This window comes from Oncorhynchus masou, chromosome 8 (assembly GCF_036934945.1).
Source record: "Oncorhynchus masou masou isolate Uvic2021 chromosome 8, UVic_Omas_1.1, whole genome shotgun sequence".
Lineage (NCBI taxonomy): Eukaryota > Metazoa > Chordata > Actinopteri > Salmoniformes > Salmonidae > Oncorhynchus > Oncorhynchus masou.
In genome coordinates this window covers 44,599,855-44,744,033 of record NC_088219.1, presented here as the reverse complement: position 1 = coordinate 44,744,033, position 144,179 = coordinate 44,599,855, and the positions used below count along the sequence as shown (strand labels likewise).

The following is a 144,179-nucleotide window of genomic DNA, read 5'->3' as shown; positions in this document are numbered from 1 at the left end:
GATCCTCAACACTGGGGCCCCTCGGGTGCGTGTTTAGTCCCCACCTGTACTCCCTCTTCACCCACGACTGCGTGGCCAAATTCGAATCATTAAGTTTGCTGATGACACAACAGTCATAGGCCAGATCACCGACAACGATGAGACAGCCTACAGGGAGGAGTTCGGAGACGACGACAACCGCTCTGTTAATGTGAGCAAGTCAAAGGAGCTGATTGTGGACTATAAGAAAAGTAGGGCTGTACATGCCGCCATTAACATTGACAGGACTCAAGTGGAACGGGTCGAGAGTTTCAAGTTCTTTGATTTCCACATCACCAACAAACTATCCTGGTCCAAACACAAAAAGACAGTTGTTAAGAGGGCATGACAACACCTTTTCCCCCTCAGGAGACTGGAAAGATTTGGCATGGGTCCCCAGATCCTAAAAGTCCCACAGCTGCTCCATCGAAAGCATCCTGACCGGTTGTATCACCGCCTGGTGTGGTAACTGATCAGCATCGGACCAGAAGGCGGTAAAGAGGGTTGTGTCTACAGCCCAGTACATCACTGGGGCCGAGCTTCCTGCAATCCAGGGACTCTATACTAAGCGGTGTCAGAGAAAGTCCCAAAAATTGTCAAAGGCTCCAGTCAACCAAGTCATAGACTGTTCTCTCTGCTACCGCACGGCAAGCGGTACCAGCGCACCAAGTCTAGGACCAAAAGGCTCCTTAACAGCTTCAACCCCCAAGCCATAAGACTGCTGAACAATTAATCAGATGGCCACCCAGACTATTTACATTGACACCCTCCCCCTCTATTTGTTCTTACCTTGCTACTCACTGTTTATTATCTATGCATAGTCACTTCACCCCTACTTACATGTACAAATTACCTTGACTAACCTTTACCCCCGCACATTGACTTCTTGTAATTGAGTCTAGGCTACTGTTCAAATGTTGCCGTAATGTTTCTCATTGCATGGTGGTGTGTTGCAAGTTTAGTTTTCTGGAAAGTCATTGTCAAGCTTTAAAAACCGAAGCCAGACTGCAACATTTTAGTAGCCTAGGACTGTGGCATGTGTCTGTACAGTTTATGTACACTTTCTCTCTGCTGCCCACTGTAAACGGGACACACAAAAGTAGCTCTATTGACATTGAATTCACGGATGCGAGTGCGTCAGGCTGTAATTTCCTCAAGTAATTGACTCAACTGTGGACTCATTTACACACGTGTGTGTGTGTGTGTGTCCTATTGTCCTTTAGTAAGGTGTACCCACGTGTGAATGCTTTATTTTCTCACCTTTTTTGGCCATTAGTGACAATATGATGCAGCGCACTGGCTTGTGTGTGGATCTGGGAGGAGGAGTGTGTCTGTGGCAATGCACTGCCTTTTGGCGTGCAGCACGTTTGCAATGCAGTGCATCGGGGTGGTATGGAGGCGGGCCAAAATGAATTGACAACCCAAGTAATTGCGCAGGCTGGATGGAAATGTGTCACGGGCCGGATTCAGCCTGCAGGCCTTTTGTTTGACACCTGAGCTACAGTATGTAGCATTAGCCTTAGTTTTAGTATTAGTTTAAGCATGTTGTTCTAACCGTTTCTGTGAATGGTTGGGATTCACATTTCTGATGACTTGCTTCAATGTTTCCAGGTCCTGCTCAATTACCTGCCTTTGGACCAGATGATATGGGAGTCCTTCCTCAAAAAGCAGAGGTACAAATGTCTCCAACAGTGCTGGTGGACATCAATTCTTTATCAACAGGAGGAGATTAATGGACATGTTTTGTACTCTGTGTATAAAGTGCATGAAAACATCTACTGCTCGAGACTTCCATCTATGCCTGAATTATACCTTGGTAGCTAACCAGTTCTTAGTCAAGTATATCTGTCTCACTGGAGTTTACTTTTGAATCCCTCAGATTTGAGTGTTTCTAGACAAACAGTCATAATGGAACCTGACCCATTAGAATCTCACTCTAAAACACAACACCCAGCACCTGACAGCTATATCAGGTCTGCTCGGCCCGGGAAACAGTCATGGTGATGATGAGTCATGCTTGTCTACTGCTTCTATTGTCTCATCCCTGACATTATTCAAATACTTAAAATACTTCAAGTGTTTGGTTGATCCTGCCTGAAGTGCCTTTACTGGCCTTGTCAAGAAACAATGCCTAGCCCCTAGTCAATTCATGTAAACCAGAGCAAATTGGGTCAGTATAAGAAATATGTTGGTGTCTCCATGATATCATGGCTGTATCTTTGAGGACTTTTCACCCCAAAGTCAAAATCAAGTCAAATTGAACTCCTTAAAGGAAACTACTCGGTGTTTCAGTCTCTTGCGGTTACCCACAGGCATAGAGATGATTGTATGTATTTGTGACCCACAGGGAGGTGTACTCCCAGTTCCTAAAGGAGATGATCATCCAACCAGGCATCGCTAAGGCCAACCTGGGCCTCTCCAGAGAGGACGTGACTATGGAGGACCACGTGAGTTTCCCCTCCTCTCCCTATTTTTTTGCCCTCAACATATTAACATTTCCTACTCTGATACACACTACTGGTCTGTCTGAGCGAATGGATATATGATTTTTCACAGATCAGTCTCCCATACATTCATTAAACATGCCCTCTTTCTATCTGTCTTGCTCTCTCAGCCTCTCAACCCCAACCCAGACAGCAAGTGGAACAACTACTTCAGAGACAACGAGGTGCTGCTACAGATTGATAAAGATGTTCGGTAGGTCTGACTGCCTGGGCAACCAGCTAGGTACTTCTTTGGCGCATCTCCATGTATTTTAAGTCACTCATCATTTAGAGCAGGGGCGAGCATCTTGACTGATGATTAAAGTCTATTCATGTATTCCAGTACCCAGTCATGTAATACCATCTCCAAAAAGGCAGAATATTGGAAGCAGTGGCTTGGAAGCCTTATGTTCCACATAGGAATACACTAACTAGTGTATTTCATGACGGCAGGCGCTTGTACCCCGACATGGCGTTCTTCCAGCGACCAACAGACTACCCCTGCCAGCTGATCCTGGATCCGCAGAACGACTACGAGACACTCAGGCGCCGTGTGGAACAGACTACCCTCAAGGCCCAAACTGTGGACCGCAACCGCAGCGGGGTCACCAATGTGAGTGAGAGTTGGGAGAGTCGTGTGCGTTTTTTGTTTTTTATGTGTATGAACAGACATTGGTCTGTCAATGTTAATACCTCCACTTCCGGAGGCAGCAGGGTGACCTTGTTTCGGTAATGCCAGGGGAAGCACTATTCAGATGGGCTGACTCTGCCACCCTATCTTATGTTCAATGCCCCTATCCTGCTTTAAGCAATGCAGTCATGATGTGCACGCAGTGGTGCGTGTGTACTGCAAGGTCCAGGTGAGTGTATTGGCTTGACGATGATGGGTCGATAACTTATGGGTGTTTTAAGTTTGTGTCCATTTCCATCCCATAACAATTGACTGGATGCCCCTCCAATGGTCATCTATGGCCGAGAGCTGTAGTGCTTCAACTGCTTTCAGAACTAGGACTTGTTTCTCATCCGGTCCTAATTCTTTCCTCTGTTTTCCGCTCCCCATCTCCAGGTGAGCTCCCCGGGCAAGGCCCTTAACCTGTACCCGTCCAACGAGTACGAGGTGCTGCCCAGCGGCTGCGAGGCCCACTGGGAGGTGGTGGAGCGAATCCTGTTCATCTATGCCAAGCTCAACCCAGGCATCGCCTACGTGCAGGGCATGAACGAGGTGGTGGGCCCTATCTACTACACCTTTGCCACCGACCCCAACAACGAGTGGAAAGGTGGGTGCAGGAGGGGATGTGTTCGTGCGTGTGTATTTTGGGAGCATAGCAGAAGGCACATTTTCATCTCTAGTGCAGATGAACAAATACATTCCTATCGTATTAAACGCAAACATCAGCCCAATCTGCTGCTGCCTGCATCTACTTCCCTATTTTAGTCCCATTCCACTGGTTTCTGCATCAGAATTCTAATGTTTTGTGATGCAATGGATCAAGCTGAGTCAGCACTGCCACCTACAGGACAAATGAGGGATGGCCAACATTTCATATGCTTCCCATCTCATCTACAGATATTTATTGTGCCACCTCTAAAGACGTTTTTTTTTATAGAGGTGGCACACTCGCTAGATTACTAGCTAGATTTCAGTTCAATCTGCGACAGATTTTAATGCAAGTATTATTAAAAAGGCTATGTGTGATGAGTAATGCACATAAAAAACCACTTTTGCTCTAAAATTCTCAACGAATAAAAAACAAAAAAACAAGTTCAGTATGTTTCCATGGCATTTTCCACTCTATCTATGGTTTTATCACAAATTGTTGGCAAGTTTGCCGAGTCTTCTCTCCTGACAACAGGTCACTGATAAGGGTGTATGATGAGATGGATAAGATCAAGATCATTCTTATTTTTTAATTGGATGCTAATTACCGATCATCATGTCACTAACATACAAATTAAGACCCAGGATATTTATTGGAATTGAGCATCAAGCTCATCACTGTGTACATTCACCATCCTATGAAGTACATCATAACTTATTTAATCTGTAGCCTAATAAACGGCATGCTTTTTCAAGTCGTAGTCGGACCACTACACAGCATAGCATCGCGTGACTGCAAATCTACCTCGACTTGATAGTTATTCTATCAACAATTGCACAAGAAAAGATCCCACAATGTCAAACAAACAAATTTTCTGTAAAAATTATTATTATTATTTTTTTTTTACCCCTTTTTCTCCCCAATTTCGTGGTGTCCAATTGTCCCATCATTACAACTCCCGTCTTAGACCACTACGCCACTCGGGAGGACTGACATTTTTGAAATTGTACCGACACTTCCTATTTCCATCGCAGCTGTCTTGATTTGTTTTTATATGGTATGACTTTACTTGCAAAAAAACTTTTGATGGAAACATGGTTACTGTCTATAGTATACTTGAATGACTGGCAGTCGTTGAACAGACACAATTGACACTAGGTAGGGCATGATTGATCGACTGACTGATTTGCCTGTCCAACCAATCAGAGCACGCCGAGGCAGACACCTTCTTTTGTTTCACCAACCTGATGTCAGAGAACCGGGACATGTTCATCAAGAGCCTGGACGACTCGCAGTGCGGCATCACCTACAAGATGGAGAGCGTCTACTCCATGCTCAAAGAGAAGGACATGGACCTCTATATGAAACTGGTGAGCAAAGGCCTCTTGGGCCCAGTCCCAAAACCATCCCTAGGCCCTTTCCCTAGGCCCTTGTTAACTCCCCTTCACGGCTCTGAAAGGATACAAGTTCGTATGCATTGGAAATGGGGATTAGATTTTGTATAAGGTGCATATTTGTTTATTTTTCTAATGTAATTACAAAAAGTGTGTTGGATTTAGTTAAATGACTTCATTTCGTGGGATAATGTTTTGTTTGTAGTAATGCTGGAGGCTAGTTAAATCTTTCAACCTATTTCTCTCTAACAGCAGGAGCAGAACATCAAGCCGCAGTACTTCACCTTCCGCTGGTTGACCCTGCTGCTGTCCCAGGAGTTCCTGCTGCCCGACGTCATCCGCATCTGGGACACGCTCTTCTCCGACCAGGACCGCTTCGACTTCCTCATCCTGGTCTGCTGCGCCATGCTCGTGTGAGTTCCTGTTAAAGGAATTTAACAATTCCCAAGTGTGTTCATTAACCAATTCAATTTAAATCACTCTGTCTGTTTCTAAGAATTTGTAAGATCCTTATTTGCATAAAATGGACAGAGACCAGTCTATCAAAATTAGCCAATAGTATTTATTCTCGGAGCGCTGCTCATAGAACCATGTACAACAGCTTATATATCACATATGACGTCATAGGTTATAAAATGTCTCTCCTCCTCTTGACCAGGATAAAGCAGCTTCAAAAGTTCATTCCAACTCACTAGCGCACATACCTGACACACTATATATGGATTAACTCCTGAAGTCTCACCATAGTCTATTACCACTTAGCAGACAGTTCCAGATACGGAAAACCTGGAGGAGCTCTCGCTGTCTTATCTTATCTCCAGAGTTATAGCCGAGTCGGTTCAAACATAGGTTAATGATCCTCTTTGCTTACTTTAGATACACACATACATTCCTTCTTCCACAATGGCTATCATTTCCAATTACCCCTTATCCATGCAACATAACCTCTTTCCTAGGAACTAACATTATTAATCAGATATTGTAAAACAGGGTAGAGTTTAATTAGTTATAGTTCTATTTAAATGTACACATTGTTTAGTCATTATTCATAAAATTCCTAACAGTTCCCCCTTCTGTCCTGCCCAGCAATGAACCACAACCCCCTGGACAAACCCGTGTCCATAACTCCAGATGAACCCCATACCCAATTCCCTAAGTCTGTTGATTTTATTTAGGAATGCAATGCAATTCCTGAATTGACTTGAATTTGGATGGATTTGGATAGGAATTTGATCTTACCGTATAATGTGTTATGTTTGTTATTTCTGTCCTGATTGGCATGCTTGTCCTTGTGTGGTTTCAGACTGATTCGAGATCAGTTGCTGGCAGGAGATTTCACGGTCAACATGAGAATGTTGCAGGTAAGACCATCTAAAAGGGTCTATCCAAATAGTGGGGCCATTATAGGTCATGCTTGGGCAACTAAGGAGGTTTTATTTGACATTTGACTGATTGTCCATGTTCTTTTTCAGGACTACCCCATCTCAGATGTCCACACCATCCTGGCCAAGGCCAAGGAGCTTCAGGGTGGCTCATAGCCACCCCTCCCCCTATCTCCCTCTCCTGTATTTGGGGGATGCACCATTGAAACTGGTAACCCTAGGTGACAACAAGGCCCCGTTGCACCCTGGGAGGGAGAGGAAGCCACCTGGTGCCGGGGTGGTGCACGGTTTCCTCAAAGCAACCAAACTCAATACTTAGTCGTCTTGTCTCACTCTCACGGCCCGACAGTATTTCCACTCTCTCAGATAGGGTGTGTGGGCTCAAGCTATTTATTTTTGCACTGAACACTTGAAAAAATGACAATCTACATATATGAAGCAGAGAAACCAGTTACCCATACAACAGCGTCATTATAACGTTTGTCAGTGCTATTATAACACTCCTAGGTTATTTTAATAGTATGTTTTTTTTCTTTCAGTTTGTTTATTTTTTTACATGTGAACATGGTTATTTTTATTGTGGAGCTCGTACAAAAGACGAAATGTAATACTACCGTGTAAAGTCTAACCACAACAAGAAATGAGTATAGATTGTAACTAGGATCATATGCCTTTGGTAATGGGCAATTGAAATGTGAAGGTCCTCTGTTTGTTTTTGGTTAAACTCAGTCTGGCCAGTTTAAAGCCAGCTACTTGAATCTCCAATATTAATGTATGTTTGCAAAATGTTGGTATCAAATGAATGGGGTGTGAAACTCGTACCTTACTCACTAACCCAAAGTGCATGCTTATACGTTAGCCCAAAAGCTAATGAAAAAAACAAATTAACCCTTGATTGTCTTAAATCTAGTCTTTGGGGGGGAAATTGATACAGTGATGATGATGATGATGATGATGGTCTATTTTATTGTAAGGGCATTACTTTGCAAACAAAACAGTCAGATTAAATTGGGTATTCAAGTTTTTAATATATTTTGAGTCATTTCTCAATATATTTTGAGTAATTTCTGGTCGCATTAAAAAAGTGGTTCACATGTAAAGCATAATAAATTGAACATTAATGAGATGTTAAGTGAAGAATAACACATTTTGCTCTGCATACTGTTGGATAATTAGAGAGAACAAATTATTGATGATAATATCTAAATATGTATAATTAATAACATTAAAATGCTATGGTAACATTTCTGTACTCAGATAATGGAATTGACAGATAACAGAGCTGACAACTGAAAATCACTAACATTTAATGTGTTATTGGTCTCAAAACGCTAACAGTTACCACAAAGTTAATACACCATTGAAATGTACCTTTTCAAACTGTAGGACCTACATAATAATGTAATACTTCGTTAAGTACACAGAGAATGTCTTCTTTGTAATGATAATTTCAGAGTGATTCTCGAGTATTGATTGGCTAGTGATTCCCGAGTATTGATTGGCTAGTGATTCCCGAGTATTGATTGGCTAGTGATTCCCGAGTATTGATTGGCTAGTGATTCCCGAGTATCGCCATCCATTTCGGTCTACATTTGGAAAGTATTCAGACCCCTTAACCTTTTCCACATTTTGTTACGTTCCAGCCTTATTCTAAAATTGATTAAATGTTTTTTTTCCTCTCAATCTACACACAATACCCCATAATGACAAAGCAAAAACAGCTTTTTAAAAATGTTTGCAAATACATTTGTTTAATCACATTTACATTACTATTCAGACCCTTTTCTCAGTACTTTATTGAAGCACCTTTGGCAGCGATTACAGCCTTGTCTTCTTGGGTATGACGCTACAAGATGGCACACTTGTATTTGGTGAGTTTCTCCCAGTCTTCTCTGCAGATCCTCTCAAGCTCTGTCAGGTTGGATGGGGAGCGACACTGCACAGCTATTTTCAGGTCTCTCCAGAGATGTTTGACCGGGGTCAAGTCTGGCCTCTGGCTGGGCCACTCAAGGACATTCAGACACTTGTCCCGAAGCAACTTCTGCGTTGTCTTGGCTATGTGTTTAGGGTCGTTGTCCTGTTGGAAGGTGAACGTTCGGCCAAGTCTGAGGTCCTGAGCGCTCTGGAGCACATTTTCATCAAGGATCTCTCTGTACTTAGCTCCGTTCATCTTTGCCTCGATCCTGACTAGTCAGTCCCTGCTGCTGAAAAACATCCCCACAGCATGATGCTGCCTCCACCATGCTTCACCGTAGGGATGGTACCAGATTTCCTCCAGACGTGACGCTTGGCATTTAGGCCAAAGAGTTCAATCTTGGTTTCATCAGACCAAAGAGTCTTGTTTCTCTACTATAAAGGCCTGATTGGTGGAGCGCTGCAGAGATGGTTGTCCTTTTGGAAGGTTATCCCATCTCCAGAGAGGAACTCTAGAGCTCTGTCAGAGTGACCATCGGGTTCTTTGTTATCTCCCTGTCCAAGTCCCTTCTCCCCCGATTGCTCAGTTTGGCTGGGCGGACGGCTCTAAGAAGAGTCTTTGTGGTCAAATTTCTTCCGTTTTAAGAATGATGGAGGCCACTGTGTTCTTGGGGACCTTCAATGCTGCATACATTTTTTTGGGTACCCTTCCCTAGATCTGTGCCTTAACACAATCCTGTCTCAGTGCTCTGTGGAAAATTCCTTCGACCTCATGGTTTGGTCTTTGCTCTGACGTGCATTGTCAACAGTGAGACCTTATATATAGTGTGTGTCTTTTCAAATCATATCCAATCAATTGAATTTCCAACAGGTAGACTCCAATCAAATTGTAGAAACATCTCAAGGATGATCAATAGAAACAGGATTTCAAGTCTCATAGCAAAATGGTTGAACACTTAAGTAAATAATGTATTTGTTTTTTTATTTGTAATACATTTGCAAAAAATTCAAAAAAACTGTTTTCGACTGTCATTATGGGGTATTGTGTGTAGATTGCTGAGGATTTCTTTTTATGTAATCCAATTTTAGAATAAGGCTGTAACGTAACAAGATGTGTAAAAAGTCAAGGGATCTGAATACTGTCCGATGGCACTATACATTCTAACACTATTTCATTGGCAAGATGGTATCCTCCAACTGACAAATCCCCTAGGCACGAATTGGTGCAAATTAACAGTCTGTGACTAACTATAATTCAATGTAGCATTATTGTACTAAAGTGAGTTATTAAGGGATACTACACTACATGACCAAAAGTATGTGGACACCTGGTCGTGGAACATCTCATTCCAAAATCATGGGTATTAATATGGAGTTGGCTTCCCCTTTGCTGAGAGTGGCTTTCAATGTTGTGTTGGATTTTCCCCAAACATTACTCTTTGTATTCAGAACAAAAATTACATTTCTTTACCATTTTATTGCCGCATTACTTAAGTGCCTTGTTGCAAACAAGATGCATGTTTTGGGATATTTTTATTCTGTACAGGCTTCCTTCTTTTCACTCTGTCATTTTGGTTAGTATTGTGGAGTAACTACAATGTTGTTGATCCATCCTCCGTTTACTCCTATCACTGCTATTACATTCTGTAACTGTTTTAAAATCCCCATTGGCCTCATGGTGAAATCCCTGAGCCGTTTCCTTCCTCTCCGGCAACTGAGCTAGGACGGACGCCTGTATCTTTGTATTGACTGGGTGTATTGATACACCATCCAAAGCTTAATAACTTCACCATGCTTAAAGGGAAATTCAGCATCTGGTTATTTATTTAGATTTTTTTTATATCAGTTGGAGACCATTTTTGCGAGGCATTGAAAAACCTCCCCGGTCTTTGTGGATGAGTGTGTGCTTGAAATTAACTACTCGATTTGAGGGGCCTTACAATTAATTGTATGTGTGGGGTACAGAAATTAGGTAGTCACTCAAACATGATGTTAACCACTTATTGCACACAGTGAGTCCATGCCACTTATTATGTGATTTGTTAAGCACACATTTACTCCTGATTTATTTAGGTTTGCTGTAACAAAGGGGTTGAATACTTATTGACTCAAGACATTTCGGCTTTTCATTGAGTGTTCCATTAACACAAATCCACTTGGCAGTGATGGGGTGTAGATCAGTGACACAAAATCTGCATCGAATCTGTTTTAAAATCAGGCTGTCAAAGTAAAGGGCTGTGCACACTTTCTGAAGGCGTTGTGTATATAAACAGTGACACATTCCCCCTTGGAGATTCACGAATGACAAAGAAGGATAGTCTCATCTTCCAGTAATTCACAAACATCTGTTGTCAACGATTTAATGATTTATTGTTCTCCATCTTTTTCTCATTCTTATCTTGCTCCATTGTGATTGTTTTTTCTTCTGTTCCCCCCCCCCCTTCTTTCATCATTCCCATGAGTCTCGCCTTTCTGGACAAAATCTGTTTCACAGCAATATGGAGACTGTTTCAGAAGGCAGCTCGCGGCCTCTGGTCTCTCATCTCTGCCAACCATTTGATGCGAGCCAGTATAGCCTATATGTGGCAAAAAGCTTGTATAATTGTGGAATAACAGGGCTAGAGAGGGAGAGTATGCATAGTCGATACAAAGTATAAGAATAGCAGACAAGTGGGTTAGGAAAAGCAGAACACTAGTAGTTCAACCATTTTCAAAGTTGGTTTTGATTTTTGGGAGTAATTTGCTTTCACAATAAAAATGATTTTAAAAAAGCCATGTGAACTTTGTCCATCTGGTTCTTGGTAATGGGCATCATGACATTATGGCCCATTTTCAGACATCTGACCAGTCAGAAAGTTCAGCTGCTCTCCTGCTAACTTTAAAATCCTTTACATAAGAGAAGCGTTACCAGTCATAAGGGTGTCCAGTGAAAAACCATAGCAACCTTTTATTTTTGTTTACAGTCATGATCATTCTGATTGGTTGACTAACTGGGTGATGCAGACAAAATGGCCACTTCTCTCACCCAACAACAAGATTTGGTGTCCATGGTGGATAGCAGCATGGCATTGTGGCATGTGTACTTGCCTGGCACAACCAGTGTTTCTGAAACAAACTTCTTCCTCCCACCCCTTCCGTTTAATAGCTCGTGAAATTGGAGAGACTGGAGAAGAGAGGGATGTCATGTTTAGATTGATCATTGGTGCTTGAAGTGCTCTTAGCTAAGGGAGACTTAATCCCAGCTACATCTTCCCTGGCGAACTGGAGGGATTGGCTGAATCCCTTCCTTGCCGTGGAATGTCTTCTTTCCTTATGCTGATCGGTGAACAGACCGGATAGGTTTCCACAATATTGTTTCTTCTAAGAAGTCCTCAGATCAGTGTACATGAAGAAAATGAGATAAAGGAAGCAACTGAACAAAGGAAATGGTTTAAGACCCTCGAATTGTTGTAGAGGAATTTATTGAAGGGCAAAGCAAGTCAACACCCATTATGTTTGGTTCAGCATTATTCATTTTCTGTCCTTATCTCCTACCTCGTCTGTGTTCACAGAGCTGAAATGACAAAACCATGAATTTCAATTCACTCAATTCAAAAACGCATGCAGGCTCTTGTAAACTTGTAGCAGTACTTTTTTGTTGCTTTTTTTTGGTGCTCATCTCACATGTGCCTGGACAAAAAGTGCAAGAGAAGGATTTTAGTCTTTTCTTTTTTTCTTTTTTCTTTTTCTTTTTTTTAAGGGAGGCGGGTGGGATGATTGAGAAAGTGAGTCGGAATGAATGTTCTAGCATATAAATACATTTTCTTCTTGATTGTCTAACCTGTTTTGTATTTGTGTGGTGGAAAACACCAGCATCTCTGGTTACTTAAAGCCAAGCTTTACTCTGTCTCTTTCTAATAATTATTTTTTATTGCTGACATGTTATAAATATGAGCCTTGGACATCATTGGATGAAGGGATGTCGTAAACTGAAGTAGCTTTTTCAAGCAGGGATAAGAAGCATCCACCCTTGACAACAAGTGTTTGTTCTTTTTCATGTGTACTCTGCTCTGTGTGTGTGTGTGTGTGTGTGTGTGTGTGTGTGTGTGTGTGTGTGTGTGTGTGTGTGTGCGTGCTTGTGTGTTCTCAAAAAAAATTATTGCATGATTATACATTTTTGTATGGGTGTGGAAATTCTATATGTTTTTACAGTGTTTGCAAATGCACAATAAATTTTATTTTACGGTTTAAATAAAATATTTGTGAGGTGTACCTGAAATTTTCACTGTGACATACATGCATGCATGCATAAAGTTGAAGTCGAAGGTTTACATACACTTAAGTTGGAGTCATTAAATCTTGTTTTTCAAACTAAAGTTTTGGCAAGTCGGTTAGGACACAAGTATTTTTCCCAACAATTGTTTACAGGCAGATTATTTCACTTATAATTCACTGTATCACAATTCCAGTGTGTCAGAAGTTACATACACTAAATTGACTATGCCTTTAAACCGTTTGGAAAATTCCAGAAAATGATGTCATGGCTTTAGAAGCTTCTGGTAGGCTAATTGACATAATTTGAGTCAATTGGAGGTGTACCTCCAATTGAAAAGTTACTTGTGTCATGCACGAAGTAGATGTCCTAACCTACTTGCCAAAACTATAGTTTGTTAACAAGAAATGTGTGAAGTGGTTGAAAACTATTTTTAATGACTCCAACCTAAGTGTATGTAAACTTCCGACTTCAACTGTATATACACATATACATACACACACACACACAACATGCAACAATTTCAAAGATTTGACTGCGTTACAGTTCATATAAGGAAATCAGTCAATTTAAATAAATTCACTAGGCCCTAATCTATGGATTTCACATGACTGGGAATACAGATATGCATCTGTTGGTCACAGATACCTTAAAAAAGAATGGGCCTCACAATGGGCCTCAGGATCTCATCACGGTTTCTCTGTGCATTTCAAATTGCCATCGCTAAAATGAAATTGTGTTCGTTGTCCGTAGCTTTTGCCCATACAATAACCTAGCTTCTTATGTTGGATCCCGCGCCACAGTTGCCATCAGTTGCTGGGACTGCTTGTATCTTTCCAGTGATCCTGAGGAGCTATTTAGCATCGCAGTTAGCCTAGCTGCTAGCTAGCTGGACATCAAGCTAGTGAGGTGTTCTTGAACGCAGTCCGCAACGGGGTTAGCTGTTGTGGCTGGGACCGCGGATTGTTCCGGGTTTGTGGCTGTCTAGATCCCTGCTGTTTGTTGTTTTCAATTTTCCCGTGACCTGCCCTGTCTGGAACTGCGAGGAGTAACAGCCTAACATACGTTGCTAGCTACCGTGACAAAGACCAAAGCCGGCGGGAGTACCATTGAGAACAGTGGTGTCTGTCACATGTGAAGGATCTTTTAAACAAACAAAAAGAGCAGTTGTTACAACAACAAGAAAATAGTTTCAAGTGTTTTGTCCAAATGCCTGTGTATTCTACTAATAAAAGAATGGACGACCTGACCAGAGAGATCCAGGACATGAAGAACAGTTTGCAGTTCTCCCAGGGTCCGCTCGACGAGTTGAAACAGGAGAACGACAAGATGACAGAAATCTGTAAGTCACTGAGAGAGGACATCAGTTCTGTGTGTGAATCCATGATAGTCTGATTTATCTGCCATTGCTATCTCGAGGGACAATCAAGGCGAAACAATATGGTTGTGGACGGAATTGCAGAATCTCCACGAGACCTGGATGTAGTCTGAGGACAAAGTGAGGGAAATGATCTCTGAAAAATTGAAGATGGACCACAGGAAGATTGGAGTGGAGTGCGCCCACAGGACTGAAAAACCCACCACCGGCCCAGGTGATAGGCCCAGGCCGATAGTGCTAAAGTTCCTGAGGTTCAAGGGCAAGGTAGCTGTTCTGGAAAGACTGAAGAACTTGAGAGGAACGTATATCTTCCTCAACGAGGACTATTCTGAAGCTGTGTGCCAGAAGAGGAAAGAACTGATCCCAGCCATGAAAGCTGCCAGAACGCGTGGGGACATTGCTTACATCCGCTACGACAGGCTCATTGTCCACCCTCCCTCCCAGAAGCCTGGTAGGGATGAGAGAGCCAAGCCTATGGATTCAGAGCCCCCGGCAGCACACACACACACACACACACCAATTGATTAATGGACTGCTGTATGTATATATTTTTTTCTCTTGCTTTGTCTGCTCTTTTCAATATGATGTCTATCCCTGATAAGCTACCCAGGAAAGGGCTGAAAATAGCCCATTATAATATATGTAGCCTTAGAAATAAGGTTAAGGAAATCAATAACTTGCTAACATCAGATAACATTCATATATTAGCCATTTCTGAGACTCCCTTAGATAATTAATTTGATGATACATCAGTAGCAAAACAAGGATATAACATTTATAGAGGCTGAAATGCTTATGGGGGAGGAGTTGCTGTATATATTCAGAGCCATATCCCTGTAATGCTTAGAGAAGATCTTATGTCAAGTGTTATTGAAGTGTTGTGGGTGCAGGTTCACTTGGCACATCTAAAGCCTTTTCTTTTTGGGTGTTTCTATAAGCCACCAAGTGCTAACAGTCAGTATCTAAATAATATGTGTGAAATGCTTGATACTGTATGTGATGTAAACAGAGAGGTCTACTTTCTTGGGGACCTGAATATTGACTGATTTTCATCAAGCTGTCTTACTTTAACCAGTGCCTGTAATCTGGTTCAGGTTATTAATCAACCTACCAGGGTGTTTACAAACACTACAGGAACAATATCATCTACATGTATTGATCACATTTTTACTAATTCTGTTGAAATTTGTTCTAAAGCAATATACGTACTCATTGAATGCAGTGATCACAATATAGTGGCTATATCCAGGAAAGACAAAGTTCCTACAGCTGGGCCTAAAATAGTGTATAAGAGATCATACAAAATATTTATCTGTGACTCTTATGTGGATGAAGTTACAAATAGTTTTGGTCTGATGTGATTAATGAGTAGCATCTGATGAATTTATGAAATTGCTTCTTCCAATTATTGATACACATGCACCTGTTAAGAAACTGACTGTTAGAACTGTTAAGGCTCCGTGGATTGATGAGGAATTGAAAAACTGTATGGGTGAAAGAGATGGGGCAAAAGGAGTGGCTAATAAGTCTGGCTGTACATCTGACTGGCGGACTTACTGCAAATTGAGAAATTATTATGAAGCCAAGATCAATGATATAAAGAATGATGGAAAAAAACTTTGTAGTTCTTTAAATTAAATTCTTGGTAGAAAGACATTGAACCCCATCTTTCATCGAATCAGATGGCTTATTCATCACAAAACCATTTGATGTTGCCAATTATTTTATTGATTATTTCATTGGCAAAGTGGGCAAACTTAGGCAGGAAATGCACAGGACAAACAGTGAGCATATTAATGTATAAAAAAACAAATAATGAGAGAAAAGTTAGAATTTTGTAAAGTTAGTGTGGGAGAGGTGGAAAAATTATTGTTAACGATCAATAATAACAAACCTCCTGGCATTAACAACTTAGATGGAAAGCTACTGAGGATGGTAACTGACCCTATAGCCACTCCTATCTGTCATGTTTTTAATTTGGGCCTTGAGGAAAGTCTTTGTCCTCAGGCCTGGAGGGAAGCCAAAGTAATTCCACTACCCAAGAGTGGCAAAGCGGACTTTACTGGTTCTAACAGCAGACCTATACACTTGCTGCCAGCTCTTAGCAAACTGTTAGAAAAAATGGTGTTTGACCAAATACAATGTTATTTCTCTGTAAACAAATTAATAACAGACTTTCAGCATGCTTATAGAGAAGGGAATTCATCATGTACTTCATCTGTTAGATTTCAGTGCAGCCTTTGATATTATTGACCAGAACCTGTTGTTGAAAAAACGTAAGTGCTTTGTCTTTTCAATCTCTGCCATATCGTGGATTCAGAGTTATCTATCTAATAGAACAAAGGGTTTTCTTTAATGGAAGCGTCTCTAATGTCAAACATGTAAAGTGTGGTGTACCGCAGGGCAGCTCTCTAGGCACACAACTCTTTTATACTTTTTATCAATGACCTGCCACTGGCATTGAACAAAGAATGTGTATCCATGTATGCTGATGATTCAACCATATATGCATCAGCAACCACAGCCAATGAAGGCACCGAAACCCTTAACAAAGAGTTGCGGTCTGTTTTGTTATGGGTGGCCAGTAATAAACTGGTCTTGAACATCTCTAAAACTAAGAGCAATGTATTTGGTACAAATCATTCCATAAGTGCTAGACCTCAGCTGAATCTGGTAATGAAGTTCTGTAGGCTCTAGTTTTGTCTAATCTTGATTATTTTCCAGCCGTGTGGTCCAGTGCTGCAAGGAAAGAACTAGTTAAGCTGCAGCTGGCTCAGAAAAGAGTGGCACGTTTTGCTCTTAATTGTAATCAGAGGGCTAATATTAATACTATGCTGCCAGTCTCTTGGTTAAGAGTTGAGGAGAGACTGACTGCATCACTTCTTCTTTTTATAAGAAACATTGTGTTGAAAATCCCAAATTGTTTGCGTAGTCAACTTACACACAGCTCTGACACACACACTTACCCCACCAGACATGCCACCAGGGGTCTTTTCATAGTCCCCAAATCCAGAACAAATTCAAGAAAATGTACAGTATTATATAGAGCCGTTATTGCATGGAACTTCCTTCCATCTAATATTACTCAAACAAACAGCAAACCTGGTTTAGAAAAACAGATCAAGCAACACCTCGCGGCACAACGCCTCTATTTGACCTAGATAGTTTGTGTGTATGCATTGATATGTAGGCTACGTGCCTTTTTAAAAATGGATGTAGTTCTGTCCTTGAGCTGTTCCTGTCGAATGATGTTCAGTATTATGTAATTCTGTATTATGTTTCATGTTGTGTGTGGACCCCAGGGAAAGTAGCAGCTGCTTTTGCAACAGCTAATGGGGATCCTAATAAAATACCAAACCCTACCGCCACTATGGGGCACTCTGTTCACAATGTTGACATCAGCAAAATGCTCGCCCACATGACGCCATGCACGTGGTCTGCTGTTTTGAGTCTTGTCGGACGTACTGTCAAATTCTCTAAAACGACGCTGGAGGCGGCTTATGGTAGAGAAATTGACATTACAATTCTCTGGCAACAGCTCTGGTGGACATTCCTGCAGTCAGCATGTCAATTGCACTTTCACTCAAAACTTGAGACATCTGTGGCATTGTGTTGTGTGACAAAACTCCACATTTTAGATGGGCCTTTTATTGTCCCCAACACAAGGTGCATCTGTGAAATGATAATGCTGTTTAATCAGCTTTTTGCCACACCTGTCAGATGGATGGATTATATTGGCAAATGAGAGATGCTCACTAACAGGTATGTAAAACGATTTGTGCACCAAATTTGAGAGAAATCAGCTTGTTATCCGTTTGGAACATTTCTGGGATTTTTTGATTTAGCTCATGAAACATGGGACCAACACTTAACATGTTGAGTTTATATTTGTGTTCAGTGTGTTTGAAGACAATTTGTCTTGAGTAGAATTTAAAATGTTGCATCAAGAAGGGGAGGGGGGTGTAGCGAAGGTATGGTGCGTCTATTTGTCAATGTCTGATTTCTTGATTGTCTTAACTCACCACGTACACCACTAAGTTTTTTATTTGTCTCACACAAGTCTATATTGTTTTACTAAGTCTGTTTTTTAACATCCACTGCGAATGATAGTTCCTCAGTATTTGAATTTTTTTCCCAACACTCCCGACCTCAATAATCACAAAGCCTCCGTGTGAAAGAGTAATATATATGATCTGATGATCCCATAGGGCCTATTGCTGAATTCAAAACAACTGGGAACTCGGAAAAAGTCTCAGGTCAAATCATGACCTCAGTCATTTTCAGGTCGGGAAGTTGGACCTCTAGAAAGAGGCCTGAGTACCCGAGTTGGAATTCGGAGTTAGATGACCTTTCAAATCGATATTCTGAGGGCCGGGAACATTTGATAGAATGTTGCACTTCACTAGCAATAGCTCAAGTCGAGACAGATAGAAAGGGAGGCAGACAGGCGGAGTAGAGAGATACATGTGATTGAAAGATATTTTCTACTGTTTTTATTTGTTGGCTTTAGGCCTATGCATTTTACATAGTTGATAATAGAAGTTATAGGCCGACTGATGTGTTCTATGCTCATATTTCTCTAGCTGCCAATGGATCACAGTGGATTAATTTGTCCATATGGCAGAGGCTAGTGTTCTCGCCAAAGGTGAATTTGAACTTTTATATTTTTATAATTTTACTTCAGAGTTTATGATTAACCACGTGACAATGATTTTGAGAAACAAAACGTTATTATTAAAATTAAAATTTTCCACGAAAATGCGCATATAAAAACAATAACTGGCACGCAGATGGTAGAAATGGTAGGATAAATTGTAAGCTTCCTTAAATTCATGAGCTGCCTATGGTCTTTAGGCTATTATTACAGCCATTAAAAATATTGCAAACTGGGCAAGCACATGCACACAGAAGGTCCTGTGAAAAAAACGTGCCTCTCTATGGAAATCAACCGCCTGTCCAATTGATTCTGCCGCCGGGACTGAACCCCTCCCTCTCTTGCACCATAGCAGAGAGGAAGAGACGAAACGAGAGGATAAAAGGGCCCAAAATCTGTCTTCTCCAGCAGGTGTTTTTTTTTCGCTCATCAAGTGAGGAGTTTTTGTATTGAGGTCAATTAGTGTCGAATTTGGTGATCATGTAATGGCTTATATTCTACGTGTGACTTATTTAATCAAATATAAGTTTCGCAATGATTAGGTTGTTACAAGTGTACTAATATAGGTATGATGTGACATCCCTGCAACTTTGAGAAAAAATACTTTATATCAGAGTTGTGCCTGGTCTTCACTAGCAAGCCACAAAGTCACAAACCCTGCCCATTTATACAGTTTATCTTATTACAATTTGATTTAAAACCCAACATTAACCCTAACCTTAAAAAACATAACGTTTTTGTTTTCGCGAATTATTTTACTGTATAGCCAATGTTGACTTTGTGGCTGTGATAACTAGCCCTCTCAATGGCTAGAATGGTCCCACCTGATCTTGCCTCGTCCCGACTGCCAGTGACTTCCATTTTTGAAGCCACTAGTATCTGGTCAATATAATGGACAATCTGTTACTTTATGCCGTGTTTAAAACAACTGGGAGATGGCAATGAAAGTCTGAGCTCCAGAAAGAGGCCTCAATCCGATTTCCCAGTTGTTCTTGAACGCACTGAAGTTGGAAGTCGGAGATGTACAAATTGTGAATTCCGAGCTCCCAGTTGTTTTGAAAGCGCAATAGGATGTCATGATGTGCCCATGATTGTTGTTCCTCTGTAGTCGGTGATAGATTATCGTCACGGTTGTCATTATCTTTAACCAGTGGTGTAAAAATACTTTAAAGTACTATTAAGTCGTTTTTTGGGGTATCTTTACTTTACTATTTATATTTTTTACCACTTTTACTTTTACCCCACTACATTCCTAAAGAAAATAATGTACTTTTTACTTCTTACATTTTCCTGCCACCCATAAAAGTACTCGTTACATTTTGAATGCTTAGCAGGACAGGAAAAATTGTCGAATTCACACACTTATCAAGAGTACATCCCTGGTCATCCCTACTGCCTCTGATCTGGTAGACTCACTAAACACAAATGCTTTGTTTGTAAATTATGTATGCGTGTTGAACTGTGTCCCTGGCTATCCTTAAGTTTTAAAAACAAGAACATCGTGCTTAATATAAGACATTTAAAATTATTTATAATTTTACTTTTGATACGTAAGTACATTTAAAATCAAATACTTTTAGACTTTTACTCAAGTAATAGGTGACTAGGTGACATTTACTTTTACTTGAGGCATTTTCTTTTAATTTATCTTTACCTTTATTCAAGTGTGAAAATTGGTTACTTTTTCCACGACTGTCCTTCACATCATCCTTGTAGCGTCTAATGCTGTGTTCAAAACAACTGGGAACTCAGAAATCTCTGATATCTGACTTTAGTGCGTTCAAGATAACTGGCAGCTCGGAAGAAAATGAGTTCAGACCGGGACAAATCATTTTGAACCGTCAGCCAACTCATAATTCCAAGTTTGAAACTCTGGTATCTTTCTAGAGATTAGACTTTCCTCAAATCACTGACGTCATGATTTGAACAGTTTTTTCAGAGTTCCCAATGATCTTGAAAGCACCATAAGTGCTGCTCCAGGACTGCGTTCTGTACATTTTTACGCCCTGGTACATTCATTGGAAGGAAACGAGCTGTTCTGAATGACCAGTTGAAAAACCGGGAGGGGCTGGGTTGTGGAACAATGTAAGCATGGCCACTGTCCATTAAATATGTGCCACCAAATGGGAACCAACGTACCTAAAAGCGTACTTTCTACTTTTAAACTCAGACAAAACAGGGATACTTGTTCTAGGTCCCAAGAAACAACGAGATCTTCTGTTGAATCTGACAATTAATCTTGATGGTTGTACAGTCGTCTCAAATAAAACTGTGAAGGACCTCGGCATTACTCTGGACCCTGATCTCTCTTTTGAAGAACATATCAAGACCATTTCAAGGACAGCTTTTTTCCATCTACGTCACATTGCAAAAATTTGAAACTTTCTGTACAAAAATGATCAAAAATGATGCAGAAAAATTAATCCATGCTTTTGTCACTTCTAGGTTAGACTACTGCAATGCTCTATTTTCCGGCTACCCGGATAAAGCACTAAATAAACTTCAGTTAGTGCTAAATACGGCTGCTAGAATCCTGACAAGAACAAAAAATTGATCATATTACTCCAGTGCTAGCCTCCCTACACTGGCTTCCCGTCAAAGCAAGGGCTGATTTCAAGGTTTTACTGCTAACCTACAAAGCATTACATGGGCTTGCTCCTACCTATCTCTCTGATTTGGTCCTGCCGTACATACCTACACTTACGCTACGGTCACAAGACGCAGGTCTCCTAATTGTCCCTAGAATTTCTAAGTAAACAGCTGGAGGCAGGGCTTTCTCCTATAGAGCTCCATTTTTATGGAATGGTCTGCCTACACATGTGAGAGACGCAGATTCGGTCTCAACCTTTAAGTCTTTATTGAAGACTCATCTCTTCAGTAGGTCCTATTATTGAGTGTAGTCTGGCCCAGGAGTGTGAAGGTGAACGGAAAGACACTGGTGCAACAAACCGCCCTTGCTGTCTCTGCCTGGCCGGTTCCCCTCTCTCCACTGGGATTTTGGGATTCTCTGCCTCTAAAGCCTATTACATGGGCTGAATCATTGGCTTACTGGTTTTCTTCCATGCCGTCCCTAGGAGGGGAGCGTCACTTGAGTGGGTTGAGTCACTGACGTGGTCTTCCTGTCTGGGTTGACGCCCCCCCTTGGGTTGTGCCGTGGCGGAGATCTTTGTGGGCTATACTCTGCCTTGTCTCAGGATGGTAAGTTGGTGGTTGAAGATATCCCTCTAGTGGTGTAGGGGCTTTGCTTTGGCAACGTGGGTGGGGTTATATCCTGCCTGTTTGGCCCTGTCTGTGCAACAGTGTCTCCTGACCCCTCCTGTCTCAACCTCCAGTATTTATGCTGCAGTAGTTTATGTGTCTGGGCGCCAGGGTCAGTCTGTTATATCTAGAGTATTTCTCCTGTCTTATCCTGTGTCCTGTGTGAATTTATTAAGTATGCTCTCTCTAATGCTCTCTTTCTTTCTTTCTTTCTCTCTATCGAGGGACCTGAGCCATAGGACCATGCGTCAGGACTACCTGGCATGATGACTCCTTGTTGTCCTCAGTCCACCTGGCCGTGCTGCTGCTCCAGTTTCAACTGTTCTGCCTGCGGCTATGGAACCCTGACCTGTTCACTGTGGTTACTATTATTTGACCATGCTGGTCATTTATGAACATTTGAACATCTTGGCCATGTTCTGTTATAATCTCCACCCGGCACAGCCAGAAGAGGACTGGCCACCCCTCATAGCCTGGTTCCTCTCTAGGTTTCTTCCTTGGTTTTGGCCTTTCTAGTGAGTTTTTCCTAGCCACCGTGCTTCTACACCCGCATTGCTTGCTGTTTGGGGTTTTAGGCTGGAATCCCAGATTTGGGACAACACAGCCACTGTCACTGATTCCTTCCAAACCACTCATTGTTGAATTTACGATTTTCAACTTGTTGTGTAATGTTTATGTACAATGTCCAATGAGCACAATATGGCCATGTTTGTATGCAACTTTATTAACTCAATTATATATATTTGTACATTGTTTGCAAACTGATATGCGCCATGTATTAGTGCCTAAATAACATGCAAAACAGGCAAGGCCAAAATTACGGGGATCAAAACAGGTGCCCTGAATGACGGGTGCCACTGATCTCGTCTAATGATGTACCTCTGAGGATGTCAATGGTACTAATGCCGTGTGAGTTGAAAGTGAAATTAGGCTAGTCTTTCGAGCTTTGCTACACTGCCCAGCGTGCCCATTCCAGAGCCTACCCGTCTCACAAGCTAACAGCTCTAAAGAGAGGAATACCAAAATGTCTCATTTCCCTCAAATTAATTACTTATTTTTACTATGGTTCGATGTGTGTGGTATTTTACTAAATAGACTACATTTAATGACAATACAATTACCAGTCTAGCCTATCAAGGCTTTATAATCACTAGGCTATGTGATCCCATTTGTTTTTAATACCGCCTTTGAGCTTTTGGTGACAGCTACAGTAGACTAAACCAGGCACCCAATATAGATTATATTCATGTCTGTAATGTAGCAATTTCTGATTGAGTTTAACTCTGCCCTGGCTGGCTGCGCACGCAGAATTCACCCAGAGCGCGTCGTGTGGTCTGGCAGTTTCCCTCTGTTCTTCATCTCCTCCGTAACCCGCTGGTGAGAACGACTGACTATGGTTTCTGCCCCGAATGGGAATACACCAAGGAACAACACATCTTTGAGAATGAATGGATTATATGCCGGCCTCGGGGTCAAAAATGACCATCCACTCGCGGAGGTGCGCGCTGTAGGTTCAGGGTAGGCTGCGAAATTGATGTAGGCTGAAGCTTAAACAATTGGCATCCCAGCTTCGTCAATAACAGCTCGTGGGTACCGAACCATTCTAATTTCATTTTCTACCATAGTGCATTGAGGATATCAGTTATTTTTTTGTCGTTTATTTTGACATTTCCCCTCTTCTCGTTGCGCAGTTAAATGTCTCGGCTGAGACAGGATTCGCGTCATGCTTCGCGTCATGCTATTTATGGGATTTGTATTTTCTTCTCCACGTAAAGACCAACAGCTCAGAGACATATGAAAGAGATGTGACACGGATTCCACACATCGAAGGAGGGGGCTGCTCAGAAAAGAATATGAAAAAGCAAGACATTGGAAGAGACCATCCATTTTGTGTCTGGAGAAGATTTTGAGGAAGGGGACATTGGGATAGGCATAATTATAGAAACAGGAGCCTCTGAATATACATTCATCGCCATGGGAGCACCCAGCTGTGAAAATACATGTTGGGCCTATTAATTGTATGATTACAATGACTAGGCCTATATGATAATGGCTGGATCATATCCAATAAAACATCATTACATTTGATTCCATCTTGTCGGGAAAAATACAATAGGAAAAGATGACCCAGAAATCGTGATGACCCTGTCATCCACCAGTGCCTTCAGCTTCATGTTATAATGTGTGGCTGCGGGAGAATATAAACTAAATTGTACATAAATATCGCCGATTTGTAGGCCTATGGGATTTTATCATAGACTAGGCCTATTTCATAATGTAACAACTTCCTTTTGCATGTTTATTTCAAGGCAAACGTTGAATTATTGTCTGTTGGGGGCGTATCCATTCCAAGTGTCAAATGAAATGAATATCGACATTGGAATTTGACATTAAAGGGAGCAACCTCGATATAATTGAGACTAATGTTACAATCCAAGGAAACATCCCATGGCACACAGAAAATAAGTAGGTCTATAGCTGTCATATGAACAAATGGCCTCCCAATGCTCAAGTGAATGATGGTCTTTATTCCCAATGTTATTTGTACACCCTCCACTAATTTCTGGATTCAAAATGTATCACCCCGAATGGAAACCATATGTGACCCACTTGATTTGAAACAAAAGTTTTTTTTTCTCCCATTGCTGAACATGTTTTTCAAACGCAGACAATAGTCTTACTGTCAAGTGCGATAAGCTTTTTTGATGCTTATAGTCAGATTTTTTGTGAGTGACATAAACAGAGGTGGAATTGATGACACATATCTTGACACCGTTGTTGTACTCCGAGGATATTGCACGGTACAAGCCAGGAGCACTACCACTGGAAATTCGACACAATTCAAGCGCAAGTTCAAGTTTTTGTCTGTTTCGCTCAAAATGTGGAGAGTTGTATTGTAGGAGTGCCTCGCGACAGAAGAAGAACAAGAAAGGGAGATGAATCCGAGAAGGTGATGATGATGCTGGATACACAGGTAACAAAAACATTATAGTTTGCATGAAGTTATTGATGACAAATGTGATTATGTTTTCATCTGTAGATCTAGGCTATCTGGACAGACATTAAAGAGAAAACATCATTTGTCACCAAAACACATCAATGTATGGTCTGATTTGCTATTTAATCACTATTTATTTGCTTTATCACGATGAATGCAAAAACAGCATTCAGTGTACAAACGAATATAAACAACCTGGATGTAGTTGCTAGAATGTTTTGGAATAGATTTATCATAATAATTCACTATTCAAATAACCGCCCCAGGCAGGGGGATGCTCTTTGTATGGACTTTACAAAAGAGATTAGGGCCTGTGACAAGGTAGATTATGGCTAGTCATGGCCAGCGTGGGGGATGTCACAAAACTATAATTCCTAAAAGACGTGTCCAGAGATTTGGTCAACTTCATCAGGGTCAGCTATACAATATGGACCACATGTTCCTGTCCTCATTGCATGTAGTGCAACAAGACCAGGGGTTGGAACCAAATAATCATTTTCACTGGAAAGCAACTTTCACCGGAGACGGGGGCGCATGGCGCATGCCCCCCCGCCTCACAAATGTTATCATTGCAATGTGATACAAAGAGTGGGTGTAGACCTTACATTGAAATGCTTACTTACAGGCTCTTAACCAACAATGGTTTAAGAAGTGTTAAGTGAAAAATTGAAAATAAATGTAACAAATAATTCAACAGCAGCAGTAAAATAACAATAGTGAGGCTATATACAGGGTGTACCGGTACAGAGTCAATGTGGAGGCTATATACAGGGGGTACCGGTACAGAGTCAATGTGGAGGCTATATACAGGGGGTACCGGTACAGAGTCAATGTGGAGGCTATATACGGGGGGTACCGGTACAGAGTCAATGTGGAGGCTTTATACAGGGGGTACCGGTACAGAGTCAATGTGGAGGCTATATACAGGGGGTACCGGTAACAGAGTCTATGTGGAGGCTATATACAGGGGGTACCGGTACAGAGTCAATGTGGAGGCTATATACAGGGGGTACCGGTACAGAGTTGTCGTGTCTTTGGCTATGCCGGATTAAGTGATATGACATGCTATTCTATCAAATCCTTTCTCTGTAATTAATATTACCTGATTGAGCTAATCATGTAAATGTAATTAACTAGAAAGTCGGGGCACCACGAAATAATATTTATAGAGCAGTTATCTTCCGAATAAACTCTTAAAGACCTAGTAATATTTTACATCAATAGCAGTCAATATTAATCGTCACCTTATTTCAGTCTCATCTGAAAGTTGTAAATTCTTGGTTATCTTCACGAACCCTGGCTAACAAGTTGAATAAGCAATACAAAATTGTGTTTAATTATTTATTTACTAAATACCTAATTAATCGCACAGAATTACATATACATAGAATGAATCATACCTTGATTACAAATTATGTCATAAAGGAAAACGTCCCGAGCGGACGGAACAGATATGACAGCTGGTTACACAAAGAAAAGGGGGCTGGGTGTGAATGAAAGAGCGGGAAGACTGAAGAACAAAGGGAGAAGCGATGTCGGGCAGTAGGCAGCTACTCTATCGTAAAATACAGAATCTTATGCATTCTAAATTACCGCCCATTTGGAAAAGGAAAATGCAATAAATATTTACTCTGAGCTGCGTTTCAATAGGTTTGTGGTAGATGGAATGCTGTGTTGCCCAACAGAGTCCTTTGTCCTTTGAAGAGTGTCTCTGGTGGTGAACGGGAAACATTGTAGTGTCGTCATTGTGTGGTAGATGGTATACTCGGGCCGTCCTTTCCTAGCCCACGTTTACAGGGGCCTCTGCTAACTCAACGGCTAGGAGGTATCACTTCTGTTGTGAATAAGAGTTCAAAGTTCATACCATTCGCAACTAAAGCTCACGCTGAGGTTGGCTTAGTTCTGTAGTTGACATGTTAGTCCTTTTAGCGTGGGACCGTCGTCCTCACGTCCTCGGAACAGCAGGTTGCATTTTCGTCAAGGGCTTATATAATGGAGGGAGAAAAGGGTGTGTTTCATAGTTTATAACCCATGTCTCTTCACAGGGGCGGGCCACTGATTGAGCAGAGCTCTAACCTTATGAAAACCCAAATCTCTCATTTGGAAGCTAAAATTAAATTGAATCTTTTCACAAATAATTTGATATTTAAACATTTGAATTGCACAACAATTACATGTGAATCTGATAACTATAATGTGTAGACTATAATGTGTAGACTCCCAGATACAGTTTAGGTCATCCTGTCATCAGTCCTAATGTCTCAGATGACAACTGAACTGACATCATATTCATTAAGTACCAACGCATATTTTCAACTGGTTCGATTACCGAAATATGGTTCCTTTCTCTCCACTTGTTTGATGTTCCCAGACTTTCTATGTTTAACAAAGGCTATTCAAGAGTCACTGTGTAGAGTCAAGAGAGAGAGGGGGGAAAGGTATTTATGGGGGGGTCATAAACTTTACCCACAGGCCAACGTCATGACAGAGTCAATGTGCGGTAATTGAGGTAATATGTACATGTAGGTAGAGTTAAAGTGACTATGCATAGATAATAAACAGAGAGTAGCAGCAGCTTAAAAGAGGGGTCTGGGTAGGCCTTTGATTAGCTGTTCAGGAGTCTTATGGCTTGGGGGGGTAGAAGCTGTTTAGAAGCCTCTTGGACCTAGACTTGGCGCTCCGGTACCGCTTGCCGTGCGGTAGCAGAGAGAACAGTCTATGACTAGGGTGGCTGGAGTCTTTGACAATTTTCAGGGCCTTCCTCTGACACCGCCTGGTATAGATGTCCTGGATGGCAGGAAGCTTGGCCCCAGTGATGTACTGGGCCGTACGCACTACCCTCTGTAGCGCCTTCCTGTCAGTTGCCATACCAGGCAGTGATGTAACCAGTAACATGTAACATATAACATGCTCTCGATGGTGCAGCTGTAGAACCTTTTGAGGATCTGAGGACCCATGCCAAATCTTTTCAGTCTCCTGAGGGGGAATAGGTTTTGTCGTGCCCTCTTCACGACTGTCTTGGTGTGTTTGGACCATGTTAGTTTGTGGAACTTGAAGCTCTCAACCTGCACCACTACAGCCCTGTCGATAAAAATGGGGGCGTGCTCAGTCCTTCTTTTTCTGTCGTCCACAATCAACCCCTTTGTCTTGATCACGTTGAGGGAGAGGTTGTTGTCCGGGCACCACACGGCCAGGTCTCTGACCTCCTCCCGATATGCTGTCTCATTGTCAGTGATCAGGCCTACCATTGTTGTGTCATCAGCAAACTTGATGATGGTGTCGGAGTCATGAGTGAACAGGGAGTACAGGAGGAGACTGAGCACGCACCCCTGAGGGGCCCCAGTGTTGAGGATCAGTGTGGCGGATGTGTTGTTACCTACCCTTACCATCTGGGGGCGGCCCGTCAGGAAGTCCAGGATCCAATTGCAGAAGGAGGTGTTTTTTCCCAGGGTCCTTAGCATAGTGATTAGCTTTGAGGGCACAATGGTGTTGAACGCTGAGCTGTAGTCAACCAACAGCATTCTCACGTAGGTGTTCCTTTTGTCCAGGTGGGAAAGGGCAGTGTTGAGTGCAATAGAGATTGCATCATCTGTGGATCTGTTGGGGTGGTATGCAGATTGGAGTGGGTCTAGGGTTTCTGGGATAATGGTGTTGATGTGAGCCATGACCAGCCTTTCAAAGCACTTTATGGCTACAGACGTGAGTGCTGTGGGTCAGTAGGCATTTACCTTAGTGTTCTTGGGCACAGGGACTATGGTGGTCTGCTTGAAACATGTTGGTATTAGTAAGTTAATATAAGTATTATAAGTTAACTGCCACTTGATTCTCCACCCACGTATGCAGCCTACTCTATTTCATTGAGACCGCACATACTAGGCAAGCCTGAACTCTCATGCCCATCTAGGAGAGGTAGCCTGAGTGTGTGAATAATGCAAAAAATATGTGCTTTTAATACAATAGGTAGGTTTACGCATACAAAGCAGAAAGAGGACTGTTTCCAAATAATCTGTGGGACAACAAAAATATTAGAATCCCAAAGTTGTCTGTCTGACAGTCCGCAGCATGAAAAATGATCCGCAATGATCTCTGTCGGGACCCGCAGGAATGCAGCCCTCTAGTGCAGTCAGTACACAACACTGTGTTAGCAAGATAAGATGGTGACAGGGGTTCCAGCGGGGTCAGACAGCCAGGGAAGACCAGTCTACAGAGCTCAGGGGAATTTTGCAGTATATTAACACTACCAGTGAATGATACAAAGTTCCATCTTGAGAAGATAGGTAGAGCTACAGTAGCTACAGGACAGCAGCTTAAAGCTACAGTCTGGGATCTGGGAATGATGGTAATTTCAATTATTCAACCACTGATTATATTTTTGGATAATATAATGTATTAATGTACACCAAGGTATTTCTTTGTCATGCCTCATTTTAGGAGGATTAGGATAAAACACAAAAGGAGACATATTTGAATATGTTATTGTCTTGTGAACGCTGGCTGAATTCTGGTAAAGAGTATGTCTACAGATTCTCCCTTCGCCCTGTTTTTGTTTGCTTGGAAATGTTATCTGAAGAAACTGTGTAACCAAGCATGTATAGCGGCAAAGAAATGCATTGCCATTAATTGGAAGGCTGGTTATCCTTCAAGAATGTCAAGTTATGTATCACTAGATTAGATTTATTACAAGATTAACTGTATACTAGGCAACTGTCATAAAGTCTGGATGACTTACATGGAATACAGTAGGACTAAAGGAGTCTGTACTGAAAACATGTCCATGTCAGTGGAGATACAGATTCAGGCTGTCTAGCAGCTGGGCTGCTCAGCCCTGGTGGATCTGACGTCCTGTGGGTTGTCCCTCTGGCCTAACACACTCAAAACCAATGAATGATTCATTAAGATCCTAACGCTGAGTGTGGTGGATTGGGGCTCTGCAGGGTGGTGGACTCCTAGGGACAGGAACAGGGTATGGGACAGGAACAGGGTATGGGACAGGAACAGGGTATGGATCAGATGGTGACAGGGGTTCCAGCAGTGTGGTGGATTGGGGCTCTGCAGGGTGGTGGACTCCTAGGGACAGGACAACCCAGCTATATTGTGTGCAAGGAAAAAGAGCTCCACAGTACTATTAGGCCTATGAGATTAATTATATGGAGGATTTGCTGTTTCTGTGTGTTAATGTATATTTGAGGTGTATGTCTTTCTTGTTGTTGTTTCCAAACCTTTCCCTTGGGAATAAAAAAAATGAAAGGTGTGAACTGGGAAGGAAATTGTGTTGGGAGAGAGTTGAGTTATTGACTAGACTGGTGGGGGTCGGGCTGGCTGGTCGGTCTGGCTGAATGGACAGAGTCTCCCACCTCAGCTGTAGATCTCTGCATTTCATCCAGAGTGATCATGGGCCTCTTGGCTGCATCTCTGATCAGTCTTCTCCTTGTATGAGCTGAAAGTTTAGAGGGACGGCCAGGTCTTGGTAGATTTGCAGTGGTCTGAGACTCATTTTATTTCAATATTATCGCTCGGTGTGTTTGGGATCATTGTCATGCTGAAAGACCCAGCCACGTTTCATCTTCAATGCCCTTGCTGATGGAAGGAGGTTTTCACTCAAAATCTCACGATACATGGCCCCATTCATTCTTTCCTTTACACGGATCAGTCGTCCTGGTCCCTTTGCAGAAAAACAGCCCCAAAGCATGATGTTTCCAACCCCATGCTTCACAGTAGGTATGGTGTTCTTTGGATGCAACTCGGCATTCTTTGTCCTCCAAACACGACGAGTTGAGTTTTTACCAAAAAGTTATATTTTGGTTTCATCTGACCATATGACATTCTCCCAATCTTCTTCTGGATCATCCAAATGCTCTCTAGCAAACTTCAGACGGGCCTGGACATGTACTGGCTTAAGCAGGGGGACACGTCTGGCACTGCAGGATTTGAGTCCCTGGCGGCGTAGTTTGTTACTGATGGTAGGCTTTGTTACTTTGGTCCCAGCTCTCTGCAGGTCATTCACTAGGTCCCCCCGTGTGGCTCTGGAATTTTTGCTTGTCTGTAGTTGACCAAATACTTATTTTCCACCATAATTTTGCAAATAAATGTGATTTCATGGATTTTTTTTCTCATTTTGTATGTCATAATTAAAGTGTACCTATGATGAAAATTACAGGCCTCTCTCATCAGGCCTCTCTCATCTCTCTCAAGTGGGAGAACGTGCACAATTGGTGGCTGACTAAATAGTTTTTTGCCCCACTGTATATGTATATAGGAGATGAGGAGAGGAAGTCACATAAGATCATTGGGACCATTCTCATCCTCATCCTCTCTTACTCCATCCATGTCATGTGACCTCTTGGCCACAACGCCACCCTGTTCCATTTCACCTAAGGCATCCAGAATCCTTTGAGATTTCGCCTTCGGAGCCTCCGTTTGTTGCACGTGTTTGAGGACCGAAGAGGTGAGCACTGGGGGGCCGTGGGGTACAGTTGTTGTTTGTGGATTTGTTGGTTTGTTTGTTCCAATCTGGTGGTTGCAGAAGGAGTGGCTGGTTGTGCTGTTCCCCTGGGCCTTGCCTCTACTGCAGAGTTCTCCAACTCCAGTCCTGGAGAGCTACTACCGCACCAGTTTGACCAGTTTGCTGATATGCAACTGTAACAACATGTACCTACGATGTAGTTGCACTGCTAACCTATTTAATCACTAAGGTTTTGGTCCATAATATAAAGTAAAATCCATAAATCCATCTATTCACAAGACATTTTGTTCCTGTGAGATTGGCAGCATATTCAACATTTTTTGTTGCTGCCAGTAGAAGACTTTGGACTAATTGAACTCTCCCAGGCCTCACTTCCTCACTCCCTCTCTCTCTCTGCATAGTTACAGGGTATCCCTCCTTTGACTTATTTGCTATTCTTAATGCATTAAACATTCATCTGATTACTTTCCTCAATGGCATTTTGCTCCGAGCTCCTTTCACCTAAATCTGCAAGACTTGTAGTTTATAGCCACAAGACATTAGCAGCGGGTGCGGCACTGTGGCATTGTATGTACTGAGGCCTCAGTCAGTATGGTCATGTGCATGTGTCTCCATAGCTAGACTTTAACTTGTGGTGCTAATGCTAGGCTAACCTAGTGTGGGAACTGGGAAGCCATTTCAGTTTAGGTCTCTTTCTCTGGCAGTCTGAATCCGAGTGAATGGGCTGGAGAGAGTTAGACTTGCGAAGTTTTACTGGGCTTGAGCCAGGTCAATAAATAATAGACAAGAGAGTAGAGAGACAGAAGCAGGCTTGGAATGTATCCGGAAGAGATCGATAGACAGACACTTTATACATTTTTTTAAACTTTATGTCCACGATTAGCTACACTTCTAATCTCTGTTTCTCACTGTTCTTTTGGTCTTTAAAGCCACCCTCTGCAAGTCTCCTGTGACAGCAAAAACATAAATGCAGTAATACTGTAGGTCTTTTGTTTTTTGAATTTGATACAATAAGACAGCTACACTAATCAGATTATTAAGGTATTTAGAAGTCCTATTTTTCCAAATCAAGGGGTGTATTTTAGTAGTGGAAACCTGTTTATCTCCCCTTTAATATGATTTGTCTGATTGGAGATCAGTCTCATTGTGCGACCAAGCATGCCCATCTGCCGAGGACAGATCAGTCTCTGTGCAGCCAAAGTATTGTTGTATGTGTGTGTGTGTGTGTGTGTGTGTGTGTGTGTGTGTGTGTGTGTATGTGTATGTGTGTGTTACGGGAAGCACTGTAGGACCACCACTTATAAGGTTCTTGTAATTTGACACAAGAAGTCGAGATGAACTTGATGTTTGTGACCCTTTGTAAACTTTTGGTCGTGAGAATTGTTCTCACAAATAGATACAGTATGTATGTTTGTATTTGTGAGTTTCTTTTCTGATGATGTATATGTGGTTCTGTTACTAAAAGAATGTGCAGCAAAAATTCGTAATGGCAGCCTATATACCCTATAGTGTGACCATAAACTTTAGAGTAGCCACAGTGAAACAGATCATACTCATCTGTCTGCCCTCTTTGGCCCCCTTGTGAGAGCGTTGCTATGCTAATAGGTTAGAGACAGCCAAGCCTGTGGACCTAAGCCTCCATTGGCAAACAGCCCAGCTCGGACCACTGTGGGAAAAGGGGAGTCCTCCAATTCCCTCAGCTAGAACTCCCTGCTGCTGCACTGCCCATATTAGTGCTTTATAGGAGAAGACCTGAATTGAGAGCAAAAACTGCCCCCAACTACTGTAGCCGGTAGCCTCAAAGGCTGTGCAGAGTTGCTGGATATTGGCGGGAACTGGAACACGCTGTCGTACACAATGATCCAGTGGATCCAAAACATGCTCAATGGGTGACATGTCTGGTGACTATGCAGGCCATGGATGAACTGGGATATTTTTAGCTTCCAGGATTTGTGTACAGATCCTTGTGACATGGGGCTGTGTATTATCATGCTAAAACATTAAGTGATGGCGGTGGATGAATGGCATGACACTGGGCCTCAGGATCTCGTCACATTATCTCTGTGCATTCAAATGCCATCGATAAAATACAATTGTGTTAGTTGTCCGTAGCTTATACATGAGGAAGAAGATGCTTCAGGTTTTGGTGTGAGTTGGACAATGCATTGGAACCAGCTGTGATAGAGAGCTGTGTTACCCAACGTGTCCAGTAGGTGTCTCTGTCACTCCTGTGAATTGTTGGCCTGCCCAGCTGTTTACAGTGCTAGCTGGTCTTTCCCAGATGTTTTTGCTCTGCGCTGGGCCTTGTATTCAGGGATTTCTGTTGAACGAACAGGAAAGGAAAGTTACAGATGTATGATCTTAATTGGATCACCCTGTTGCAGAACTTTCGTGCAATGTAGGACATTTAAAACTTGTATTTGAGGTTTAAAAAGGAATTCTGATGTTTGTCATTTCAATTTAGAAATTTCAGACTTGATTATAATTTATGAAAAATTTATCAACCCCTACAAAAATTATAATCCACGTAATATTTAACATTTCCTTTTGCTGCGGGCTAATTTTCCTGCTGCACCTGACTCATATTAAGGTCCCATATCTGTACATAAAGGCTGAAAAAAAGTTGAATTCCTGTTTTTGTGCAAGGCCATGTGTTCATAGGACATGACACCTTTGTGAAATAAAAACAGAAAATACATGACTAATTGTAAGCTAATCATGAGGAATATGTTTAATGAACATCCGTGCTTTTCCCTGTATTATGGTGATTTAGTAAAAACAATGTTATAGTGATTCATTATAATTTGTACATTGTGTACATTTCTGCATTCCCTCTCAATGGTCACAGAGAACACACCACATTTTCAATTCTAACACATAGAAAGCAGCTTATTTATCAATGTGCACCCAATTGTGATAAACATCAATTAACCAAACAGTCCAAAGTGAACAGCCAATATGGCCGCCAAACCACTAGCCCACAAATCAGCCATGGATTTGAATTGGAATATCCTAGTCTTTACTCATTGTAATTATATAGCGTCAGCTCCGCTAGGGCCTGACAATCAGCTGTGCTTTATGGGAAATCACATGACACACTGCCCTCATCAATCAGATCATCAACTTCCCCCAACCAACCATTACAGGGGATGATGTCACAAAGAGCCAGTCACCCACCTTCCCATAATTCCCCTCGTCTCTCTCTCATAATAATGAAGAACAATGTGAATATGATCTAATTACCACCAATGTAGCTGATGAGCAACCACAAACCACGAGCAACACTTGCAGTCCAATGGCCTCCCACAATGTTGTCATTCCGTCCGTTACGGTCGGCTGTAAATGTTGTTTCTCGTAGCCACTCATGGTCTCAACTTGTTGAGACCTTTGCTCATGTTTTTTTCCACCTCCATTACCCTCATCGGCAGACAAAGGAGTGTAATCACATAGAACATGAGGGCAGGTAAATGACACTTATTTTGGCAAGGGGACAATACGAGGGTTTGAATGGAGTTTCTCTCTCTCAGTTTGGGTCTGGCCTCTGGTCACCAGCCTAAGGTCACTCTGTCATAATGTGAGGGCACACGAGGCTTTGTTTGTGCCTGGTGTGTGATGGGAAGAATGTGTTGTGTCATCACCGTATAGGCTAGTAGCGAGAGTGGCCTAAAGCTGAAATGGGTTCTTGTTTTGTAGCCTTCCATAGAGGTAAGGCTAGATTTGGCCTAGTCAGTAATGGGCATATTGGGCTAATGAGCAAATGCAAACAAATACACTGAGTGTGTTTGATTGGTTTGGTTTGGCTTGAACGTGGTGTACAGAATAGTTCTGTCACTGTTGATATCTATACACTCACAAACAGACATTATTATGCACAACACTGCTCACACTGATTAACCTTCATATCAATCACACACGCTCTCTCTCTCTTTCTCTCTCTCTCGCTTACTTATTTCAATCGTCTTCCCTTCACATCTCTTACTATTCATTCCTGGCAATAACCCAAACCTTTATCCCACTAAGTGTTTAATTTGACTTCCTTTTCTCAAGCCGCTAACCTTTGTTCACCTGGCTTTGTCGTTCTTTCGCTTACCTGACCTAACAAAGGCCTATTTAGTTAGTAGTTAGTAGTTCATTTGAGGTAACTATACCTGCAGTGGAGGAGCCCACTTCTGACACCAACTGTTACGTTATTAGATATATGAAAGAGGCAAAGAGATGCCAGTCAAGGTAACATGTTTACTGAGCAGATCATGTACCAACTACCACTTAATACTACTATGCAAGATATTCACTATCTCTGTACTGGGTCTATTATATAATAATGGGATTTGGGATTCATCCCCCCCAATTGTGTGAAAGCCGACAATGGATCTGTCAGTGGTTGGCTAAGAAAGGATTAGCAGAGGGAAGTGAAGGCTGAGGTGAAAGAGGGAGGATATCTGCGGTTCTTGTCCAAAGGCCACCCTGTTTCACTATAGTACATAATGTCTCAAGAGACTAAGAACATGTACATCAAGATTACTGAAACATGTCCAGCCATGCAGATTCGTCCTGATAGATATATCATAAAAAATGCACCGGAGATCAGTGAGACTGTGCCAGACCTGGCAATAAGGCTCAAGTCTTTGAGCACGAACCAGAGTCAAGTATCAAAAGTATTTATAAAGCCCTTTTTACATCAGCCGATGTCACAAAGTGCTCTACAGAAACCCAGCCTAAAACCCCAAACAGCAAGTAATGCAGATGTAAATGCACGGTGGCTAGGAAAACCCCCCTATAAAGGCTAGAACCTAGGCAGAAACCTAGAGAGGAACCAGGCTATGAGGGGTGGCCAGTCCTCTTCTGGCTGTGCCGGGTGGAGATTATAACAGTACAAGTCCAAGATGTTCAAACTGTTACGGTTTTCTATATGCGAAGCAGAGTCGGACCAAAATGCGGCGTGTAGATTGCGATCCATGTTTAATAAACAAAAGTAAACACGAATCAATTACAAAACAACAAACGTAACAAGAAAACCGAAAACAGCCTATACTGGTGTAAACTAACACAGACCAGGAACAAGGACAGGAAAAGGACAATCACCCAACAAAACACTCAAAGAATATGGCTGCCTAAATATGGTTCCCAATCAGAGACAACGATAAACACCTGCCTCTGATTGAGAACCACTTCAGACCGCCATAGACTAACCTAGAAAACCCCACAAAGCTACAATCCCAATACCTGTGAAAAAAAAACAATACAAAACACACCACATACAAAAACCCATGCCACACCCTGGCCTGACCAAATAAATGAAGAAAACACAAATTACTAAGACCAGGGCGTGACAGAACCGCCCCCCCCCCAAGGTGCGAACTCCCGGCCGCACACCAAAACCAATAGGGGAGGGTCCGGGTGGGCGTTAGTCCACAGTGGCGGCTCCGGCGCGGGACGTGGACCCCACTCTAACAAAGTCTTAGTCCATCTTCCTCTCGTCCTTAGATAGGCGACCCTCACCGCCGACCTGTTTTGCAAGGAGGGATGGGAAAAAAATTTGGTCTCTCGATGTGCAAAACTGATAGAGACATACCCCAAGCGACTTACAGCTGTAATCGCAGCAAAAGGTGGCGCTACAAAGTATTAACTTAAGGGGGCTGAATAATTTTGCACGCACAATTTTTCAGTTTTTGACTTGTTAAAAAAGTTTGAAATATCCAATAAATGTCTTTGCACTTCATGATTGTGTCCCACTTGTTGTTGATTCTTCACAAAAAAATACAGTTTTATATCTTTATGTTTGAAGCCTGAAATGTGGCAAAAGATCGCAAAGTTCAAGGGGGCCGAATACTTTCGCAAGGCACTGTAAACCCACCCACGTTGCCAAAGCAAAGCCCCCACACCACTATCTTCAACCATCAACCTACTACCCTGAGACAAGGCGGAGTATAGCCCACCAAGATCTCCCACCACGGCACGAACCCGAGGGGGGCACCAACCCGGACAGGAAGATCACGTCTGTGACTCAACCCACTCAAGTGATGCACCCCTCCTAGGGATTTTATTTTATTTTATTGATTTATTTCACCTTTATTTAACCAGGTAGGCTAGTTGAGAACAAGTTCTCATTTGCAACTGCGACCTGGCCAAGATAAAGCATAGCAGTGTAAACAGACAACACAGAGTTACACATGGAGTAAACAATTAACAAGTCAATAACACAGTAGAAAAAAAAGGGAGTCTATATACATTGTGTGCAAAAGGCATGAGGAGGTAGGCGAATAATTACAATTTTGCAGATTAACACTGGAGTGATAAATGGTCAGATGGTCATGTACAGGTAGAAATATTGGTGAGCAGAAAAGTAAATAAATAAAAACAGTATGGGGATGAGGTAGGTAAAATTGGGTGTGCTATTTACCGATAGACTATGTACAGCTGCAGCAATCGGTTAGCTGCTCAGATAGCAGATGTTTGAAGTTGGTGAGGGAGATAAAAGTCTCCAACTTCAGCGATTTTTGCAATTCGTTCCAGTCACAGGCAGCAGAGAACTGGAACGAGAGGCGGCCAAATGAGGTGTTGGCTTTAGGGATGATCAGTGAGATACACCTGCTGGAGCGCGTGCTACGGGTGGGTGTTGCCATCGTGACCAATGAACTGAGATAAGGCGGAGCTTTACCTAGCATGGACTTGTAGATGACCTGGAGCCAGTGGGTCTGTCGACGAATATGTAGCGAGGGCCAGCCGACTAGAGCATACAGGTCGCAGTGGTGGGTGGTTTAAGGTGCTTTAGTGACAAAACGGATGGCACTGTGATAAACTGCATCCAGTTTGCTGAGTAGAGTGTTGGAAGCAATTTTGTAGATGACATCGCCGAAGTCGAGGATCGGTAGGATAGTCAGTTTTACGAGGGTAAGTTTGGTGGCGTGAGTGAAGGAGGCTTTGTTGCGGAATAGAAAGCCGACTAGATTTGATTTTCGATTGGAGATGTTTGATATGAGTCTGGAAGGAGAGTTTACAGTCTAGCCAGACACCTAGGTACTTATAGATGTCCACATATTCAAGGTCGGTACCATCCAGGGTGGTGATGCTATTCAGGCGTGCGGGTGCAGGCAGCGAACGGTTGAAAAGCATGCATTTGGTTTTACTAGCGTTTAAGAGCAGTTGGAGGCCACGGAAGGAGTGTTGTATGGCATTGAAGCTTGTTTGGAGGTTAGATAACACAGTGTCCAAGGACGGGCCGGAAGTATATAGAATGGTGTCGTCTGCATAGAGGTGGATCAGGGAATCGCCCGCAGCAAGAGCAACATCATTGATATATACAGAGAAAAGAGTCGGCATGAAAGAGCACCCGTAAGCCAGTGACTCAGCCCCTGTAACAGGGTTAGAGGCAGAGAATCCCAGTGGAGAGAGGGGAGCCGACCAGGCAGAGACAGCAAGGGCGTTTCGTCGCTCCAGTGCTTTTCCGTTCATCTTCATACCCCTGGGCCAGACTACACTCAATAATAGGACCTACTGAAGAGATGAGTCTTCAATAAAGACTTAAAGGTCAAGACCGAGTCTGCGTCTCTCACATGAGTAGGCAGACCATTCCATAAAAATGGTGCTCTGTAGGAGAAAGCCCTGCCTCTAGCTGTTTGCTTATAAATTCAAGGGACAGTAAGGATGCCTGCGTCTTGTGACCGTAGCGTATGTGTAGGTATATACGGCAGGACCAAATCTGAAAGATAGGTAGGAGGAAGCCCATGTAATGCTTTGTAGGTTAGCAGTAAAACCTTGAATCAGCCCTGGCCTTAACAGGAAGCAAGTGTAGAGAGGCTAGCACTTGAGTAATATGATCAAATTGTTAGGCTCATTTCAAGGTTCTTGCAGCCGTGTTAAGCACTAACTGAAGTTTATTTAGGGGTCTAAAACCAGACTGCATTTCGTATACATTGTTTGCCGAACGTTATTGAAGTGTAAAGAGTTCAGTACAGCATCACGTCTAGTTTTTTTGACCAAGTGAAAGGGCACTTCCTTTTCTTTCTGGAGGGGAGACCTAATTGGTCACTCTGTTGCCATGGCATACTGTTCCCTTGGTAAACAAAGGAGGTTCTCCACACTTCCTGTCGCATGACATGGGAGCCCAAACACATTGGTCTTTCTGGCCCTTGGTACTCATGTTTTACTGTAGACTTACATTATATGCCAGAATGTTAGTTGTGCTACAGGTTATGGAGGCTAAAAAACTGTTCTCAACATTTGTTTTTGGTTCCCTTGACTCTCCAGGAGCATTTGCTTTTGGTCCAGTGAGCGTTCCCTCCTTGTCAGGCTCAAAATGTTCAAGACAAGAGGGGTGGCTACCTGCCTGAAAGGTTTTGGACTTTGACCAACATGTTATAAATCATAACATGTTTTAAATTTACCGTTTTGACCGTGTCTGTCTTGGATGAGTGCCTTGTTGTCTTGACTAGCTGACAAAACTCACACGGGCAGGAGTGGTGGTGCGCAGGAGTGCTTGGTTGTCTCCATAGCAACATAAGCTCCACAACATTGGCTGAGTTTGGCTTCTGCAACTTAATATGGGTTTTTCTTGTACTTTTTTTTACATTGTAGAATAATAGTGAAGATATCAAAACTATGAAATGGAATCATGTTGTAACCCCAAAAATATATTTAATATATTGAGAATTGCACAGTTTTGACTGGTATTGTACATCTACCCTTCCCTATCTCTCTTCTGTCCACCCATGACTGGTACTGTACATCTCCCCTCCCCTATCTCTCTTCTGTCCACCCATGACTGGTACTGTACATCTCCCCTCCCCTATCTCTCTTCTGTCCACCCATGACTGGTACTGTACATCTCCCCTTCCCTATCTCTCTTCTGTCCACCCATGACTGGTACTGTACATCTACCCTTCCCTATCTCTCTTCTGTCCACCCGTGACTGGTACTGTACATCTCCCCTCCCATAAACTATCTATATACTGTATTCACTTAATTCTTTGACCTTTTCACCTTAACTATCAATTTAATTAATTCTCACCATCATAATTGCCGTCTGTCCCTTGACCCCATGCTCCTTGGCACTGACTCTCTGATGTAAAACCTTGTTCTGCTTCGTACTGCCACTTTACGCTCTGATGAAAGGTAATAAGCACAATCCTGACAACCAGTTTTTCATTGGACTTGATAGTTATCATCCAGTGAGTGAATTTGACATTTGTTGCGTGACAAGAAAGCGTGTGTGCTCTCTGTAAGATACCGCATACATCTTAATACTGTCATTTCCCCCAGAAGCAGAATAACAGACTGATAATTATTAGAAGAGTCTGGCAGAGACACATTTTCAAAAGAGCAGAGCGTTTAGACTGAGCTTCCTTTATGACAGTCATTGACCAGGTTCCGTGGTACATCTGTGAGACATAGCTTGAATAGCACAATGTGGAGCTAGTTGCTAGTTCCCACCCCTGGATACAGTATGTTCTGTAATATGTGTCCTGGATCAACATCCCGGATTAACTCACATATTTTGTTCTATCCTAGATGAGCCCCCATAGTTTACAAAATCTCTCATTGTTGTGGCTGTGCTTTTCTACCACTAAAAATCCTCAAAGCATATATACTTTTTTTAATAGCTGGTGAAATGTGTATCCATGTACTTGTTTGGGAATTTCCTAAGAATGTTGTCTTGTATTATTATCTACATGACAGCGCCATTTTGATTGCAAACAGTGACTTCCGAATTCAGTGGTTGTGTGGTTTTATGTTTCAGGCAAGCCATCATTTGAACTTTAAATGTGAGAGAGATCCATGAGATTGGAAAAACAGCTAAAGAATTGCGTTCAGCTGTGTTATTTTTGTGCTATGTGCATGAGCAGTGGAATGCATGCATTGAGTAATCCAGTGCTCTTGAACTGGTCAGCCATGGCCCTCAGCACTGTAAATAGACACAAACACACAATTGCTGCCCTATGTACAAAGTCATGAAACACTGGTCACTTTAATAATGAAACACTGGTCACTTTTTTATTTATTTAACGAGGCAAGTCAGTTAAGAACAAATTCTTATTTTCAATGAGAGCCTAGGAACAGTGGGTTATCTGCCTGTTCAGGGGCAGAAGGACAGATTTGTACCTTGTCAGCTCGAGGGTTTGACCTTGCAACCTTCCGGTTACTAGTCCAACGCTCTAACCACTAGGCTACCCTGCCGCCCCTACACTCTAACCACTAGGCTACCCTGCCGCCCCTCTCTAACCACTAGGCTACCCTGCCGCCTCTACACTCTAACCACTAGGCTACCCTGCCGCCTCTACACTCTAACCACTAGGCTACCCTGCCGCCCCTACACTCTAACCACTAGGATACCCTGCCGCCCCTACACTCTAACCACTAGGCTACCCTGCCACCCCTACACTCTAACCACTAGGCTACCCTGCCGCCCCTACACTCTAACCACTAGGCTACCCTGCCGCCCCTACACTCTAACCACTAGGCTACCCTGCCGCCCCTACACTCTAACCACTAGGCTACCCTAACGCCTCTACGCTCTAACCACTAGGCTACCCTAACGCCTCTACACTCTAACCACTAGGCTACCCTGCCGCCCCTACACTCTAACCACTAGGCTACCCTGCCGCCTCTACACTCTAACCACTAGGCTACCCTGCCGCCTCTACACTCTAACCACTAGGCTACCTGCCGCCTCTACACTCTAACCACTAGGCTACCCTGCCGCCCCTACACTCTAACCACTAGGCTACCCTGCCACCTCTACACTCTAACCACTAGGCTACCCTGCCGCCCCTACACTCTAACCACTAGGATACCCTGCCCCCTCTACACTCTAACCACTAGGCTACCCTGCCGCCCCTACACTCTAACCACTAGGCTACCCTGCCGCCCAATGCTTACATACTGTTTTACCCACTTCATATGTATATACTGTATTCTAGTCTAGGTCTAACCTATTACATACAGTAATACATACAGTATTTTATCCATATACTATCCATATTGTCTATACATCCCATCACATACAGTGCCCTTGGAAAGTATTCAGACCCCTTGACTTTTTCCACATTTTGTTACATTACAGCCTTATTCTAACATCGATTTCCCCCCCCCTCATCAATCTACACACAATACCCCATAATGACAAAGCAAGAACAGTTTTTTGAAATTTTTTGCAAATGTATTACAAATTAAAATCTCAAATACTATTTACATAAGTATTCATACCCTTTACTCAGTACTTTGTTGAAGCACCTTAGGCAGCGATTACAGCCTGGAGTCTTCTTGGGTATAACGCACCTGTATTGGGGGGGTTTCTCCCATTGTTCTTCACAGATCCCCTCAAGCTTTGAATAGGGAGGGTCGCTGCACAGCTATTTTCAGGTCTCTCCAGAGATCAGGTTCAAGTCCGGGCTCTGGCTGAAATGTTCTCCCATCACCACAGAGAATGATGGAGGCCACTGTGTTCTTGGGGACCTTCAATGCTGCAGACATTTTTTGGTACCCTTCCCCAGATCTGTGCCTCGACATAATCCTTTCTGGGAGGTCTACGGACAATCCCTTCGACCTCATGTCTTGGTTGTTGCTCTGACATGCACTGTCAACTGTGGGACCTTATATAGACAGTTGTGCACCTTTCCAAATCATCTCCAATCAATTGAATTTACCACAGGTGGATTCCAATCAAGTTGAAGAAACATCTCAAGGATGATCAATGGAGACATGATGCACCTGAGCTCAATTTCGAGTCTCATAGCATCATAGGGTCTGAATACTTATGTAAAGAAGGTATTTCCTTTTTTTCTTTTTAATACATTTAAAAAAGTGTTTAAATAAACAGTTTTCACTTTATGGCGTTTTGCGTGTAGATTGATGACACAAATAACATCTTTAGAATAAGAATAATTTGACTAATTTTTGAATAAAGCTGTAATGTAACAAAATGTGGAAAAAGAATGCTTTCCGAATGTAATTCCTTCTTGCATCTATACATCCTCTCACCTTTTCCCTTCGCTTGTGGACTTCAGTGCACAACACAACAGCTCTCTGTGACCAGATGCAAAAAAAACATTTCCAAGCCAAACCTTCCTATCATAACCGTTAAACGCTACACAGCATACATTGTTAACGTTACAGTCAACAAAATCAAATTAACGCGTTAGTAAACCCACAACCCAATCCATGTGTACAAACACACAGTAAAGTTTACAGCTACCAGTTTAGCAGTTACACCAGCGGGCCCCGGTGGCAATAAATTAATAAAACCCGAAAGCTTACCTTGACTTTAGTTTCAATTTACATTTTAATATCACATGCACATGTACAGTACAATGCCAGTACAATGCCTTTCTGGTCTAAACACAACAATGCAGTCAATAACAATGTAATGCTAAAAATAACATAATGTAGAAGAGTTGCGGTGTTGGATAGCCTTAGCCAGCTAACGGTGACCAACTCCATTCTGTACAAATTTGACCAACTGTGACATTCACACGAGGCTGCAATGAAAACTAATAGGACTGTAGAAACTGTGTTGACATCAAAATCTGGGGTGTGAACTAGGTTTCTATTCAGGCATTGATAGACATGGTAATGCTCTATAGTATTGGAGAAAAGTTGAAAAAACGGACCCCTCCAACGCTGTACGTTAAATTGTGACGTGCCATGGCGTAATGTACAGCACGCATAATGCAACTCATTTTGTGTCATACAGCCTCTCTCCACCAGCTGTAGCGGTAGGCAATTAAGGTCACAGTTATGAAAACTTAGGACACTAAAGAGGTCTTTCTATTGAACTATCCATTCAAACACCAGTCCTACCTACAGGTTATGGAAAAGTTGCTCTTTTAGTATTTCCCCAGTAGGTTTCCTCAAGGAGAAAGCCTCCACTTCAACTAAAACACTATAGTAAATACTACAGTATACTACACTCTTCAAAACACTACACTAATTACTATAGTATAGACAACAGTTTTCTTTTACTACAGTATTTATACTATAGTTAACTGTAAATACTACAGTATACTACAGTAAATACTAAAAATACTGTTGTCCGCAAAATGAATACTACAGCAAAGTCAGCAAAAACACTACAGAGAACCATTTATACCGTAATATGCTATACTATATTTTCATGTGGTTAGTGTCACTTTATATAATGTAGTACTACAGCAAAGTCAGCAAAAACACTACAGAGAACCATTTATACCATAATATGCTATACTATATTTTCATGTGGTTAGTGTCACTTTGTATAATGAAGTACTACAGCAAAGTCAGCAAAAACACTACAGAGAACCATTTATACCACAATATGCTATACTATATTTTCATGTGGTTAGTGTCACTTTATATAATGAAGTACTACCACACTGAAAGTTATTGTCGCAACGTTTGAAGCACATTCAGAGGTGTCTGCAGTGTTTGGTAACTTTTGGTTGTGTGAATCTCTCACGGTCAACTTCAGACATGTTTTGTGTGTGCTGGCATGTCATGTGTCTCTGTTTTCATAGCACAGGTCAGGGGTCATGGTAGGGAGTTCTAGACAGGGAAGGTGCTATTGGTTGATACGTTTATGTGCTTGAAAGTGACATAACACTAAATAGGCAAATGAGAACAATTTCCCGTCTTTCCACGGACACCAGCCACCCAACTTTGATTGAATTTGTTTCTCCTTTTGCCGTGTAAGTGGACCTATCGCATTATAATCTCTATGGATGTACCCTGTGACCTCTTTAGCAAAATCATCTTTGGTGTATTTTAGAACATCCTTTGAATTGGTAGGAGTGCAATACAAAATGGACTTGGTTGTCCTCTGATCTCCTGTGTCAGGACCCGGTTTCGAACCTGGGTCTCCGGAGTGAGAAACAGTCACTTAACCAACTGAGCCACGAATAGTCAGCAGAACCCAGAAGATGAGGCAGACACAGCAGTACTAAAGACGGTGTATTTAATAAAGAAAAAATCCTTAAATACAAAAAATGGCAAATCCAAAAGGTGGTAGGAAAAACACAAAAAGGCCTCAAAAGAAACTAAAAAAAAAAAACAGAATACCACAAGAGCGTCACCCGGAATCGACAAGAGTACACAGAACACTAGGGCAGGGTGCTAACATACAAACACAGAGCACAGAACTGAGTGAAACTAAGGGTTTAAATACAATTAGAGGAAACGAGGCACAGGTGCAAATAATTAATGGGGATCAAGGGAAAAACATAAGGACAAAAAGCACAATGGGGGCATCTACTGACCAAAACCCGGAACAACCCTGGCCAAATCCTGACAGAATCCCCCCCCTAGGAACGGCTCCTGACGTTCCTACCAGCTCTCTCAGGGTGGAGGACCCTGAACTGACGAATGAGGTCAGGGTCCAGGATGTCTTTGGCAGGAACCCAGGAGCGCTCCTCAGGACCGTAGCCTTCCCAGTCCACCAGATACTGCCAGGACCGCTGCACCCGGCGGGAATCCAGTATCCGGTGGACGGTATAAGCCGGCTGGCCTCCAATGACACGAGGCGGAGGGGGAGGTCTGTCTGCCGGGACAAGGGGAGAAAAAACAACAGGTTTTAACAATGAAACATGAAATGTGGGATTAATCTTAAGGGATCTGGGTAAGTGTAGGCGATAAGAAACTGGGTTAACTCTCCTGGCAACCTTGAAGGGACCGATGTATTTTTGGGACAGCTTGCGAGACTCCACCCGTAGAGGTAAGTCTCTTGTGGAGAGCCAGACTCTCTGGCCGGGGCGCAGGGTAGGCCCGGGACGGCGACGTCTGTTGGCTTGTTGTTGATACCTCTGTGAGGAACGCATAAGATTAAGACGGGTCTTCCTCCACATAAGCCGACAGCGTCTGACGAACTTCAAGGCTGAAGGCACTCTGACTTCTGCCTCCTGGTCCGGGAACAATGGAGGAGCATAGCCAAACTGACACTCGTGCGGGGACATACCAGTGGAGGAGGAGCGCAAGGTGTTGTGCGCGTATTCGGCCCAAACAATAAAGGATGACCATGTGGACGGGTTGTCACGAGTCATACATCGGAGGGTGGTTTCCAGCTCTTGATTCATCCTCTCTGTTTGGCCGTTGGACTCCGGATGGTACCCTGAAGATAGACTGGCAGAAGCCCCCATGAGTTGGCAGAAGGCCTTCCAAAACCTTGAGGCGAACTGGGGACCTCTGTCAGAAACCACATCTTGAGGAATGCCGAAGACTCGGAACACATGATTAATTACCAACTCAGCCGTTTCCTTGGCAGAAGGTAACTTAGTCAGAGGGACGAACCTGGCCGCCTTTGAAAACCTGTCGATTATGACTAGGATAGTAGTATTGCCATGGGATGGAGGAAGTCCAGTAATAAAGTCCAATGAGATATGGGACCAGGGTCTGTGGGGAACAGGTAAAGGGTGAAGGAGTCCTTGAGGGCGGAGGTGAGAAGATTTGCCCTGGCAGCACACGGGGCAGGCATTGACGAAAGTGGCAACGTCTTCTCTTATGGTAGGCCACCAGAACTTACGCTGGATGAACTCCAAGGTGCGACCTACGCCCGGATGACAGGTGAGGCGAGAGGAGTGCCCCCACAGAAGGACCTGAGTCCTCACTGCCTTGGGGACAAACAACCGATTGGCAGGGCCTCCTTTAGGGTCCGGTTCGCTAGCTTGAGCACGTCTCACGGTATCCTCAACTTGCCACGAGATCGGAGCCACAATCTTAGCAGCAGGAAGGACAGGCATGTCCGTGTCATCTCGAATGGCAGGAGCGTAGACTCGGGACAGGGCATCCGGTTTGAGATTCTTCGACCCGGGCCGATAGGTGAGGATAAACTGGAATCGATTGAAGAAAAGAGACCATCTAGCTTGTCTAGAGTTCAATCGCTTCGCCTGCTGGATATACTCCAGATTTTTGTGGTCCGTAAGCACTTGAAACGGGTGAGAAGCCCCCTCGAGCCAGTGTCTCCATTCCTTCAATGCCATCTTAACCGCTAGGAGTTCACGATCCCCACATCGTAGTTCCTCTCAGTCGGGGTAAGCCGGTGTGAGAAGAAAGCGCACGGATGAAGCTTCTTGTCTTCACCCCTCTGAGACAGGACAGCTCCAACACCAACCTCTGATGCGTCTACCTCCACCACAAATGGTTCATCCGTAGTCGGTAGTATCAGGATGGGAGCAGAGAGGACGCGCTGCTTGAGTCCTTGGAAGGCCGTCTCAGCTTCTCTTCCCCACAAAAACCTTGCATTGCCACCTTTGGTTAAAGCTGAGAGAGGAGCTGCCACCAAACTGAAGTTCTTGATGAACTTGCGGTAAAAGTTTGTGAAGCCCAGGAAACGCTGAACATCCTTAACGGATTTGGGGGTGGGCCAATCCGCTACCGCCCCTACCTTCCTAGGGTCCATTTGGACTCGACCGGGTTCCACTACAAATCCCAGGAATTGTACTCGGGATGAATGGAATTCACATTTTTCCGGCTTAACGTACAGATGGCTGTCCAGGAGGCGTTTGAGTACTTGTCTGACATGCTTAGTGTGTTCTTGAAGGGAGCTCGAAAAGATGAGGATGTCATCCAAGTAAACGAACACAAATATGTTAAGCATATCCCTAAGCACATCGTTTATGAGCGCTTGGAACACCGCTGGGGCGTTGGTCAGGCCGAAGGGCATCACCAAGTATTCATAGTGACCAGTAGGCGTGTTGAAAGCGGTCTTCCACTCGTCACCAGGTCTGATCCGCACAAGATGGTATGCGTTCCGCAGGTCAAGCTTAGTGAAAACAACTGCTTCCTGGAGCAGCTCGAAGGCTGTGGCCATAAGGGGTAGCGGGTAACGGTTACGGACGGTTATGGCATTGAGTCCCCGGTAGTCGATGCAAGGACGTAATCCACCGTCTTTCTTGGCCACAAAGAAAAACCCTGCTCCCGCCGGGGAGGTGGATGGACGCATGAGGCCTGCTTCCAGAGCATCCTTGATGTAGGTATCCATAGCAGCTCGGTGGAGATAGGGAAAAGATCCGACCCCTGGGGGGGCAAGTGCCCGGAAACAGGTCGATGGGGCAATCGTAAGGTCTATGGGGTGGTAGCATGGTGGCCCTCTGTTTGCTAAACACCAGTTTGAGGTCATGGTAACACTCGGGAACTCGGGTCAGGTCGATGGATTCTAAAGACTCGGGAGTAGAACTCGGGGAATTCTGGAAAATACAAGTAGCTTGGCACGTAGGACCCCACTGCTTGATAGTGCCCACAGACCAGTCGATGTGAGGGTTATGGCTGTGAAGCCAGGGGTATCCAAGGACGAGAGGGAACTCGGAACAGGAGATCAAATGAAAGTTCATCAATTCCTGGTGTTGTGAAACTGAAAGTCGCAAGGAGGTAGTGACATGAGTGACAAGTCCAGATCCCAAAGGGCTTCCATCCAATGTAGTAACACTCATGGGGTCACTTAGAGGTTCAGAGGGAACGCCATTCTCCTTCGCCCAGACACCATCCATGAAGTTACCTGCGGCTCCAGAGTCTACCAAGGCTTGAAGGTGAAGCTTGTGGTTGTCCCAGGAGAGGGTGACTGGAATGAGCAGACGGGAGTTGGACGGATGGGAGGAGGTTATGTTTCCCGTTACAGTTCCCCCGGTCTGTACGGGACAGAGCGTTTCCCTGGAGCCCGGGACACGTGGAACGGAAATGGCCCGGTTTGCCGCAATATAGACAGCGTCGCTCCCTCATCCGGCGGTCTCTCTCAGCCTGGGAGATGCGTCCAATCTGCATGGGTTCCGGTGGAGCCAGCGATGATAAAGGTGGGGACTCGGAGCTGGGACTGATAGGGGCTAGAGGTCTACGGTTGAGTTCTCTCTCTCTCAGACGCTGGTCAATGCGTGAGGCCAACTTGATCAGGGACTCGAGATTGTCCGGTGGTTCCCGAGTGGCCAGTTCATCTTGGATAGTGTCGGAAAGGCCTTTCAGAAAGCACACCGTGAGCGCCTCGTTGTTCCAGCCACTCGCTGCTGCCACCGTGCGGAACTGGATGGCATAGTCCGTCACGCTGCGCCAACCTTGATGGAGAGTCAGGAGCTGTTTGGCTGAGTCAGAACCACTGCTTGGGCCTTGAAACACTCGTTTGAATTCCTCAGCAAAGGCAGATAGCTGGCACAGCAGGAACTATGGGCATCCCACACAGCAGTAGCCCAGGCCAGGGCTTTTTCCGACAGCAGGGTGATGATATATGCGATCTTAGACCGGTCGGTGGGAAACGACGAGGGTTGCAGCTCAAAGGAGAGAGAACATTGAGTGAGAAACCCTTTACAAGCACTTGGATCACCTGAGAACCGTTGGGGAGGTGGAAGACGAGGTTCAGCCAGGGGGTTAACTGCCATGGGTACGTGAACCTGAGGTACTGGGACGGGAACTGTTGCCGGGGTAAGTCGATCAGATATTTGCTTAATGGAAGTCAGCATCTCCGACAGAAGATGAGAATGTCTAGCCATTAAGGCCTCTTGCTGAACCAGGGCGGCTTCGTGGCGTTGGACAGTCTCCTGGTGGTGGGACAGCGTGGCAAAAAGGTCCTGGGAACTGGCTGCCTCTGGGTTCATTTTTGGCTCTGTGTTTCTGTCAGGACCCGGTTTCGAACCTGGGTCTCCGGAGTGAGAAACAGTCACTTAACCAACTGAGCCACGAATAGTCAGCAGAACCCAGAAGATGAGGCAGACACAGCAGTACTAAAGACGGTGTATTTAATAAAGAAAAAATCCTTAAATACAAAAAATGGCAAATCCAAAAGGTGGTAGGAAAAACACAAAAAGGCCTCAAAAGAAACTAACAAAAAAAAAAAAAAAAAAAAAAAAACAGAATACCACAAGAGCGTCACCCGGAATCGACAAGAGTACACAGAACACTAGGGCAGGGTGCTAACATACAAACACAGAGCACAGAACTGAGGGAAACTAAGGGTTTAAATACAATTAGAGGAAACGAGGCACAGGTGCAAATAATTAATGGGGATCAAGGGAAAAACATAAGGACAAAAAGCACAATGGGGGCATCTACTGACCAAAACCCGGAACAACCCTGGCCAAATCCTGACATCCTGTGTTCATATTTAACCCAGCCCCACCTGGACTGTCCCAATAATCTGAGAATGGCGTGGGATCTGTGTGGGGGATACCTTTAGATGGTTCAGCCCATTTATTGACCCTCTGGGAACTGGAAGAAAGGAAAAACCTGCACTCACTGAAATATTCTTTAAGTTTGAATGTATTTTTTTTTAGCAGCAGAGGTCAGAACAAACAGACGCATTTCGGCGGCAGCCGTCATCAGCTGGTCCACATGTGTTTCTTGATCTTAAAGATGTCCATGGCCCTAGAAGGACTTCCTACAGGAAAGCAACCAATTAAACTATCACGTTTGAGGTAAGACCCAGATGCAGACAACGTCAAATTAACAACAGGTTATTAATCCAACAGGGGCAGGCTAAAGACAGGTCAATGCAGGCAGGGGCCGGTAATCCAGATAATCAATCAACAATCGAGAGACAGGAACAGAGTGTAAAACGCTAGTAGGCTTGACGAAACAAAGCAAACTGGCAACAGACAAACAGAGAACACAGGTATAAATACACAGTGGATAATGGGGAAGATGGGCGACATCTGGAGGGGGGTGGAGACAAGCACAAAGACAGGTGAAACAGATCAGGGTGTGACAAAACCCAGATCGTATCAGACACACTGCAGATATTTGGTTTTAGAGAAGTTAAAAAACACCTGGCTTATGTAAATGACTGACTTATAGTTGGGAGAGTCTCGCCCAGACTCCAGGTGTTTCAAGCTCCTTGGCTTCCTCTCGATTTATTACACCAAGAGTGATTCCATGAGACAGCTGGTTCCCTGTAACATCTTGTTTCCCCCTTAGATCTGATCACCCATGGATAAGAAGTGTATTTGGATGGAGGAGGGTGCTTTTTTTTATACAGCTGCCTTTGATTTGTTAAATTGTATTTGATGAGAGTGGTTTCTAAAACCCAATTTTAGCTCCATTACGATGAAGGACAGCGCTGCTGAAAATAACACCGTCTGAGGTGGTGCTTTCCCTCCCTCCTCCACCGTTGCATAAGAGATGGGTAATGGGAAATTAAATTGGACTCAAATGAATTGGAGAGAGGGTTCAATTTGGGTTTGGGGACAAGGTGAGGGCTTTCAAGCATGCACACACACACACAACCTAGAAATAGCAGCCTCGTGTGCAAGGCCCTCTGCAGTTTTTGCACTGGTATCACAACAGTCAGGTAAGAGGGGACCGCTGGTGGAACAGGGAATATGGTATAGTTTGGCATGTACAGTGCATTCGGAAAGTATTCAGACCCCTTGACTTTTTCCACATTTTGTTACGTTACGGCCTTATTCTAAAATTGATTTAAAAAAAAAAATCGTCATCGATCTACACACAGAAACCGATCGAGACGAAGCAAAAACAGGTTTTTAGATATTTTTTCAAATTTATAAAAACAGAAAAACAGAAATAACTTATTAAAATAAGTATTCAGACCCTTTGCTCTGCGACTCGAAATTTGATCTCTGATGCATCCTGTTTCCATTGGTCATCCTTGAGATGTTTCTACAACTTGATTGGAGTCGAACTGTGGTAAATTCAAATGATTGGACATGATTTTATAAAGCACACACCTGTCTATATAAGGTCCCACAGTTGACAGTGCATGTCAGAGCATGAGGTCGAAGGAATTATCTGTCGTGTTCCGAGACAGGATTGTGTCGAGGCACAGATCTGGGGAAGGGTACCTTTCAGAAACTTTCAGAAGGACAACCATCTCTGCAGAACTCCACCAATCATGCCTTTACGGTAGAGGGGCCAGACGGAAGCCACTCCTCAGTAAAATGAACATGACAGACCACTTGGAGTTTCCCAAAAGGCTTCTAAAGGACTCTCAGACCATGAGAAACAAAATTCTCTGGTCTGATGAAACCAAGATTGAACTCTTTGGCCGGAATGCCAAGCGTCATGTCTGGAAGAAACCTGGCACCATCCCTACGGTGAAGCATGGTGGTGGCAGCATTATGCTGTGGGGATGTTTTTCAGCAGCAGAGACTGGGAGACTAGTCAGGATCGAGGGAAAGATGAATGGAGCAAAGTACAGAGAGATTCATGATTTAAACCTACTCCAGATTACTCATGACCTCAGACTGGGACGAAGGTTCTCCTTCCAACAGGACAATGTTGAAGCCAAGCCAAATCATGAGTGGCTGCGGGACAAGTCTCTGAATGTCCTTGAGTGTCTCAGCCAGAGTCCAGACTTGAACATCTCTGGACATACCTGAAAATAGCTGTGCAGCGATGCTCTCCAGCCAACATGACAGAGCTTGAAAGGATCTGCAGAGAACAATGGGAGAAACTACCCAAATACCGGTGTGCCAAGCTTGTAGCGTCATACCCAAGAAGACTGGAGGCTGAAATGAATGCCAAAGGTGCTTCAACAAATTACTGAGTAAAGGGTCTGAATACTTATGTAAATGTGATATTTCCGTTTGTTTTTTATACATTTGCAAAAAAAAAATATATTGTTTGTCATCATGGGATATGAAAACTATTTCATCAATTTTATTATAATGCTATAACGTAGGAAATTATAATAAATTATAATAATTAATAACGTAACAAAATGTGGGAAAAGTGAAGAGGTCTGAAAACTTTCAGATATTTATATATTTATCATTATTATATTTTTTATTTTTGTCATTTTTATGAGAAGTACAAGGTGTCCTCATGTGTAGGTATTGGTAAGGAAAACATTGTTATTTTGTATATGTGTGCGTGACCCCGTATGGCTTTCTGTACTAGAACGTACCATATATTGGTTTGCCACCCCCTTCACACACACACACTGTGCTGTGACCTGATCTATCATAACATGACTAAGTCATCATTGGGTATCCTAGAAATCACATGACTTTCTAGCAATGACTTCATATGCTCTTCCGCTTGTCATGGGATGTGTGTGTGCATGTGTGCTCAAGTCCTACTAGTATGCTGGCATATACAGCAATAACCTGTATACCCCAGAGCTGTCAACATGGGTAATAACAGTGTGCGGGCCATCTTGTTCTATAATAGTATTCTTTATTAGCCCAGCACCTATGTATTTAAGGATGTGCGTATGACCACAAACGTCTCTAATACAGCAATGTGTCAATGATGGAGTGTCTTTTTATAGGCTTCACGGAAACATGGCTCACTGGAGAGACGCTATCGGAGTCGGTGCAGCCAGCTGGTTTCTCCACGCATCGCGCCGACAGAAACAAACATCTTTCCGGTAAGAAGAGGGGTGGGGGCGTTTGCTTTATGGTTAACGAGACGTGGTGTGGCCACAACAACATACAAGAACTCAAGTCCTTCTGTTCACCTGATTTAGAATTCCTCACAATCAAATATAGACCGCATTATCTACCAAGGGAATTCTCTTCGATTATAATCACAGCCGTATATATTCCCCCCCATGCAGACACATCGATGGCTCTGAACTAACTTTATTTGACTCTTTGCAAACTGGAATCCATATATCCTGAGGCTGCATTCATTGTAGCTGGAGATTAACAAGACTAATCTGAAAACAAGAATCCCTAAATTGTATCAGCATATCGATTCCGCAACCAGGGCTGGAAAAACCTTGGATCATTGCTATTCTAACTTCCGCGACGCATATAAGGCCCTGCCCCGCTCTCCTTTCGGAAAAGCTGACCACGACTCCATTTTGTTGATCCCTGCCTACAGACAGAAACTAAAACACGAAGCTCCCGCGCTCAGGTCTGTTCAACGCTGGTCCGACCAATCTGATTCCACGCTCCAAGACTGCTTCCATCACGTGGACTGGGATATGTTTCGTATTGCATCAAACAACAACATTGACGAATACGCTGATTCGGTGAGCGAGTTAATTAGAACGTGCGTTGAAGTCGTTCCACTTCATGATTGTGTCCCACTTGTTGTTGATTCTTCACAAAAAAATACAGTTTTATATCTTTATGTTTGAAGCCTGAAATGTGGCAAAAGGTCGCAAAGTTCAAGGGGGCCGAATACTTTCGCAAGGCACTGTATATAAGGTAGTAGTTTTGGAATTGTTAGCTAGATTACTTGTTGGTTATTACTGCACTGTCGGAACTAGAAGCACAAGCATTTCGCTACACTCGCATTAACATCTGCTAACCATGTGTATGTGACAAATAAAATTTGATTTGGTTTGACTTATAGATCATGGATGTGGTGTCCCAGAGATAAGAGGAGGGAATGGTGGTCTGGATTGTTGTCTTCCCGGTGTTGAGTCCTTATCAGCTTCAGTGTCATTACTCGGAAGTCTCTGTAGTCTATCTCCAGTATCTCCTTTACTGTTCAGCACCTTTATAATGAGGACCAGGAGGGGGAGAGAGGGAGGAGGGGGAGAGGGAGTGCAGGGGGAAGTATATCACATCTTTAATGGTGACCTCTGCTGTAGGAACGTTCAGATATATATGTGTGTGTGTGTGTGTGTGTGTGTGTGTGTGTGTGTGTGTGTGTGTGTGTGTGTGTGTGTGTGTGTGTGTGTGTGTGTGTGTGTGTGAGAGAGAAATAGAAAGAGTGGGATGTCTGCATTGGATTCACCTGTGTGACTTAGTGAGTGTATTTTACAGTGTTGAACTTGAGTTCAAAAGATCATGAGTTTTTGTCTATGTGAATGAGGATGTTATAATGAATGTGTATGTGATCATGTATGTGTGTGTGACTGTGAGAATGTGTATTTGTCCTCACATGGAGAGATATAACCTACATTACATATACATTATATATACTGTACTTTGGCATACAATTAAAGGTGATTAAATAAAATAAAATAAAGGTGAAATAAATAAAATACAATTACGCTAAAAACAGAACTCTCAAGATACCCTAATAATTTAAGTCCAGAGTGCAGAGCCACATTTCTGTCATGACTGGCATTTGGCTAATTTCAATCCTATTACTGTAGCAACTCCATTTGATGTTATACAACAGCGAAGAATGTTACTGTACCTCTGTCCCTATGCTTCAAAGTGTAGCCTAGATCTAATTTGATAATTATAGAGGCAAAGCACCTGATTGTATCTAGAAAGGGCCTGGTGAATATGAGGGTCGCCTGGTTAATTGGCTGTCCTGTATTACCTTGTTTGACCAGTATTTCTATGACTTATTATCATTCATCAAATTAAGAGAGAGAGAAATAGAGAGAGAGAGAGATAAATGGCAGTTAGACATGGGTGGTGTGGATCCCCTACACACTTAGAAAAAAGGGGTTATTTGGCTGTTTCAATAGGAGAACCCTTTTTAGTTCCAGGGAGAACCCTTTTTAGTTCCAGAGAGAACCCTTTTTAGTTCCAGAGAGAACCCTTTTTAGTTCCAGGGAGAACCCTTTTTAGTTCCAGGGAGAACCCTTTTTAGTTCCAGGGAGAACCCTTTTTAGTTCCAGGGAGAACCCTTTTTAGTTCCAGAGAGAACCCTTTTTAGTTCCAGGGAGAACCCTTTTTAGTTCCAGAGAGAACCCTTTTTAGTTCCAGGGAGAACCCTTTTTAGTTCCAGGGAGAACCCTTTTTGGATCCACCTGAAACCAAAAAGGGTTCTTCAAAGGGTTATCCTATTGGAACAGCAGAAGAACCCTTTAAGGTTATAAATATGACCTTTTTTTCTAAGAGTGTACAATAGTGGGTAGGGGAACAGTTTAGGCCTTACACAGGATAGATGTTTTGCATTTCAAAGCTGGTGAGCTATGCCTGGATTCTGTTCTATTTGAGTAGCTGTGTAGTAATTAGAAAAGAGGTGACACTGAGAGAAATGCTCTTCCATTGCCATTTCCTACACTGTACAACTATGTCTGCACTCTTTGGAAAGGTTTCCCGGATGAAAATTAAGAATCTCCATTGAAGGTGGTTTTTAGTCCAGGAATGAATCTTAATCTGCGTTTGGGAATCTGTCTTTTTGTGTAAGTGTGCTATTTTCAAATACATTTCTCTCATCTGTAATGCAACACTGGTGTCTGACGAGCAGAAGAGCAGAGGAAATCTCTGCAGTGCTTCGTCCATCGGTGATGGCTAAGGTTGATAGCCCCGGCCCACACTATTATATAACGTGCTTGACAATCTTTGGTTACAAGCTACCCTCAAGTAGCACACAAGCTATTTCTGCTCCACTTATCATTTGATATTCTGGGATCACAAAAAAGCCAGACCAACTAATAAAATGTCATCCCGTAATTAGTTTCAAAACCTTACCTGCAGGTTACCGTCGAAATGCCGAAGAGTCAAAATATAGGAAATAATGAGCCTCCACAGAGCAGTGGTGGAAAAAGTACCCAAATCTCATACTTGAGTAAAAGTAAAGATTTATTTATTTTATTTATTTCACCTTTATTTAACCAGGTAGGCAAATTGAGAACAAGTTCTCATTTACAATTGTGACCTGGCCAAGACAAAGCAAAGCAGTTTGACACATACAACAACACAGAGTTACACATGGAGTAAAACAAACATACAGTCAATAATACAGTAGAAAAATGAGTCTATATACAATGTGAGTAAGTGAGGTGAGATAAGGGAGGTAAAGGCAAAAAAAGGCCATGGTGGCGAAGTCAATACAGTATAGCAATAAAACACTGGAATGGTTGATTTGCAGTGGAAGAATGTGCAAAGTAGAGATACAAATAATGGGGTGCAAAGGAGCAAAATAAATAAATACAGTATGGGAATGAGGTAATTGTTTGGGCTAAATTATAGATGGGCTATGTACAGGTGCAGTAATCGGTGAGCTGCTCTGACAGCTGGTGCTTAAAGCTAGTGAGGGAGATAAGTGTTTCCAGTTTCAGAGATTTTTGTAGTTCGTCCCAGTCATTGGCAGCAGAGAACTGGAAGGAGAGGTGGCCAAAGGAATAATTGGTTTTGGGGGTGACCAGAGAGATCTACCTGTTGGAGCGCGTGCTACAGGTGGGTGCTGCTATGGTGACCAGCAAGCTGAGATAAGGGGGGACTTTACCTAGCAGGGTCTTGTAGATGATCTGGAGCAAGTGGGTTTGGCGACGAGTATGAAGCAAGGGCCAGCCAACGAGAGCGTACAGGTCGCAGTGGTGGGTAGTATATGGGGCTTTGGCGACAAAACGGATGGCACTGTGATAGACTGCATCCAGTTTATTGAGTAGGGTATCAGAGGCTATTTTGTAAATAACAGCGCCGAAGTCGAGGATTGGTAGAATGGTCAGTTTTACAAGGGTATGTTTGGCAGCATGAGTGAAGGATGCTTTGTTGCGAAATAAGAAGCCAATTCTAGATTTAACTTTGGATTGGATATGACACCTAGGTATTTGGAGGGTGCAGGCAGTGATCGGTTGAAGAGCATGCATTTAGTTTTACTTGTATTTAAGAGCAATTGGAGGCCACGGAAGGAGAGTTGTATGGCATTGAAGCTCGCCTGGAGGGTTGTTAACACAGTGTCCAAAGAAGGGCCAGAAGCATACAGAATGGTGTCGTCTGCGTAGAGGTGGATCAGAGACTCACCAGAAGCAAGAGTGACATCATTGATGTATACAGAGAAGAGAGTCGGTCCAAGAATTGAACCCTGTGGCACCCCCATAGAGACTGCCAGAGGCCCGGACAACAGACCCTCCGATTTGACACACTGAGCTCTATCAGAGAAGTAGTTGGTGAAACAGGCGAGGCAATCATTTGAGAAACCAAGGCTGTTGAGTCTGCCGATGAGGAAGTGGTGATTGACAGAGTCGAAAGCCTTGGCCAGGTCAATGTATACGGCTGCACGGTATTGTTTCTTATCGATGGCGGTTAAGATATCGTTTAGGACCTTGAGCGTGGCTGAGGTGCACCCATGACCAGCTCTGAAACCAGATTGCATAGCGTAGAAGGTATGGTGGGATTTGAAATGGTCGATAATCTGTTTGTTAACTTGGCTTTCGAAGACCTTAGAAAGGCAGGGTAGGAAAGTTATAGGTCTGTAGCAGTTTGGGTCAAGAGTGCCACCCCCTTTGAAAAGGGGGATGACAGCAGCTGCTTTCCAAAATTTGGGAATCTCAGACGACACGAAAGAGAGGTTGAACAGGCTAGTAATAGGGGTGGCAACAATTTCGGCAGATAATTTTAGAAATAAAGGTTCCAAATTGTCTAGCCCGACTGATTTTTAGGGGTCCAGATTTTGCAGCTCTTTCAGAACATCAGCTGACTGGATTTGGGAGAAGGAGAGATGGCGAAGGCTTGGGTGAGTTGCTATGGGTGGTGCAGTGCTGTTGACCGGGGTAGGGGTAGCCAGGTGGAAAGCATTGAAAATGCTTATTGAAATTCTCAGTTATAGTGGATTTATCGGTGGTGACAGTGTTTCCTATCTTCAGTGCAGTGGGCAGCTGGGAGGAAGTGTTCTTAATCTCCATGGATTTTACAGTGTCCCATGGTTTGTGTTGCAGGAAGAACATTTCTGATTGAAAAAGCTAGCCTTTTCTAACTGCCTGTGTATGTTGGTTTCTAGCTTCCCTGAACAGCTGCATATCACGGGGGCTGTTCGATGCTAATGCAGAAAGCCATAGGATGTTTTTGTGTTGGTTAAGGGCAGTCAGGTCTGGAGAGAACCAAGGGCAAAATCTGTTCCTGGTTCTACATTTCTTGAATGGGGCATGCTTATTTAAGATGGTGAGGAAGGCATTTTATAAAAAATAACCGGGCATCCTCTGACGGGATGAGATCAATATCCTTCCAGTATAACCCGGCCAGGTCGATTAGTAAGGCTCGCTTAAGTGTTTCAGGGAGCGTTTGACAGTGATGAGTGGAGGTCGTTTGACCACTGACCCATTACGGATGCAGGCAATGAGGAAGTGATTGCTGAGAAATTGGTTGAAAACAGCAGAGGTGTGTTTAGAGGGCAAGTTTTTTAGGATGATATCTATGAGGGTGCCCGTGTTTACGGCTTTGTTGTGGTACCTGGTAGGTTCATTGATAATTTGTGTGAGATTGAGGGCATCAAGCTTAGATTGTAGGATGGCTGGGGTGTTAAGCATGTTCCAGTTTAGGTTACCTAGTAGCACAAGCTCTGAAGATAGATGGGGGGCAATCAGTTCACACATGGTATCCAGGGCACAGCTGGGGGCAGAGGGTGGTCTACAGCAGGCGGCAACGGTGAGAGACTTGTTTTTAGAGAGGTGGATTTTTAAAAGTAGAATTTCAAATTGTTTGGGTACAGACCTGGATAGTAGGACAGACCTTTGCAGGCTATCTTTGCAGTAGATTGAAACACCGCCCCCTTTGGCCGTTCTATCTTGTCTGAAAATGTTGTAGTTAGGGATGAACATTTCAGAATTTTTGATGGTACATCATTTTCTTTAGGAATGTAGTGAAGTAAAAGTTGTCAAAAAATATGAACAGTAAATTAAAGTACAGATATCCCCAAATGTCTTAATAAGTAGTACTTTAAAATATTTTTACTTAAGATCGGACCCTTTTTTTACATTTTCATCTAAAATGACACCCATATCTAACTGCCTGTAGCTCAGGACTTGAAGCAAGGATATGCATATTCTTGATTACATTTGAAAGGAAACACTTTGCGTTTTCTATTTTGTATTGTTTTTAATCATCTTTGAAATGCAAGAGAAAGGCCTTAGTATAATATTGGAGTTTAAGTGCAATCTAGATGCTGTTCACTAGATGGCAGAAGTGTATGTGCAAAGTTTCAGACTGATCCAGTGAAGCGTTGCAATACTGCACAAAATGTTGTATCGAGTCTGCCCAAATTTGCCGAATTGGTCAATTGATACATTTTCAAGTACATGACTATAGAGAACATAAAACATGATATGGTAATAAAAAATAAAAAGTTTAAACACTCCCAGGAAGGTCATACATGATGGAAAATTAGCTTCTCTATAGGAAAGACACTAACCTTCACACATCTAGATGGCCAGGCGCTTGGATGTAGGGCCAGAAACAGCAGGGGTTCAAACTTTAGAACCCAGTTCTACATTTGAATATAAAAATGGATTTTATCAAACAAAACAATACTGCATTTTATCTCTGGGACCCTCAGGATGACAAATCAGAGCCAGATTACTGAATGTAAGTACATTATTTACCTTCAGATGTGAATGTATCAAACCAAGTGCTGTGATAATGTTTTGTTGTTGTGCACTTTCCTCAAGCAATATAATGGTATTGTTTCACTGTAATACCTACTGTAAATTGGACAGTGCAGTTAGAATAACAAGAATTTAAGCTTTCTGCACATATAAGACATGTATATGTCCTGGAAAGTTGGATGTTACTTACAACCTCATTCTAGTCACATTAGCGCACGCAACAACCGTCCCGGTATAGGGACACTGATCTCGTAGAGGTTTTAAGTCACTAGGTGACAACCCAGTGTACAGTATATGACTTCCTTGTTGTTTGGTCAAATGGACCGGAAACTAGGAGAGGAAGAGAGAGGCCAGACAGAGATGAAAATGAAGGGAGGGAAGCAGTGGTGTAAAGTACTTAATTGATCGCAAGGGCAGTGTGCCATCGTACCACTTATCTCTCATGTAAGGGTGCAGGGGGCTGTGGACTACTCACCCCTGATTTGAAGTTATTGAAGTCATTCCCCTGCCAATAGTAATCTTACATCTGCAGCAAAAATGTTCTACAGCGATTACCTATTGGAACAAGCAGGGAAAGTCAAAAGGAGTATAAACGCTTTTTCTCAGGTGTGTACGCACACACACACACACACACATACACACTCACAGACGCACAATAAATACATACAGTGCATCAGAAGTATTCAGGCCCCTTTACTTTTTCCAAACGGCCTACCCGACCGCTCGGAGGTGTCCATGTGGTCCTAAAGCACACCACGTTGCCTCGTTTTCTATCACATTCCAATGATAAAACTGGGGTGGACAAAAATGAAATTTTACAATTTAGGGGGACGTGTCCCCCACGTCCCCAGTGAAAGTTGCGCCCCTGCTTTACAGACTTTTTATAAAATGGATGAAATTGTATTTTCCTCCCCTCATCAATCTACACACAATACCCAATAATGACAAACCAAAAACAGATTTTAGAAATTGTTGCAAAAAACGTAAATATCACATTTACGTAAGTTTTCAGAGCTTTTGCTATGAGACTTGAAATTGAGCTTAGGTGTATCCTGGTTCCATTGATCATCATTGAGATATTTATACAACTTGATTGGAGTCCACCTGTGCTAAATTTAATTGATTGGACATGATTTGGAAAGGCACACACCTGTCTATGTAAGGTCCTACAGTTGCCAGTGCATGTCAGAGCAAAAACCAAGCCACGAGGTCAAAGGAATTGTCCGTGGAGCTCAGAGACAGCATTGTGTCTCTGAGTACTTTCTGAAAACACTGTACGTCTATTACATGTTTCATCACAATAAGACATTCACATTTCTGCAAAAGTACAATCTCATACTCACTTAGAAACCCACCCTCAGTTGTTCACTGTAGTCAGCAGGACCCCAACATCCTCTGTCACCAAACCCCCTTTCCCCCTCCTCTCCTCTCCCTTTTCTTTCATCACATTCCTCAGCCTCTCTAAATGTATTTTCAGCAGTGTTGGAAGCTACTCTGAAAAGATAGTTTACCAAGCTACCAATTTCTTCACACTGAAAGTAGCTAAACTAAAGCTACCCCTATGAAAAATATAGTTTACTTAACCAAAGTAACTTTAGTTTAGCTACTTTTAGCTACTTTTACTTTTGTCATAAGTCAATCTGAAATGTCATAGACAACAAATTGCAAGAACAGATCACTTTGGTGTAAAATTAACAGAATATGTAATTTAGTCTTTTAAACACAAAAAATATATTTAAAGTGAAATGAGGCAGATCTGATTCCGAAAGAGAAAATAAATTATTGCATACTTCATCCATATGTTATTTTTGCAAAAAAAAAGGAACATGTACTTCCAGTAATCATCTACACCGCTTACATGGCAAAAAAAGTTATTAACTATCGAAAACACTACCTAAATTTCAATTTAGTTCAATTACCACCAAGGTTCTGCAAAATGTTGTTAAATTACTAGTTGAACTACAAATAAAAATCGTCCCTTTTTCAGGAGCCTGTCTTTCAAAGATAACTCATAAAAATCCAAATAACTTCACAGATCAACATTGTAAAGGGTTAAAACACTGTTTCCCATGCTTGTTCAATGAACCATAAACAATTAATGAACATGCACCTGTAACAGTATAGCTTCCGTCCCTCTCCTCGCCCCAACCTAACCCTAACAGTCACCCTCGAAGCATCGTTACCCATCGCTCCACAAAAAAGCCACAGCCCTTTAACCACTACTTCAAGGTCTCAAAGCCAGTGATGTCACCGTTTGAAACACTATTAGCGCGCACCACCACTAACTAGCTAGCCATTTCACATCGGTTACACACCTGTGGAACAGTCGTTAAGACACTTGCAGCTACAGACGGTAGGCAATTAAGGTCTCAATTATGAAAACTTAGGACACTAAAGAGGCCTTCCACTGTCTCTGAAAAACTCTGAAAGAAAGATGCCCAGGGTCCCTGCTCATCTGTGTGAACGTGCCTTAGGCATGCTGCAAGGAGACATGAGTGCTGTAGATGTGGCCAAGGCAATAAATTGCAATGTCCGTACTGTGAGACGCCTAAGACAGCGCTACAGGGAGACGGGACGGACAGCTGATTGTCCTCGCAGTGGCAGACCACATGTAACAACACCTGCACAGGATCAGTACATCTGAACATCACACCTGCGGGACAGGTACAGGATGGCAACAACAACTGACCGAGTTACACCAGGAACACACAATCCCTCCATCAGTGCTCAGCCTGTCCTCAATAGGCTGAGAGAGGCTGGACTGAGGGCTTGTAGGCTTGTTGTATGGCAGGTCCGCACCAGACATCACCAGACAACAACATTGCCTATGGGCACAAACCCACCATCTCTAGACCAGACAGGACTGGCAAAAAGTGCTCTACACTGACGAGTCATGGTTTTGTCTCACCAGGGGTGATGGTCAGATTTGTGTTTATCGTCAAAGGAATGAGCGTTACACCGAGGCCTGTACTCTGGAGCGGGATCGATTTGGAGGTGGAGGGTCCATCATGGTCTGGGGCAGTGTGTCACAGCATCATCGGACTGAGCTTGTTGTCATTGCAGGCAATCTCAACGCTGTGCATTACAGGGAAGACATCCTCCTCCCTCATGTGGTACACTTCCTGCAGACTCATCCTGACATGACCCTCCAGCATGACAATGCCAACAGCCATACTGTTCGTTCTGTGCATGATTTCCTGCAAGACAGGAATGTCAGTGTTCTGCCATGGCCAGTGAAGAGCACAGATCTCAATCCCATTGAGCATGTTTGGGACCTGTTGGATCAGAGGGCGAGGGCTTGGGCCATTTCCCCCAGAAATGTCCAGGAACTTGCAGGTGCCTTGGTGGAAGAGTGGGGTAACATCTCACAGCAAGAACTGGCAAATCGGGTGCAGTCCATGAGGAGGAGATGCACTGCAGTACTTAATGCAGCTGGTGGCCACACCAGATACTGACTGTTACTTTTGATTTTGACACCCCCTTTTGTTCAGGGACACATTATTCAATTTATGTTAGTCACATGTCTGTGGAACTTGTTCAGTTTATGTTGTTGAATCTTGTTACATTCATACAAATATTTACACATGTTAAGTTTGCTGAAAATAAACGCAGTTGACAGAGAGAGGACGTTTCTTTTTTTGCTGAGTTTAGTTCACTACTACCTAACCCTGGTTTTCAGCCTGTGCTTACTGGCAGTGAGTCGGCCTGCTCAGTCCACACATAACGCAAAACAGATGTAGAAAGTGGCGCAGCCAAGATGTTGCTATGGATATGTGTGGGGGCAACTCGAGACACATGAGTTTGTTTCTTTCTCTGTTTTGTATTTCACTTTCACAGTGTAATTTTACACTGTGAAATATGGTTTTTCAAACACTGCCTTTAAGTAGGCCCAGAGTAAATATGCTTCAATGCTATACAATGGTTGGTTGTTTAGCAAAAAATCTGACTCTTGCACCACTGTGGGGCAAAACAGCCAGGGTTGGATAGATTGTTGATAACTTGTAAACTATATTTGGTCTCCAATATTTATTGCAAACAAATAGTTGCACAATGAACACTTGTCTCTCAAATACATTGTTACAATTGTTGGTTAGCAAGTTCTCTTGTAAATATTTCCAATATTAGCATAGATGCGACATCAGTCAAAACAACTCAAAACAAGACATGCTATCAAGAACGAGCCACTTACAATTCCACATGGCGGTTTGTTGTCATTGTTGCTAGCTATCTGACCATCCAGAATCATAACAAAGTACGGCGTTCTACCCCTTTGAAGCGTGCACATCGTGTTCGTGACGTTGTCAGCTAACCCGTCTATAGTGTAATACAATATTATGTCTGTTTTTTTATATCACTTTAAGGTGCTAGACAGTGAGAATGTAGACCTAATAGATTTGTTAGACATTTTTAACAGATGGTTTTGGGAAGTGCACCACCCTTACAAATCCCAATTTATGCTCTGGCATGCATACTGCACAGTAGAACTATAGACACTATTATAAACTGGGTGGTTCGAGCCCTGAATGCTAATTGGCTGACAGCCGTGATATATACCACTGCTCTAATGGCATTGGTAACCAGTTTATAATAGCAATAATGCACCACAGGTGTTTGTGGTAAATGGCCAATACACTGTACCTTGGCTAAGGGCAGTATCCAGTTGCATCGTGACACATCCAGCCGTGATTGAGAGTCCCATAGGGCAGAGCGCATTTGGCCCAGGTTCGACCGTCATTGTAAATAAGAATTTGTTCTTAACTGACGTGCCCAGTTAAATAAAGGCTACATTTAGAAACGTTAACATGAGGGTGTGAATCGTGGTAAGAGCACTAAAGTTTACTACCTATGTCCTACAGAACGACTTTGCTGCGAAAATGACATCAGCTTCTCAAGAGGGGGCAGGCTTCCTGCGTCGGGGGAGGATCTGTGGAGGACCTTTCCAAGCTCACCCCGTCCTCGCTTCCCGCAGCAGACATACTGTACACACACAAATTGGTTTGAAGCCTACATTCACCCGGGTCTTCTGCTTGCTTTTGTGAGAAAAAGGACCGTGCCACCGTTTTTAACCGCATGACATGATGAAAGACTACCGCGGTGTGGGCTTCGTAACAATGTTGCCGTTGTAGCAATACAGACGGACGACACCAATGGTTTATCTAACGGTAGCTCAGTGCGAGGGGCGCATAATCAAGCTGGGTTCTCCTGATGTGATGTTCGATGCCAGCACCTGGAGGATTCGCAACATCTGGGACGGCGTGAAACTAGAGGTCGCCGGGAATGTGAGCCCCGTTGTCCTGCATAGCTTCACCCAATTGGACCCTGACCTTCCGCTGTTGGAGGTAAGGAAATCACCAGTAATTTGTTCACTGCGCGCTGGGCGCACTGTACATTTGTGTGGTTCATTCATGCGTCTGGTGTCGAATCTGCGACATCTGATCGATAAGCAAGAATGGCCTATGGTTGTTAGAGGAGAAACGGTATGTTCTGTTGTGTTTTGTTGTTTCTTTCTGCCTTAGTGTCAATGAACCAGTTACTGAAGTTCAATACATTTAAGTGCGGATGTCCTTTTGATATTCCGCAACATTGTTTTAGTAGCCCATTTGTTTTCTGAAATGTTTGTGAAATATAATGCTTTAATGATGAAGAATAAACATGAAACCAGTTTCATAATATAGGCAGTTTTTATTATTTTATTTTACTTTAACTTTTGCAGGGAGTCAACAATGAGACACAGGTCTCTTTTGCAAGTGAACCCTGCAAACAACTTGCTGTACAAGTCATGTTTTAGTACAAGTCATGTGATGAAACTACAATAGTCCATAATGTATAGACACTCAACTATAACTGTTATAATCTCTGCAAATTACCCAACATTACTAAAAAAATGCTGTGATTAATAAATTGCATTAATCAGTCATATTAATCGTCCATGATTGGAGGACAAGGTGGCATGGCATCATCAATTTGATTTGAATAAAACAAATATTTTTATATGGAACAAACACCAGTCACTAGTTATTCTCCCATCCAAAATGGCACGAGGCAGCTTTTAAAATTGTGCCAGTGAACCAGTAGAAGTCATTGATTCAATTGGATTCCAATGGGTCACCGTGTTGATTGCTGTCCAAGCAGTGTGTGTTCTACCTACCAAATAGCACACTATCTCATTGGAGATGCCCTAGGTTATAGGCTATGTCATAAGGTCTCTTTGGTCCTGAGATTCTGTGTTTCTTTTTGTGAAGGTGACAAGTGTTTATTCTGCCTCGTCTAGTACAGCTAGCAGACACAAGCTTTTTTTTCAGGTTGGCTTTTACATTTGGGTCATTGTCAACTCATCTTTATTTATGCTTGTTGCTGCCATGTGTGGGCATAAGAGTTTTAGTGTGTGACACATTTTGTGTGAGTTTAAGTGTGTTAGGCTTGTGTGTATTGTAGTGTGCATGTGAACGTTTGTGAATGCCATGGGGAACCACATGACAAAATACTATAGTAAAATATGGGCCAAGGCCATCGGACTGTTACCATCACTAACATTGAGTGGCTGCTGCCAACATACTGACCCATCTCTAGCCACTTTAATAGTTAAACATTTGATGTAATAAATGTATCACTAGTCACTTAAAACAATGCCAATTTATATAATATTTACATACCCTACATTACTCATCTTATATGTATATACTGTACACTATACCATCTACTGCATCTTGCCTATGCTATTTGGCAATCGCTCATCCATATATTTTCATATACATATTCTTATTCTTATATATTTATATATTCAATTATTCACTGTAGTATTGTTGTGGTCATGACTGTAGCATACTGTAGTATTTATTGTAGTGTTATAGCAAACATTATTGTAGTATACTATAGTATTTATTGTAGTGTTTTTGCAGAAATTACTGTAGCATTTCCAATAGTGTTTTTGTGTTATTATCTTTGACATATAAGTGGGGGCTTTCTCCTTGAGGAAACCGACTGAAGAAATATTAAAACAGCACATGTTCTGTAAACTGTAAGTGGGTAGGCCTGGCGTCTGAACGGATATCAGAGCTCCTCCCCTGGTCGATAGACTGTAGTAAGTGAAGTAACAGAGATAACCTGTAGGGTACACAATACTTTATATGTTCTTTACTTGTCATTTCTGCTTTTCACTCATGGGAGCCACCTCTGGTCTCTTGGCCCTCCCACCTCTACTGGAGGGCAGCTCCCGCGCAGCCCAGTCCAAGCTCTTCTCTGTCCTGGCAACCCAATGGTGGAACCAGCTTCCCCCTGAAGCTAGGAGAAAGAGTATATTCAAATAATCTCACAGCACCCCACCTCACAGCCCCTGATGTATCATGGTGGAAAGTTTGAAATCATGCCATGAATAAGATCATTTTATATGTGGAATAAATCAGGGTCAGGGCAGGCAGAGGTCAGTAATCCAGGGTGGTGTGACAAGGTACAGAACGGCAGGCTCCGGGTCAGGGCAGGCAGAATGGTCAAAACTGGGAAAGCTAGAAAACAGGAACTAGAGAAAGACAGAAGCACAGGAAAAACTCTGTTAGGCTTGACGAAACAAATCGAACTGGCAACAGACAAACAGAGAACATAAATACACTGGGGATAATGAGGAAGATGGGCGACACCTGGAGGGGGGTGGAGACAAGCACAATAAAGGTGAAACAGATCAGGGTGTGACAGTGATAATGTGATTGTCCCAACGAGCTATATTAAGATGAATGCACTAACTGTAAATCGCTCTGGATAAGAGTGTCTGCTAAATTACTCAAATGTAAATGTCATGATTCATTCCATGTATAAAATGATCTTTCCACCATGAAACATCAGAATTTTTCAATGGCTACATATTTACAGTACAACTTTTTAATTATGTACATGATTTAAAAAAATAAAAAAATAATAATCACATTTTATTTCACCTTTATTTAACCAGGTAGGCTATTCGAGAACAAGTTCTCATTTACAACTGCGACCTGGCCAAGATAAAACAAAGCACAGATACAAACAACAACACAGAGTTACATGTGGAATAAACAAACATGCTGTCAATAATACAATAGAAAAGGTCAATATACAGTGTGTGCAAATGAGGTAGGATAATGGAGGTAAAGGCACTAAATAGGCCATACTGGCGAGATAATTACAATATAGCAAATAAACACTGGAGTGATAGATGTGCAGAAGATGAGTGTGCAAGTAGAGATACTGGGGTGCAAAGGAGCCAAATAAATAACAGTATGGGGGAGGAGGTAGTTGGATGGGCTATTTACAGATGGGCTATGTACAGATGCAGTGATCTGTGAGGTGCTCTGACAGCTGGTGCTTAAAGTTAGTGAGGGGAGTGTCACGTTCTGACCTTAGTTCCTTTGTTATGTCTTTATTTTAGTATGGTCAGGGTGTGAGTAGTGTGGGTTGTCTATGTTCGTTTTTCTATAATTTGGGATTTATGTGTTCGGCCTAGTATGGTTCTCAATCAGAGGCAGCTGTCAATCGTTGTCCCTGATTGAGAATCATACTTAGGTAGCCTGGTTTCACTTCTGAGTTGTGGGTGTTTGTCTTCCGTGTCAGTGTTTGTTACCACACGGGACTGTTTCGTTTATTCACGTTTATTGTTTTGTTCCAGTATTCTGTTGTGTTTGATTAAACATTATGGACACTTACCACACTGCGCATTGGTCCTCCGATCCTTCTCGCTACTCCTCCTCAGAAGTGGAGGACGAGATCCGTTACAGGGAGATAGGAGTCTCCAGCTTCAGTGATTTTTGCAGTTCGTTCCAGTCATTGGCAGCAGAGAACTGGAAGGAAAGGCGGCCAAAGTAGGAATTGGCTTTGGGGGAGACCAGTGAGATATACCTGCTGAAGCGGGTGCTACGGGTGGGTGCTGCTATGTTGACCAGTGAGCTGAGATAAGGCGGGGCTTTACCTAGCAAAGACTTATAGATGACCTGGAGCCAGCGGGTTTGGCGACGAATATGAGGCGAGGGCCAGCCAACGAGAGCGTACAGGTCGCAGTGGTGGGTAGTATATGGGGCTTTGGTGACAAAACGGATGGCACTGTGATAGACTGCATCCAATTTTCTGAGTAGAGTGTTGGAAGCTTTTTTGTAAATTACTTCACCGAAGTCAAGGATTGGTAGGATAGTCAGTTTTATAAGGGTATGTTTGGCAGCATGAGTGAAGGATGCTTTGTTGCGAAATAGGAAGCTGATTCTAGATTTAAGATGCTTAATGTGAGTGGAAGGAGAGTTTACAGTCTAACCAGACACCTAGGTATTTGTAGTTGTCTACATATTCTAAGTCAGAACCATCCATAGTAGTGATGGGGGGGGGAGGAAGGTGTGGGCAGCGATCAGTTGAAGGGCATGCATTTAGTTTTACTTGCATTTAAGAGCAGTTGGAGGCCACGGAAGGAGAGTTGTATGGCATTGAAGCTCGTCTGGATGTTTGTTAACACAGTGTCCAAAGAAGGGCCAGATGTATACAAAATGGTGTCGTCTGCTTAGAGGTGGATCAGAGACTCACCAGCAGCAAGAGCGACATCATTGATGTATACGGAGAAGAGTTGGCCCGAGAATTGAACCCTGTGGCACCCCCATAGAGACTGCCAGAGGTCCAGGCCCTCCGACTTGACACACTGAAATCTGTCTGAGAAGTAGTTGGTGAACCAGGCGAGGCAATCATTTGAGAAACCAAGGCTGTTGAGTCTGCCGATGAGGAAGTGGTGATTGACAGAGTCGAAAGCCTTGGCCAGGTTAATGTATACGGCTGCACGGTATTGTTTCTTATCGATGGCGGTTAAGACATCGTTTAGGACCTTGAGCGTGGCTGAGGTGCACCCATGACCAGCTCTGAAACCAGATTGCATAGCGTAGAAGGTATGGTGAGATTTGAAATGGTCGATAATCTGTTTGTTAACTTGGCTTTCGAAGACCTTAGAAAGGCAGGGTAGGAAAGTTATAGGTCTGTAGCAGTTTGGGTATAAAGTGTCTCCCCCTTTGAAGAGGTCTTTGGGGATCTCAGATGATACGTAAGAGAGGTTGAACAAGCTAGTAATAGGGGTTGCAACAATTTCGGCTGATATTTTTAGAAAGAGAAGGTCCAGATTATCTAGCCCGGCTGATTTGCAGGGGTCCAGATTTTGCAGCTCTTCCAGAACATCAGCTTCGCAGGTGTAGGGTTAGCCAGGTGGAAAGCAAGGCCAGCCTTAGACAAATACTTATTGAAATGATCAAGTATCAATTTCTTTCAATTTATCGGTGGTGACAGTGTTTTCTAGCCTCAGTGCAGTGCGTAGCTGGGAGGAGGTGTTCTTATTCTCCATGGACTTTACAGTGTCCCAGAACATTTTGGAGTTGGTGCTACAGGATGCAAATTTCTGTTTGAAAAAGCTAGCCTTTGCTTTCCTAACTGCCGGTGTATATTGGTTCCTAACTTCCCTGAAATTTTGCATATTGTGGGGGCTATTCGATGCTAATGCAGTACGCCACAGGATGTTTTTGTGCTGGTCAAGGGCAGTCAGTACTGGAGTGAACCAAGGGCTATATCTGTTCCTGGTTCTAAATTGTTTGAATTGGGCATGCTTATTTAAGATGGTGAGGAAAGCACTTTTGAAGAATAACCAGGCATCCTCTACTGTCGGAATGAGGTCAATATCCTTCCAGGATACCCGGGCCAGGTCAATTAGAAAGGCCTGCTGCCTGAAATGTTTTAGGGTGCGTTTGACAGTGATGAGGGGTGGTCGTTTGACCGCAGACCCATTACGGATGCAGGCAATGAGGCAGTGATCGCTGCGATCCTGGTTGAAGACAGCAGAGGTGTATTTGGAGGGCAGGTTGGTTTGGATGATATCTATGAGGGTACCCGTGTTTACGGATTTGGGGTTGTACCTGTTAGGTTCATTGATAATTTGTGTGAGATTGAGGGCATCAAGCTTAGATTGTTGGATGGCCGGGGTGTTAAGCTTGTCCCAGTTTAGATCACCTAACAGCACAAGCTCTGAAGATAGATGGGGGGCAATCAATTCACATATGGTGTCCAGGCTACAGCTGGGGGCAGAAGGTGGTCTATAGCAAATGGCAACAGTGAGAGACTTGTTTCTGGAAAGGTGGATTTTTAAAAGTAGAAGCTCAAATTGTTTGGTCACAGACCTGGATAGTAATACAGAACTCTGCAGGCTATCTCTACAGTAGATTGCAACTCCGCCCCCTTTGGCCATTCTATCTTGTCGGAAAATGTTATAGTTAGTGATGGAAATTTCAGGGTTTTTGGTGGTCTTCCTAAGCCAGGATTCAGACACGGCTAGGACGTCCAGGTTGCCAGAGTGTGCTAAGGCAGCGAATAAAACAAACTTAGGGAGGAGGCTTCTATGTTAACATGCAAGGCATTTACAGTTACAGAAGTCAACATATGACTGGGGAGTGGGAGTGGAGCTAGCTGCAGGGCCTGGGTTAACCTCTACATCACCAGAGGAACAGAGGAGGAGTAGGATAAGGGTACGGCTAAACGCTATAAGAACTGGTCGTCTAGAACGTTCGGAACAGATCTGTGTTTAAAAAATACAAGTAGATTAACACATTTTCTTTGGAGTCAATAAATCATTGGAATTACTTTTTAATGTTTTGAAAAAGGTTGTCATATCTGGGATCCTTTATTTAATCTCATGAAATATGGGACCAAAACTTTCCATGTTGCGTTTATATTTTTGTTCAGTGTATATATTTCCTGAGCTTTCTTATATCTCCTAGATATAGAACAGACACTTCAAAACCTTACTCCTTATGATTTATTTTTTGTCTATTTTGCCATTTATGGATCTGTTATTCGGCAGTGTAGCCTAGTGGTTAGTGCATCGGACTAGTAACCGAAAGGTTGCAAGTTCAAATCCCCGAGCTGACAACGTACAAAATCTGTCATTCTGCACCTGAGCAGGCAGTTAACCCACTGTTCCTAGGCCTTCATTGAAAATAAGAATTTGTTCTTAACTGACTTGCCTAGTAAAATAAAGGTAAAAAAATAATAATTTCCTTGTCTTTCTATGGGCTATAATAGTGAAGGCCAAATTAAATATATTTTGTAGATACCTAAAGGGTCCTAAAGTTCTAAATCAAATAGATAAATGATCCATGGCATGACCTTCTTAAAACAATTCCGTATGTCAGCTTTGAACCCCCCCCCCCCCCCGTACACTAAAGACCTTTGTGAGTGGTGTGTGACTGTGAAGCGTTTCATCCATCCATGAATCTTTGACATCTTTGAATCTTCTCCATCGTGTAGTTCTGGAGGGAGGAGAAGCGATGGCTTACTGGCTAACTCAAAACTGCTGCTTGTCCTTTGTGGAAATAATGGCCTCAGCTGCATTTCACATCTGCTGTTTCATTAAGCAACTCTGCTTTCTCTCACCCATACTGTACTGTACACAAGCAGAGGAGGCTTGAGCGAGAGCAACTGGTGTCCATTTATACCCAGGCACATAGATATAGTGTGCAGGCCTAAGGAAACAGGTTGTATTGTGGTAATTGACACACTATCCAAATCTTATGGCCATAAATCACTAGCAAAACTTGGTCAAAGAGGAGAATTTAAAGCAACTTGTGCTGACTATGCTCGGCAATTAGTATGCGCATTTGTGAAGACCTTAATGATAGGGACAAGCCTAGTAGGGGCTGAGTTCAATTGTAACTTGCATACAGTATTTACTCATTAGTAATTATGCAGTAGTGAGCAGTAGATATGAACATAAAGTTCCATGGTCAGATACACTCAGAGAATGGTTTTGAGGACTCTAAATTTGACATGGACTCCCCTAACAAACCTTTCAGAATTGCTCAAGAATACGACAGGTGTGTTTGTGCTGCGGCTGTTGTAAACAAAGATACCAAGTACACATTGCTAATGGAGATTGTATTGGATTTGATTGTAGTTTCCACTATAAAATAATAATAGTATAATATTATTATTACAGATCACAGAGATCTTCATGGTAGAACTACATTTTCCACCTTGGCTAGTGGGACATAAGCCATAGTCTCAGCCAGCTGACACATTCTTTCAATGGCCAACTTTCCCTCCAATAAACGGAAATTGACCCAATCGAGACGGAAAAATAATTGACAAGCCAGTCACTCTACTTTAGCTATATATATTTTAAACCTACTTTTCAGTAATTCTCAGTCTGCAAGAGAGAGAGGCCTAGACAAAAGTACAGTTGAAGTCGGAAGTTTATAAACACTTAGGTTGGAGTCATTAAAACTTGTTTTTCAACCATCCACAAATTTCTTGTTAACAAACTCTAGTTTTGGCAAGTCGGTTAGGATAGCTACTTTGTGCATGACACAAGTAATTTTTCCAACAATTGTTTACAGACAGATTATTTCACTTATAATTCACTGTATCACAATTCCAGTGGGTCAGAAGTTTACATACACTAAGTTGACTGTACCTTTAAACAGCTTGGAAAATTCCAGAAAATGATGTCATGGCTTTAGAAGCTTCGGATAGGCTAATTGACATCATTTGAGTCAATTGGAGGTGTACCTGTGGATGTGTTTCAAGGCCTACCTTCAAAACTCAGTGCTTCTTTACTTGACATCATGGGAAAATCAAAATAAATCAGGCAAGTCCTCAGAAAAATAATTGTAAACCTCCACAAGTCTGGTTCGGCCATGGGAGCAATTTCCAAATGCCCAAAGGTACCACGTTCATTTGTATAAACAATCGTATGCAAGTATCAACATCTGTCTCCTGGCGATGAACGTACTTTGGTGCGAAAAGTGCAAATCAATCCCAGAACAACAGCAAAGGACCTTGTGAAGATGCTGGAGGAAACAGGTACAAAAGTATCAATATCCACAGTAAAAAGAGTCCTATATTGACATAACCTGAAAGGCCACTCAGCAAGGTAAAGGACAACAAAGGACAACAAAGTCAAGGTATTGGAGTGGCCATCACAAAGCCCTGACCTCAATCCTATAGAAAATGTGCAGAACTGAAAAAGCGTGTGCGAGCATGGAGGCCTACATTTCACATTCTTAAAATAAAGTGGTGATCTGAATTGACCTAAAACAGGGAATTTTTACTTGGATTATATGTCAGGAGTAGTGAAAAACTGAGTTTAAATGTATTTGGCTAAGGTGTATGTTAACTTCCGACTTCAACTGTACATTGTTTGCCTCTGCCTATCAAGTACATTTTACTAGTGCATGGAAAAGAAAGTGTTAACGCACATCCAGTGTTGGACAAACAACAACATGCATGTCTGTCAACTGTATACCATTATAGGGCTCAATTTCCATTCAACACCAGTCAGTTGAAAACAGAAATCCAATTTGTCAGTTGAAGATTGTCCATTTTGCTGTGAGGATTGGCTAGTGAAATGGCAGTGAAATTGAATTGACTCCAACTAAACTTCCAACAAACTCATCCAACCTGACACCAAGGTGGAAATATCTGACCAACACACAGTCCTCCCTTTGTGAATCTCGGGACAAGCTTGGGTCAACAATAGCTATTTATAGCCCATCCAATAAAGAGGGATTTGCAGAAAACCCTATTTAGCCAGAATCTGCTCTGATCAGGTGGATCCATACTTTGAAGGCTGCTTCCCGTTTTTCCCTAGCAGCATCATAGAAGATTATCGGCCATTTTTTTTAGAAGGCTGTGGAAAGGAGGGGGACTGAACTTCTCTTGCATTAGGCCCTTTGGCCAAAACAAGGGAGCGATTGAGCTCCCCTGCGGATTATCAGATAGTTAAAGATGATACCTCTTGATAGCCATGGTCCTGTTACTTATCAATCAGTGGAGGCTACTCAGATGAGGAAGGGGAGGACCATGCTCCTCATTGATTATCAGAAAAATAAATTGTAAAACATTTAAAAAGTTATCCTTTTTAGGTAAAACTATACTAAATGTAATTACATGTCACCAAATACTTTATTAAAACACACTGTTTTGCAATGAAGGTCTACAGTAGCCTCAATAGCACTCTGTAGGGAAGCACCATGGTGTAGCTGAAAGACAGCTAGCTTCTGTCTTCCTCTTGGTTTGTTGACTTCAATTCAAAACCTAGGAGGCTCATGGTTCTCACCCCCTTCCATAGACTCATGCTGCAAGACTATCAGAGCTTGTGCAGCATGAACTGACATGTTGTGGTGAGTAGTTGGCTCAAAGAGAACGCCAATAGTTGAACAATTTTTAACAAATTAATTTCTTCCAAGGCAAGAGATAGATATCATATTTTTTCAGTTTTACTTATTTAGCTAGCAAATGCAGCTAGTTAGTTTAGCCTTCTGAAACACCCTGCTCAAACAGAGGGATGCTATGTTAGCTAGCTGGCTATGACTTTCCAACACAACACTTGAACTCTTCCAAGTCAATGTAAGCTTTTGGTATTACTAATTTATTTCCACCAGGGCCTGCCGGTCTAACTGCTTACTGACTATAACTATGACTATACACTGTAACTTTACTGCAAGATTATATAGCGGGTTTACTAATGCATTAGGTCTATTAGTTATGTTGACTAGGACGTTACTTTAGCTATTATGGGGACAACGATGTAGACTGTGTGTAGCGGTTTGGCTTGGAAAGGTTTTTTCGCCTGGTCACATAGAGCCGATGGGGTTTTGGACTGACGTCCACTAGCAAGGAAGGGAAATGCATAGATGCGCGAAGGACTATAACGTGGCTGTTATGAAAGTGAACTGTGTTTACATGTGAACGTATTCATTCCGCCGATTCTGTTGAAAAAAACGTTTCTTAAACATAACAAAACGAGGATTAACATACCTGAATGTGTCCAATAAAAACACGTTTGCAACTGTTTGACTAATGATTACACCCTAATTTTTCTCTCGACCTCTCGATCTACATTGTAAACTTTTATTCAAAGGTTGTCGCAACCTCATGATTTTTATAGGGAAAATTTTAGTATCATGTAGTAGCCTAAAACTACTGATGTTACATTGAACTGGGTGAATGGAATATGAATGACAGTCATCCAATATGGTGTAATAGAAATAAGGCATTGCTCATGAAAAAAAGTTGTCCTCCCTCATCTTAAACAGCACTGACTGCCCCTGTCATTAACTGGGCTGGAGGGTCTGCATAAGACCATGTAACAGCTAACAGCAACTTGCCTAACTTGGTTTGAACATGCAAGTCATAATGCTCAAATTATTTGAGGGTCACTTCGTATAGGGACTGCCAATTGTCAACTGTATTGCATCTTAGAAGAGGTCCTTGAGCCCTTGATGTCTCGATAACCATCAGTATTCAATAGGCCTACATTATTTTGAGAATATATAATATAATTTTAGCCATCGCTGGGTCCTTTGTTCCTGACATACCCCCCTTACAGTAAACATACATTGCCTTTGGGAAAGTATTCAGACCCCTTGACTATTTTCACATTTTATTACGTTACAGGCTTATTCTAAAATTGGTTAAATAAAGCAATTCCTTAGCAATCCACACACAATACCCCATAATGACAAAACAAAAACAGTTTTTACATTTTTTTTGCACATTTATTACAAATAAAAAACAGAAATACCTTATTTACGTATGTATTCAGACATTTTGCTATGAGACTCGAAATTGAGCTCAGGTGCGTCCTGTTTCCATTTATCACCCTTGGGATGTTTTACAGCTTGATTGGAGTCCACCTATGTTAAATTCAATTGATTGGACATGACTTGGAAAGGCACACACCTATTTATATGAGGTCCCACAGTTGGTCCCACAGTCAGAGCAAAAACCAAGCCATGAGGTTGAAGGAATTATCTGTAGTGTTCCGAGACAGGATTGTGTTGAGGCACAGATCTGGGGAAGGGTACCAAAACATTTCTGCAGCATTGAAGGTCCCCAAGAACATAGTGACCTCCATCATTCTTAAATGGAAGAAATTAGGAACCACCAAGACTCTTCCTAAAGCTGTCCACCCGGCCAAACTGAGCAATGGGAGGAGAAGGGCCTTGGTCAGGGTGGTGACCAAGAACCCGATGGTAGCTCTGGCAGAGCACCAGAGTTCCTCTGTGGAGATGAGAGACCCTTCCAGAAGGACAACCATCTCTGCAGCACTCCACCACTCCTCAGTAAAGGGACATGGCAGCCCACTTGGAGTTTGCCAAAAGGCACCTTAAGGACTCTGAGATCATGAGTAACAAGATTCTCTGGTCTGATAAAACCAAGATTGATTTCTTTGGCCTGAATGCCAGGCGTCACGTTTGGAGGAAACCCGGTACCATCCCTACGGTGAAGCACGGTGGTGACAGTATCATGCTGTGGGGATGTCTTTCAGTGGCAGGGACTGGGAGACTAGTCAGGATGGATGGAAAGATGTAAAATGCAGAGATATCCTTGATTAAAATCTGCTCCAGAGCGCTCAGGACATCAGAGTGGGGGGCGAAGATTCACCTTCCAACAGGACAATGACCCAAAGCACACAGCCAAAACAACGCAGGAGTGGCTTCAGGACAAGTCTCTGAATGTCTTTGAGTAGCCCAGCTAGAGCTCGGTCTTGAACCCGATCGAACAACTCTAGAGAGACCTGAAAATAGCTGTGCAGTGTCGCTCCCCATCCAACCTGACAGAGCTTGAGAGGATTTGCAGAGAAGAATGTGAGAAACTCCCCAAATACACATGTGCCAAGCTTGTAGCGCCATACCCAAGAAGACTCAAGGCTGTAATCGCTGCCAAAGGTGCTTCAACAAAGTACTGAGTAAAGGGTCTGAATATTTATGTTAATGTAATATTTCAGTTGTTTTATTTTAAATACATTTGGAAAAAAAAAGTTTTTCCTTTGTCATTATGGGGTATTGTGTGTAGATTGATGAGGGAAAAAACTATTGAATCAATTTTAGAATTAGGCTGTAACGTAACAACAACAAAAGTCAAGAGGTCTGTATACTTTCTGAATGCACTTTATATATTCATTTAAATTCACTGGATGCCACAAGACTATCGAACAAGCATGGCTTTTGTCTCATGGTTCCAGTTGATCACAGCACGGAGTGGCACATTTTCCCCAAAAAGCTCAGTTTTGTGAATCTACTTGGATATCGCCAATGCTGCGCACGAGCCTAGAGAGTGGCGGTACTGTCTCCGTCTAATCCTCACACTTAATCCTGTCGATTAGGCTAATCGGTCTTCTCACTCCAGGGCTCTCTCAGCATACACACACCCTGCAAACCGACTCCATCAGTGACCATTAAGAGAGCCCGGTTCTTCTGGGTGGCTTTTTGATGTTAGTATTTTATTACATTTTTTGGTCATGCGAATTGACTGTGAGCTTGAGGCCAGAATTGCAGCCGCTTTATCTAATTTCTGTAAAATAGAGCAGACATTTAAAAAATATATATTTTTCCCTTAACGCATGCCTGTTTTATGTTTCGTTTGGTCCCCTAAAATGTGTAAAATGTTACATTATGGCATTTCTGTCATATTTAATGTCTCCCTACACCTACTCTGCCTTTTCACTGGACGTATCAATCCATTCTGTGACCTTTGACCTGCAGTGAAAATGAAGGAGCTCCTGTTCCTTCCTACCAAATGCAGACACACACACTCTCTCTCTCTATGCCTATCCTGAGGCCATAGAAGCAGATGGTGTTTAAATTCGGACCAACTTGTTCCCCTGGAGACAAATTGATCCTCGACTCTGTATCCAGTGTCTCCTGGAAACTCAATACCTGGCTTCTCCCATCTGATAGTGTGTGGGGGGTTGTGTAATGGTTGGATATCGAGCTGGTCTGGGTTTGAAAGAGGCTTCCCCAAAATCCTGGAAACACACTGTCTCCATGAGCCAGTTTCGTTCTTACAACATTCACCTTCTATCTCTCTTCTTTCCTCTCTTTCCCCATCTCCCTCCCTCTCTCTGCCCTTCCTTTAGCTTTCCACTATGAAATTACGTTAAATGCTTCCAGTGAAGGCTATCATATATAATCCACTTGTTTACAGTTGATGATGTCATGCATCCAGCACTACCTCTAAATGCATCCAGCAGTACCTCTTAATGCATCCAGCACTACCTCTTAATGCATCCAGCACTACCTCTTAATGCATCCAGCACTACCTCTTAATGCATCCAGCACACCTCTTAATGCATCCAGCTCTACCTCTTAATGCATCCAGCTCTACCTCTTAATGCATCCAACACTACCTCAATGCATCCAGCACTACCTCTTAATGCATCCAGCACTTCCTCTTAATGCATCCAGCACTACCTCTTAATGCATCCAACACTACCTCAATGCATCCAGCACTACCTCTTAATGCATCCAGCACTACCTCTTAATGCATCCAGCACTACCACTTAATGCATCCAGCACACCTCTTAATGCATCCAGCTCTACCTCTTAATGCATCCAACACTACCTCAATGCATCCAGCACTACCTCTTAATGCATCCAGCACTTCCTCTTAATGCATCCAGCACTACCTCTTAATGCATCCAGCACTACCTCTTAATGCATCCAGCACTACCTCTTAATGCATCCAGCACTACCTCTTAATGCATCCAGCACTACCTCTTAATCAAGCACTACCTCTTAATGCATCCAGCACTACCTCTTAATGCATCCAGCACTACCTCTTAATGCATCCAGCACTACCTCTTAATGCATCCAGCACTACCTCTTAATGCATCCAGCACTACCTCTTAATGCATCCAGCACTACCTCTTAATGCATCCAGCACTACCTCTTAATGCATCCAGCACTACCTCTTAATGCATCCAGCACTACCTCTTAATGCATCCAGCACTACCACTTAATGCATCCAGCACTACCTCTTAATGCATCCAGCACTACCTCTTAATGCATCCAGCACTACCTCTTAATCAAGCACTACCTCTTAATGCATCCAGCACTACCTCTTAATGCATCCAGCACTACCTCTTAATGCATCCAGCACTACCTCTTAATGCATCCAGCACTACCTCTTAATGCATCCAGCACTACCTCTTAATGCATCCAGCACTACCTCTTGTTTTCTTCTGGCCATAAACAGTACGGTCATCTTCTTCTAGGTCAAAGCTCTAAGAGAAACGCATTTACGCTATTAGACGCCAAAGAGTCCAGGTCGTTAACAGGCTCAGGGAAAGCATTAGCCCAACTTAAAGGGATCATTTGGGATTTTGACAAGGGATACTTTTCACACTGCTTCGCCTGGTGGGTGAAGATTTCAGTGTGGAATCTATTTTCAACACACTTCCTAACTACATACAGTGTGGATGTTACTATTTCATCAGGGAGTAACAATGATGAAGTGATGTCATCACTGAACTCACATTATGTTTGCTGTGTAATGCAGCTAAACAAATAATTTTGTATTCAAATTTCACATTGGTTAAGTTCAGAGATATCATTCATACAAAGTAATTAGACTGGGTGTGTAAGTATGCTTCCAGGATAATATGGTAAAGTTGGTCTCATGTATAGGCCCTCGAACAATTAAGCAAAGCTAGTAAGGCTGATACTAAATTCATTTTTTTTTTGAAGGAAAAGGTACCATATTGAGAGAGAGAGAGAGAGATGCTCACACACACACAGCTATATTTATATGTAGCTAGATTTTTTGTAAAACTGACACCATATAATACACATCATAGATTACTTCAGCTGGATAAAAGTATGTCTTTGGTTGTTTGAAGAAGTCTACATATCGTGAAGTTTAGGGTTGGGAGAGAGAGATGCTCACACATACAGTTTATGCAGCTAGGTCTACTACTTGTCACGTTCTGACCTTAGTTCTTTTGTTATGTCTTTGTTTTAGTATGGTCAGGGCGTGAGTTGGGTGGGTTGTCTATGTTCATTTTTCTATGTTGTGTTTTGCGTTTGGCCTGGTATGGTTCTCAATCAGAGGCAGGTGTCGTTAGTTGTCTCCGATTGAGAATCATCCTTAGGTAGCCTTTTCCCACCTGTGTTTCGTGGGTGTTTATTTTCTGTCTTTGTGTATGTCACCAGACAGGACTGTTTCTTTTCGTGTCATTCTCTTTGTTATTTTTGTTTTAGTGTTCTGTGTTTAATAAATTCATCATGAACACGTACCACGCTGCGCATTGGTCCTCCATTCCTTCAAACTACTCAGACGAGGACGACGAACGTTACACTACTGTACAACTCACACACATCTCATGCATATCAATATATTTAGGCATGATCATTGATCATACTGATCTGAAGTATTTGTTAGCATTTTTTTTCTTCACATCACTGTCACTGAAAAGATAGAGGGAAAGGGTTAGGGTGAGTTAATTTGATATTGTTCATCTATACCACACATGTCAAACTCATTCAAACTCATTCCAACTCATTCCAACTCATTCCTCCTCATTCAAACTCATTCCAACTCATTCCAACTCATTCCTCCTCATTCAAACTCATTCAAACTCATTCCAACTCATTCAAACTCATTCAAACTCATTCCACCTCATTCAAACTCATTCAAACTCATTTAAACTCATTCCACCCCGAGTGCTGCGGGTTTCCGCTCCTCCCTTTTACTTGATTTTTGAATGAAGGTCACTAATTAGTAATGTTGACTATCCAATCTCAGTGATTGACAGTATACAGGTATTATTGCATGTTGACTAACCAATCTCAGTGATTGACAGTATACAGGCATTATTGCATGTTGACTAACCAATCTCAGTGATTGACAGTATACAGGTATTATTGCATGTTGACTAACCAATCTCAGTGATTGACAGTATACAGCTATTATTGCATGTTGACTAACCAATCTCAGTGATTGACAGTATACAGGTATTATTGCATGTTGACTAACCAATCTCAGTGATTGACAGTATACAGCTATTATTGCATGTTGACTAACCAATCTCAGTGAAATTTGATTCAATCTTGTCATGATCAGTTTCATTTATTTCATTCAGGTAAGTTTAGTAGATTGGCTTAATAGCGGCATTGACGTTGTTGGTTGGCTAGCAAGCAAAAAGTTGACATTGCACATAGTTCACTTTTGGGAAAACTGGTTAAGCCACTTGGTAGCTAGCTGTTATTATTTCAAATAAAGACATATGATGTACTACTATGAAAATGAAATTGTAAACTATAAAGTATAAACCCACCATAGTGATGTCGATGAAGAAGTTGTGAATGAGGTCCCAGGTGGAGGGTTCTCGGTTGAATGTGGATGCCATCGGACAGCCATTGTACTCACGCCCATCATGACGAATAGAAATAGCGTGAAAAGAGTGTGTCCAATTTTGTCAATGAAACCATGTATCTACTTCCCCAGAGTTAGATGAACTAATGGATATCATTTTTTATGTTCTGCATCCAGTATGAAGGAAGTTAGAGGTAGTTTCGCAAGCCAATGCTAGCTTTAGCACAATGACTGGAAGTCTATGGTTGCAGCAAGAATTTGTGCTAACACTACTTAGCAACTTCCCTCAAACTGCACGCAGAGAAATTAAAATGGTATCAACGAGTTCATCTGACTCTGGGGAAGTAGATAAAGGGCTTCATTGCCAAAATACCGAAGTATCCCTTTAACTGTTCAAATCAAACACAGGCTGAGATTAGTCTGCTGTTGGGTTAGAACGGTTCAAAAAGGTTTTGAATACCTCAAAGTAGTTTAGGATAAGGCTTTAGCTTCAGAAATATTCAAATCGTTTTTTAATGGCTTTCAAGGTTCTGCTTTCGATTGACATAGCATTTTTTTATGGTCAGGTCTGCTTGTTGTCACTTCTGTTTTATTTTGGTCTTTTCCATTTGAAACTCCTGCTCTTGCAGATGTGTTAAATGACTTAAATAGCCCATCATTGTAGGCTGTTATTGTAAATAAGAATTTGTTCTTAACCGACTTAGTTTAAAAAAAGGTTCAATCAAAAATAAATAAATAACAAAACACAACACATGTTGACAGGATTACATATTGTTCTAGGTCATATAAAGGAAGGAAAACAGAGAGGGGAGTCTTTAATTTCTACCTAACATTTCTCCAAGGCTGATTTTTTTCTGTTTTTCTTCTTCCTATCTTTCTCTGTTACAAAATGGTGGGCTCATCTCTGGCTCATTAATGTGGCTTTGTGTGTGTTCATTGTTGAAGTCTCCGGTCAGAAGCCAAGAGTTCAGTCATGACAAACCGAAGCAAAGGCACATAGAGATAGAGCTCCTATTGTTGTCCATACATCCATTGTTGTTATTGTCGATTGAGAGAACACTGAACAGCAGAGGATGACAAAAGTGGGTGGACAATAGAAGGGACAATGATTTGGAGTTGAGGGGGGGGGGGGGCAGTGAAAAGGAGAGCTGTGGTAGAAGAGAGGAGGCTTGAAAGAGGCATAGATTAGCCAAGGGGTGGATAGAGGCCATATTGTGGTGACATGCCTCTCTAATGGAAGACTGGGGCCTTCCAGTCTTCCATTAGTACAGTACTACAGCTACACACCTGGACCCCATCACGCCTCGCTCTCTGGCAGCCAGAGCTAGGTATTGATATACGGACACTGAGAGAAGATAATCATTTTAAAAACGAGTTTACTTTAGTTACGTTCAATCTGATTATCGGACGGCAAAAGATTACAGTTAAGTCTGGGGGGAATTTACAGAACAGAGACGAACAATTTGCTAGCAATATGAACATTAAAAAAAAGATTGGTCTCTCAATTCACCCATGTGATCAAATCAGTTGCTTCCAGTCCTCATGTCTCTCCTCCATGTTTTCATGGCAAAGCGCAAGGGTGTTATTCTTTCGGATTCCTGCACACATGAGGCAGATTGAGAGAAACAGACCAAACAGTCTGCAGTGAATTAACAAGTAAGAGAAGCATGAAAGCAGCCCCTCCCCTCTCCCCCTTGCTGTGTGTGACCCAAAACAACACTGACTAAGGCCAGTGTTGTCACCAGTATTATCCTAGTATCTTACACGTTCCGAGTCATAGCCACAACAATGAAAGATCTTGACCTTCTTCACTACAACCAAACAATGGAGGGTGTAACACAAAACCTTGGGCTTGCTTCGGTAGATATTCTACGACTAATCCGTGTTGCTTCATAGGGAGTTCACTATTGGTGATAGCATTACTCCTCTATGCTTACACAGGGTTAATAAACTGTCTTTCAGACAGACTCAATTCTTTGGTCAGCTACAGATTGACAGTGTCAATCCTTTTAATCCTAACTCCCACCTCTAAAAGACTGATAATGCCTTATGGCTTGAAATAAATATTGAGAGGATATTTTCAGACAGCCCAACTTTTCATTGCTCTGTAAGCACATGGGCACCTAACACCCTCTTTCATTTAGATAGCCAAAGTGTTGATTTGGAGTATTGGGTGCCAAATCTTTTTTAAGTAGCCTACACCTCCACACAGCTGGACATAAATGAAGGCAACGCAACACACTCAACCCGAAGAAGCCCAGGTGGTCAGTCCGCTTGCACCCCCCCCCCCCCCACACACACACACACACACACACACTTTTGATTTGCGTAAGTGTCCGCCTGATGTTTCATGTGCTGACTCTCGCTACTCTGTTAAAACCAGCAGCATGGTGCCAGATATCCTGCTCCAACCCGGACCAAAGCACACATTTATATAATCGGAGGGTATTCATTTCCAAAGGAGATGAAGGGCTAGTGTGTGAGATGGAAAATGAAAACCTTGTGATCCTTTGTTTACTGTAGTACAGGACACAGGGGCTCAGTATGTTCTCTCACAAAATAACAATTTATAATTGTGTTAGGGGAAGTAGAAAGCTTACAGGACAGGAGGCTTAATGTCGTATTGAAGGACAAAAGGAAATGGGATTTGGGGATCTTTCATTTCTAAAGGATACACCAGGGTGTCCATGTGTGTGTCTCATTTGGATGTGTGTGTGTGTGTGTATATTTGAAAGCTAAATCAACCCATAACACTCCATGGTGAAACTGATCCAGCTGCTTAGCTGGGGCACCCGGCAACCTTCCTCTCCCTCCCCTTGGCCCCAGACTGTTATGCTTGTCCCTGGGGACAGCCCAGAGAGGGCAGTGGGGCTTCTGTCAGCCAGTAGAAGCCTGCCATGGTGGTTGTGGCACAGTGGGACCAGAGAATATGCACACGGAGCCTGCCGGGGATCGATGACTGACTCACTTGCCCGCGAGGGATTACAGGAGGGGGGGGACGTTAAAGCTATTAGCCTAGCGTCCTCACGGCATTTCAGACCACTTTAGAGAATATCACAGTAGACGTCACCAGCATTAGCCCTTCCCCTCCCTTTGTCTTTACTCTCTCTCTCTCTTTCTGACCTTCTCCTCCAATTTTTCTGTATGTTTATCCTCTGTAGCTTACTCTAAATCCAGTAATGTATTGGTTTTAGAGATACTCTGACACTGTTGTATACTTTTTTGCCTGTAGTTCTGAAAGTAGTGCTCACGAGCCAAAAGTGGTCCCCAAAAATTGTGCACTATGTCACAGATGTGCAGATATTGGCACCATGTCATTGCTGTCTCTCTCGCTCTGCTGTGTGTGCATGAATTAACTACACATTTACACATCCAGCCCAAAACAGGAGTTCTTTAATGATACTTTGGGCACACACTACTGTACATGCTACACCTACCTGGATGGATAGTGCAAGGAGTTTCCTTATTATAGACGCATATTATAGCAACCATCCGGCTGCCCTGCGGCGTTGTGAAAAAATGCTTACTTACGGGCCCTTCCTAACAATGCAGAGAGAGATAAAATAGAGAAATAAAAAAAGCAATAATACATGCACAACGATAACTTTATACACGAGGTACCAGTACCGAGGAACAGGATAAATAATAAAGAGTACCAGCAGCACATGTGATTAGTCAAAAATGTTAGAGCAAAAAAGGTCAGTGCAGATTGCCGAGTAGGTATTTGGTAAACTATTTAGCAGTCTTATGGCTTGGGGGCTGTTGAGAGTCCTGTTGGTTCCAGACTTGGTGCATTGGTACCGCTTGCCGTTAGCAGTGAGAACAGTCTATGACTTGGGTGGCTGGAGTCTTTGACAATTTTTAGTGCCTTTCTTTAACACCACTTGGTATAGAGGTCCTGGATATCAGGGAGCTTGGCACCAGTGATGTACTGGGCCATACGCACTACCCTCTGTAGCGTCTTATGGTCCAATGCCAAGAAGTTGCCATACCAAGCGGTGATGCAACCAGTCTGGATGCTCTCAATGGTGCTGTAGACCTTTTTGAAGATCTGAGGGCCCATGCCAAATCTTTTCAGCCTCTTGAGGGGGAAGAGCCATTGTCATGCCCTTGTCTACTTGAAACATGTAGGTATTAGAGACTGGGTCAGGGAAAGGTTGAAAATGTCAGTGAAGATAGTTGCCGGCTGGTTAGCGTATGCTCTAAGTATGCGTCCTGGTAATCCGGCTGCTCTGCGGCCTTGTGCATTTTAACCTGTTTAAAAGTCTTACTCACGTCAGCTACAGAGAGCGTGATCGCACAGTCATCCGGAACAGCTGGTGCTTTCATGCATGGTTCAGTGTTGCTTGCCTCAAAGTGAGCATAGAAGGCATTTAGCTTGTCTGGTATGCTCGCGTCACTGGGCAGCTCGCGGCTGGTTTCTCTTTTTAATCCATGATAGTTAGCAAGCGAGAGAAGGAAGGCGTGAGAAAATGCCAGAGATGTTAACTTCTTGGCGCACCCATCCCGTTAGCAGGATCATTTTCGTCAACATCCGCTGAATTGCAGAGCGCCAAATTCAAATTAAATTACAAAAAATATTTAATATTCATGAAATCACAAGTGCAATATAGCAAAACACAGCTTAGCTTGTTGTTAATCCACCTGGCGTGTCAGATTTCAATAAAGCTTTTCGGCGAAAGCATACCAAGCGTTTATGTAAGGACATCTCTCTCAGTAGACAAAATATTACAAACAGCTAGCAGCCAAGTAGATTGATCACGAAAGTCAGAAAAGCAATACATTAAATCGCTGACCTTTGATCTTCGGATCTTTGCACTCACGAGACTCCCAGTTACACAATAAATGTCCCTTTTGTTCCATAAAGATTATTTTTATATCCAAAAACCTCCATTTCGTTGGCGCGTTTTGTTCAGAAATCCACAGGCTCGTGTAGGTCATGACGGGCAGACGAAAATTCCAAATAGTATCCGTAAAGTTCGTAGAAACATGTCAAAGTCTTTTACAACAATCCTCAGGTTGTTTTTACAATAAATAATCGATAATATTTCAACCGGACCATAGCTTTTTCAATAGGAGAGAGAGAGAAAATGTCTGCTCCAAGCAGTTGTGCATGCAAAACTCTGCTGGCACCCTGCCATCCACTGATGCGATGTGATCGTTCTCGCTCATTTTTCAGAATAAAAGCCTGAAACTATGTCTAAAGACTGTTCACACCATGTGGAAACCATACGGAAAGGAATCTGATTGATATCCCTTTAATTGGAGGGAAGGCATGAATTGGAACACGGAGATTTGTTTCTCTTAGGCACTTCCTGGTTGGATTTTCCTCAGGTTTTTGCCTGCAATATCAGTTCTGTTATACTTACAGACAATATTTTGACAGTTTTGGAAACATTAGTGTTTTCTATCATAATCTATTATATGCATATTCTAGATTCTGGGCCTGAGAAATGGGCAGTTTCATTTGGGTACGTTTTTCATCCAAACATCAAAATACTGCCCCCTACACTCAACAGGTTATTAATTGTGAGGGAGGTGGAGAGAAGTTCACGAGTTCATTCAACTGTAACAATGTATTTGAGTGACAAGTGCTTATTGTGCACAATTATTTATGTTTTCAATAAACATTGGAGATTAAATATAGTTGACATGTTATCAACCATCTAAGCCAACCCCCTTCTATGTTGCCCTATATTTGCGCATGCATCTGTTTAATGCTCAACATCCAACCCGTCTATATGACAAAAATGAGAACAATAGTAATTGTTTTTTCTGAAGGTATGAATTCTTGAAGAATCAATTGGAGCTCTTTACCAGAATAGCAAGACAACACAAGTATTTGATACAATCAACATTTAATGACACTAATCAAAATGTGTACAAACATAATGAGAATGATGGTGGAAAAAAGTAGGGAATAGAGTGAATGATAAGAGGTAAAGACCTCAAGATAAGAATATTTAAGAGGTTATACTCAGTCTGTGAGCAAATTCTGTTGTGGCAACTTTGTTGTTGAGGCCATCTGTTATCTCTTTTCTTGAGTTGCAGAGCCTATGCTCTGAAGTGTCTTCTTCTTGGCTTAAGTGTACTGTTCAGGCTACACTAGCTAGTATTTAATCTTCACGGAGACTGCTTAGAGTATGGGCTATCCAGTCTCAATTCCTTTACTAAGAAGGTACTCTTTCCCTAAAACTTCCCCCCCTGGGTACTATTCCCTATAAGGTCATTTCCCCTAACTTATCACTTACCAGTTCATGCCATTAAAGGCAAAGGCCCCTTCGTAGGCCTGCTTAAATAAAGGTTATTTCCCTCATTTGAGGAGCAGCTGAAGCTGCTGAGCCCAGAGCAGAAGGTCCAAAAGGAAGAGAGGCCCACCCTGGACTTGAACAATCTTTACAACCAGGTCCATCTCTATAAGGCAGCAATCCCAACTTTTGCCAAGACCCTGAAGGACATCACCCTCAACCACAGCCCCAGCACCTCACACGAGACCCCCTCTTTGAAGGACTTGCACCGAGAGAACCCATACCTAGACCACAGCATCACTAGCCACATTCCCACCCCAACCAGCTGAGACCCCCCCAAACTCCCTATATAGGCCTCCCCAGATCATACCTATACCCCTTCTCCCCCCATACACCCCCTGCAGCAAAGACCTCAATATGACAACCACACATATACCCAGGTTGTGAGCAGAGCAACAGGCCTAACCCCCGCTAATACACCCGCCCAAGCCCCATCCTGCAACCTAAGAGGTATGTATGAGATGCTCAACATGCTCTGCTCACACCTAATGTAATGGTCCACGCCTAAACCACACAAAAACAACACTAGACACTATGGAACACAAAGCTTTTACTATCTCATCCTGGAATATACCAGGTCTGAGGTCATCTGCCGTTGGCAGGAACCTAGACTTAATCAAAGAAATTGGAAATACAGACATTGTCATCCTACAAGAGATGGTATAGAGGAGACGGACCCACTGGTTTCCCTCTAGGTTACAGGGAGCTGGTAGTCCCATCCACCAAACTACCAGGTGTGAAACAGGGAAGAGACAGGGGGTATGCTAATTTGGTATAGAGCAGACCTAGCCACTCTTTAAATTAGTCAAAACAAGAACATTTTACATCAGGCTAGAGATGAATAAGGAAATTATCTCAACAGATAAAAATGTCCTCATGTGTGCTACCTACAGTGGCAAGAAAAAGTATGTGAACCCTTTAGAAATACCTGGATTTCTGCATAAATTGGTCATGCAATTAGATCTGATCTTCATCTAAGTCACAACAACAGACAAACACAGTCTGCTTAAACTAATAACACATAAATTATTGTATTTTTCTTGTCTATATTGAATACATAATTTAAACATTCACAGTGTAGGTTGGAAAAAGTATGTGAACCCCTGGGCTAATGACTTCTCCAAAAGCTCATTTGAGTCAGGAGTCAACTAACCTGGAGTACAATTGTTGAGACGAGATTGGAGATGTTGGTTATAGCTGCCCTGCCCTATTAAAAGCACTCACAAAAGTTGAGTTCGCTATTCACAAGAAGCATTGCCTGATGTGAACCATGCACACAAAAGAGATCTCAGAAGACCCAAGATTAAGAATTGTTGACTTGCATAAAGCTGGAAAGGGTCACAAAAGTATCTCTAAAAGCCTTGATGTTCATCAGTCCAGATAAATTGTCTATAAATGGAGAAAGTTAAGCACTGTTGCTACTCTCCCTAGGAGTGGCCGTCCTGCAAAGAAGACTGCAAGTGCACAGCGCTGAATGCTCAATGAGGTTAAGAAGAATCCTAGAGTGCCAGCTAAAGATTTACAAAAATCTCTGGAACATGCTAACATCTCTGTTGACGAATCTACGATATGTAAAACACTAAACGAGAATAGTGTTCATGGGAAGACAACACGGAAGAAGCCACTGCTGTCCAAAAGAAAACATTACCGCACGTCTGAAGTTCACAAAAGGGCATCTGGATGTTCAACAGCGATACTGGCAAAATAATCTGTGGACAGATGAAACTAAAGTTGAGTTGTTTGGAAGGAACACGCACCACTATGTGTGGAGAAAAAAAGGCACAACACACCAACATCTAAACCTCATCCCAACTGTAATATATGGTGAAGAGAGCATCATGGTTTGGAGCTGCTTTGCTGCCTCAGGGCCTGGACAGCTTACTATCATCAAGGGAAAAATGAATTCTCAAGTTTATCAAGATATTTTGCAGGAGAATGTAAGGCTATCTGTCCGCCAATTGAAGCTCAACAGAAGTTGGGTGATGCAACAGGACAACAACCCAAAACACAGAAGTAAATCAACAACCGAATGGCTTCAACAGAAGTAAATACACCTTCTGGAATGGCCCAGTCAGAATCCTGACCTCAACCCGATTGAGATGCTGTGGCATGACCTCAAGAGAGCAGTTCACACCAGACATCCCAAGAATATCTCTGAATTGAGGAGTACACCACATCTGTCATTGGCTCCATCAATAAGTGCATCGGTGACGTCGTCCCCACAGTGACTGTACGTAGTCAGAATATGCCTCTATTCGTTTGAATCTTGTATGAGTGTAATGTTTACTCTTCACTTTTGTTTATTATCTATTTCACTTGCTTTGGCAATGTAAACATGTTTCCCATGCCAATATATCCCATTGAATTGGATTAAGAGAGAGAGCTCTTTAGTAGTCCTGTGAGGTTACATGGCACCTACTGTAGATGTGAAGGGTCAATTTTATGGCACATTGTCTGAAGGCATCCGCATGCTTCCTAGCAGAACATTTTCAGAAGAGTTTTGTGAAGTTTTTGTTCAGATCAGTGTACTGTCTACACTCGGTCTGTTGTTTTTATGAAATAGTTTACATTAAGTAGTTTTTTAATCATGTCAACAACAACATCTTTAATCATTGGTATATAAATATATATAAGTAAGTAATTATAAATAAGGACAAACCACCTAATAAGGACAAACCACAACTCACAAGTCCTAAGCTGGCAGCTTCATTAAATAGTATCCGCAAAACAGAAGTCTCAATGACAGCAGTGAAGATGTGACTCCTTGATGCTGTCCTTCTAGGCAGAGTTGTAAAAAACACCCTTTGCCTTGATGACGGCTTTGCACACTTGAATGCTTCACCTGGAATGCTTTTCCGACAGTTTTGAAGGAGTTCCCACATATGCTGAGCACTTGTTGGCTGCTTTTCCTTCACTCTGCGTCCAACTCATCCCAAACCATCTCAATTGGGTTGTGTTTATGGAGGCCAGGTCATCTGATTCACTCCATCACGCTTCTACACCTGCATTGCTTGCTGTTTGGGGTTTTAGGCTGGGTTTCTGTACAGCACTTTGATATATCAGCTGATGTAAGAAGGGCTTTATAAATACATTTGATTTGATTTTGGGTCATTGTCCTGTTGAACAACAAATGATAGTCCCACTAAGCTCAAACCAGATGGGATGGCGTATCACTGCAGAATGCTGTGGTAACCATGCTTGTTAAGTGTGCCTTGAATTTTAAATAAATCACAGACAGTGTTACCACCAATGTACCCCCACACCATCACACCTCCTCTTCCATGCTTCATGGTGGGAACCACACATGCAGAGATCATCTGTTCATCTACTCTGCTTCTCACAAAGACACGGCGGTTGGAACCAGAAATCTCAAATTCGGACTCATCAGACCAAAGGACAGATTTACACCGGTCTAATGTCCATTGCTCCTGTTTCTTTTTATTGGTGTCCTTTAGTAGTGGATCCTTTGCAGCAATTCATCCATGAAGGCCTGATTCACACAGTCACTTCTGAACAGCTAATGTTGTTACTTGAACTCTGTGAATGTCACGGCTTTCTTCCTGGGACGGAGAGGCGGACCAAAACGCAGCGTGGTTATAGTTCATGGTTCTTTAATAAGAGACACTAAACATGAACTCAACTACAAAACAAGAAACGTGAAAACCAAAAACAGTCCCGTGTGGCACAAACACTGACACAGGTAACAATCACCCAGAAAATACCCAATCAGAGACAACGATAAACACCTGTCTCTGATTGAGAACCAATCCAGGCAACCATAGACTTACCTAGACACCTAAAAGAACACAACCCCATAAATCTATGAAAACCCCTAGACAAGACAAAACACATAAATCACCCATGTCACACCCTGGCCTAACCAAAATAATAAAGAAAACAAAGATAACTAAAGCCAGGGCGTGACAGTACCCCCCCCCCCCCAAACGGTGCAGACTCCCGGCCGCACACCTAAACCCATAGGGGAGGGTCTGGGTGGGCATCTGTCCACGGTGGCGGCTCTGGCGTGGGACGTGGACCCCACTCCACCATAGTCTTAGTCCGTTTTTGTAGCATCCTAGGAACGGCGACCCTTGTCGCCGACCTAGGATTGGCAACCCTACTAAATGGCCCCACTGGACTGAGGGGCAGCTCCGAACTGAGGGGCAGCTTGGGACTGAGGGGCAGCTCCGGACTGAAGGGCCGCTCCGAACTGGCTGACGGCTCTGGCAGATCCCGTCTGAATGGTGGCTCTGGCGGATCCTGGCTGAATGGCGGCTCTGGCGGATCCTGGCTGACTGGCGGCTCTGGAAGATCCTGGCTGACTGGCAGATCTGGACGATCCTGGCTGACTGGCGGCTCTGAAAGATCCTGGCTGACTGGCGGCTCTGGAAGATCCTGGCTGACTGGCAGATCTGAAAGATCCTGGCTTACTGGCGGCTCTGAAAGATCCTGGCTGACTGGCGGCTCTGGAGGATCCTGGCTGACTGGCGGCTCTGAAAGATCCTGGCTGACTGGCGGCTCTGGAGGATCCTGGCTGACTGGCGGCTCTGGCGGCTCATGACAAACGGGAGACTCTAGCAGCTCTGGACAAACGGGAGACTCTAGCAGCTCTGGACAGACGGGAGACTCTAGCAGCTCTGGACAGACGGGAGACTCTAGCAGCTCTGGACAGGAGAAACAGGGAGTACTGGGCTCTGGACACACACAGGATGCTTGGTGCGGGGGGCTGCCACCGGGGGGCTGGTGCGTGGAGGTGGCACTGGATAGACCGGCCCGAGAAGGCGTACTGGAGGTCTCGAGCACCGAGCCTGCCCAACCTTACCTGATTGAATGCTCGCCGTAGCCCGCCCAGTGCGGCAAGGTGGAATAGCCCGCACTGGGCTGTGCAGGTGAACCGGGGACACCATGTGTAAGGCTGGTGCCATGTATGCCGGCCCAAGGAGAAGCACTGGAGACCAGATGCGTAGAGCCGGCTTCATGGCACCTGGCTCGATGCTCAACCTAGCCCGGCCGACACGAGGAGCTGGGATGTACCGCACCGGGCTATGCATCCGCACTGGGGACACCGTTTGCTCCACAGCATAACACGGTGCCTGACCAGTACAACGCCCTCTCTCACTCCGGTGTGCACGGGAAGCTGGCGCAGGACTCCTACCTGCCTTGGCCACACTCCACATGTGCCTCCTCCCAAGACATTTTTGGGGCTGCCTCTCGGGCTTCCTTGCCAGTCGTGTTCCCTCGTATCGCCGGTTCCTCTCTCCGACTGCCTCTGCTCTCCTAGCTGCCTCCACCTGTTCCCAAGGGAGGCGATCCTTTCCCGCCAGGATCTCCTCCCATGTGTAGCAACCCTTGCCATCCAAAACGTCCTCCCATGTCCACTCCTCCTTCTTGCGCTGCTCCTGCTGCCGTTGCCTGTTACCACGCCGCTTGGTCGGTTGGTGGGTGATTCTGTCACGATCGTCGTAAGAAGCGGACCAAAGCGCAGCGTGGTGTGAATGCATCATTTAATAGATGATGAAAAACACAAAATAAACTGTACAAAAACAATAAACAAATAACGACCGTGAAGCTATCATAAGAACTGTGCTGACACAAGCAACTAACATAGACAATCACCCACAAACCTAAGTATGATTCTCAATCAGAGACAACGAATGACACCTGCCTCTGATTGAGAACCATACTAGGCCGAAACATAGAAATCCCCAAAATCATAGAAAAACAAACAGATTGCCCACCCCAACTCACGCCCCGACCATACTAAATAATGACAAAACAAAGGAAATAAAGGTCAGAACATGACAGTGAAGCATTTATTTGGCCTGCATTCTGAGGTGCAGTTAACAGTAATGAACTTATCACGTTCTGACCTTAGTTCTGTTGTTATGTCTTTGTTTTAGTATGGTCAGGGCGTGAGTTAGGTGGGTTGTCTATTTTCCTTTTTCTATGGTTTGGGATTTCTGTGTTTGGCCTGGTATGGATCTCAATCAGAGGCAGCTGTCAATCGTTGTCCCTGATTGGGAACCATACTTAGGTAGCCTGGTTTCACTTTTGAGTTGTGGGTGATTGTTTCCTGTGTCTGTGTTTGTACCACATGGGACTGTTTCGATTTTCGTTTGTTCATTCACGTTGTTATTTTGTATTTTGTAGTGTTCAGTTTTCTATATTAAAATGGACACTTACCACGCTGCACATTGGACCGACCTCACTTGCTCCTCATCAGAAGAAGAGGACAATCGTTACATTATCATCTGCAGCAGAGGTACCTCTGGGTCTTCCTTTCCTGTAGCAGTCCTCATGAGAGCCAGGTTCATCATAGCACTTGGTGGTTTTAGGGACTGCACTGTAAGAAACTTGAAAAAGCATTTTAAAAAGCATTCAAAGTTCCTGAAATGTTCCAAATTGACTGACCTTCATGTGTTAAAGTAATGTTGAACTGTCATTTCTCTTTGCTTATTTGAGCTGTTTTTGCCATAATATGGACTTGGTCTTTTACCAAATAGTGCTATCTTCAACCCTATATTGTCACAATACAACTGATTGGCTCAAACGCATTAAGAAGGAAAGAAATTCCACAAACTAACCTCTAACAAGGCACACCTATTAATTGAAATCCATTCCAGGTGACTACCTCATGAAGCTGGTTGAGAAAATGCCAAGAGTGTGCAAAGCTGTCATCAAGGCAAATGGTGACTACTTTGAATAACCTCAAATATAAAATATATTTTGATTTGGAACACACTAAACAAACACTTTTTTGGTTCCTACATGATTCCATGTGTTATTTCATAGTTTTGATGTCTTCACTCTTATTCTACAATGTAGAATAATGAGAAAACCTTGAATGAGCAGGTGACCAAACTTTTGGCTGGTACTGTACATACAAAAAAAATAAAAAGACATCACAACATACTATCCCTTCCCTCCCAGACCCTCTCATATCCCCTGTTGGCCATAATTCTTACTCCTGAACAACAGAAGTCTACTGTTCAAAAGAGGAAATTAATCTCAAGAAAAAGTTGTCAGTACAACCTTTCAAAGTGTATTAAAAAAATCTGAAGAAAATAAATTTCGTCTTTCAACCAGGCTGATACAGTGGGAAGTTTGGAGTATTTCCGATTAAGCAAGATCTGCCGACGGGCTATGAGGGAAGCAAAACGCTACAACGTCTGCTTTAAGGAGAGTATTAAAAAAGGATGACCAATACTCAGTCAGCTTAGAACATGAATAAAACATATGGGTGGGGTCTGCCAGTGTGATTGAACATCTATCACGTGTCATTTGTGTCTGGGAGGAATTTACTAAGTTTGTCTTTGGTGTAGTGAATTCTGTGCAATACCTTGAAGTGAATTAAACTCAACAGAGCATATGAGGATGTGGAGTTAATCCTAAGAAAGGCCTCCTCCCACCAGTCAAGGTCACGTTCAAGTTCACTACCCCAGTCGGTCTTGATTTTGTTTATTGGAGAGAGTTCAGAGGAAAGCATAATGTCATATAATCTAAAAATCTCTTCCAGCAACATCTTGGGAGGTAGTTGGGAAAATGAGAGCGAACAAAATTACGTGATGGAAAATATCAGAAAATGTTATAAGTAGTCAGATTACATTTAACTGCAAGATCATTCAAACTTAAATCATTAAAAGCAAACTTCTCATCTAAAAATACATATTTGAAACATACTAACATCTTTCGCCACAAAACAAAAGCCTGGTGGAGTTTGGAGGGTAAAAATAGGTGGTTGTTACAGATGGGCTTAGAAGAGAAAGAAAGTCAGAAGGGCAGAAAGTCTAAAATGTTGATGAAAATGTTGATGTGCTCTCTACTTTCAAATTTTCAAAGTAGAGAGCACAATGAGGTTTCCAGTATACTTTGAAGGACACAAGGGCAGTGAGGCACAAGTAAGAGCAGAAAGGGAAGATGATTGGCAGGTGTGTGCTTCTAATGAGCACCAGTTGGTACTTAGAGCATTACACCAGACCATAATCTTTTGAATATTGGCTGCCCAATAGTAAAGCAGTAAATTTGGAAGTGCCAATCCTCCATCTTGCCTCCTTTTTTAAAGTATTGTTCTATGTATCCTAGGTGATTTGCCTGCCAAAATAAAATGACTGATGGGCCTATCCAACTTGGTAAAAATGTATTTAGGCAGAAAGATCGGAAGACATTGAAAAAGGTATAGAAACCAGGGTAAAATGTTAATTTTCATTTCTTAAGGTATAGGGGGCAGCATTTTCACTTTTGGATAAATAAAGCGTGCCCAATTTCACCTTCCTGCTACTCATGCCAGGAATATAAGATATGCATATTAGTAGTAGATGTGGATAGAAAGCACTCTGAAGTTTCTAAAACTGTTTGAATCATGTCTGTGAGTATAACAGAACTTATGTAGCAGGCAAAACTCAGAGGACTAACCGTTCAGATTTTTTTTTCTCATTAGCAAATGATATTTCTTAGGAACCCGTTTTCAGTTCCTACCGCTTCCACTGGATGTCACCAGTCTTTGGAATTTGGTTGAGGTTATTCATTTGATCGATTATTAACGTTTAAAAATACCTAAAGTTGTATTACAAAATTTGTTTGAAATATTTTGCAAAGTTTATAGGCAACTTTTGAAATATTTTGTAGTGATTTGGAAGCTGATTTTTCTGGATCAAACGCGTCAAATAAATGGACATTTGGATATATATGGACAGAATTAGGACCAATTCTGATGTTTATGGGACATATTGGATTGCCAACAAAAGAAGCTCGTCAAAGGTAATGCATGTTTTATATTTTATTTCTGTGTTTTGTGTAGCGCCCGCAGGGTTGAAATATGCTACCCTCTTTGTTTACTATTGTGCTATCATCAGATAATAGCTTCTTATGCTTTCGCCAAAAAGCCTTTTAAAAATCTGACATGTTTCCTGGATTCACAACGACTGTAGCTTTAATTGAGGATCTTACATGTGCGATTTAATGAAAGTTTTGATTTCTATATCATTTTTTTTATTTGCCGCGCTGCATTTTCCCTGTTTTTTGCCCAAGTGGGACGCAACCGTCCCCTATACCATAAGAATTTCACAGATTTGATTCTGCCGGCTAAGGAGAGAGGCAGACTATCCCAGCGCTGTAAGTCTGCTTTAACTTGTGTGACTGGACTTGCAAAGTTAGTTTTGTGGAAGGTAGCTAGAGAATTATGTTATTTTCACATCTAAATAGGAATAACCAGAAGGCGACAGACGGAAAGGCAGGGTTTTTGGGGAATTTGCTTGGCAGCAGGGTTGATCGGAAAACATTCCCTTTTCTGAAAGTTCAATTTGAAACCTGAGAATGATCCAAATGTGCTTAAAAAATGCAGTATGTTATCGACAGAGTTCACAGGGTTAGTGATATATAATAGTAGATAATCTGCATACAGTGACACTTTGTGTTCTTCACCATTTCAGTGGATTCTAGTGAATGATGGTGATAATTTTAAGGACAAGGAAAATGGTTTTATCCCAAGTGCAAAAAGGAGTGGGGACATAGGGCACCCTTGACGGGATCCCTCTGGAAAGGGGGAAGTATTTTGAATGTTGAGAGTTGGTGTTTATGCTAGCCATCAGAGCAGAATAGAGCAGACGTATCCATGAGATGAAATTGGACCCAAAACCAAATCTTCCCCAAATCTTAAATAAATAATCCCTCTCCACCCGGGCGAAAACCTTCTCTGCGTCAAGAGAAACAACAATTTTGGGGTCTGGAAAGACAAAAGAAGAGTATAATGTTCAAAAGACGGTGTATATTGGAAAACTGTTGTCGCCGTTTGATGAAATCCGTTTGATCATCATATATGTCATCCTGAAGGCAAGGTTCCAACCTAGTTTAACATCAGCGTTCAAAGTGAAATGGACCGAAAGTGAAATGGGCCGATATCCACCACATTCTGCCGGATCTTTATCTTTCTTGAGAGATGAAGGCTTGAGTAAAGATAGGCAGGAAGCCCATGTAATGCTTTGTAGGTTAGCAGTAAAACCTTGAAATCAGCACTTGCCTTAACAGGAAGCCAATGTAGGGAGGCTAGCACTGGAGTAATATAATCACATTTTGTGGTTCTAGTCAGGATTCTAGCAGCCGTATTTAGCACTAATGCTTTTTCCGGGTAGCCGGAAAGTAGAGCATTGCAGTATTCTAACCTAGAAGTGACAAAAGCATGGATTAATTTTTCTGCATCATTTTTGGACAGAAAATGTCAGATTTTTGCAATGTTACGTAGATGGAAAAAAGCTGTCCTTGAAACAGTCTTGATATGTTTGTCAAAAGAAAGATCAGGGTCCAGAGTATCGCCGAGGTCCTTCACATACTTTACATACCTGAGAGTTAAGATGAGATGCTGACTGGCATTTAAGTTGGTGTGCCAAAAGGCAGCTGGCCTTGTCACAATATTTGTAGTACGTCCCCTTTGTTCATTGCAACAGAAACTGCTTTATCAGTGGAAATCAGATTAAATTGAGTTTGCAGTTTCAGCCTCTGCGTATAATTCAGGGGATGGTGAAGTTGAATATTGCGCTTTCTATTGCCAGGATTGAGTCCACCAGTCCTTGATGTTTCCGTTTTCTTTGTTTGACATAATGTAAGAAATTATCTTCACCCGTAATACAGCTTTGAAAGTAAAAAGAAGAGAGGGAGAGGTGTCATCCTTTTTTATTTCTTTGAATGAATACATCTATGTTGGTTGAAATAAAGTCAGAAATATCTTTGTTAGACAATAGGACCGTGTTAAACCTCCGAATCAACAGATTTGTTTGCATTTGGAGTAAGAGCTAAGTCCAGAATGTTGAAGGAATGGTCTGAAATTACTATAGCAGAATATTTGTAGTCTTAACTGAAGGGAGAAGGGCTCTATCTAAAAAAAAAGTAGTCTATGCGAGTCTTTGTTCAATAATACAGTTTATGTCCCTGCCGAAGATGAGGCCGTGGGTGTCAAGATTAGGTAGAGAGGCTAGAAGAGATCAAATCTAGTGTCATAAATCTAGTGTCATCCCAGTTAGGGGCATAAACATTTGCAAGTACTACAGGGGTCTGGAAGAGGTTGCCACTAACTATTGTATAACGTCCTCCATGATCTGAAATTATCTGTCAGGGTGAAAACCGTACAAGTTTGTGAGTCACTATTGATGTTCCGCTTTGCCGTTAAAATTAGAATGAAAAACCTGTCCAACCCATGCTTTACGCAATCTAGTATGGTCGTTAACACGTACAGTACCAGTCAAAAGTTTGAACACACCTACTCATTCAAGGGTTTTTCTTTAATTTACTATTTTCTACATTGTAGAATAATAGTGAAGACATCAACACTATGTAATAACACTTAGGGAATCAGAAAGTAACCAAAAAAGTGTGAAACATATCAAAATATATTTGAGATTTGAGATTCTGCAAAGTAGCCACCCCTTGGCTTGATGACATCTTCGCACACTCTGGGCATTCTCTCGACCAGCGTCATGAGGAATGCTTTTCCAACAGTCTTGAAGGATTTCCCACGTATGCTGAGCACTTGTAGGCTGCTTTTCCTTCACTCTGCGTCCAATTTATCCCAAAATCTGGTTACTACATGATTACATATGTGTTATTTCATAGTTTTGATGTCTTCACTATTATTCTATAATGTAGAAGAATAACCCTTGAATGAGTAGGTGTGTCCAAACCTTTGACTGGTACTGTATGTATTATGTCATTTATCATATGGTCCCCAGGAAGATTAGCTGATGTTTATGGGGATCCTAATAAATACCAAATAGTATTCACATGGCCATTGTTGCTCATTGTTTTGTGTATAGTTTGGGAGGTTTATGGGGGTTTTCTTTCCAGTGTCAATGTAGTCTTATCAAGAGTCGGATAATGAATGTTGAGTGTTGAATGTTCTCGGTGTGTGTGTGTGAGGGGGTCTGAGTGTGTGTGTGGTGTGTGTGTGTGTGCCACTGTGCCTGTGTGTAGAAAACTGGTACTTGAACTGATACACACTCTTGAGAAACACACAAACATTTGCACACACACATACAGGCAGACAGACAGACAGACAGACAGACACACACACTTTTAGACTAATGTCAGTCTTTGTGTGTGTGTGTTGTGTGTGCATACTTGTGTGTTCTGTTAGTGTTCATGTTACGTGCGCGAGCCCCATTGTGGTTATGCTTCCAAATTACAATGAGGGTCAAGCTTGGAGTGAATAGAAGACTTGAAAGAGAGGGAGGTAGAGAAAGAGAGAGAGAGGTAGAGAGAGACTATATTCCAATGTGTCATACAGAGGGAGAGAAGAAATTAGTAGGGAGGGGAAGAGAAGGGTAGGAGAAAAGAGATAGGGCGGGAGGGAGTGTGCTTGGTGGTTAAAACACAGCAGTCTGGCCTTCTAGACTTACAGCAAGGGTGGGCAATTCCTGTCCTCCAGGGCCTGATTGGTGTCACAATTTTCCCTAGCCCCAGCTAACACACCTGACTCCAATAATTACCTAATCATGATCTTCAGTTTAGAATGCAATTTGATTAATCAGTCGTGTTTGCTAGGGATGGAGAAAAAGTGTGCCACCAATCAGGCCCTGAGGACTGGAGTTGCCTACCCCTGAATTACAGGAACTGCAACAACACAAATCCTTATAGAAACACTTCCTTACAGGATTTTTGTGACAACAAAGCAAGTCCTTATAGCATTCTTAATACAGTAATACTCCAACAGCATGTCCTTATTTACTTTATATGGATAGTATCGCAGTCGAAACCTCAACAAAACATACAGTCGTGGTTTGTATTGGCAGTTGAACAAAGTTTGCTTTATTTCAACATGGGCTGATTTCACCCAGTTGCATATGGCCCCCATTCTAATCCCTATACCATGGCTTCGGGTCTGTGATCTATGTGTGTCATTCCTCTGAAACTGGATGGCTAGCTAGCTAACAAACATACAGTGCAGATAAAATCTTCAAATTCATTATTTTACACAATACCTTATCACAGCACTGGCCAACCATGGTTGACCAACTGCCTGACAAAAATGGCATTCTATTACTACACATTCTATTCTATCTATCTATCTATCTATCTATCTATCTATCTATCTATCTATCTATCTATTCAGTCTATCTATCCTATCTTACACAGCAAGTAACTGCATGCTTTTGTTACATATACGCTGGGAGTCAGGTGCAGAAGGTGAGTTTAATCAAGAGCCTATACAGCCACGTACTGAATGTGAGAGAATCCAATACAACCTAACGACTGATGTCAACTGAGGGCTAAATAAAGGGGAAGTAATCAAGGAGGAAATTATGACCAGGTGTGGGTAATGATGGAACAGGTGTGCGTAATATAGTTGCCAGGGCCGCTGGTTAATATACTGTCAATGTCGAGGGAGTGAGCAGGAGTGACAGATGTTCATGATCATGAAACATCAATTGATCATGACATTTCAGATACTTGAGGGTACTCTATCCATTTAGCATGTAGCTAGCTAGCTAAGAAAACAAATTGTAATTTAGCTTGCTTCATCAGAGATTAGCCTTTTGGAAAGAGCTTGACATCGGCAAGTTCTCGTCCTGGTAAAGTTGTCAGTCAGACTACTGTCAACACCACTATAGATGGCCATATATTTGGATAAAGCCATCTAGTTTATCCCCTGAAAGTTAGCTTACTTACCATATTGAGGTGATCTCTTATTAGCTAACCAATTTCAAGTGGTCCATTAATCAATGTAGCCTGTCATGTCTGTCAGCAGCAAGCAGGATTAAACACTTCAAATCAATGTTTTAAAGGAGATGTTAGCTAAATTCGCTAGGCAGGCCTGCATTGGTTGGCGAATGAAAGTACATTAGGTCTACATACCACTGTACAAAGTTTCTACCGTTAGTTTGCAATGTAAACATTACCAGCTACTGTACATCGACAAAAGGGCCCTCATGCTGCTTGAGGCAGAGCCCACAAAGGATAAGGAATTAACCTAAACAACTCTTAAGTGTGAGGTATTGTCCAGTTTTATAATCACTCCAGTGGTGATTTTAGGATGTAAATCTTGGTGGGGCAAAACAATATACACCACTGGTGAAAAGTTTGAGGTCACTTAGAAATGTCCTTGTTTTTGAAAGAAAAGCTATTTTTTTTTGTTCATTTAAAGTAACAGTTAACATTTATTTAACAATGCCTTGAAAATGTCCTGGTTTCCATGTGTTTGATGCCATTCCATTCACTCCATTCCAGCCATTGTTATGAGCCGTCCTCCCCTCAGCAGCCTCCACTGGGCTGCTCGGCCATGAAATCCCATTTCATGAAACTCCCGACAAACAGTGTTGATGTTGCTTCCATAGGCCGTTTGGCACTCGGTAGGGATTGACAGATGATTTCAGCCCTCTGTGGTCCCTTTCTGTGAGCTTGTGTGGCATACCACTTCGGCAGCTGATCTGATCTGCTCCTAGACGTTTCCACTTCACAACAACAGCACTTACAGTTGACCCGGGCAGCTTTAGCAGGACAGAAATTTGATGAACCGACTTGTTGAAAAGGTGGCATCCTATGACGGGGCCACATTGAAAGTTACTGAGCTTTTCGACACGGGCCATTCTACTGCCAATGTTTGTCTATGGAGATTGCAAGGCTGTTTGTTTGATTTTATACACCTGTCAGCAACCAGTGTGGCTGAAATAGCCAAATCCACTAATTTGAAGAGGTGTCCACATACTTATGTATATATAATTTAGCTCACAGAGTTAAAAGGTTTGCTTATGTGAGTGAGCTTGTTCATTCCATAGCACATTGTGGCACTACTTAGCATCAACGTAACCACCTCTTTGTAAATAATAGTGCACACATAGATATGGGAAATTGGCTTAGACCGCAGGTCCATCCTCAACCCATCCATGATTCCAGAGGAAGGATGTCATTCCTTTCTCTTTCCCTAGTACAGGGGACACACCCACATAGTTGTCTAGGATGTGTCTGCCAGGATGTACTTTTCCTTTAAACTCTCTTTTTCTCACCAGGAAGAACTAGTAGTTAGTTCAATGTCCCACACACACACGCACCACTTGGCAGTGCTACACCTTGTGTATGTCAGACAAAGTAGACAAATGCAGGCAAATGTAAGTGCTCCTCATAACTAGAGCCAGGAGTGTACGTGCAGTGTGTATGTGTGAGGTCCCTTCTTGTCTTCCCACTCTCTACAGAGAGCAGAGAAGTGCCTGAACTTCAAGGATAGGCTGCAATTTTTATTTATTGGACTTTTATCTAAATAAGTCAGTTAAGAACAAATACTCATTTACAATGACAGCCTACTCCAGCTAACCCGGGACATACCAAGACGCTCTCTCTGAGCAACAACCAATACAGGACATACCCAGAAGCTTTCTCCTCCTAACAAAGGAACACTGGCTTTTAAAGCTGCAGAAGGAGTCGGTAATTGAAATGCAGCTGAAAGGGCGGGGTCAGAGCTCCAATCAATCATCAATGTGGCCGACCAAATGGCTGCTTAGGACTTCAGGAAGCCATTTCTTGAAATAAACAAATACAAACCCAACACAGAAACTGGGGAATGTAAAGACTCCCAATCACGGCCGGATGTAATACAGCCTGGAATCGAACCAGGGACTGTAGTGAAGCCTCTTGCACTGAGATGCAGTGCCTTAGATCACTGCTCCACAATGACCCCTCTCACTGCAGCACAGCTTTGCCTTAGTACCACACAAACACACACATGAACACATATATGCACAAAGTCCCTCTCCTTCTTACTTCTCCCTCTCACTTTCTTTCTCTCCTTTTCTCTCTCCCTTTGTCTTTCTGTCACCCCTCTTTCCTTTTCATCTTCTATGTCTATCTGCACCTCCCCCTTCCCCTCTCGATTGTTGGCGGCAGGGTGAGAGTGCCGGTGAAGCGCCAGTGGTCTGTAATAGTTATAATATTGAGAGGAACCACACAAAAGTGACAGAGGGAGAGATGGAGAAAGTAAGAGATGAGGGGAAGTCAAGGAATTCACGCTTGTGGTAGTCATAGCGCCTGCCAGAAGGGGGGGGCAGGGAGGAGTGTGTGTTGTGCGTGTGTGGTGTGTGACAGGATTTTAAGACCCTGAGTCACTTCGAGGGGAAACTGAACCAGGCCTGGCTGGACTGACACTTTAATATTGCCAAAGGCTTTCAGTGCTCTCACTTTGTTATTCATACTTAGAAAAGTCAGTAGGTCGTTGTGAATGGTGCTGGGTTCTGTCTGTGTGAGTATGTGTGTGTGTAAGCCAATCCCAAGCCAACTGTGTGGTCCAAGCTATCTGGTGACTCACCAATTGGAGCCTGTTGACTGACAACCCCTTCCTAATGTGCCTTTCAGCACATCTAGTGTGTGTGTGTGTGTGTGTGTGTGTGTGTGTGTGTGTGTGTGTGTGTAACCTCCCTCCTGTTGTCAAAGCAAAACCATAAACAGCCCATACATGTGTCTATTTTAGCGTAACTGTACCTAGCTGTAGGTATGTCCTCACTACATATAGTAAATCCTACTATATTAAAAGCAGACATTTTGGAGAGTTCTATAGCAGTTGACATACACACTCTCCAAATACTCACACACAGGGTCAGATCTGATGTACTGTACACACACTGCACGCACGTATGTGCACACACACACACACACACACACACACAGACAGTACAAACAAACTGGAACTGACATTACTCTCTGTGGAGCCATGGTTATCTGGAGTGTGTTGGATGACATACCAGAACAGCCTGACAAGGCCAGGGCCAGAGCCATACTAAAGGGCGGATAGATTGCTGGCTGGCTGGCTTGCTGGCAGGCAGGCAGGCAGGCAGTCAGGCAGGCCAACAACAATGCAGCATCTGTGTCCTCTCTCCTTGAGCGATTACATTCCCTAACCCTGCCAAACCCTTCTATGTTTTCTTCTTATCCCCCTTATATGGAAGAGGCTCTCTCTCTTTTACTTCCTTGAAGTGAACTAAAACATATACTGTTCGTATACTCTATCCGTGTTCTGGGTTGTAGGTGCAGGCTTTTGTTCCAACCAAGCACTAACACATCCGATTTTCCTAATGAAGGTCTTGAATAAAGACTATGATTAATTTATTAGTAGAACCCACCACGTTACTGGTTGGCCAGAACAAAATATAGCTGTAGCATGTACATTATATCCTGAACTATGATAGCTCAATGAACGTATCAGTCATGAAACTGAGTGTTTATATAGTCGTAGACATCACAGCATAACTGTTCTCAGATTAGCTTTCTTGGCACAGACTGACACTGATACTGAATACGCGACACTGCACATGCTCACGTTCAGTAAATATTTATACCACATGTTTTATAATATCAAATATTTGCCCGGCGATATTCAGTCCAGCTCAAAACTTTCTCAACAGGTCACAGAAAGGCCGTCTGCCTTCAACGTCAGACTGTGTACCCATCTGATGCATTGGTGTCCCCTATCTACAGTTGAACTAAACTGGATAGTTGAATAGAGTCTTGGTAGTGGCATTCGACATTGTGAACAAAACTTTGCATTGTGAATCATTCAGTGCAATCCCAGATAGATGCAGTGCAGTGCTAAAAAGCAAAAAGCAATAGCAGCTACTTTAAAAACTGGGCTTTTTAAAAAAGAATGTATTTTATACCGTCAAAATATCCTCCAATGTGTCTGCAAGCAAACCTGAGCCCATAATGTCCATTCTCTACCACCACAGCTGTTCAGTCCTCACTCTGTTTTAGAACATCCGCTTCTGCTATCAGCCCTTATCCACATCCTGTATGCCAACCTATAAGAAGGCATGCCCTGTGCTGTGCCCTGTGCTGTGCCCTGTGCTGTGACCTGTGCTGTGCCCTGTGCTGTGACCTGTGCTGTTCCCAGTGCTGTGCCCTGTTCTGTGCCCTGTTCTGTGCCCTGTTCTGTTCCCTGTTCTGTGCCCTGTGCTGTGCCCTGTTCTGTTCCCTGTGCTGTGCCCTGTGCTGTGACCTGTGCTGTTCCCAGTGCTGTGCCCTGTTCTGTGCCCTGTTCTGTGCCCTGTGCTGTGCCCTGTGCTGTGCCCTGTGCTGTGCCATGTGCTGTGCCCTGTGCTGTGACCTGTGCAGTTCCGTGTGCTGTGCCCTGTGCTGTGCCCTGTGCTGTTCCCTGTGCTGTTCCCTGTGCTGTGGCCTGTGCTGTGCCCTGTGCTGTGCCCTGTTCTGTGCCCTGTTCTGTTCCCTGTGCTGTTCCCTGTGCTGTGCCCTGTGCAGTTCCGTGTGCTGTGCCCTATGCTGTGCCCTGTGCTGTTCCCTGTGCTGTTCCCTGTGCTGTGGCCTGTGCTGTGCCCTGTGCTGTGCCCTGTCCTGTTCTGTGGCCTGTGCTGTGCCCTTTTCTGTGCCCTGTTCTGTGTCGTTCCCTGTGCTGTGTCGTGCTGGTGAACAGCTGGCTGTGGAACCAAAAACAACAGGGACCAGATTGTGGCAAAACATTGAGTCGAGTGCAATAATTGGTTTTGGCCTGAGGCTCGGTGTTAGTTAAATTGGGAGGTATTGAGTTGGACTCTGAGAGAAAAATAATCCATAAAAGATGGGTCACAGGATGGTGGAGTGAATATTGTTTGGCCAGAGTAATATGGGTGTTAGCCCAACAAATCAACGGAGGGAGAAAAGCCAAAAGCTTGTAATGTCTGTCACTGGATAATGGGACTATAGCCTAGACCAGAGGCACATACAATCACTTCCTTCTAAAACTTGTCACACAATTATACAAATCATGTGTGAAGGGGAATACTCCAATACTGTATTTCACAGCAATATACATGTAGTAGAGGTGATTTTTCAACGCCGACACCGATACCGATTATTGGAGGACCAAAAAAAGACGATACCGATTAATCAGCTGATTTTTTAAATTTATTTGTAATAATGACAATTACAAAAATACTGAATGAACACTTATTTTAACTTAATATAATACATCAATAAAAACTATTTAGCCTCAAATAAATAATGAAACATGTTCAATTTGGTTTAAATAATGCAAATATAAAGTGTTGGAGAAGAAAGTAAAAGTGCAATATGTGCTATGTAAGAAAGCTAACGTTTCAGTTCCTTGCTCAGAACATAAGAACATATGAAAGCTGGTGGTTCCTTTTAACATGAGTCTTCAATATTCCCAGGTAAGAAGTTTTAGGTTGTAGTTATAGGAATTATAGGACTATTTCTCTCTATACCATTTGTATTTCATATACCTTTGGCTATTGAATGTTCTTATAGGCACTTTAGTATTGCCAGTGTAACAGTATAGCTTCCATCCCTCTCCTCGCCCCTGCCTGGGCTCAAACCAGGAACACATTGACAACAGTCACCCTTGAAGCATCATTACCCATTGCTCCACAAAAGCTGCGGGGGAACAACTAATCCAAGTCTCAGAGTGAGTGACGTCACCGATTGAAACGCTATTAGCGCGCACTCTGCTAACTAGCTAGCCATTTCACATTGGTTACACCAGCCTAATCCCGGGAGTTGATAGGCTTGAAGTCATAAACAGCTCAATGCTTGAAGCATTGCGAAGAGATGCTGGCAAAATGCACGAAAGTGCTGTTTGAATGAATGCTTACGAGCCTGCTTCTGTCTACCGTTGCTCAGTCAGACTGCTCTATCAAATATCAAATCATAGACTTAATTATAACATAATAACACACAGAAATACGAGCCTTAGGTCATTAATATGGTCAAATCCGGAAACTATCATTTCGAAAACAAAATTCTTTCAGTGAAATACGGAACCGTTCCGTATTTTATCTAATGGGTGGCATCCCTAAGTCTAAATATTGCTGTTACATTGTACAACCTTCAATGTTATATCATAATTGTGTACAATTCTGGCAAATGAATTACGGTCTTTGTTAGGAATAAATGGACTTCACACAGTTCGCAACGTGCCAGGCGGCCCAAACTGCTGCATATACCCTGACTGCTTGCACGGAACGCAAGAAAAGTGACACAATTTCCCTGTTAGCAGGCAATATTAACTAAATATGCAGGTTTAAAAATATATACTTGTGTATTGATTTTAAAGAAAGGCATTGATATTTATGGTTAGGTTTGGTGCAACGACAAATCTAAAGCTAAATCATCACCCGTTTGGCAAAGTAGGCTGTGATTCGATGAGAAATTAACAGGCACCATATCGATTATATGCAACGCAGGACACGCTAGATAAACTAGTAATATCAACAACCATGTGTAGTTAACTAGTGATTATGTGTAACGGTTTTCTTCTACCTCCTTCTCTGACGAAGAGTTGGAATAAGGATCGGACCAAAATGCAACGTGGTTCGTTCGATACATCTTTAATTATGACGAAACACGAACAATACAAAACAACAAACGTCGAAAACCGAAACAGCCCTGACTGGTGCAACAAACACAGACAGGAACAATCACCCACAAACACACAGTGAAACCCAGGCTACCTAAATATGGTTCCCAATCAGAGACAACGATAATCACCTGACTCTGATTGAGAACCGCCTCAGGCAGCCCCAGACCAATCTATACACCCCACACAACCCCAAGACGAAACACACTACAAATAAACCCATGTCACACCCTGGCCTGACCCAATAACATGAAAATAACATAATAAATATAGACCAGGGCGTGACATTATGTGAAGATTGATTGTTTTTCATACGTTTATTGCTAGCTAGCAACTTACCTTGGTATCTTGCTGCCCTCGCGTAACAGGTAGTCAGCCTCCTCGTGGAGTGCAATGTAAGGCAGGTGGTTAGAGCCGTTGGACTAGTAACCGGAAGGTTGCAAAAACGAATCCCCGAGCTGACAAGGTAAAAATCTGTCATTCTGCCTGTGAATAAGGCAGTTAACCCGTTCCTAGGCCGTCATTGAAAGTGTTCTTAACTGATTTGCCCAGTTAAATAAATCTGTAAAAAAAAAAAAAAAAAAAAAAAAAATAGGTGTCCAAAAATACCGATTTCCAATTGTTATGAAAACTTGAAATCGGCCCTAATTAATCGGCCATTCCGATTAATCGGTTGACTTCTAACATGTAGTCTATTAATCAATGGTTATATATAATGCGTAGTTCGATGTGTAACTAAAGAAAAGCCAGCCCTTACCTTTGGAGAAATTCCAGAATTAGTATGGACCAGGCTTCATTTTGCTTTCACGTGTGCGGAAAAAAGTAAGAAAGAGTATCTAAACCTCTCTCTCTATCTCTCACTTTTTCCCTCTGTCTTTCAGAATGCGACCCATGAGATTGGTGAGGAGGTGGAGGACGGGGTGGTATACACCATCACCCTGCGGAAGGTGCAGATGCTCCACCACCGCCACCACGTTGGTGGCAGCAGGGCCGCTAAGGGTCAACGCTGGCTAGGTGTGGACGCATCGCTCAGCCTGTATGAGACGTGCAAGGTGCGCACCATCAAGGCAGGCACGCTGGAGAAGCTGGTGGAGTACATGGTGGCGGCGTTCCGGGGCAACGACTCCACCTACGTTACCATCTTCCTCTGCACCTACCGCTCCTTCGCCTCCACCAAGCAGGTCCTGGACCTGCTGCTCAACAGGTGAGTAGAGGGGGAGAGAGGGAGGGATACATTGGTGCATAAATGGATGGATAGATGGATGAATTTACGGATGTATGCATGGGTGGATCCATTAGTTGATTGGTGGAAGAATTATAGATGGATGGAAAAGGTGGGTGGATGGAGTGATGCATGAATGACATGATGAATGGAGGGTGGAGGAATGAATGTCTTGATACAGGGATGGATATATGAATGGATGGATAGATAGATAGATAGATAGATAGATAGATAGATAGATAGATAGATAGATAGATAGATAGATAGATAGATAGATAGATGGATGGATGGATGGATGGATGGATGGATGGATGGATGGATGGATGGATGGATGGATAGATAGATGACTAGCAAACTGATTTCCACCGGTCTAATGTCCATTGCTCGTGTTTCAAGGCCCAATCACGTCTCTTCTTCTTATTGGTGTCCTTTAGTAGTGGTTTCTTTGCAGCAATTCGACCATGAAGGCCTGATTCATTTCCTCTGAACAGTTGATGTTGTGATGTGTCTGTTAGCATGTATTTGGGCTGCAATTTGAGGTGCAGTTAATTGCCAATTTCTTAGGCTGGTAACTCTAATGAACTTATCGTCTGCAGCAGAGGTAACTCTGGGTCTTCCTTTCCTGTGGCGGTCCTCATGAGAGACTGTTTCATCATAGCGCTTGATGGTTTTTGCGACTGACCTTGAAAAAGCATTCAAAGTTCTTGAAATGTTCATCATTGACCTTCATGTCTTAAAGTAATGATGGACTGTCATTTCTCTTTGCTTATTTGAGCTGTTCTTGCCATAATATGGACTTGGTCTTTTACCAAATAGGGCTATCTTCTGTATACCAACCCCACCTTGTTCAGGTATGCCAAGCTCCAGCACCTGCCTGGCTCCGAGGGCCACAGACTGACTCATGATGATCGCACAGATCTGAGGAAGTAAGTCTCTGTCTGACTCAGAAACACATTGTGGACAATACTTCTCTCAAATAGCCTCCTTTTCAACACATACTGTACAGTGACAGAAAACAGAGAAACTTACATAATTTTCACATTTTGTTGCCAGGAATGTGTAATATTTACACCTACAAGACATTATTCTAAGACATAAGAAAGGAAGCCACTTAATCTGTCCTACAAGCTAGTATAGTTGTAGGATCTTAATTTGATCACTCTTTTGTTGCTGAGAATTTTATTTCGCTGCAGGAAATGCCGATGAACTTCATGATTTACATAGATTTACTGAAAACCTGCACTAACACACTGTTATAGTAACAGTATTCCACTTTTAATGTAGCCTCATTTTGACAAGCTAATATCCTACCCACTGATCAAGAAACATTATGGACTAAACACAGGTCAAATTAAAATCGTACATCTTTTTTTCTCCAGCACTATTCTGCTGACGTAAGCAGTTTTGCCATTATGGACATTGGATATGTTTCTATTGTGTTCATATAGAGTGGGGCAAAAAAGTATTTCGTCAGCCACCAATTGTGCAAGTTCTCCCACTTAAAAAGATGAGAGAGGCCTGTAATTTTCATCATAGGTACACTTCAACTATGACAGACAATATGAGGAAAAAAATCCTGAAAATCACATTGTAGGATTTGTAATGAATTAATTTGCTAATTATGGTGGAAAATAAGTATTTGGCAAGCAAGATTTCTGGCTCTCACAGACCTGTAACTTCTTCTTTAAGAGGCTCCTCTGTCCTCCACTTGTTACCTGTATTAATGGCACCTGTTTGAACAAGAACGGTGAGCATAAATCACAGAACCACACGGGGGGACCTAGTGAATGACCTGAAGAGAGCTGGGACCAAAGTAATAAAGCCTACCATCAGTAACACACTACGCTGCCAGGGACTCAAATCCTGCAGTGCCAGACGTGTCCCCCTGCTTAAGCCAGTACATGTCCAGGCCCGTATGAAGTTTGCTAGAGAGCATTTGGATGATCCAGAAGAAGATTGGGAGAATATCATATGGTCAGATGAAACCAAAATAGAACTTTTTGGTAAAAAGTCAACTCGTCGTGTTTGGAGGACAAAGAATGCTGAGTTGCATCCAAAGAACACCATACCTACTGTGAAGCATGGGGGTGGAAACATCATGCTTTGGGGCTGTTTTTCTGCAAAGGGACCAGGATGACTGATTCGTGTAAAGGAAAGAATGAATGGGGCCATGTATCATGAAATTTTTTAGAGAAAACCTCCTTCCATCAGCAAGGGCATTGAAGATGGGTCTTTCGGCATGACAATGATCCCAAACACATCCCTGGGCAACGAAGGAGTGGCTTCGTAAGAAGCATTTCAAGGTCCTGGAGTGGCCTAGCCAGTCTCCAGGTCTCAACCCCATTAGAAAACCTTTGGAGGGAGTTGAATGTCTGTGTTGCCCAGCAACAGCCCCAAAACATCACTGCTCTAGAGGAGATCTGCATGTTGGAATGGGCCAAAATACCAGCAACAGTGTGTGAAAACCTTGTGATGACTTATAGAAAACTTTTGACCTCTGTCATTGCCAACAAAGGGTACATAACAAAGTATTGAGATAAACTTTTTTATTGACCAAATACTTATTTTCCACCATAATTTGCAAATAAATTCCTTAAAAATCCTACAATGTGATTTTCTGGATTTTTTTCTCATTTTGTCTGTCATAGTTGAAGTGTACCTATGATGAAAATTAGAGGCCTCGCTTCTTTTTAAGTGGGAGAACTTGCACAATTGGTGGCTGACTGAATACTTTTTTTCCCCACTGTATATATCTTTCCTGTCCTTCTCAGAATTGATTGTAGCTAGTCTCCTTCATTTTCACTCTCCTATCATTTTCCTGTACTTGATACACCCCTCTGTCTATGTACTTTATCTTTCCTATCTCTCAACTCCATTTTCCTCTTTTTTTAATTATTATTAAAGGTAGAGAAATTTGCCATCCAAACACATGTATTAAACTCTTTCCATCGCTCGCTCTCTCTCTCTCTCTCTCTCTCTCTCTCTCTCTCCACAGCACGATATCCTCCATCTTGGGGGCATGGCTTGACCAGTACTCTGAGGACTTCTGGAATCCTCCGGAGTACAGCTGCCTGCGACGTCTCATCTCCTACCTGCACCTCAACTTCCCGGGATCGGACCTGGAACGCCGCGCCTGCAACCTCCTGGCCCACTTCCACCGCCGGCAGCTCCAAGAGCCCGAGAGTGAGTGTAAGACACTCACCTAACCCCCGACTAAACTTACTGTATGTACTTTGAACCCTGACCCCAGCTCCTAAACATGGTCATGTAGAGTCCATATAATTCGTATTAGTGGAAGGCCAGAGATGTTTTGGGTGGTACTCCAAATAAGAGAACACTGCTGTTTGTGAATCCCTTTTTGTGTTACAGACAAAACTGTGTGATGTGTGTGTGACGTGTGTGTGACGTGATCGTGGGTGTCATGTAGTAAAAGTAGGACCAGCACAGTCAGATGCTCTATGACACACACCTGTATTAGCTTACAACATTTCGAGCTACATCTTCAACGAAAGTTATATCTGAGGGTGGTCGCCCTCACTTCACTACATTAAGGACTTTACAAACCCCAGCCGCTCATAAAAAGTGGTGAAAGTGTGTTTGACCTAATTAAGCTAATGAGTTGTGATGTCACCCCTCAGTGCTGGATCATGGCGGTTATCCTTTCACCTTATTGGAGGAGAATGGCTACGAGGATGACCGACTGGACTTTCTGAACTTTGACCCGGCGGTGGTGGCCGAGCAGTTCACCCTCATGGACGCGGTAAGATGCCAAAACATTACAAAAATTCAGATTCCCAGCAGCACATGTCCTTGTACTAACAACATATCCTTATACAGTATTAACTCGGTCTTTGTTCGAAGTACATTTAGTCTATTATTTTCCATTATCATTTTCCACCATTGCACTTTATAGTGTTTCGTTACTTTCTCATTGTTTTCAAAAAGTTTGTGTATTTTTTCCACGCCAGATTTGAAGGAAAATGAAAAATGAAACGCTGTAACTCCGTCCTCTTGTGAGCATTGGAGCCCAGATAGAGTCCTGCACGGGTCAGTTTTTTGGAGCCGCGCTCTTTACGTGGACAAATTAGGAGTGTTTCAGCACCACACAAATACTGGATAGTGGATAGTCCCCCACTTAGCCCAATGGACTTCGCAACAATCACCACCTTCCGGAGACACCTGAAACCCCACCTCTTCAAGGAATACCTAGGATAGGATAAAGTAATCCTTCTCACCCCAACCCCCCCCCCCCTTAAATGATTTAGATGCACTATTGTAAAGTGGCTGTTCCACTGATGTCAGAAGGTGAATTCACCAATTTGTAAGTCGCTCTGGATAAGAGCGTCTGCTAAATGACTTAAATGTAAATGTAATGTAAAATGCAACACAACAAGCTCCTGTGTTTGTAAAAAATATATTATCTTGATTTAAAAATGTTTTCGAGAATGTTTTCATTCCACCCACCAGTTGATTTTTTGGCTGGTCAACGGCTGGGAACCGTGGGTGTGTGACCTGATGCAGGACTATAAGCCGTGTTAGTTATCTTAGGAAGTGAAGAGAGACAGAAGACAACGAGGGCTTTATGCCCACTCTGCTGCTGAGTTACCACTCATAAACAAATGTCACTCCAAAGGCTTTCCTACGGACCTTTGTTAGGAGACTGGAGTGCAGCAGACACTTTTATCATTTCTCGTCGAAGCCTTCTAAAGGATTTGCCTGCCTCTCTTTTCTCTCTCTTCTGTCCATGAGAGTGAAAACATGTTAAGACCATTTTGTTTTATGGTTCTTACTCCCCTTTTTCCTCATAGGAGCTCTTTAAGAAGGTGGTTCCCTACCACTGTCTGGGGAGTATCTGGTCGCACCGGGACAAGAAGGGCAAGGAGCATCTGGCACCCACCATCCGTGCCACTGTCACACAGTTCAACTGTGTCACCAACTGTGTCATCGCCACCTGCTTGAGCGAGCGTTTGCTCAAACCTACACAGCGGGCCAAACTGGTGGAGCGCTGGATCGAAGTGTCCAGGGTGAGGAGCTGTTGTTAGCAGTTGTTCTTGCTGTTGTTGTTGTTGTTGTTGTTCTTGGCATGAGATTCTGAGGTGTCCTTGGCTTCAGTTCCTGCAGAGGCACAGTGTGTGTTGTGTAGCATAATGACTACAGTACCCATAATGCTATGTTCAAAATATTTATTTGAGCAAAAAAAGTTCTGATGCTTCCCTTTCCTTAATAATACATTGGATTGATATGCCACCGGTGCTTAGTTGGGTTCATTGATATCTCCTTGATATTCATAGTCTTTTTTCCCTTCAGGAGTGTCGAATCCTGAAGAACTTTTCTTCGCTGCGGGCCATCCTTTCTGCTCTGCAGTGCAACCCGGTCCACCGGCTGAAGAGGACGTGGGACGAGGTGTCCAGGGAGAACTTCCGCATCTTCCACGAGTTGTCAGAAATATTCTCAGACGAAAATAACCATTCGCTCAGCAGAGAGCTGCTCATCAAGGTAGGATGTGTGCGTGTGTCTACAGTACCAGTAAAAAGTTTGGACACACCTACTCATTCAAGGGTTTTTACTTTATTTTGACTATTTTCCACATTGTAGAATTAAAAACTATGAAATAACACACATGGAATCATGTAGTAACAAAAAAAGTGTTAAACAAATCCAAATATATTCGATATTTGAGATTCTTAGTCGCCACCCTTTGCCTTGATGACTCTTGGCATTCTCTCAACCAACTTCACCTTGAATGCTTTTCCAACCGTCTTGATGCAGTTTCCACATATGCTGAGCACTTGTTGGCTGCTTTTCCTTTACTCTGGGGTCCAACTCATCTCAAGCAATCTCAATTGGGTTGAGGTCAGTGATTGTGGAGGCCAGGTCATCTGATGCAGCACTCCATCACTCTCCTTATTGGTCAAATAGCCCTTACACAGCCTAGTAGCCATTGTCCTGTTGAAAAATAAATGATAGTCCCACTAAACTCAAACCATTCATTGCCCAACAATTTCAAATGCAATCGCCTGTTAAAAACTGTTTCTATATGTGCTCAGGCACGCACTTCCTCAACATTATCATAACAGAGAAACCAGACACATGCTCATTGCTCACATGGAGCACTCCAAACAAAAGGCAAATGAACTAATTACAAATCTAGAAAATTATTGTAATGAAATGAAACCAAAACTTCTCACAAGTGTAGCAGCTTGTGAACTCTCCAAAAAACATTTCCACTCCAAGAATGAGAATGTTAAATGACTGTGATTAATACATGCATTAACATAAATTAATGTAACCAAATGATCAGGATAAACGGTACATTTACTACTGGTGACATGTGTAATGGGGAATAGATTTTTTTTTAAATCAAAGGGCAAACAATTCACAAAATGAAACAATGAATGCGCAAGAATTGGAGGGAGAAAGCTGAGGCATTCCGGAGAGCGACTCGCCTATATCGCCACACACCCCTCCCCCTCTTCTTGTCTCAACATTTTAAATTACACCCAAGACACATTATCTTCACGCATATTTTAAAGATGCTTTTCACTGATAGCCGAAACTCAATAATCAGCTATGCCTATTGTCACACACGCTGCCCAAATAGTGGGCTTCCCAAATAGGCCTACGAGCTTGTGATTTGAAACAATCCACAGCAATTTTTTAAAAGAAGCGATTGATCCTCTATTTTTCTGTGGCTAAGTAATGCTTTCTGGTGAAGTTTTTTGAATGATTTTATGTATAGACAGGAGTAATTATATCATTTTGGCTCATTTATTTCCATTTACTTCCTTATTGGACCCACCGCTATGACATTTCTCTCCTGTTCTATTGGTTTTCATATTTATTTTGTTGTCCAGAAGCCAAAGGAACAATCCCAGTCATATTACCCCTTTCTAAGATTCTGACAGAGATTTTATCTCTTTCACTTATGGAACCGCTATCAGGTGCCCTGTTGAGAATGGTGTTTTCCCAGGTGTTCTGTTTAGAATGGTGTTTTCCCAGGTGTTCTGTTTAGAATGGTGTTTTACCAGGTGTTCTGTTTAGAATGGTGTTTTACCAGGTGTTCTGTTTAGAATGGTGTTTTACCAGGTGTTCTGTTTAGAATGGTGTTTTACCAGGTGTTCAGTTTAGAATGGTGTTTTACCAGGTGTTCAGTTTAGAATGGTGTTTTCCCAAGTGTTCTGTTTAGAATGGTGTTTTACCTGGTGTTCAGTTTAGAATGGTATTTTACCAGGTGTTCCGTTTAGAATGGTGTATTCCCAGGTGCGCTGTTTAGAATGGTGTTTCCCAGGTGCGCTGTTTAGAATGGTGTTTTCCTAAGTGTTCTGTTTAGAATGGTGTTTTACCAGGTGCGTTGTTTAGAATGGTATTTCCCAGGTGCGTTGTTTAGAATGGTATTTCCCAGGTGCGTTGTTTAGAATGGTATTTCCCAGGTGTTCTGTTTAGAATGGTATTTCCCAGGTGCGTTGTTTAGAATGGTATTTCCCAGGTGCGCTGTTTAGAATGGTATTTCCCAGGTGCGTTGTTTAGAATGGTATTTCCCAGGTGCGTTGTTTAGAATGATATTTCCCAGGTGCGTTGTTTAGAATGGTATTTCCCAGGTGCGTTGTTTAGAATGGTATTTCCCAGGTGCGTTGTTTAGAATGGTATTTCCCAGGTGCGTTGTTTAGAATGGTATTTCCCAGGTGCGTTGTTTAGAATGGTATTTGCCAGGTGCGTTGTTTAGAATGGTATTTCCCAGGTGCGTTGTTTAGAATGGTATTTCCCAGGTGCGTTGTTTAGAATGGTATTTCCCAGGTGCGTTGTTTAGAATGGTATTTCCCAGGTGTTCTGTTTAGAATGGTATTTCCCAGGTGCGTTGTTTAGAATGGTATTTCCCAGGTGCGCTGTTTAGAATGGTATTTCCCAGGTGCGTTGTTTAGAATGGTATTTCCCAGGTGCGTTGTTTAGAATGATATTTCCCAGGTGCGTTGTTTAGAATGGTATTTCCCAGGTGCGTTGTTTAGAATGGTATTTCCCAGGTGCGTTGTTTAGAATGGTATTTCCCAGGTGCGTTGTTTAGAATGGTATTTCCCAGGTGCGTTGTTTAGAATGGTATTTGCCAGGTGCGTTGTTTAGAATGGTATTTCCCAGGTGCGTTGTTTAGAATGGTATTTCCCAGGTGTTCTGTTTAGAATGGTATTTCCCAGGTGCGTTGTTTAGAATGGTATTTCCCAGGTGCGCTGTTTAGAATGGTATTTCCCAGGTGGTCTGTTTAGAATGGTATTTCCCAGGTAGTCTGTTTAGAATGGTATTTCCCAGGTGGTCTGTTTAGAATGGTATTTCCCAGGTGCGCTGTTTAGAATGGTATTTCCCAGGTGGTCTGTTTAGAATGGTGTTTCCCAGGTGGTCTGTTTAGAATGGTATTTCCCAGGTGGTCTGTTTAGAATGGTATTTCCCAGGTGCGCTGTTTAGAATGGTATTTCCCAGGTGCGTTGTTTAGAATGGTATTTACCAGGTAGTCTGTTTAGAATGGTATTTCCCAGGTGCGTTGTTTAGAATGGTATTTCCCAGGTGCGCTGTTTAGAATGGTATTTCCCAGGTGCGTTGTTTAGAATGGTGTTTCCCAGGTAGTCTGTTTAGAATGGTATTTCCCAGGTAGTCTGTTTTAGAATGGTGTTTTCCCAGGTGTTCTGTTCAGAATGGTATTTTCCAGGTGCGCTGTTTAGATTTGTGTTTTCCCGCGAATCGCCTTCTGGTATAAGTTTGAAAATGACCTTTTATTGGCTGCTTCATTACACGAGTTGTTGAGATGCATTACCTTAACATCCTGTTAAAATGCATTACCATAATCTAAATGTGATCTCTGTCATTCTGAGCACCGTGGGTGGGTTATGCACCCAATGCATATGGGTCATGTATATTTTGCAAATGGCCGGTAAATTAAAATCTTCCCGGTCACGTTGTCCGGTGCAGAAACCCTGGCACACCTATATGTGTGTGCGTGCATGTGCATGCATTATGTATTTGGGGGGCAGAATCAGTAAAGCATTAATAAATATGTTATACACTTACACACAGTTGAGTGATATGATTTCCTTTGTGTGGGGTCACACCCCTCTAGGACTACTTCTACACACACTGATGGTGTCATCACTCAGGATCAGATGACAGGGTGTGGCTGACACACTACCCCCTGCAGTAAGTAGCATAATAGGGTAACTAACGTGTGATGTGTGTCGCGCTTGGTGCCCAAAACTAGGGCATTCTGAAATTAATTTGTGACACATAAAAACAAGACTTTATTCAGGTAGTTGAATGGACAGCAATACAATTTCTCCACCATCAAATTAAAAAACATATGGAATTCTGTCGTCAGGAGTTTCCCTTCTGAATGTAATATCTTGGTGAAATGTCTGGTCATCTTCACTATGAGTAGAGTTCTTACCTAACCATGTATGGCGCTTTGTGCACTTGGGAACATGATTCATTTAGCTAATCCATTATCAACTGTTATGGAACAGAACAGAATAGAACAGAACGATATAAAGGGCAGGTCATGGGTGGTTGGTCTTCACTTGGACGTGGGGGTGTGTTTGTTTGGAGGGATAGTAACTAAGCCCACTTACGCACACGTGGACCTCAAACCCTAACATTCCCCAAATTCCAAAGCACACACACAGATGTGAGGGCATCTAGAGGTAGCCATTATGTGTGTATTAAGGATGGGTAGGTGTGTTAATGGGGGGGTGGGGAATCCCCCAGTGACACCATAGCATGGTGGTAGGCTGTGCCAGTTGAGGATATGCCTACTCTGCCTGTTCCTCTGAAGTAGAATGTGGGAGTCTGTATGTTCACCATTTCATAGATTGATAAAGGACAGGATGCATTCCAGGAAAAAGTGTGTATTCTTCCATTTAATTAACCGTGTTTAACCAAACAAAAACAGAAACCCGTGTTATTTAATCGCTGAAACAGGGGCTTAGGCATTTGATCTCACTGGGGTTTTTGTTGTCTGTTCTTCTCTCGTTCTAGGAGGGCACGTCCAAATTTGCCACCCTGGAAATAAACCCCAAACGAGCCCAGAAGAGACAGCAGCAGCCCCGAGACCTGGTAAGGACATTAAGATAGAAGGAATGCAACAAAGGAGGGGGAGATTGACTGGACAGAGAGAGAGAGAGAGACTGGACAGAGAGACTGGACAGAGAGAGAGAGAGAGAGACTGGACAGAGAGAGAGAGAGAGAGACTGGACAGAGAGAGAGAGAGAGAGACTGGACAGAGAGAGAGAGAGAGAGACTGGACAGAGAGAGAGAGAGAGACTGGACAGAGAGAGAGACTGGACAGAGAGAGAGAGAGAGAGACTGGACAGAGAGAGAGAGAGACTGGACAGAGAGAGAGAGAGAGAGACTGGACAGAGAGAGAGAGAGACTGGACAGAGAGAGAGAGAGACTGGACAGAGAGAGAGAGACTGGACAGAGAGAGAGGGAGACTGGACAGAGAGAGAGAGAGACTGGACAGAGAGAGAGAGACTGGACAGAGAGAGAGAGACTGGACAGAGAGAGAGAGACTGGACAGAGAGAGAGAGAGAGAGAGAGAGAGAGAGAGAGAGAGAGAGAGAGAGAGAGAGAGAGAGAGAGAGAGAAATAATATAGAGAGATAAAGATAAAGATAAAAAGATTGATGAGGAAGATAGAAAACGTGGCTTTAGGGAAATGGAGGATGACATGAAAGGCAGGGAGGGAGTGAAGAGAGAAATTAAATGACCTGGCAGACAGATTTAAAGGGAGAAGAGGGCAGGAGAGTAAAGGGGAGCTCAAAAAATGAAAGTGAAAGTGTGAGAGTCAGAGAGAAAAAGAGAGAGAGGGATATAGAGGGGAGGGAAAAGAGAGAGAAGACAGAGAGAAAGACAGGGACAGAGAGAATGGAGAGAAAGATAGAGATATACAGTTGAATTCTGAAGTTTACAACCCTTAGGTTGGAGTCATTCAAACTCGTTTTTCTACCACTCCACAAATTAACAAACTATAGTTTTGGCAAGAGGGTTAGTGCATCTACTTTGCAAGACACAAGTCATTTTTCCAACAACTGTTTGCAGACAGATTATTTAACTTATTATTCACTATATCACAATTCCAGTGGGTCAGAAGTTTACATACACTAAGTTGACTGTGCCTTTAAACAGCTTGGAAAACTCCAGAAAATTATGTTATGGCTTTAGAAGCTTCTGATAGCCTAATTGACATAATTTGAGTCAACTGGACGTGTACCTGTGGATGTATTTCAAGGCCTACCTTCAAACTCAGTGCCTCTTTGCTTGACATCATGGGAAAATCAAAAGAAATCAGCCAAGACCTCAGAAAAAAGATTGTAGACCACCACAAGTCTGGTTCATCCTTGGGAGCAATTTCCAAACGCCTGAAGGTACCACGTTCATCGGTAACAAACACTAGTACATACACCATGTATATACACCATGGGACCACGCAGCCATCATACCGCTCAGGAAGGAGACGCGTTCTGTTTCCTGGAGATGAACATACTTTGGTGCAAATCAATCCCAGAGCAACAGCATAGGACCTTGTGAAGATGCTGGAGGAGACAGGTACAAATGTATCTATATCCACAGTAAAAACGAGTCATATATCGACATAACCTGAAAGGCCGCTCAGCAAGGAAGTTACACCAGCTCTGTCAGGAGGAATGGGCCAAAATTCACCCAACTTATTGTGGGAGGCTTGTGGAAGGCTACCCGAAACGTTTAACCCAAGTTAAACAATTAAAAGGCAATGCTACCAAATACTAATTGAGTGTATGTAAACTTCTGACCCACTGGGAATGTGATGAAAGAAATGAAAGCTGAAATAAATAATTCTCTCTACTATTATTCTGACATTTCATATTCATAAAATAAAGTGGTGATCGTAACTGACCTAAGACAGGGAATTTGTACTTGGATTAAATGTCAGGAATTGTGAAAAACTGAGTTTAAATGTATTTGGCTAAGGTGTATGTCAACTTCCAACTTCAACTGCCTGTTTCAAGAGACAGATAGGGAGAGAGAGAGAAGGAGATGCCAGATGTAATGAAAGCACTCCCATCTTGGCCCTATTTATAAGACCGGCGGGAGTAATTGGGTGTTGTCAATTAACGCTCCAGTGGGTAAGATCCATCGAACAGAAAACAAGCAGCCCCTCTCTCTGTCCTCACTGAACTCTGCTGACGCATTCACTTTACCAAACACACACAACACACAGGTGTGTCATTCATAGACAAACACATACACACAAACAAAACGCTCTCCACTTGCCCTTTCACTCTCACTTGTCTTATCCTCTTTAAAATCACTGTCTTTGAAATTGGCCCACTTTGTAGAAAATGACTGTCATGGATGCATCTAATATAGATAGCTTAGAGGAGCAGTATTTTTCTTTTCAAAATGAAGGGGTTCATAGTTATTTGCTCTCTCTCTCGGTGGTGGATAGAAGGGAGACACACCTTGTCACGCCCTGGCCTTAGTTATCTTTGTTTTCTTTATTATTTTGGTTAGGTCAGGGTGTGACATGGGGGATTTATGTGTTTGGTCTGGTCTAGGGGTCTTTGTACGTTTATGTTTATGTTTCCTTTCTATGTAGTTTGTATGTCTATGGTTGCCTAGATTGGTCTGTCGTCGTCTCTGATTGGGAACCATATTCATGCAGCCATATTCTGTTGGTACTTTATGGGTGATTGTTTCCGTGTCTGTGTTTGTTTTGGTCTTCACATGGATTGTTTTGTATTTTGTAGTGTTCTCGTTTGTCGTCTATATTAAAGATGTTGAACACTAACCACGCTGCATTTTGGTCCCCCTCTCCTTCAGCGGAAGAAAACCATTACACACCTATCTAGTGGTTATTTATGGAATCATTCTGACTCGCAAAAGGCTCACAGCTCAATCTACAGTGGTGGCCAAAAGCTTTGAGAATGACACAAATATTAATTTCCACAAAGTTCAACTCAATCAGCATGACAGAGTGATCTCCAGCCTTGTCCTCGTCAACACTCACACCTGTGTTAACGAGAGAATCACTGACACGATGACAGCTGGTAATTTTGCTTGTTAATGTTTGCAATTAATTGCAATTTATCTGATCACTCTTCATAACATTCTGGAGTATATGCAAATTGCCATCATACAAACTGAGGCAGCAGACTTTGTGAAAATTAATATTTGTGCCATTCTCAAAACTTTTGACCACGACTGTAGTAGTGATATGCAACTTTACACTTTCATTTGACTGTAATTACAGTGTAGTCAGTCGTGCAATTATTAAACTGGGAACAATAGCCAACTGGAGATCATTAACCTAATTATTGTACGCAGAGGGAGAGGATATATTCGTATTTATTTTCATCTACATGTGTCAGCGGGGGAAATAGTCTGTAATGCATTATTTCATCACTAGCTAAGTCATGTACACACACACACACACACACACACACACACACACACACACACACACACACACACACACACACACACACACACACACACACACACACACTAACCCCAGTCTCTGTCTGCCTGTGTGTGTGTGTATTTCAGAGTGTGATGCAGGGGACCATTCCTTACCTGGGTACTTTCCTGACAGACCTAGTCATGATGGATACTGCCATGAAGGACTACCTGGACGTGAGAGTCACACACACGCATGAACACACACCTTCTTCAACAAGGTATTATTATTATTAATTTCTGTTCTAAAGAACATATTTTCTTGCTTACAGGGAGGGCTGATACATTTTGAGAAGAGGAGGAAGGTAAGGAATGCAACATGTATTTAATGTGTGATGATGATGAAGATAAACACTGCATACTTACCCTTATATTTCCTCTGGTCTTGTAGGAGTTTGAGGTGATTGCCCAGATCAAGCTTCTGCAGCTGGCCTGCAATAATTATAACTTCACCCGCAACAAGCGTTTCCGACAGTGGTTCTCCAGTGTGGACAAACTCACTGAGGCCGAGAGGTAAGAGAAGGGACAGACTATTCTGTTAGAAATACATTAAATAATATTTTCATAAACACTAGAAATAGATTATGGTGGGTAACAGTATGTATTAGAATGGAAGGATGGGAGAGAGGAGAGGATTATGAGAGGGACAGTGGAAGAGAGGGAAGGGGAGGACCAGACACTTGAAAAGACAATAACACACACATACTCTTCTTCGTGTGCTTTCCACAGCTACAGTCAGTCGTGTGAGATCGAGCCGCTGTCGGAGTCGGCCTCAAATACTCTGAAAAAGAAGAACACGGGAATCATCAAACGCTGGAGCGAGTGAGTAAAGAAGGAAATCCTCCCAAAATGATTGCAGAAAGTATTTCCGTTCAATGGGTCCGATTCAGTGTGAGGAAATGTACATCTTTTAGACTTACCGTGTTCATCCGCGTCACGTGCTCTGCATGTGCTACCTTCTCTGAATAAATGTAATTAAACAACGTGCTCTGCATGTGCTACCTTCTCTGAATAAATGTCATTAAACAACGTGCTCTGCATGTGCTACCTTCTCTGAATAAATGTAATTAAACAACGTGCTCTGCATGTGCTATCTTCTCTGAATAAATGTAATTAAACAACGTGCTCTGCATGTGCTACCTTCTCTGAATAAATGTCATTAAACAACGTGCTCTGCATGTGCTACCTTCTCTGAATAAATGTAATTAAACAACGTGCTCTGCATGTGCTATCTTCTCTGAATAAATGTCATTAAACAACGTGCTCTGCATGTGCTACCTTCTCTGAATAAATGTAATTAAACAACGTGCTCTGCATGTGCTACCTTCTCTGAATAAATGTCATTAAACAACGTGCTCTGCATGTGCTACCTTCTCTGAATAAATGTCATTAAACAACGTGCTCTGCATGTGCTACCTTCTCTGAATAAATGTAATTAAACAACGTGCTCTGCATGTGCTACCTTCTCTGAATAAATGTAATTAAACAACGTGCTCTGCATGTGCTACCTTCTCTGAATAAATGTAATTAAACAACGTGCTCTGCATGTGCTACCTTCTCTGAATAAATGTAATTAAACAACGTGCTCTGCATGTGCTACCTTCTCTGAATAAATGTAATTAAACAACGTGCTCTGCATGTGCTACCTTCTCTGAATAAATGTTATTAAACAACGTGCTCTGCATGTGCTACCTTCTCTGAATAAATGTAATTAAACAACGTGCTCTGCATGTGCTACCTTCTCTGAATAAATGTAATTAAACAACGTGCTCTGCATGTGCTACCTTCTCTGAATAAATGTAATTAAACAACGTGCTCTGCATGTGCTACCTTCTCTGAATAAATGTCATTAAACAACGTGCTCTGCATGTGCTACCTTCTCTGAATAAATGTAATTAAACAACGTGCTCTGCATGTGCTACCTTCTCTGAATAAATGTAATTAAACAACGTGCTCTGCATGTGCTACCTTCTCTGAATAAATGTTATTAAACAACTGAAAACCCTCACACTTGATGGCCAAAAGATTTTCTCCTGGAGTTTTCATACAGTAGGGTTTTCAGTATCTTAAGCCATCCCTTTAAATACACTGTACCTTTTTAGTTACAATTTTGTCAACAGAATTGCTAGAATATATGGAGAGAATGGGTTCAGAAAATAAGGGATCAATGAAAGCAAGCCATCTAAATATATGCATATTCGTCTATGTTTCAACACCAAGTGGTAGATCTAAAATTACTCTGATCTTGTAGATTAGTTAGGTTTAGTAAAGTATGTATGAATCATAGACAACAGATTTAGAGAGCCTTTTCGCACAAAAGAAAGATTAATTCTGAAAATTGCCACATTCATTTCTTCAACCGATTGTAATATTGGAAGATTAGTGTAGAAAGAATTATAATAGGGAGAATAGTGTACAATAGTAGACTATACCCTCCTCTATTGCCTGCGCTAACCATGGAACTGTGTGATGACACAGCCAAGTATTGGGCCATGCGTCGAATTCAAACTTTTATGGCTTGGTCTGAGCTCCATATTGATTTAATTAGCCTACATGTATTTACAGAGGAGGCAAATGAAGGTAAAGGAAATGTAATTAAATTATAATGTAGGCTATACCAACTGAAGGGAACTAACAGTACATTTGCAGTTGAATATGTGTGGTTATTAGGCCTAGTGACGTGCAATACTTATAGTGGCTAATATTTAACATGATATAAATAGGGAAAAGAGTATGTTGGGGTAGCCTATAATAAAGACATTCGAGAGTTCCCACTTTACTGTGGGAAAGTTGATATGTTGATATGCTTCAGTTTGTTGCCATATGACTGGTTTCACATTTGTCTCCAGCGATCATAATAAGACAATATAGATCTAAAACAAGTGTAATTTATATTTACAATCCCCTTATCCAAATGGATTACTCATTTACTGACCTCTGATCAATAGCTTTCTTATTAATTACAGTAAGTGCTTTTCCCACCAGTCTGTTCTCTCGACCTTATTCATGGTTCCATCACGCGTAAAGGTGGTTCCATCATGGTTCATGGTTCCATCACGCGTAAAGGTGGTTCCATCATGGTTCATGGTTCCATCACGCGTAAAGGTGGTTCCATCATGGTTCATGGTTCCATCACGCGTAAAGGTGGTTCCATCATGGTTCATGGTTCCATCACGCGTAAAGGTGGTTCCATCATGGTTCATGGTTCCATCACACGTAAAGGTGGTGGAGTTATTAGGGAATTAGTCAAGGTCAAAATATGGTGTATCTGTAGACATACCTCTGCCACACCTTCAAGTTTCCAAGTTTTAATGTCACATGCACAAATACTCTGAAATACCTTTCTTGCAAACTCAAAACCCATCAATGCGATAATCAATAACAATGGATTACTAGAAAAACCCCACAAGAAAAAAAAAAAAAAAAGAAATATGAAATTAAGTAAGTGTTTTCAGTTCTAATTTTCAGAGTAAATAACTCACAGACACCAGATAAGCTTAACCATGTTTAATTATTACCAAAGGGTCGATACAGCTGCATTCAGACAAAAACATGTTTCCACCCCCACAAGTATACAGTGGGGAGAACAAGTATTTGATACACTGCCGATTGTGCAGGTTTTCCTATTTACAAAGCGTGTAGAGGTCTGTAATTTTTATCATAGGTACACTTAAACTGTGAGAGACGGAATCTAAAACAAAAATCCAGAAAATCGAATTGTATGATTTTTAAGTAATTAATTTGCATTTTATTGCATGACATAGGTATTTGATCACCTACCAACCAGTAAGAATTCCGGCTCTCACAGACCTGTTAGTTTTTCTTTAAGAAGCCCTCCTGTTCTCCATTCATTACCTGTATTAACTGCACCTGTTTGTACTCGTTATCTGTATAAAAGACACCTGTCCACACTCAATCAAACAGACTCCAACCTCTCCACAATGGCCAAGACCAGAGAGCTGGGTAAGGACATCAGGGATAAAATTGTAGGCCTACACAAGGCTGGGATGGGCTACAGGACAATAGGCCAGCAGCTTGGTGAGAAGGCAACAACTGTTGGCGCAATTATTAGAAAATGGAAGAAGTTCAAGATGACGGTCAATCACCCTCGGTCTGGGGCTCCATGCCAGATCTCACCTAGTGGGGCATCAATGATCAGGAGGAAGGTGAGGGATCAGCCTAGAACTACACGGCAGGACCTGGTCAATGACCTGAAGAGAGTTCGGACCACAGTCTCAAAGAAAACCATTAGTAACACACTACGCCGTCATGGATTAAAATCCTGCAGCGCACGCAAGGTCCCCCTGCTCAAGCCAGCGCATGTCCAGGCCCGTCTGAAGTTTGCCAATGACCATCTGGATGATCCAGAGGAGGAATGGGAGAAGGTCATGTGGTCTGACGAGACAAAAATAGAGCCTTTTGGTCTAAACTCCACTCGCCATGTTTGGAGGAAGAAGAAGGATGAGTACAACCCCAAGAACACCATCCCAACCGTGAAGCATGGAGGTGGAAACATCATTGTTTGGGGATGCTTTTCTGCAAAGGGGACAGGACGACTGCACCGTATTGAGGGGAGGATGGATGGGGCCATGTATCACGAGATCTTGGCCATGTATCGTGAGAGCATTGAAGATGGGTCGTGGCTGGGTCTTCCAGCATGACAACGACCCAAAACACACAGCCATGGCAACTAAGGAGTGGCTCCGTAAGAAGCATCTCAAGGTCCTGGAGTGGCCTAGCCAGTCTCCAGACCTGAACCCAATAGAAAATCTTTGAAGGGAGCTGAAAGTCTATTGCCCAGCGACAGCCCAGAAACCTGAAGGATCTGGAGAAGGTCTGAATGGAGGAGTGGGCCAAAATCCCTGCTGCAGTGTGTGCAAACCTGGTCAAGAACTACAGGATTCATTTGATCTCTGTAATTGCAAACAAAGGTTTCTGTACCAAATTTTAAGTTCTGCTTTTCTGATGTATCAAATACTTATGTCATGCAATAAAATGCTAATTAATTACTTAAAAATCATATAATGTGATTTTCTGGATTTTTGTTTTAGATTCCGTCTCTCACAGTTGAAGTATACCTATGATAAAAATGAGAGACCTCTACATGCTTTGTAAGTAGGAAAACCTGCAAAATCGGCAGTGTATCAAATACTAGTTCTCCCCACTGTATATGCTCCACAATCCTTACATCTTATGGTTCGACAGGAAGAGGGAAATAGGGTAATAAACCATCATTTCTACCTTCAGGGGATCTGACCTGACCTCAACCCCTCCTTCGCCTAATCCACATATGTCCATCCGCTTCCCCTATAGCAATCCTGTGACTTTCTCCTGTTCAAAAGCCATCTGTCTCCTACAGATAACCATTAACTTTGGATATAAAAACTAGTCGCTTTCCTTTATATGCTATGCTTCTGAGTATTACAATGTTCCAAGTTTCACCCAGAATCTAACATAAGTAAGTAAGCATTGTAGATACAGGAAATACAGTGCCTTGCGAAAGTATTCGGCCCCCTTGAACTTTGCGACCTTTTGCCACATTTCAGGCTTCAAACATAAAGATCACTCTGGATGAACTGCAGAGATCTACAGCTGAGGTGGGAGACTCTGTCCATAGGAAAACAATCAGTCGTATATTGCACACATCTGGCCTTTATGGAAGAGTGGCAAGAAGAAAGCCATTTCTTAAAGATATCCATAAAAAGTGTTGTTTAAAGTTTGCCACAAGCCACCTGGGAGACACACCAAACATGTGGAAGAAGGTGCTCTGGTCAGATGAAACCAAAATTGAACTTTTTGGCAACAATGCAAAATGTTATGTTTGGCGTAAAAGCAACACAGCTCATCACCCTGAACACACCATACCCACTGTCAAACATGGTGGTGGCAGCATCATGGTTTTGGCCTGCTTTTCTTCAGCAGGGACAGGGAAGATGGTTAAAATTGATGGGAAGATGGATGGAGCCAAATACAGGACCATTCTGGAAGAAAACCTGATGGAGTCTGCAAAAGACCTGAGACTGGGACGGAGATTTGTCTTCCAACAAGACAATGATCCAAAACATAAAGCAAAATCTACAATGGAATGGTTCAAAAATAAACATATCCAGGTGTTAGAATGGCCAAGTCAAAGTCCAGACCTGAATCCAATCGAGAATCTGTGGAAAGAACTGAAAACTGCTGTTCACAAATGCCCTCCATCCAACCTCACTGAGCTCGAGCTGTTTTGCAAGGAGGAATGGGAAACAATTTCAGTCTCTCGATGTGCAAAACTGATAGAGACATACCCCAAGCGACTTACAGCTGTAATCGCAGCAAAAGGTGGCGCTACAAAGTATTAACTTAAGGGGGCTGAATAATTTTGCAATTTTGCATTTTCCAATTTTTCAGTTTTTGATTTGTTAAAAAAGTTTGAAATATCCAATAAATGTCGTTCCACTTCATGATTGTGTCCCACTTGTTGTTGATTCTTCACAAAAAATACAGTTTTATATCTTTATGTTTGAAGCCTGAAATGTGGCAAAAGGTTAAATGTGTTTGTGTGTGTGTTCATTTATTCCATCTCCACCTCAGGCGGGTGAATAGCATGCTGTTCTCATGCTTAAATTCAAGGTCAGAATACGTGTATCGAGAAAAGTGCATAAAAAGGGAATTACATTCCAATTACGCTTAACTCGGGTCGGAATTCCCTTCTAATGATTTGCAGTCGATTTGTGTCAATATTTCATTTATTTTACTAATTCCTCTTTCTCTTACTCTTCCTCTCATTCTGCATTTTCTTTCCCATCTCTCCCTCCTCCCTCTCCCTCCCATTCCTTCACACCCTCTTTCAGTCGCCAGCCGGCCAGCTCGGAGCCAGGCTACTGCAGTGCGGGCAGCTCTCACTCCAAGTCCTTTGACCAGCTGCGCTACGCCCCCTGCTTGGGGGGCTCAAGTGGAGGTGGAAGGGGTGACGGAGCAGACTCCCTGAGCGTCACCTCAGTCGGCTCCAGCAGCTCCGACGTCGAGGAGATAAATATCAGCTTCATCTCCGACTCGCCTGACGCCCACGAGCGAAAGGTGAGAGAGATGTTTTATTTATCAATTTATAATGGAAGGTAAGTTAAGAATACACTCCTATTTACAATGAAGACATGTCAGAGGACAGTGTGCTATTGAATTCTGTCATTGTTGATGTCTGTAAGCAGGAAGTTGCTCCACTGTGTAAGATGTTGATGTCATATCATTGAGTCTACCTTTAAAGACCATGATACCAGTATGATCACTATAGCGGTACTACTGTCATAGCATATTATAACTCTTCCAGCCCACAAGAAACAGCCCATGTGAAGCCCACTGGTGACTGTAGCTCTTAATTCCTTTTCTGTAGACCTCCACGCCTTCCGTAAAACATTCCAATTCCACGTTAGGGAAGTGCGGCCCCTTGCCTGACCTGGCACCCACGGTACTATTTACTACTTCCTGTACCATATTTCTGTTTCACCTACACTCGCTTGTGGCACAGCCATTTCACACTACCATCAAAGGTTTCTATCTATCAAAAGTTTCTATCTATCTGCGTGACGTCACCATTACATCATCCCTGCAGCCATTTTTGGGGCGAGAATGGCGTGTGCATGTTGAGTAGTTTTGATTTATGCGTCTGCTCACGTTGATCATCACCGCACTTTGACCTGTTTGTTTTGACTGGTTTCCTTTGTTGTGTCTAATTGGGGATGAAGAGTTCACCTTGTATCCATACTGCTCATAACAACTCAATAGAAGTAGCATTGTGGGTTTCACCCGGTCGCACATTCATCACTCCATATTTTTCATTGTGTTTTCTACATGCATGTCATGTTAATGGCATGTTCAAGTCATGCAAGCACTATCCCATTACTCATAATGTAAAACAACACCAGTCTCAATTCCAGTGTTCCCAAATGTTTGTCAAAATACACTGGAATTCATTCAACAGTTTCCAAACATGTGAAATGTACCTGTTTAAGATGCATTGCTTTCCTTGATTGCATTTCAATAGTCCCCCTTCTCTCTTGGTCTCTCTCCAGTTCTGGGAGTCCACTTCTCTGTCCTCCTTGGACGCCTCTGGTGTGGGATCTGGCTCGGGCTCCAGCAGCGCCTCCTCCTCCTCCATGTCTTCCACGCCCGTGGTAGGGGCCGGCTCCCGCTCGCACAAGCGCTCCGTGTCGGGTGTGTCCAGCTACTCGTCGCTGTCACTGCCCCTCTACAACCAGCAGGTGGACGATTGCTGCATCATTCGTGTCAGCCTGGACGTGGACAACGGCAACATGTACAAGAGCATCCTGGTGAGCTTGGTGATTATGGTAGATTGGAAAGAGAAATTCCCTGCCAATGTGTTTGGGGGTTGTGGGGTCTGGTTGAGCCAATCATGTGGTCAACCAATTATGTGGTCATAATGTGCTCTCCAGGTGACCAGTCAGGACAAGACGCCGGCGGTGATCAGGAAGGCCATGGTGAAACACAACCTGGACCGGGAGAGAGCGGAGGACTACGAACTGCTGCAGAAGATCTCTGAGGAGAAAGGTCAGTCAGCTGTCTGTCATGCTCACCTCAAGACTTCGAGTGGAATCTGAAAGATACAAACCTCAGAGTTGATGCATTTTTGAACTACATTCTAAAGTTACAAACATTTCCGTGTTCCTAACCCATTTCCAATTTGTTCCTATCTCTGGTGCTACTGTACTTTTTTAGAAATATCTGTACACTATAAGCCTTGTCTAACTATCTCTCCGTCCATCTTCTCAACCATATTTTAATATTCGTTTTGTCCTGTTGGTTCAATGTGTCTTTTAACCTGTGTTTGTTTTGCACCCCCTCCCCTCCACAGAGCTGAAGATTCCAGACAATGCCAACGTTTTCTATGCCATGAACTCCTCGGCCAACTACGACTTTGTCCTGAAGAAACGTGGCTTCCCCAAGGTGGGGCGGACCAAGCATGTGGCCAGCTCCACACTGCCGCGCATGAAGCAGAACGGCCTGAAAATTGGCAAGGGCATCTTCTGAGGGGCTACACCATGTCCTCACCCACCTCCCGCTTCCTGCTGGGCTCTCTGGGTGCCACCTTTTAGTACCACCCTTGATGTACCATGGTAGAGGGGCCAGCCGCCAGCTCGGTCTTGTGTTTGGCGTCTGAGCGTTAAAGCCTCAGATGACTAATACAGCTGAGTGGGATGGAAAGCCCTATAGGCCAATGAACTTGCACAAATCACTTCCTGTTAGCTTCAGCTCTCTGTGGACGTCCTAATCGATAGTGAGTGAAAACTGAGGGAAAATGGTAACTGTATCTTATCCAGGTGCGTCTGAAAATGCCTTCCCTCTAAAGGAGTTACACTCCCTGTCATTTCTACAGAACCCTCCCTCAGCCAATGCAGCGCGTGTGTGTGTGTGCGTGCGTGCGTGTGTGTGTGTGCGTGTGTGTGTGTGTGTAAAGTATTCAAGCACTCAGAGAAAGAGCGAGAGAGAGAGATGGACAGAGATGGAAACATGAATGTTGTATTGTGAAATGAACCGTGGTCTTTAAATGTCTAGTCTTTTTGTTCTATGTAGTGTACGGAAAAAAAGAAGAATGAAAGGAGTTCTGGTCTGCTCCCTCCTTTATTTCTCTCTTTCATTAAGGCCTGTTTTCCTTGGGTACCAGGGTAGGGGTCAGTTCATTCAGGAGATAAATGAAAAGGGAGGAAAAGAAAGAACTTTAATTAAAACATACTGGTCTACTCCATGTGTGCCAAAGAGCAGAGAAGAGTGGACTATGAGATATGATCATAGACCGTTTTTGGGAGCATAGAGATTGCAGTGGGGGAGTGAGTTTGCTTGCTGTTGAGAGATTCCTTGCACAGATGTGTGATTCTTTGTCTATGACTCTGATAGAAGATCATCTGATATGACGAGTCCTTGGTTTGTAGTACCCCATGTCTATCCATTTCTTACAGTATTGCAGCACTTATGATCAAACCTAACGTCCCTAATTATCAGCAGCCATGTCAGTGGTATTGTGGATTAGAGTGTTAAAGCCTGTGTTCTGAATTGATTGACTTTTTGACTGTGACCGTGTCACACTGTGTCCTGTACATGACAGTAAACATTTTAAAATGGACACAGGATTGGGTCTCTATCAGAGGGCAGGCTACATGTAGGCTGGCTATACTTTACTTCTATAGCCTTTTTACATATTGTACCAACCTGAACCATAGTGTGCTGGCTGGCTCTGATATTGTATTTTAACATGGTCCTTTCCATCACAGTTCCAGCCACTATGGTTGATGCATAACTAGGCCAGCGCAGTACAGCTTGGCTCAGCTCAGTACAGTAGTGTAAAAAGGGTATGTTTTCAGGTGCTATAATGATCGTTTTTCATATGTCAATTATCATAAGGATAGGTGGTCATAGGGGAGTGGCTATATGGACACTCCTGGTGCCCAAATTGCTGACGTTTTTTGTGCAGTGAGAGTCGAGTGGTGACGAACGGATTCAGTTCAGTCATTTCAGACAGTCTTGATGATGTGCCGTTCCTAGTTTAATGCTTGTGGCTCAAAACTTGTCGGTCGAAGTTGGGACTTGGGAGTGTTCAGAATCCTTTAGTTTTTGTCTAATTAATAATTGTACAAAATGTAACATTAGAGGTGTATGTCGTAGTAGTAGATTTTCGGTGAAAATCACTATTGACTACACTATCTACTTCCCTATCCTTACTGCGTCAAGCGGGAGAGAAGGACACGGCGCCCTGTGTTGCGTTGGCTTGATGTGCAAACTCTCCCCATTGAGCAGGTGCAGACAGTGTTGAAGAAACAAAAGTGTATTATTTAAACAGAGGCAGGCAAACGACAGGTCAGGTCAGGCAGAGGTCAATAATCCAGAGAGAGTGTAAGGCACCGGAACAGCAGACGGGCTCATGGTCAGGTCAGGCAGAGGTTAATAATCCAGAGAGAGTGTAAGGTACCGGAACAGCAGACGGGCTCAGGGTCAGGTCAGGCAGAGGTCAATAATCCAGAGAGAGTGTAAGGTACCAGAACAGCAGAGGGGCTCATGGTCAGGTCAGGCAGAGGTCAATAATCCAGAGAGAGTGTAAGGTACCAGAACAGGAGAGGGGCTCATGGTCAGGTCAGGCAGAGGTCAATAATCCAGAGAGAGTGTAAGGTACCAGAACAGCAGAGGGGCTCATGGTCAGGTCAGGCAGAGGTCAATAATCCAGAGAGAGTGTAAGGTACCAGAACAGGAGAGGGGCTCATGGTCAGGTCAGGCAGAGGTCAATAATCCAGAGAGAGTGTAAGGTACCGGAACAGCAGAGGGGCTCATGGTCAGGTCAGGCAGAGGTCAATAATCCAGAGAGAGTGTAAGGTACCAGAACAGCAGAGGGGCTCATGGTCAGGTCAGACAGAGGTCAATAATCCAGAGAGAGTGTAAGGTACCAGAACAGCAGAGGGGCTCATGGTCAGGTCAGGCAGAGGTCAAAAATCCAGAGAGAGTGTAAGGTACCAGAACAGCAGAGGGGCTCATGGTCAGGTCAGGCAGAGGTCAATAATCCAGAGAGAGTGTAAGGTACCAGAACAGCAGAGGGGCTCATGGTCAGGTCAGACAGAGGTCAATAATCCAGAGAGAGTGTAAGGTACCAGAACAGCAGACGGGCTCAGGGTCAGGTCAGGCAGAGGTCAATAATCCAGAGAGAGTGTAAGGTATAGGAACAGCAGAGGGGCTCATGGTCAGGTCAGGCAGAGGTCAATAATCCAGAGAGAGTGTAAGGTACCAGAACAGCAGACGGGCTCAGGGTCAGGTCAGGCAGAGGTCAATAATCCAGAGAGAGTGTAAGGCACCGGAACAGCAGAGGGGCTCATGGTCAGGTCAGGCAGAGGTCAATAATCCAGAGAGAGTGTAAAGTACCAGAACAGCAGAAGGGCTCATGGTCAGGTCAGGCAGAGGTCGGTAATCCAGAGTAGAGGCAAAGGTACAGGATGGCTGGCAGGTTTAGGGCAGGCAGGCTCAGGGCAGGCAGGCAGGCTTAGGGCAGGCATGCAGGCTCAGGGCAGGCAGACAGGCTCAGGGCAGGCAGACAGGCTCAGGGCAGGCAGACAGGCTCAGGGCAGGCAGACAGGCTCAGGGCAGGCAGACAGGCTCAGGGCAGGCAGACAGGCTCAGGGCAGGCAGACAGGCTCAGGGCAGGCAGACAGGCTCAGGGCAGGCAGAAAAGGTAAAAACTGTGAAACTACAAAACAGGGACTATAGCGAAGACAGGAGCAAGGGGAAATCGCTGGTAGGTTTGAACGAACCAAACGAACTGGCACAGACAGACAGAAAACACAGGTATAAGTACCCAGGGGATAATGGGGAAGATGGGCGACACCTGGAGGGGGGTGGAGACAACCACAAGGACAGGTGAAACAGATCAGGGCATGACAATGTCATCCATTTGAGCTCCGGTGTGTCCGTATAGCCTCTCCCTAGTCACATTATGTAAGTACTGCGTTATGAATGCATTCAACTGTGCTGGTTGGTGACAGTGATGGTTGCTGTATGTTTGTGAATATTGGGGTCCGGGAGTCTACTGCCCTTATGTCATTCGTTGGACTTCATATCGGTTCTGTTGATGGAAGTTGCCCCTAAGCCCTGATTCAAGATCAGCTTATATTCCTACATCCTATGACCAAGGTTAGGATTGAGGTTGGGAATGCTAAACCTAGATCTGTGCTTAAAGACAACTTCTGTAATGCGTCAATGAATGAGGAATGGATCCTTTGTGCACATCTCAAACTTTTGTGTAAGTTCCCAGTTAATGTGTGGGTGTAAGTGAGTTCATCCCGGAATGTGTGCATATTGTTTCTCTTTTTTTGCGAATGTGTGCCTCCCCAGGTGCCCAGAATATCTAAATATCAGAGGGGGGGGATCTGTCATAAAGATGTCAACATTTCAGGTTTCACAAGTGTGTGTGTGTGTGTGTGTGTGTGTGTGTGTGTGTGTGTGTGTGTGTGTGTGTGTGTGTGTGTGTGTGTGTGAAAGAGACTCGCTTCTGTGTCTGCATTGTAAGGGCCAACGACTGCACCGATCAAACTAAGTTAGTCCCTCTCAGAAACACTACCTGATCAGGAATTCACCCTCACAATGACCCTCCTTAAAACCTTTGTGCCATCGCTCTCCATCACTGTCAAAGACTCAGAACTCTAACGATTACCTGTTCAATGTTTTTTCTAATGTTCTTTTTGTATTTTTTGTATTATAAAAGACTCAGTGTCCTTTGTACTTTAGATTTAGATTTTTGCGTGTGTTTGCTTTATTTATTAACTTGTAAATACTTTTGTAGCATTTTACATTTAGTTTCTTTTCCCATGCAATTACAAATTAATATGTAAATATATATATATGCGATGGTTATACCACTGTAGTTGCAGGGCCACTTGTCTCCATATCCCTTTGACTTTGGTTGCTTTACATCAATCCTGTCTTTTGTATAATGGTCAGTTTTGATATTGCTTTCCCCCTTATTGCGCTGTTTGTAATGGAGAAAACCCCACCTAATAAACACTTACCATGTGTCAAAACATCTGCATTTGTCTCTGCTGTACTACACTGTATATAAGAATACCCCACTGGTATACATAGGCAGTCATAACACCATTGAGAGTTGCAGTATAGTTCATAAAATCTTTATTTATTAACATCCATGGAGTGAGATTTTCAAAATAAGTTGCTTTCAGTACAGTGGAACAAAACAGTCAAAAAACTGGGATATCAAAAGATGTAAAATATCATTAAATTCTACATCAAATCAAATGCAAAGCTCTGTGTCCAGATACAATGCATCAGTTCAAATACCCTGTTGAACAAATTAGCAGTGAGGCAAACATAGAATGCCTTTCATCTAAATGGTCTGGAAGAAGTGTTTGGTGAAGTCAAAAGTTCCCAGTACCTGTGTACCTGTGTATTTCAATTTAAACCCATGAGAGAGAATGCAACAACAAACAAAAAAATCTTAGTTTTCAAAAGGCCAAAAAACTAAATAGAATACAACCACCATTCCTTTATCAAAAGGCTTGTTGTGACATTGTTTCTTCTTCTCCCAAGAGTTGATTCAGAGCAACAACTGCTCTGTTGCTCAGAAACTGCTCTTTGTTAGGGCTCGATTCAATCACTATCGCAGAAGATCTGTGGTATAGTGCAATGGAAATGTAAAGGTAAATTACGATTGAGCATATTTACCGTGAATGCAGTCGCGTGAACCCTAGAACATTGCCTTTAAATGTAAATTCCGTGATACAGATTGAATGTAAATTCCGTGATACAGATTGAATCGAGCCGGTGGTTAGCGACGTCGCACGCCAGAAGGGGATGGAGCAGGAGCAGACATGACACCCTCTCCCCACACAAGGCACATAGGCTATTCCCTCTGAGTTGGGCTCCTTTTACATACAGTACACCTGTTGTAAAGTCCTGTTTTTGTCTCTGCTATTTCTTGTTTCATTGGATGACCATTGTGATGTGGTAATATGTTTTTTTTATGTGCACCTATTGCACTTGATGAAATAAAGCTTTTCCACATACAGGACACATATACAACCAGTTTATTAGGTACATCCATCCATTACCGGGTCGGAACCCCCTGTGGCCATGAAGGGATGCATCAGGTCAGCAACAATGTTCAGGTACACTGTGGCGTTCAAAGCATTCGCCACACCATTACACCACCACCACCAGCCTGTCCCGTCGACACCAGATAGGATGGGGCCATGAAGTCATGTTGCGTCAGGAACCGGGATTCGTCAGACCGGGCAACGTTTTGCCACTCCTCAATAATTGTGTTCTGCTGTTGGTGATCATGTGCCCATTGGAGCCACTTCTTATTGTTTTTAGTTAATAGGAACCCGGTGTGGTCACTCTCAAATTCCATTCTACACATCATTGTTGTACTGCACCGTTATTTGCCTATTTGTGGCCCGTCTCTTAGCTTGCCTGATTCTTGCCATCCTCCTTCAACCTCCCTCATCAACGAGCTGTTTTCGCCCACAGGCCCGCCGCTGACTGATGTTCTTTGTTAGTGGCACCATTCTCGGTAAACCTTAGACACGGTCATGCATGAAAAGCTCAGGAGGCTGGCCGTTTCGGAGATAAAGGAACCGGCGCGCCTGGCACCAACAATCATGCCACCCTCAAAGTCGTTTAGGTCACTCGTTTTCCCCATTTTAACGTCCAATCAAACAGCAACTGAATGTCTCAATACCTGTCTGCCTTTATATAGCATGCCATGGCCACATGACTCAATGTCTGTAGGAGCGAACCATTTTTGTGAACGGGGAGGTGTACCTAACAAATTGGCTACTGAGTGTATGATCTCTCCCCTGTATGAATCCTCGTGTAAATTGTCAGAGAAATGTGAGCGGTGAAACAAAAACTGCAATTAAGGGATTTCTCCAGTGTCAATTTCTCTCCTGTGTGTCTCGTCATGTGCACTTTCATATCTGTGCCAAAGCGGAAACATTTACCACAAATCTACTAATCTGTAGTATGAAGTTTCTCACATGTGTGAATTCTTATATGCTTTCTGAATGAATCCTTTGCCACAAAAGTGATACGATTTCTCCCTTGTGTGGCTCCTGATGTAAACTTTCAGATGACAGCTATTGCTGAAACCTTTGCCACAAAAGTGATACGATTTCTCCCTTGTGTGGCTCCTGATGTAAACTTTCAGATGAGAGCTATTGCTGAAACCTTTGCCACAAAAGTGATACGATTTCTCCCTTGTGTGGCTCCTGATGTAAACTTTCAGATGAGAGCTATTGCTGAAACCTTTGCCACAAAAGTGATACGATTTCTCCCTTGTGTGGCTCCTGATGTAAACTTTCAGATGTGAGCTATTGCTGAAACCTTTGCCACAAAAGTGATACGATTTCTCCCTTGTGTGGCTCCTGATGTAAACTTTCAGATGAGAGCTATTGCTGAAACCTTTGCCACAAAAGTGATACGATTTCTCCCTTGTGTGGCTCCTGATGTAAACTTTCAGATTAGAGCTATTGCTGAAACCTTTGCCACAATGAGGACATTGATAGGCTTTCTCCCTTGAGTGACTCCTAATGTGTTGGATCATATTAAAGCTGTTGCTGAAACATTTCCCAAAATTTGGCCCTTTTAATAATTTCTCCCCTTTGTGAATTCCCATATGCATTATTAACTTAGTACTCAAAGTGAAGTACAATGAGTCACTTTCACTATGAGTTTGGAGATTAACTTGCATACTCTCTGTGGAATCAAAGCGTTTTCCACACACACCACAAAAAAAGCTCTTCATCCATTGTATGCATTTTCATGTGACTAACTAAAGAAATCATGGAGATGAAATGCTTTCCACACACCTTACACCGATGAAGAGGCGGAGCAGCAGGACTTTGACTTACACAACTAGGTGATTTCAAATAGGACAACTCCATGTATTTCCTACCCCTATTACCACTGATGCAGGACCTTTGACTAAATTAGAAACGTGCAATATCTGAAGACGTAGCTAGCTAGACTCTCTTACCTGGATGGACACTTCTCCCTCTCTGTCATGAATGCCATGGTTGCTCTTAGTTTGAAGATGTAATCCGGAGACAGCGGTTTTATACAACAGCCTTCTGTGTGTTCTCTTTTTGACTATGTTTGCATATTTGCAATCAAACGCCAGAAATGTCTCCATCTCCTTAGCTATCATACTCAAATTCCACTGATTTCAAAACTCTCCAGAAAGCCCTCTAGAAAGCGGAGAGCAACACTTAAGCAGTTCTACTACGTGATATCTTTCAAAAAAGTCACGTTAGAAAGGACATAGACAGAAGCGTGCTACATGTCAGGTGTCTCCTGACTCGGGAGGCCCGGCGTGGCAGTTAACTTGAATATTAAATTAACTTAAATATGATTAGACTGTAGTTTACTACAGTGTCTGTAAATAAATATAGATAACGGAAAGAAGTGGAGGGCGTCCAACCAATGTGAGTCAAAAAAGTTATCATCATTGAAAAGGAAAAGGCACATATGTTAGGCTACTGTGTTATGTACTTGAGTGAAGACCCAAAAGCGGTTTTAACAGAAAACAGAGTTCTTTAATGAAAAAACAGGAATGGCATAAATCCTCTTCCAACGTTGTCAATGGAACAAAAAGAACGTTAGTATAATGCAGGATGCACCTGCCAGGCAGACTCCGACAGGATAGGACAAGGTGGAAGCAAACGAGACGACAGCTTGCTTCTGGCATGAAAAACACAAACAAGAATCAGACACTGAAAGTAGCAGGAACAGAGAGAGAAATAGAGACCTAATCAGAGGGGGAAGAGAGAACAGGTGGGAAAGAGTGAATGAGCTAGTTAGGGCAGATGTAGAACAGCTGAAGAATGAGAGACAGAGAAGGTAACCTAAAAAGACCAGCAGAGAGAGACAGAGTGAAGAGAAAGGACAGGAACAGACATAACAAGACATGACAGTACCCCCCCCCCCACTCACCGAGCGCCTCCTGGCGCACTCGAGGAGGAAACCTGGCGGCAACGGAGGAAATCATCGATCAGCGAACGGTCCAGCACGTCCCGAGAGGGAACCCAACTCCTCTCCTCAGGACCGTACCCCTCCCAATCCACTAGGTACTGATGACCACGGCCCCGAGGGCGCATGTCCAAAATCTTACGAACCCTGTAGATAGGTGCGCCCTCGACAAGGATGGGGGGAGGGACGAGCGGGGGCGCGAAGAACGGGCTTAACACAGGAGACATGGAAGACCGGGTGAACGCGACGAAGATAGCGCGGGAGAAGAAGTCGCACTGCGACAGGATTAATGACCTGAGAAATACGGAACGGACCAATGAACCGCGGGGCCAACTTGCGAGAAGCTGTCTTAAGGGGAAGGTTCTGAGTGGAGAGCCATACTCTCTGACCGCAACAATATCTAGGACTCTTGGTCCTACGCTTATTAGCGGCCCTCACAGTCTGCGCCCTATTACGGCAAAGTGCCGACCTGACCCCCTTCCAGGTGCCCTCGCAACGCTGGACAAAAGCCTGAGCGGAGGGGACGCAGGACTCGGCGAGCTGAGATGAGAACAGCGGAGGCTGGTACCCGAGGCTACTCTGAAAAGGAGATAGACCGGTAGCAGACGAAGGAAGCGAGTTGTGGGCGTACTCTGCCCAGGGGAGCTGTTCTGACCAAGACGCAGGGTTACGAAAAGAAAGACTGCGTAAAATGCGACCAACAGTCTGATTGGCCCGTTCGGCTTGACCGTTAGACTGGGGATGAAAGCCGGACGAGAGACTGACGGAAGCCCCAATCAAACGGCAAAACTCCCTCCAAAATTGAGACGTGAACTGCGGGCCTCTGTCGGAAACGACGTCAGACGGAAGGCCATGAATTCGGAAAACATTCTCGATAATGATCTGAGCCGTCTCCTTAGCAGAAGGGAGCTTAGCGAGAGGAATGAAATGAGCCGCCTTAGAGAATCTATCGACAACCGTAAGAATAACTGTCTTCCCCGCTGATGAAGGCAGTCCGGTGATAAAATCTAAAGCGATGTGAGACCACGGTCGAGAGGGAATGGGAAGCGGTCTGAGACGGCCGGCAGGAGGAGAGTTCCCAGATTTAGTCTGCGCGCAGACCGAACAAGCGGCGACAAATCGACGCGCGTCACGTTCCCGAGTGGGCCACCAGAAACGCTGGCGAATGGAAGCGAGCGTACCCCGAACGCCGGGGTGGCCGGCTAACTTGGCAGAGTGGGCCCACTGAAGAACGGCCGGACGAGTAGGAACGGGAACGAACAGAAGGTTCCTAGGACAAGCTCGCGGCGACGGAGTGTGAGCGAGTGCTTGCTTTACCTGCCTCTCAATTCCCCAGACAGTCAACCCGACAACACGCCCCCAGGGAGAATCCCCTCGGGGTCGGTGGAGACCTCAGAAGAACTGAAGAGACGAGATAAAGCATCAGGCTTGGTGTTTTTGAGCCCGGACGATAAGAAATAACAAACTCGAAACGAGCGAAAAACAGAGCCCAACGAGCCTGACGCGCATTAAGTCGTTTGGCTGAACGGATGTACTCAAGGTTCCTATGGTCAGTCCAAACGACAAAAGGAACGGTCGCCCCCTCCAACCACTGTCGCCATTCGCCTAGGGCTAAGCGGATGGCGAGCAGTTCGCGATTACCAACATCATAGTTACGTTCTGACGGCGATAAGCGATGAGAGAAAAACGCGCAAGGATGGACCTTGCCGTCAGAGAGAGAGCGCTGAGAAAGAATGGCTCCCACGCCCACCTCTGACGCGTCAACCTCAACAACAAACTGTCTAGAGATGTCAGGTGTAACAAGAATAGGTGCGGATGTAAAACGATTCTTAAGAAGATCAAAAGCTCCTGGGCGGAAACGGACCACTTAAAGCACGTCTTAACAGAAGTAAGGGCTGTGAGGGGAGCTGCCACCTGACCGAAATTACGGATGAAACGACGATAGAAATTAGCGAAGCCCAGAAAGCGCTGCAGCTCGACGCGTGACTTAGGAACGGGCCAATCAATGACAGCCTGGACCTTAGCGGGATCCATCTTAATGCCCTCAGCGGAAATAACGGAACCGAGAAAAGGGACAGAGGCGGCATGAAAAGTGCACTTCTCAGCCTTCACATAAAGACAGTTCTCCAAAAGGCGCTGGAGGACGCGTCGCACGTGCTGAACATGAATCGGGAGAGACGGTGAAAAAATCAGGATATCGTCCATGTAAACAAAAACAAAAATGTTCAGCATGTCTCTCAGGACGTCGTTAACTAGTGCCTGAAAGACAGCTGGAGCGTTAACGAGGCCGAAAGGAAGAACCCGGTATTCAAAGTGCCCTAACGGAGTGTTAAACGCCGTCTTCCACTCGTCCCCCTCCCTGATGCGCACGAGATGGTAGGCGTTACGAAGGTCCAATTTGGTGAAAAACCTGGCTCCCTGCAGGATCTCGAAGGCTGAAGACATAAGAGGAAGCGGATAACGATTCTTAACTGTTATGTCATTCAGCCCTCGATAATCCACGCATGGGCTCAGGGACCCGTCCTTCTTCTGAACAAAAAAAACCCCCGCTCCGGCGGGAGAGGAGGAGGAGACTATGGTACCAGCGTCGAGCGAAACAGACAAATAATC

The 144,179-nt window shown here is 43.0% G+C and overlaps 2 protein-coding genes and 1 non-coding gene across 9 annotated transcripts in view; all 3 read left to right on the top strand.

Moving 5' to 3' along the window:
- LOC135544733 (TBC1 domain family member 13-like) overlaps window positions 1-11,285 on the top strand; it is a 17,425-nt gene extending 6,140 nt beyond the window's left edge. For both annotated transcript variants that reach the window (XM_064972594.1, XM_064972595.1), the window contains 9 exons: window positions 1,630-1,691; window positions 2,366-2,465; window positions 2,633-2,715; window positions 2,955-3,114; window positions 3,568-3,778; window positions 5,027-5,190; window positions 5,467-5,627; window positions 6,518-6,575; window positions 6,687-11,285. In XM_064972594.1, coding sequence (XP_064828666.1) covers window positions 1,630-1,691; window positions 2,366-2,465; window positions 2,633-2,715; window positions 2,955-3,114; window positions 3,568-3,778; window positions 5,027-5,190; window positions 5,467-5,627; window positions 6,518-6,575; window positions 6,687-6,752 — 1,065 coding nt within the window. In that variant the 3' untranslated portion in view covers window positions 6,753-11,285. The remainder of the gene's footprint in view (window positions 1-1,629; window positions 1,692-2,365; window positions 2,466-2,632; window positions 2,716-2,954; window positions 3,115-3,567; window positions 3,779-5,026; window positions 5,191-5,466; window positions 5,628-6,517; window positions 6,576-6,686) is intronic.
- A 12,090-nt stretch (window positions 11,286-23,375) lies between these two features.
- On the top strand, window positions 23,376-137,605 carry LOC135544732 (ral guanine nucleotide dissociation stimulator-like). 6 transcript variants are annotated; one of them, XM_064972592.1, is made up of 17 exons: window positions 23,376-25,026; window positions 110,249-110,571; window positions 111,441-111,515; window positions 113,585-113,778; window positions 114,228-114,349; window positions 115,398-115,613; window positions 115,897-116,085; window positions 120,601-120,678; window positions 124,149-124,235; window positions 124,331-124,363; window positions 124,450-124,571; window positions 124,788-124,880; window positions 130,892-131,117; window positions 131,428-131,502; window positions 132,107-132,364; window positions 132,488-132,602; window positions 132,907-137,605. In XM_064972592.1, exons 1-17 carry the CDS (start codon window positions 25,006-25,008, stop codon window positions 133,080-133,082), a joined length of 2,403 nt encoding a protein of 800 aa, XP_064828664.1. In that variant the 5' UTR covers window positions 23,376-25,005; the 3' UTR covers window positions 133,083-137,605. The 6 variants fall into 6 exon arrangements, with proteins under 6 accessions (XP_064828664.1, XP_064828665.1, XP_064828661.1 ...); XM_064972593.1 differs by lacking the exon at window positions 23,376-25,026 and adding an exon at window positions 54,364-54,409; XM_064972589.1 differs by lacking the exon at window positions 23,376-25,026 and adding an exon at window positions 65,549-65,932 and having other exon boundaries at window positions 113,585-113,772.
- LOC135544753 (U7 small nuclear RNA) lies at window positions 44,322-44,375 on the top strand. Its single transcript, XR_010456375.1, has one exon. It is a non-coding gene; the product is annotated as a U7 small nuclear RNA (small nuclear RNA).
- Window positions 137,606-144,179: the final 6,574 nt, after the last annotated feature.

Excerpts from the sequence above, each read along its gene's own strand:
- LOC135544732 (XM_064972588.1), top strand. The coding sequence starts at position 65,741 with ATGGTTTATCTAACGGTAGCTCAGTGCGAGGGGCGCATAATCAAGCTG. Across the intron at positions 131,503-132,106 it reads TGCCTGACCTGGCACCCACG|TTCTGGGAGTCCACTTCTCT; the intron begins GTACTATTTACT and ends GTCTCTCTCCAG. Across the intron at positions 132,365-132,487 it reads ACATGTACAAGAGCATCCTG|GTGACCAGTCAGGACAAGAC; the intron begins GTGAGCTTGGTG and ends TGTGCTCTCCAG.